At 43.9% G+C, this 115,120-nt stretch overlaps 1 protein-coding gene across 4 annotated transcripts; it reads left to right on the top strand.

The window, feature by feature from the left end:
- The first annotated feature begins 42,405 nt into the window (after nt 1-42,405).
- Fhl2 (four and a half LIM domains 2) lies at nt 42,406-114,859 on the top strand. Of its 4 annotated transcripts, none has more exons than XM_029479883.2 (6): nt 42,406-42,490; nt 84,951-85,129; nt 96,289-96,463; nt 106,047-106,216; nt 109,519-109,705; nt 114,265-114,859. In XM_029479883.2, exons 2-6 carry the CDS (start codon nt 84,974-84,976, stop codon nt 114,414-114,416), a joined length of 840 nt encoding a protein of 279 aa, XP_029335743.1. In that variant the 5' UTR covers nt 42,406-42,490; nt 84,951-84,973; the 3' UTR covers nt 114,417-114,859. The 4 variants fall into 4 exon arrangements, with proteins under 4 accessions (XP_029335743.1, XP_021017149.1, XP_029335737.1 ...); XM_021161490.3 differs by lacking the exon at nt 42,406-42,490 and adding an exon at nt 42,527-42,823; XM_029479877.2 differs by lacking the exon at nt 42,406-42,490 and adding an exon at nt 74,224-74,515.
- Nucleotides 114,860-115,120: the final 261 nt, after the last annotated feature.

Below are 115,120 nucleotides of genomic sequence, written 5' to 3'. Positions count from 1 at the left end.
TCCTGACCAAGTAGGTTTCATCCCAGGGATGCAGGGATGGTTCAATATACGGAAATCCATCAACGTAATCCAGTATATAAACAAACTCAAAGACTAAAACCACATGATCATCTCGTTAGATGCTGAGAAAGCATTTGACAAAATCCAACACCCATTCATGATAAAAGTCTTGGAAAGATCAGGAATTCAAGGCCCATACCTAAACATGATAAAAGCAATCTACAGCAAACCAGTAGCCAGCATCAAAGTAAATGGTGAGAAGCTTGAAGCAATCCCACTAAAATCAGGGACTAGACAAGACTGTCCACTCTCTCCCTACCTATTCAACATTGTACTTGAAGTCCTAAGCAGAGCAATTCGACAACAAAAGAAGATCAAGGGGATACAAATTGGAAAGGAAGAAGTAAAAATATCACTTTTTGCAGATGATATGATAGTATATATACGTGACCCTAAAAATTCCATCAGAGAACTCCTAAGCCTGATAAACAGCTTCAGTGAAGTAGCTGGATATAAAATTAACTCAAACAAGTCAATGGCCTTTCTCTACACAAAGGACAAACAGGCTGAGAAAGAAATTAGGGAAACAACACCCTTCTCAATAGTCACAAATAATATAAAATACCTAGGCGTGACTCTAACTAAGGAAGTGAAAGATCTGTATGACAAGAACTTCATGTCTCTGAAGAAAGAAATTAAAGAAGATCTCAGAAGATGGAAAGATCTCCCATGCTCATGGATTGGCAGGATCAATATAGTAAAAATGGCTATCTTGCCAAAAGCAATCTACAGATTCAATGCAATCCCCATCAAAATTCCAACTCAATTCTTCAACAAATTAGAAAGGGCAATTGGCAGATTCATCTGGAATAACAAAAAACCTAGGATAGCAAAAACTCTTCTCAAGGATAAAAGAACCTCTGGTGGAATCACCCTGCCCGACTTAAAGCTGTACTACAGAGCAATTGTGATAAAAACTGCATGGTACTGGTATAGTGACAGACAAGTAGACCAATCGAACAGAATTGAAGACCCAGAGATCAACCCACACACCTATGGTCACTTGATCTTTGACAAGGGAGCTAAAACCATCCAGTGGAAAAAAGACAGCATTTTCAACAAATGGTGCTGGCACAACTGGCTGTTATCATGTAGAAGATTGCGAATTGATCCATTTCTATCTCCTTGTACTAAGGTCAAATCTAAGTGGATTAAGGAACTCCACATAAAACCAGAGACACTGAAACTCCTAGAGGAGAAAGTAGGGAAAAGCCTCGAAGATATGGGTACAGGGGAAAAATTCCTGAATAGAACAGCAAAGGCTTGTGCTGTAAGATCGAGAATTGACAAATGGGACCTCATAAAGTTGCAAAGCTTCTGCAAGGCAAAAGACACCGTCAATAAGACAAAAAGACCACCAACAGATTGGGAAAGGATCTTTACCTATCCCAAATCAGATAGGGGACTAATATCCAATATATATAAAGAACTCAAGAAGGTGGACTCCATAAAATCAAATAACCCCATTAAAAATGGGGCTTAGAACTGAACAAAGAATTCTCACCCGAGGAATACCGAATGGCAGAGAAGCACCTGAAAAAATGTTCAACATCCTTAATCATCAGGGAAATGCAACTCAAAACAACCCTGAGATTCCACCTCACACCAGTCAGAATGGCTAAGATCAAAAATTCAGGTGACAGCAGATGCTGGCGAGGATGTGGAGAAAGAGGAACACTCCTCCATTGTTGGTGGGATTGCAAGCTTGTACAACCACTCTGGAAATCAGTCTGGTGGTTCCTCAGAAAATTGGACATAGTACTACCGGAGGATCCAGCAATACCTCTCCTGGGCATATATCCAGAAGATGTCCCAACCGGTAAGAAGAACACATGCTCCACTATGTTCATAGCAGCCTTATTTATAATAGCCAGAAGCTGGAAAGAACCGAGATGCCCCTCAACATAGGAATGGATACAGAAAATGTGGTACATTTACACAATGGAGTAGTACTCAGCTATTAAAAAGAATGAATTTATGAAATTCCTAGGCAAATGGATGGACCTGGAGGGCATCATCCTGAGTGAGGTAACCCAATCACAAAGGAACTCTCACAATATGTACTCACTGATAAGTGGATATTAGCCCAGAAACTTAGGATACCCAAGATATAAGATACAATTTGCTAAACGCATTAAACTCAAGAAGAACAAAGACCAAAGTGTGGACACTGTGCCCCTTCTTAGAATTGGGAACAAAACACCCATGGAAGGAGTTACAGAGACAAAATTTGGAGCTGTGACGAAAGGATGGACCATCTAGTGATTGCCATATCCAGAGATCCATCCCATAATCAGCTTCCAAACGCTCACACCATTGCATACACTAGCAAGATTTTGCTGAATGGACCCAGATATAGCTGCCTCTTGTGAGACTATGCCGGGGCCTAGCAAACACAGAAGTGGATGCTCACAGTCAGCTACTGAATGGATCACAGGGCCCCCAATGGAGGAGCTAGAGAAAGCACCCAAGGAACTAAAGGGAACTGCAACCCTATAGGTGGAACAACAATATGAACTATCCAGTACCCCAGAGCTCTTGTCTCTCGCTGCATATGTATCAAAAGATGGCCTAATAGGCCATCACTTGAAAGAGAGGCCCATTGGACTTGCGAACTTTATATGCCCCAGTACAGGGGAATGCCAGGGCCAAAAATGGGGAGTGGGTGGGTAGGGGAGTGGGGGGGTGGGTATGGGGGACTTGTGGTATAGCATTGGAAATGTAAATGAGCTAAATACCTAATAAAAAATGGAAAAAAAATGAATACAATACAATAAAATTTTAATAATGCTTCGAGGGCTGGTGAGATGGCTCAGTGGGTAAGAGCACCCGACTGCTCTTCCAAAGGTCTGGAGTTCAAATCCCAGCTACCACATGGTGGCTCACAACCATCCGTAACGAGATCTGACTGCCTTTTCTGGAGTGTCTGAAGACAGCTACAGTGTACTTACATATAATAAATAAATAAATAAATCTTAAAAAAAAAAAAAAAAAAGAGACTGCGACACAGGGAATCGGGCAGATGCTAGTCAGGGAATGGTGAGATACTTAGTCCAGTGTCCACCTAGCCAGAGCCCACATCTAAGACCTCAGAGGCTTCCTCGTCTCCAAATCCTCTGGTGTCTGAGTTGGCAGTTTTAGCCCCGAATGTTATCTCCATCATGAGGGGAATGACACCCACTGTCTGAGGCAAAACCGAGCTGAGGAAAGAGTGGGCTGCACATGGATGGGTAAGCAAGTAGGTACTTGTATGTACTTCCTACTAAAATGATTTTCTTTTTACTCCCCCAATTATTTTTAGTACTTCAAACATTATATTTTTAATGTTTAATTTTACTGTAGGTTCATTATACCTATATCATGCCATACTGCATAAGGGCATTTTAATACCAGCATATACCATACATATACTGGACATAACCCCAAAACCAACTGGTCCTTTTTGTTATGAGTGTTGCTATTTGAAGATGCTAAGGTGGGGTTCTTTCTCTTAGCACTCTAAGCATGTATCACATTGACTTTTGGTGAGATGTTTTCCATGAATATTAACAGTATAAGTCAATGTAGTGAGACATTTCCACTCATGTGTACTTTAATTATGTCCACCACTCTAACCCTCTTGTCTCCCCTCCACCACCTCTATTCTTTTCCCCCAAAGCTTTCCCTGTGACTTTTGTGTCTTCTTTTCAAGATTTCATATGAAAGAACAGGAAACATTTGACTTTCTAAGACTAATTAATTTTGCTTAGCAAATGGTCTCTAACCGTTTTCTTGTAGATGACTTAATTTTTCCCTCTTCATTACTAAATAATACATTGTATATCTATGCCAGGTTTTTTTTTTTTTTTTTTGAGAATGACTTCAAACTCCTGATCCTTTTGCCCCAGCTTCCCAAATGTTGGGATTACTCTCAGCCACAGGCTACTGTAAAGCCCAATGAACTCTGTTTTGGGGAAGAAGCTCCAAGGGCTAAACTCCAATTCTGGGAGGAAAACCACAAAGTCCACTTGAGCTAACATCCTATGGCATCTCTACCCTCTTAGCAACAACCAGTCAGGCTACAACAGCAGGGTCAGGGTACATACATATGGATAACCTAAGACATCCTGCAGAAAACAGATAACCTAGCCAGCCTGTGTGTCAGGTGGTTTTGGCCCCATGTTTGGTTCCTGTAGATTATACCAGAAATGTCATTTTTAAAATATTAACTTTCTGACCCATAGCTGGAAATTCTCCAAGCTTGCTGTAACAACAATATATACCCTGCATCCCTAAACTTCAGGCTCTCACTTTTCTTCTTCTTCTTCTTCTTCTTCTTCTTCTTCTTCTTCTTCTTCTTCTTCTTCTTCTTCTTCTTCTTCTTCTTCTTCTTCTTCTTCTTCTTCTTCTTCTCCTTCTCCTTCTCCTTCTCCTTCTCCTTCTCCTTCTCCTTCTCCTTCTCCTTCTCCTTCTCCTTCTCCTTCTCCTTCTCCTTCTCCTTCTCCTTCTCCTTCTCCTTCTCCTTCTCCTTCTCCTTCTCCTTCTCCTCCTCCTCCTCCTCCTCCTCCTCCTCCTCCTTCCCTCTTCCCCTCCCCCTTCCCCCCTCCCCCTCCCCCTCCCCCTCTCCCATATCTGCACCATATGGAAGCTGATCATAAGGAATCTCATGCTACTATCCATTAGGCTGTACCAAATTCCATTCCCAGCAACTGTGTGTAAGGGTTTCTTTGTTCCCACCTCTATGTTGGTGTCTTAGTCAGGGTTTTACTGCTGTGAACAGACACCATGACCAAGGCAAGTCTTATAAAAAACAACAACATTTAATTGGGACTGGCTTAAGGTTCAGAGGTTTAGTCCATTATCATCAAGGTGGGAGGATGGCAGCACCCAGACAGGCATGGTGCAGGCAGAGCTGAGAGTTCTACGTCTCATCCAAAGGCTGCTAGTGGAAGACTGACTTGCAGGCACCTAGGGTGAGAGTATTAAGCCCACACCCACAGTGACACACCAACTCCAACCAGGTCACACCTATTCCAACAAGGCCACACCTCCAAATGGTGCCACTCCCTGGTCCAAGAATATACAAACCATCAAAGTTGGGTTTAATTTTTGGTTTTCTTTTGTTGCTGTTTTTAATATGTAGACTGATCTTCCTATTGTTGCTTTGAAGACAATGAATCTCTCTATATATTCTTTTTTCTATTGAAATTTTTCCTTTATGGTTCACTTTAAACTATTTGACAATGATGTGACAGAAGTCAACAGTGCACAAAAACATCCCCCAACACTCTGGTCCAAGGGTGAATGTTGACAATGTTGACAAGTATGTATGGCCATGAAAATTGGCCAGTGTATACAAAACCCAGTAACTGCAGCTTCATCTTCGTGGATATTTATAGACTGCTCACCCATAGATACCCACTCCCCTCTGTGATGCACATGATACAAGGCTGAGGCTTCAGGTTGTTGCTGTGCAGTGAGTGTCACTTCTGCAAAGCAGGTCCAGCTGTGGCTCTGGCTTTCTCCACCTGTGTCTGTGTGCGTATCTGCGATTTTTCATTCCCTTGGCATTTGTACTCAAGGTTCCAAGACCAAGCTGTTCATATATTTGCATTTTTCTTCCTAATTGGTTTAACATTTCGTTCTCTTTTCATCCAGTTATTCAGTTTTTCTTTCCATTTTTATTGTTCTAGAGCTATGTTCACAAAGTTCTGTGATATGAGAGTCAGGTGATCTGGTGGCACACACCTTTGATATCAGCACCCTGAAGGCAGAGGCAAGTAGATCTCTATGAGTTTGAGACCAGCCTGGTCTACGTGGTTCATTTCAGATGCCAAGGCTACATAGTGAGATCCTGTCACTAAGCAAATGATTATTTAACTACATAAACACATCTCTGTGATTCAAACTAGAAAATTCTTTCAAAATCACTTGAAGGCACATTCCAAGTTGTACCCTTTTTAAAGGCTTCAGTGGAGAGCTGCAGTTTCACACTCATGCCTGGGGCTGCTATGGTTTGAATATAGTTTATAAGTTTGAATATAGTTTATAAGAACCTTGAACTCAAGTGTACTGAGCTTAAGAGGTTGTAGGATTATAAAAGGGCAGAGTCTGAAGAGGAATTGGTTAGGTCACAGGGAATCCCTTTGGTAGGGATTGATATTGGTATCATGCGACTTTGGTTAAGTGTCAAGAGGGTGGTTACAGTGATATTGGCTCCTCCCGTTCCCTTGGCTTGTGTGTGTGTGTGTGTGTGTGTGTGTGTGTGTGTGAGAGAGAGAGAGAGAGAGAGAGAGAGAGAGAGAGAGAGAGAGAGAGAGAGAGAGATTTGGGATGAAACCCAAAGCCTCACACACGATTAGGCAAACTTTGAACCCTGAGCTTATTTCTAACATTCCTCTTACTTTCTAGTTTGTGATCGAGTCTCACTGAGTTAGTTGCTCAGGATGCCCTTGAACTAACTCCATGGCCCAAGAAAAATTTGAATTTTCAATTATCCTGGATCAACCTCCCAAGCAGCTGGGGCCACAGGCCTGTACTCCGGCTCCTGGTTAGCTTCTCGGTGGTCTATAATGCTCTCCCTGTCTCTTTCATGCTCTCCAGCCATTGTGAGTCACCTACCACCAGATCATCACCAGAGCTTAACTGATGTTAATGTCATTCCTTTCAACTTCCAGAAATGCAAGCTTTCTTAGTAAGTCCTTTCTTCTTAAGGCTGCCTTGGGTATTTCATTGTAGCAACAAAAAGTGAGCTGACAGAACGGCTATATTAAAAACAGGAAGCTAGAAGTGCTGGCACAGACACCGAGAAATGGGAGCCCTGTGCTTTGCTGGAGTGGAGGTAAAACAGAGCTGACACTGAGGGAAACAATATGCTGCTCCTTGAAATCTAAATATAGAATTATATGTTACTCAAGAATTCTACCTTGGTCAATGTGTCAAAAAACTGAAAGCGGGACTCTGGCTTCTTTCTCCTTTGTTCCTAGCAGTATTGCTCAGAAAAGTCAACAGCAGAAACACTCAACTGGCTGTTCACGAGCACAGGCATAGTCCAGGAGGATGAAAGGGTCCTGAAGGTGGAGGAATGAGGGTGTGTGGCATTATGAAGTTCTAATGCCAAAGAACTACATTCTTAAAAACAGAAGGGTAAATTTCATGTTGTGTATTTTTTTTTCCTGTAAAAATGTCCTCAGTAAAGAAAAGTTAGAAAAGCAGAGCTTTCTGCATGTTTGTCGTTCTGGTAAAAAAAATCACAAAGCAAGCTCAGGTTTGATCTTCTCTTTCCATCTCCAAAAATTCCTTCCTACTCTGTGGGAAACTGAAGGGTATTTTTTGCATGCATTTCTATGGTTCCTGAGCCCGAGGAATGTGGTTAATGGTTAATGGCAGTCATCAGAGTCAACGTTGCCAACAAGTTCCTAGAAGTGTTTTTAAACACCCACAACCCAACATCCTCTTCCGCAGGTAACCTGTCCCCAAGTGAGACTAACCAGAACTGGCAGGTTCTTCCCCTGCCCCAGGCAACAGTATCTGAGCTTGACAGATAATGACAGAGAATAGTAAGACCTCCCCAATGACAGAGAATAGTAAGACCGAATCTACCAGAAAGTGTTTTAGAAAAATTAAAATCTCAGGATCACAAGTTCAAAAATGAACTTGAAGTCTAATTTTATAGCCTATGGCATTGGAAAAACTTTTTCTACAACCAAATATTTTGCATATTTTTGGTAGCCTACCTGGAGTTGTTCTCAGCTCGTTTCACTGACCCAAATGTGAACACTAGACAGCCAGACCAGCAAGCAGGGAACAGTGCTATAAGGGGCTTCTTATGCTAGCAGGAGTTGGGGGGGAGCTCCTAAATACTGATAATGGCCCCCAGTTACTTGGCTCAGGGTACTCTTGATAGATCATTTCTTTTTTTCAGTTCTGTTCTAAAATTGGAACTTGAAAGAACTTCTAGTTTGACCTAAAGGCCAAGCCTGAAGAAGAATAATGGGCTCCTTCAAAGAACAGTGAAGGTTCTCTGAAAGAATGCCTAACATAGATAGGTTCCTAGAGAAGGCATAGACAACCTGAAAGTGCCAGTGTGAACTCCTGGATAAAACTTAAAGAATGGAAGTCCCAGAAAGTCAAATAACCCCATTAAAAAATGGGGCTCAGAACTGAACAAAGAATTCTCACCCGAGGAATACCGAATGGCAGAGAAGCACCTGAAAAAATGTTCAACATCCTTAATCATCAGGGAAATGCAACTCAAAACAACCCTGAGATTCCACCTCACACCAGTCAGAATGGCTAAGATCAAAAATTCAGGTGACAGCAGATGCTGGCGAGGATGTGGAGAAAGAGGAACACTCCTCCATTGTTGGTGGGATTGCAAGCTTGTACAACCACTCTGGAAATCAGTCTGGTGGTTCCTCAGAAAATTGGACATAGTACTACCGGAGGATCCAGCAATACCTCTCCTGGGCATATATCCAGAAGATGTCCCAACCGGTAAGAAGGACACATGCTCCACTATGTTCATAGCAGCCCTATTTATAATAGCCAGAAGCTGGAAAGAACCCAGATGTCCCTCAACAGAGGAATGGATACAGAAATTATGGTACATTTACACAATGGAGTACTACTCAGCTATTAAAAAGAATGAATTTATGAAATTCCTAGCCAAATGGATGGACCTGGAGGGCATCATCTTGAGTGAAGTAACACAATCACAAAAGAACTCACACAATATGTATTCACTGATAAGTGGATATTAGCCCAAAACTTAGGATACCCAAGATATGAGATACAATTTGCTAAACGCATGAAACTCAAGAAGAATGAAGACCAAAGTGTGGTCACTGTGCCCCTTCTTAGAATTGGGAACAAAACACCCAGGGAAGGAGTTACAGAGACAAAGTTCGTAGCTGTGATGAAAGGATGGACCATTTAGAGACTGCCGTATCCAGGGATCCATTCCATAATCAGCTTCTAAACGCTGACACCATTGCATACACTAGCAAGATTTTGCTGAAAGGACCCAAATATAGCTGTCTCTTGTGAGACGATGCCGGGGCCTAGCAAACACAGGAGTGGATGTTCACAGTCAGCTATTGGATGTATCACAGGGCTCCCTATGGAGAAGCTAGAGAAAGTACCCAAGGAGCTAAAGGGATCTGCAACCCTATTGTTGGAACAACATGATGTACTAACCAGAACCCCGGAGCTCTTGTCTCTAGCTGCATATGTATCGAAAGATGGTCTAGTCGGCTATCAATGGAAAGAGAGGCCCATTGGACTTGCAAACTTTATATGCCCCAATATAGGGGAATGCCAGGGCCAAAAGAATGGGAATGGGTGGGTAGGGAAGTGGGGGGCGCTATGGGGGACTTTTGGGATAACATTGGAAATGTAATTGAGGAAAATATGTAATAAAAATATTAAAAATAAAAATTAAAAAAAAAAAAAAGAATGGAAGTCCCTGTCCCACCCACAGGAACCCATGTGTAAACTCAGATTCTCTTGATCTCATTAAAGTGACTTATGAAAGTGAAACCAGCTGCTTTCCCACGGGATAGACAATTTACCAATGTTCTCACTGTGCTGTTACTTGTGAGAAGAGGTGGTCACCAAAGAGAGAGTCTCAGGTTGAGTTTCTGTTTCTGCAATGTGTTTTGTGGTGATAGCAGTGTCCTCTCATGCAAGGAGAATACACTCCAAGATCACACAGTGGGTTCCTGAAACCGAATACAGTAGTAACTGATAGCTTTGACTGTTGGCTTTATTGGATTAGGAAACAAAACACCATGGTACTGGCACAAAAGCACAAAAGTTGGAGAATATACTAGAGGAGACAGAAATAAGCCCACACAATTACAGCCACCTAATTTTTGACAAAGCCATAAAACACCCATAAGACAGAAGAACAGATCCCCTCTTTTTTTCAAATTTTGTGAGAAAACTAGATCCATATCTCTCACCTTGCACTACACCCAATTCAAAATGGATCAAAAACCTTAATGGAGGATTTAAAATTTTGGAACTACTCAAAGAAAACATGTGTAAAGTACATCAAGATACAAAATAGGCAAGGATTTTCTAAGTAGGATTTCAATAGTGCAGGAAATAATCCTAAGAACTAACAATGGAATCAGATAAGGCTGAAAAGCTTCTTCATAGCAAATGAAATAGTCAGCAGAAAGAGACAGCCTATAGAATAGGAGAAAATAATTGCTGATCACTAAAGTGGAAATTTCTGGTTTCTTTGGAGACTCAGATGAAAGAATGTTTTGCTGAAGCAGACACAGGTGAAAGGATGCTGTACGATAGCAAATACATGAAAGGATGCATGATGTTTAGAGAGTATATATATATATATATATATATATATATATATATATATATATTTTGAAGTCATATATATATGACCCCCCACAGACAGTGGAAGTTCGAGCATTAGCTCACTGTGTTCAGCCTCAATAGTCTTCACTGATGATACATCTTACATTGTGTTGTTGAGCTTTGCTTGTGGTGACTTCATAGAGAAAAACTCATCAAAGAACTCATTAGATTCCTGTGGCTTCTTGCCACTTCACTGGACTCAGGCTGATTGGCATTCAAGTCCCATGGCTTCTTCTGGATTGAGCTGCCCTTGCTGATTCGTGTGTGGTGTCTGCCAAGTGGACTGGACAGCAGCTGCTTATTCATGTTTGGTGTTTGCTAGTGAACTGGACTGACCACAGTGAAAATTGGATTTGCCCCAAATCACTATTTCTAAACTGGTCCAGTTCCCCCAGATCCTAATAACATTTCTTTTTCACTACTTCTGGTGGGTGCTGGGCTAGAGGGGAGGCAGAACCCTTATTAAAGTAGGTTGTGAAAAATATATACCTACAGATCTCACTTCATATAAGTGACTGATATCCAGGATACATAAAGATTATAAAAACTAAATACACATAGAACTAATCATTCAATCAATAAATGGACTAATGAGCTAAATCGAGTTTTCAAAAGAAGAAATACAAATGGGCAACAGACATTTGGAAAGAGTGTTCAACATCTTTAGCCATTTTTAAGATACTATCTCATTCCAGGCAGGATGGTAGCATAACAGTGAGGTAACAAATGGCAGAAAATGCTTGCAAGAATGTGGGGAAAGATAAGCCCTATTCACTGGTTTCCTGTGCAATTGGAGTAATTACACTACAGTGAGTGTGGAAAAGATTCTTCTGAGTTCTTGGGCTTGATGCTTCAGTGCTTTGATTGTGACAGAAGAGTAGAGTCTCAGTCATTTATAACCCATTTGGCCAACAGTTCTGGAGGTTAGGAAGCCCATGCCTCTGGTCCAGTACCTGTTCCACATCTGCATAACCTAACCTTCTTGCCACTTCATCCCATGGCTGAAGCATAGAGGACAAAAAAAGAGAAGTGATGCAGCCCTTTGATGAGGTGGATCCTCATGACATACTTCCCATTGGGTCCTATTTCTCAATAGCGTTGCTTTAGGAAGGTTTCTAAGAAGCACATGTTTCTGAGAGGACACACTCAAACTCCAGCATAGATAAAGACAGCAGAATAATGGAAGCATGTCTAATGCCTACTCCACATACCAACATGTTTCTTGCTTGTGAACTGTGATAAATAGCTTTCTCTCATCTCCTGGAGCCTCTACTGTCAGTGGTCTTCCAACACTCAGCAGGAATAGAGAATGGAAGGCAAGTGACTATGTAGCCCCTTTCAGTCAGTGTGGGTCCAGTTGTCCACATGGACACATGAACAGATGTGAGCATGCTGACTGGACATTTGGCCTGAGAGGTTTTGAACATACCACCCTTTCCACACACCCTCATGACTTAGGACACCACTGTTGCTTATGAAAGTGAACCCTGGCACAGGTCAGTTTCTGCATGTGATTGCCTTGAGTGTATCCCAGATACCAGGTACAGGCCTCTAATTAAGTGATCAGCTGTTTCCTTTTCCCTCTGCATTGCATACTCCCTACCCAAAGAGTATGCATACTCTCTGCTTCTGCTGGGTGAAGAGCACCTTCCTCCACAGTGTTTGGGTGGAATTGTTTGTAGAAGAGGAGGGGACCAGAGGTCCCCAAACCAAAAATAGAACTGAGTTGTCACAAATAATTTTTTTCCCTGTTGAATGTTGTCTGACATTGGGCTATCTGGAAGCCATCTGCTCCCCTAAGACTTGGGAAAATGTTAGGAACTATTTTTAAAATAGTTTGACTAAAGTCTTGTATGCATCCCATTCGGAAGAAAGCCTTCCCCAGAGTCTCCCTGGGAGAGTACCAGGGTATAAGAGCACTGGAGAGAATACTAGATCACCTGGGATGTGTGGAAACCTGGCAGGCAGAAGCTAGCCTTCCTATTTTCCAGAGAGTTGAGGGAGAAGAGTTAGCAGCACTGAGCCTGTGTGTCCAGAGGAGATAGCACAGAGCACATGGAGGCTGCTTCTCTACTGGCACCCTTCCCCACCCCTGTCCCCATCTAGTCTCTGTCAGTAGTCATGAGACCTACAAAGCATCCTGGGGTGGTTAATCTAAACAGCTGTGGGAAGTGGTGCTGGACAAAAAGCTGATACCGTTTCATACTGCCTGTGAGGGAGTCTATAGGATGGGCCATGGGGACTCCCAGCTCCAGCCAAGTAGTCTAGATATCAACTTGGAAGCTCCTGGGAGTGATGTGAAGGTTGCAAGCAGACACAGTGGAAGTTGTCAGATCCCAAAAAGTTTCTTGTATAAAACTCCAAGCTTAAGTTGCTGCGAAAGGGCATGGAGAGAGACCACCATGAATGATTTGTCCCTACGCAGGAACTACCATGTAATGTTTTCCAAATGATGGGTTAGTTGGAATGGTACAGAACAGCTGGCTGCATAAGGACATCTAACTACAGACTAGGCTCTTCCAAACCTAGACCACCAACAAGCCTGCTTCAATTGTAGGCTGATGTAGGTTGCCAGCCCCTCAGCAATACCAGCAATACCGTTTATTCTAAACAGCTTCATCATTCCCAAGAAATCCCCAACCTTTCTCTTTGTTTTTCAGATGTACCAGCAGCCACCAAAGAAGGAAGGAAGGGAGGAAGGAAGGAAGGAAGGAAGGAAGGAAGGAAGGAAGGAAGGAAGGAAGGAAGGAAGGAAGGAAGGAAGAAGGAAGAGAGAGGAGGATGGAAGGAGACAGGAAAGCAAGGAAAGAAGAGTGGATGAAGGAAAAGGGGAGGGGGAAGGAAGGGAAGAACTGCCATGTGGAAATGCAGCATCTATTACAGAATATTAATTACTGTATCTTACTCTGTGTCAGAGAAAAAAAGATGAAAACTTAGCAAAGGTTTCATCAAAATTAGACTAAAAATCTATTAGCAATAGGTAGCTCTGTCATCGGCAACTCTTAAGTCAGCAATGCAATATGTGAAGGTTTAGATGGACATTCCATGAGCTGGCAGAGGAGGCTGGCTTTATAGGCAGAGAAAGGTGAAGGAAAGCAGAGACAAAACCAAAGCATTTTGTTGGTGTCCTTTCATGTTCCCGTTGAGAGAAGCAACTTTAAAAAACAAAGGGTGTACTTTAACATAGTTTAAGACACAGTCCATCATGGTAGGAAAGTCAAGGTGGCAGGGGGCTGAGGGAACAGTTGCTCTGCATCCACAGCCAGGGGGAGAATGGTGAATACGTGTTCAGCCCACTTCTAAATAAGATACAGCCCAAGGTCCAGCTCAAGGGGTACCTGCCCACAATTAAGATGGGTCTCCTGCATAAGTTAATGTAGGTAAGATACACACACACATAGACTCACACATACACACACAGCACATACAAACACACCACATATACACATATGCACACATCCATCCACACACACCACACACACACACATATGCACATCCATACATCTATACATACACGCACTAGACATACCACACACACATACCAAATACGCATATACATACACATGCACACATACATACACATACACCACACACATATGCACACATACACACACATGTGCACACACACACACACACACACAGAGGCATGCCCAGAGGTCCATCCTCCAGGTTATCTAGAGTTTGCCAGTTCTAACCATCATGGTGGTGTTGCAAAGTCACTATCAATATATGATTAAAACTGAGGAGACCTCCTTACCATGGTGGGCTTAAGGACACCAGGCCCTTGTTGATTGATAGCTGTGAATGTGCTTTTGTGGGAAACTGGCCTCTCCTTTTAGTTTAACTTCATGGCACCTAGCACAAACAACTCCACTCTGACTTGTAGTCTGGTTTGACGGAGAAGCAATGGCTCCTGGGAATTTTATTTAACAGGAAGAAATAAACCTTACTATTAGCAGTGGCTAATTCTGAATGGTGAGAACACTGGTGATTTTTACTTCTGACATTACTTTAATGTAATGAGAGAAAAAAAAATAAGCTCAAGAATTAGTACCAGGATTTCTCTTGGGGAAATCAGTAATTCGTAGTACAGACAACTTTAGAAGACACCTCCTTAACCTATAAGGGTACATAATGGCACAAGAATGAGTGTTCCCCACCCCCACAACACTCAGATAGTACAGGGGAACCTTTCTTCTGCCTTTTTCTACTTAGAGCCTGATGCTCGGTCATAATTACTGCCCTGCCATTAACTGTTCTCTACCAAAGTCTTGGGCGGCACAACCTCCACTCTGGTTTTCAGTTTCATAAAAGAAACAGAATTATGAGTGTCACCAAAGGCTGGGTTCCTTGGAGAGAAATGTGTGCACATTCCAGTAGAGGTGTACTGCACAGCTCTGTGGATGTAGTGGTTGGGGCAGAGGGAATAGGTTCTGTTCTGAATTATAGGAGAGTCTAGCCTAGAATAACTGTGCAATCTGCTCCTGTCCAAGGACCTTCTAAGAAATATGACAAGTGTTTGTGCCTCAAGGCAGAGCAGTCTAGGAGTTCCTGATGGCCTGCATGGTATAGTCAGCCTGGAATGTTATAGGCTACAACATCAGGGCTATAAACCAGCAACTGCCAGTCTGGATGCCTGCAGTGGTCCATCTTAGGGTCCCATACTTTCCTGTCTCCATTTTTTTAAAATATCTTTATTACATATTTTCCTCAATTACATTTCCAATACTATCCCAAAAGTCCCCCATAGCGCCCCCCACTTCCCTACCCACCCATTCCCATTCTTTTGGCCCTGGCATTCCCCTATATTGGGGCATATAAAGTTTGCAAGTCCAATGGGGCTCTCTTTCCATTGATGGCCGACTAGGCCATCTTTCGATACATATGCAGCTAGAGACAAGAGCTCCAGGGTTCTGGTTAGTACAACATGTTGTTCCAACAATAGGGTTGCAGATCCCTTTAGCTCCTTGGGTACTTTCTCTAGCTTCTCCATTGGGAGCCCTGTGATACATCCAATAGCTGACTGTGAACATCCACTCCTGTGTTTGCTAGGCCCCGGCATCGTCTCACAAGAGACAGCTATATTTGGGTCCTTTCAGCAAAATCTTGCTAGTGTATGCAATGGTGTCAGCGTTTAGAAGCTGATTATGGGACGGATCCCTGGATACAGCAGTCTCTAAATGGTCCATCCTTTCATCACAGCTACGAACTTTGTCTCTCTGTAACTCCTTCCCTGGGTGTTTTGTTCCCAATTCTAAGAAGGGGCACAGTGTCCACACTTTGGTCTTCATTCTTCTTGAGTTTCATGCGTTTATCAAATTGTATCTTATATCTTGGGTATCCTAAGTTTTGGGCTAATATCCACTTATCAATGAATACATATTGTGTGAGTTCTTTTGTGATTGTGTTACTTCACTCAAGATGATGCCCTCCAGGTCCATCCATTTGGCTAGGAATTTCATAAATTCATTCTTTTTAATAGCTGAGTAGTACTCCATTGTGTAAATGTACCATAATTTCTGTATCCATTCCTCTGTTGAGGGACATCTGGGTTCTTTCCAGCTTCTGGCTATTATAAATAGGGCTGCTATGAACATAGTGGAGCATGTGTCCTTTTTTACCGGTTGGGACATCTTCTGGATATATGCCCAGGAGAGGTATTGCTGGATCCTCCGGTAGTACGATGTCCAATTTTCTGAGGAACCACCAGACTGATTTCCAGAGTGGTTGTACAAGCTTGCAATCCCACCAACAATGGAGGAGTGTTCCTCTTTCTCCACATCCTCGCCAGCATCTGCTGTCACCTGAATTTTTGATCTTAGCCATTCTGACTGGTGTGAGGTGGAATCTCAGGGTTGTTTTGATTTGCATTTCCCTGATGATTAAGGATGTTGAACATTTTTTCAGGTGCTTCTCTGCCATTCGGTATTCCTCAGGTGAGAATTCTTTGTTCAGTTCTGAGCCCCATTTTTTAATGGGGTTATTTGACTTTCTGGAGTCCACCTTCTTGAGTTCTTTATATATATTGGATATTAGTCCCTTATCTGATTTAGGATAGGTGAAGATCCTTTCCCAATCTGTTGGTGGTTTTTTTGTCTTATTGATGGTGTCTTTAGCCTTGCAGAAGCTTTGTAGTTTCATGAGGTCCCACTTGTCAATTCTCGATCTTACAGCACAAGCCATTACTGTTCTATTCAGGAATTTTTCCCCTGTGCCCATATCTTCAAGGCTTTTCCCCACTTTCTCCTCTATAAGTTTCAGTGTCTCTGGTTTTATGTGAAGTTCCTTGATCCATTTAGACTTGACCTTAGTACAAGGAGATAGGAATGGATTGATTCGCATTCTTCTACATGTTAACAACCAGTTGTGCCAGCACCATTTGTTGAAAATGCTGTCTTTCTTCCACTGGATGTTTTTAGCTCCCTTGTCGAAGATCAAGTGACCATAGGTGTGTGGGTTCATTTCTGGGTCTTCAATTCTATTCCATTGGTCTATTTGTCTGTCACTATACCAGTAACATGCAGTTTTTATCACAATTGCTCTGTAATAGAGCTTTAGGTCCGGCATGGTGTTTCCACCAGAGGTTCTTTTATCCTTGAGAAGAGTTTTTGCTATCCTAGGTTTTTTGTTATTCCAGATGAATTTGCAGATTGCACTTTCTAATTCGTTGAAGAATTGATTTGGAATTTTGATGGGGATTGCATTGAATCTGTAGATTGCTTTTGGCAAGATAGCCATTTTTACAATGTTGATCCTGCCAATCCATGAGCATGGGAGATCTTTCCATCTTCTGAGATCTTCTATAATTTCTTTCTTCAAAGACTTGAAGTTTTTATTATACAGATCTTTCACTTCCTTAGTTAGAGTCACGCCAAGATATTTTATATTATTTGTGACTATTGAGAAGGGTGTTGTTTCCCTAATTTCTTTCTCAGCCTGTTTATTCTTTGTGTAGAGAAAGGCCATTGATTTGTTTGAGTTAATTTTATATCCAGCTACTTCACCGAAGCTGTTTATCAGGCTTAGGAGTTCTCTGGTGGAATTTTTAGGGTCACTTATATATACTATCATATCATCTGCAAAAAGTGATATTTTGACTTCATCTTTTCCAATTTGTATCCCTTTGATCTCCTTTTGTTGTCGAATTGCTCTGGCTAGGACTTCAAGTACAATGTTGAATAGGTATGGAGAAAGTGGACAGCCTTGTCTAGTCCCTGATTTTAGAGGGATTGCTTCAAGCTTCTCACCATTTACTTTGATGTTGGCTACTGGTTTGCTGTAGATTGCTTTTATCATGTTTAGGTATGGGCCTTGAATTCCTGATCTTTCCAAAACTTTTATCATGAATGGGTGTTGGATCTTGTCAAATGCTTTTTCCGCATCTAACGAGATGACCATGTGGTTTTTGTCTTTGAGTTTGTTTATATACTGGATTACGTTGATGGATTTCCGTATATTGAACCATCCCTGCATCCCTGGGATGAAACCTACTTGGTCAGGATGGATGATTGTTTTGATATGTTCTTGGATTCGGTTAGCAAGAACTTTATTGAGGATCTTTGCATCAATATTCATAAGGGATATTGGTCTGAAGTTTTCTATCTTTGTTGGGTCTTTTTGTGGTTTAGGTATCAGAGTAATTGTGGCTTCATAGAATGAGTTGGGTAGAGTACCTTCTGTTTCTATTTTGTGGAATAGTTTGTGAAGAACTGGGATTAGATCTTCTTTGAAGGTCTGATAGAACTCTGCACTAAACCCATCTGGACCTGGGCTTTTTTTAGTTGGGAGACTATTAATGACTGCTTCTATTTCTTTGGGGGATATAGGGCTGTTTAGATCATTAACCTGATCTTGATTCAACTTTGGTACCTGGTATCTGTCTAGGAACTTCTCCATTTCATCCAGGTTCTCCAGTTTTGTTGAGTATAGCCTTTGGTAGAAGGATCTGATGGTGTTTTGGATGTCTTCAGGATCTGTTGTTATGTCTCCTTTTTCATTTCTGATTTTGTTAATTAGGATGCTTTCCCTGTGCCCTCTAGTGAGTCTGGCTAAGGGTTTATCTATCTTGTTGATTTTCTCAAAGAACCAGCTCCTTGATTGGTTGATTCTTTGAATAGTTTTTCTTGTTTCCACTTGGTTGATTTCACCCCTGAGTTTGATTATTTCCTGCCCTCTACTCCTCTTGGGTGAATTTGCTTCCTTTTGTTCTAGTGCTTTTAGGTGTGTTGTCAAGCTGCTAATGTGTGCTCTCTCTAGTTTCCTTTTGGAGGCACTCAGAGCTATGAGTTTTCCTCTTAGAAATGCTTTCATTGCGTCCCATAAGTTTGGGTATGTTGTGGCTTCATTTTCATTGAACTCTAAAAAGTCCTTAATTTCTTTCTTTATTCCTTCCTTGACCAAGGTATCATTGAGAAGAGTGTTGTTCAGTTTCCACGTGAAGGTTGGCTTTCTATTATTTATTTTGTTATTGAAGATCAGCCTTAGTCCATGGTGATCTGATAGGATGCATGGGACAATTTCAATATTTTTATATCTGTTGAGGCCTGCTTTGTGACCAATTATGTGGTCAATTTTGGAGAAGGTACCATGAGGTGCTGAGAAGAAGGTATATCCTTTTGTTTTAGGATAGAATGTTCTGTAGATATCTGCCAGATCCATTTGATTCATAATTTCTCTTAGTTTCACTGTGTCCCTGTTTAGTTTCTGTTTCCATGATCTGTCCATTGGTGAAAGTGGTGTGTTGAAGTCTCCCACTATTATTGTATGAGGTGCAATGTGTGCTTTGAGCTTTACTAAAGTTTCTTTAATGAATGTGGCTGCCTTTGTATTTGGAGCATAGATATTCAGGATTGATAGTTCCTCTTGGAGGATTTTACCTTTGATGAGTATGAAGTGTCCCTCCCTGTCTTTTTTAATGACTTTGGGTTGGAAGTCAATCTTATCAGATATTAGAATGGCTACTCCAGCTTGTTTCTTCATGCCATTTGCTTGGAAAATTGTTTTCCAGCCTTTCATTCTGAGGTAGTGTCTATCCTTTTCTCTGAGATGAGTTTCCTGTAAGCAGCAAAATGTTGGGTCTTGTTTGTGTAGCCAGTTTGTTAGTCTATGTCTTTTTATCGGGGAGTTGAGTCCATTGATATTAAGAGATATTAAGGAAAAGTAATTGTTGTTTCCTGTTATTTTTGTTGTTAAAGTTGGCATTTTGTTCTTGTGGCTGTCTTCTTTTAGGTTTGTTGAGGGATTACCTTCTTGTTGTTTCTAGGGCGTGGTTCCTGTCCTTGTATTGGTTTTTTTCTGTTATTATCCTTTGAAGGGCTGGATTCGTGGAGAGATAATGTGTGAATTTGTTTTTGTCGTGGAATACTTTGGTTTCTCCATCTATGTTAATTGAGAGTTTGGCTGGGTATAGTAGCCTGGGCTGGAATTTGTGTTCTTTTAGTGTCTGTATAACATCCGTCCAGGATCTTCTGGCTTTCATAGTCTCTGGTGAAAAATCTGGTGTAATTCTGATAGGCTTGCCTTTATATGTTACTTGGCCTTTTTCTCTTACTGCTTTTAGTATTCTATCTTTATTTAGAGCATTTGTTGCTCTGATTATTATGTGTCGGGAGGTATTTCTTTTCTGGTCCAGTCTATTTGGAGTTCTGTAGGCTTCTTGTATGTTCATGGGCATCTCTTTCTTTAGATTTGGGAAGTTTTCTTCTATAATTTTGTTGAAGATGTTTGCTGGTCCTTTGAGTTGAAAATCTTCATTCTCATCCACTCCTATTATCCGTAGGTTTGGTCTTCTCATTGTGTCCTGTATTTCTTGGATGTTTTGAGTTAGGATCTTTTTGCATTTTACATTTTCCTTGATTGTTGTGCCGATGTTCTCTATGGAATCTTCTGCACCTGAGATTCTCTCTTCCATCTCTTGTATTCTGTTGCTGATGCTCGTATCTATGGTTCCAGATTTCTTTCCTAGGGTTTCTATCTCCAGTGTTGCCTCATTTTGGGTTTTCTTTATTGTGTCTACTTCCCTTTTTAGGTCTAGTATGGTTTTGTTCATTTCCATCATCTGTTTGGATGTGTTTTCCTGTTTTTCTGTAAGGACTTCTACCTGTTTGATTATGTTATCGTGTTTTTCTTTAAGGATTTGTAACTCTTTAGCAGTGTTCTCCTGCAATTCTTTAAGGGATTTTTGTGCTTCCTCTTTATTGTCTTCTGCCTGTTTAGCAGTGTTCTCCTGCATTTCTTTAAGTGTGTTATTAAAGTCCTTCTTGAAGTCCTCTATCATCATCAGGAGATATGCTTTTAAATCCGTGTCTAGCTTTTCCGGTGTGTTGGGGTGCCCTGGACTGGGCGAAGTGGGGGTGCTGGGTTCTGATGATGGTGAGTGGTCTTGGTTTCTGTTAGTAAGATTATTACGTTTACCTTTCGCCATCTGGTAATCTCTGGGGTTAGTTGTTATCGTTGTCACTGTTTAAAGATTGGAGCAGAAGCTGTGTTCCACTCACCAGCAGTCTCTAAATCCTGCGGCGGGGGTCGTGGGTAGCTGATGGTACCCCGGTGCTGGTCCAGCCGGAAGAGGCCTGTGGTCCTACTCAGGCCGTTTTTCTGCTTCCCTAACTAATGCAGTCTCTGGTCCCGCGTGCAATTGGATTGGAGCAGAAGCTGTGCTCCACTCACCAGAAGTCTTAAGATCCTGTGGCGGGTGTTGTGGGTAGCTGGCGAGTGTCAGCAGACCCTGCGCCCCAGCTGCCCTGGTGCTTTTCTGACCGGAAGAGGGTTGTGGCCCTATGTAGGCCTGATTTCTCTCTCCCCAACCAGAGCAGTCTCAGGTCCCGCGTGATTGGACTGGAGCAGAAGCTGTGTTCCACTCACCAGCAGTCCCAAAATCCTGCGGCGGTGGTCGTGGGTAGCTGGCGGGTGTCAGGCAACCCTGCGCTCCTGCTACCCCGGCGCTGATCCGGCCAGATGAGGCCTGTGGCCCTACTCAGGCCGGTTTCTGCTTCCCTAACTAATGCAGTCTCAGGTCCCGCGCAATTGGATTGGAGCAGAAGCTGTGCTCCACTCACCAGAAGTCTTAAGATCCTGTGGCGGGTGTTGTGGGTAGCTGGCGAGTGTCAGCAGACCCTGCGCCCCAGCTGCCCCGGTGCTTTTCTCCCTGTCTCCATTTTTGTGTCCTCTTGAAACCTGATTAAAATGAACTCATTCCTCAATCTCAAGCTTTTAAGAAGGGTCAAGATCTTTCAGACTTGTGCAATTGTCGGAGCCAAGTGCGTGTTTACATTTGGCACAGACCTAGAGGCACCCTGAGCAAGTGGGACCGAGTCATCTGGAGCAGCAGCATTCAGCATGACCATGGTAGCTGAGCAGCCCTGAAGGAGAGTTGGCCCTGGAGAATCAGGCTAACAGCCCAGGCCTGGGCTCTAGCAGGTGCTGGAGACGGCTTCCAGAGAAAGCCTTGAAGTTCAACTGTGGTTTTTCTAAGTTTGGTTCTTTCCTCTCACTTCTGCCTTCTTTCTTTCCCCCTCCTACATTTTTTTTCTTTTCAATTTAAGCAAAACAGACCTTGAGTTTCTTGCTTCTGGAATGTTACTGAAAACAGCCTACTCAGAAAATCTGGCTTTCCATAAATATCCAGATTTATGAAGGAGAGGACATGACAAGCAGGAAGCCACAGACATTCCTAACTTGGACTTATTTGTTTGTTTGGCTTTTCTAGGGACGCGGTCATCCAATGCACACATTCTTTTCAGATATGTCCATTTAGTTCTGGAATCAAGACTGAAATTCCTGAAGCTAAAGGAGTTTACAGTCACTGACCCTCACGGCTCGTGAACAGAGCCAAGCTGAAAGTTATTACCCATTAAATAACAGTTAATGACATTTGGGGCTCTCATTCCTTCTCTTGTTGTGCCTAACCATGTCAAAACAAGACATTAAAGCAAGAAAAGTTACCTCTTTTAATACCTTTATTCTCCCATCCACAATGTGCTACCACGGCAGCAGACTGGCGAGCCTTCAGGTACCTAGAAAAAAAGAGCTGGTGGGGCTCTGCACATCCATTTGAGGAGCATACATTGTGGCCAGACACCATCTTGTAGTCAGTTATCTGTCCCATACTTGATTCTAACCCCTCTTGGGAATAACCCTTGACCTCATCTACTTAAATCCAATGACATGCTGGCTTGCCTTTTAGGGAGAGTGATTTTTTAAAAAGGAAGGAAGTAAGGAAGAAGGGAGGAACAAAAGAAAAGAAAGGAAAAAGGAAGAAATAAGGAGATATAATGGTTTTGTTTTTCTCAAAACCTCCTATTTGTACTTCCTACCACCTTAGAAATGTTTGTGTGTGTGTGTGTGTGTGTGTGTGTGTGTGTGTGTGTGTGTGTGTGTGTGTGTGTGTGAATGCAGGTGTATGTTTGCATGGCATACACAAGGAAGTTAGAGACAACTTTGGTTTTGGTTCTCACATTCTACTCTGTTGAAGATCAGGGTCTGTCTTGTTCATAGCCATACACATCTCTCTAGCTGGCCCACGAATTGCTGGGGATTCTCCTGGGATTCCCCTGAGCCTCATAAAACAACACTGGCCCAGCTTTACATGGGTGCTGGGGATTGGAACTCAACCCAGGTCTTCACACTCACACAGCCATCGCTCAGTCCCAGCTTAGAGGTTTTAAACAGTGCATCTCACAATAGAAGATTAATTTTTGCCTCCATAATTGAAGCTCTCTGCTTTATTTTTGTCTCAACAAGAATACACGTTTAGGGTGTCTTTTTTCCTTGTCATCTTTTACTGACAGAAATAAGTGATTTGGAAAAAGGGGAAAGTAAATCTTGTGAATTTATAAAATATATATATCAAAATAATTTTGAAAAAATCACAGTAAATAAGAGTTGAGGAGGCAAATATATTTAATGTTAAGCAATTTATAGATGTGTTGAATATTATTACATGATATCCCCTTAACCTGTACAAGTCTGTGTTTTGTATTAAATCAAAATAAATTTCCTAAGTGATTCATATTTTTGTTATTATAAAAATACATATGTAAAATACTATTAAGATTATTATATTATAAATAAATAGATAGATAAATAAATAAATAATACATATGTACCACTGTGGACATTTCTATGAGATAGTGCAGAACATGTGTTTGGGTCTGAATGCATACACCTCCCTACATTTCCATGTTGAAATCCTGACCACCAAAGTGACAATATTGAAACTGGAGCCTTTAAGATGTGCTTATATAATTGGGGTGAAGCCTCATCTGTAGGATAAGTGCCCTGAACTAAGGGAATTCTTGGCTTGCTTTTTTTTTTTTTTTTTTTACTTCAGAGGCCATGTATGGGAGAAACAAAAAGCCATCTACAAATCAGATGCCCAGTCTGCTTGGGACTAGGTTTTATACTTTCTAGTTTCAAGAAAGGTAAGAAATGTCCTTCCATTGCGTGTACATCAGACTTTGAGAGGTTGTTATAGCAACTGGAAGGGACTAGAATTACCTTTATATACAAAACCAAGCAAGGGTGGAGGGAAGGAACCATGAGAGCCACGCTCCAGCACTTCACAGGAAGGCTGTCATCTATTTCATCTGGCTGACTTGTTCTTGGAGGAGCTGATCCACTCCTTACCACGATGGGGATTTAGATGAGATCTTCTCCCGTGGTCCTTTGCATTCAGGATGTCTTCTTGGTCAGGAAAAGAGCACCGGTTCCACTTGTCCTTTTATCATTCCTCCTAACCCCTCTCAACATTTTCCTCCCCACCCCTGCATTCCTACAGCCCTCTGCTCCCATTCATTTCTTTGGCTTCACCTGTACCTCTATAAACCTAAACTCTAAGCTTGTAGCTTGACAGTGAAAGTCCAGCTGGAATATAAGTGACTGCCAACCTGTCTTCACCAGCTTCGGCAAGCATCAGCTATCCAAGGCTCTGTTAAAATGCCTCTGAGGGGCTCCTGATTGCCAGGGTCACTTTGCACACACCAGAGTTTTCCTAGTCACTTTGTGCTGCCTGGAAACCTCCAACAATCAGAGCGGTTGAGTACTTGGGGTAAACCAGAGAACAAGGCCTCCTGTGTTGAGCATGAAGGGTTTATTTCTAGAGGAGAATAACAAATAAGGTGACATCTTGACTATGTCAAATGTCACCATTTAACTTTCAACGATTTTGGCTTAGCCAAACCAAATCCCTCTCCCTTCCTGGACTTTTTCTAGCTTTCCTGTGACTGCTGAACTTCATGTGTACTTTAAGTGAAATATAATCCCTGTGTTTCTCCCAAGTTCATACTTGATACAGTCAACTGTTGCCTTCTTTGTGTCCAAGAACACTTTTAAAAGATTTTTGTAAGCTTCTTTGTAAGGACTCTCTTCCTCCTGGGCCTCCAGACAGGATATTGTATTTTACTAAGGGTAAATAATTTTTATAGTGTCCAAAGTTTGAGTGTAGCTTCATGCCAGACACCCAACATTATTAAGGAGTCTCCTGAATTTGCCAAAATGCTTTCTATTTCTTCTTATTCAAAAGTATTAATTTGTGAAAATCCCAAGCAAGTTTATATTCACTATGTAAATAAATGTATGTGCTTCAATATATTACATTATCAATATGTTATGGATTATTGATCAGCCTTCAATTTAGTGCCTTGAATTTTGATGTTAAGGGCTGCGTGGTCATCCAAGCCACACATCTGCATGGTGAGCTTGGCATTTAGTTCAGAATTGACCAACCTTGGAGTAATAGGAGCCTCCTGAGTTCTGCTTCTAAGTACCATTTCCTTCCAGCTTCCGGTCTGCCTTCTGTCACCATCTGCCCTTCTTAGTTAACTAGTTATTCTGTTATGTGAATTGAACAGTGTATTGATTAGAGTTCTCCAAAAGAATAGAACTAATAAAAAGATTAACAGAATCTTTGGGGGTTCCTTGTCTCATAATGTTAAGTTGGACCTTTTTTATTTTTTAACCTCACAGGTCCTTTGCATATATTATGGCTTCTGGTTAGGAATTCTTGTGTGTGTGGATAGGTATCTGTGTCTCTATGCATTTCTCATAACTTTTTCTTGGTTCTTTTTTGTTTATATGATTGATTGTTTTCTCATTCTTCCTAAAGGTTTAAAGATTCAGCAAGTTAATCTTGTTTTTCTTTCCTAACTCTCCCTTGCTTCTCTTCTGGTGAAGCTTATACAATATTGTCCTGTTATATTTATTTTTTAGCCCCTTCTAAGTGATGGGCTGGTTCATGTATCTTCTGGTTTGTGGTTATGGATTTCTCTAGTTTATGCTGAGCTGGGAAAATCTTCTCTCACCTCTGATTCGGAAGGATACCTTTGCTTTGGTGACAAAGGTTAGCAGTTATTTCCTTTCCTCATTTGAAATACATTACGCCATGTCCTCATGTCCCTGTTATGCTGAGGGATCTACAGTTATTTTGAGGGATTTGCCTTAACAAGTGGCTGGGTGCTCAGTCCCTTGAACAGTTCGCTCTTCTTCTGCACCCTTGTTACCTTAAATAACAAGTTATGGAGAAGCTCTTTTCTGGGTGTGTCTACACAGCGCTCTAAATGCTTCTGTACCTGGATATCCGTGCCTTTCTGGAGTTGAGAACTTTGTGCTTTTATTTCACTGGCTAGGTTTTTTCCCTTGAATGTGTACCTAATCCCTTGTCTATCCTGATCATTTGTAGATCGGGTCTTTCAGCTGTGTGGTAGGATCTTGATCTTGTATGTGCTGCTTACTAGTTTTTCCTCTGTTTTCTTAACGACCTGACATTCTTTCTTCGACTTTATCTCTGCCTATGCTGGTTAATGTTGATTTTCAACTTGAGAAAATCTAGAATCCCCGGCGGAAAAGGCCATCTGGGTAGGCATGTGGGGGTTATTTCAATTATGTTAGTTGATGTGCCAAGAAGATATGTCTTAATTGTAGGCAGGAACATCCCATGGGAAGGACATCTTCTAAAGTACAGAAAGATAGTCTGTCACTAGCATATATGTCCCTTCTCTCCTCTGCCTATAAACACACGTGACCAGGAGCTTCCTGAGGGACTTCACCATCATGACAGACTGTAACTCGGAGCTATGGGCCAATGTTAATTCTTTCTTCCTTGAGTGTTTCTGTCAGAGGACTTCATCACAGTGACAGGAAAAGGAAACTGAGGCAGCAAAGCCCTCCACCGAGCTTTTTACGTGACTTGGTGAACAGTTCTTTTCCAAGCTCTGTTTTGATATTTTTCAGAATCTTCATCTTTTTTTGCTGAATTATCTTTCTTAACTCATTCATCTGTTTGTTTGAATCCATTGATCACTTGAAAAACAAACTTTAAATTCTTTGTTCAGAATTCCATCAGCAGTGATATTTTTGGATTCATTTACTGAAGAGTTATGAGCTTTTGAGGGAATCGTGTTACCTTTTTTTTTCCCCATGTTCCTGGTGTGTCCTGTCAAAATTTGCACATCACCAGGGTAGAAACTGCTTCCATTTTTATGTAAGAGTCTCCTTTCTGTGGGAGCTGGATCCCAGTGCTGCTCAGAGAAAACAGAACAAATCGCAAGATAGCAATGACACATAAACAAAACACATCTGTTTTGACACACATCTTATAGAAAGCCAATGTTGAAGGCGTGAACTACCATCAGTAACAACAGAAAAGAAACAGACAATATGGCACATAATGAAGTTAATCACTTCATTATTAATATTAATTATGGGGCATATTAATAATGGGGAAATGAAATAGAACAAAGGGTAACGGGGAGAGTGAAAAATTAAAAAGCAAGGTTTTTATATGAAGAAAAGGAAAAAGGCAAGACATTACAAGATTCAATTAAAGAGTAATAAAACATGTAAGCAAAACTGGGGGGGGGAGAGAACAAATTTTGAAAATTCTCATAGTTGAGGTTCTCAGATGGTAAAGGCTTCTTCCTAAGTTCTCAAATAGTAGAATCTACCAGATCTACAGGTGCTGGGCCACAGCTGAAGCCATTGTAATTCCTTCAAGCTGCCACCAAACAGGTTGATGCTGAAATGTAGGGAGAGCCCTACCTCTCATTACCCACCAATATGATTAAATGTATATTTTCTGTGGCAGGGCTATATTCACTTCAGAGCATCCCTAGAATTCCAGTGGGAGTAGAGGTTGGGAGGGGGCCTCTGTAGCTGCCGCTAGCCCTAGCTTCAATGGCATATGATCTAGACCAGTGCCTACTTGCTGCTAGTCCTGAAGAGCTTCATGGGCACATAAACTGGATCCATGCTTACCTGTTTCAGAAACTCAGTCTATGCTCTCAGGGGTTTTGCAAGTGTCTATGTTCTGAGGTGTCTCCAAATGCCTCAGAGTATATGGATCCATTGAGTCCTACATTGGAGGGAGTGGGGCCAGGTGTGAGCACTGAGCCTTGTTCATGGCAATCTCAGAGTTGCCTCTGTAATACAGTAAGTATATCAGCTGGTCTTGGTCTTACCACAGACCAGGAGGTCACCATCCTACAAGTCCTTTCAGTCCCTGCCCCTACTGTTTCCATTTCTAGTCAAATCTTTGAGATCCTGCCACTCCATAACTCCCCCTAGTGACCCCAGTCTATGGCAGGATCACCCCCAAGAGACCCTGAATTGGGATTATTTCATGTCTTCTGATCCCCAGAATATTTCTCTGTCCTTTAATAAGACTCTACTCGGGATTCTTCTGGCTATAGCACTCTATGCTATGGTGAATTATGCAATGTTTATTCTCTAAAACTAACCCGCTATGCAGGAGGGGTTTCTTTCCGACCACATCCTAGCCCTGGGTTTAAAGCTTCTAAAAGGCTTGCTTGTTCCTTCTGAGCCTGGGGCTGCCAGGCTGTTGTCTCCAGGGCTGGCTGCTCTCCAGGGTCACCTGAGCATTAACGTGGAGTTACCCTCCACACCACCTGGGAACTGGCTTTGAGATGAAGGATGCTTCCCAGTCTGTTCTGAGTTGTCCTTTTGCTTTCCTGTGCTTTCTGGTTATCCCATCACCTCTTAGATTTCAGAGTTTTCCTCTCTTCCTCTTCCCAGAGTGGAGTTTCTCCCCTTTGCCTTCATAGTCCTCACCCTTGGAGCTATTAAAGGGGCGTTTGTATGGCACTGTCATATCCTGGCACACTTGTTATTTAATTTCCATGTGTCCCAGCACAGCGTTTCCCAACGTGGTTTTAATTTCTCACATCTTCACAAATCTCGAAGTTTTAAGAGGGCTCTGTTAATCTCAGCATCTGACAAGTGGGGTGGTCTCTAGCTTCCAAATCTAGGAAATATACTACATGATTTGCTTGTTAGTTTACCAGAGACAGTTTCTGCCCCCTCCTGCCCCTAAATTCTCCTCATAGTGCTAAAAGGATGGAAACCAACCCTTCCATCCTGCTGTAATTATAGAAGCTCTCCATCAGCACTTGGCCAGGCACTTGCTAGGGGCTGGGTTACCAGTTATGTGCCAGGAGTAACTCTGACACGATCACAGAAAGTAAACATTAGTTATCACAGCAACAGCTGCTTAGCTATGCCTCCAAGACACCATTCTCACTTGGGCCACATGCTTTCTACAGAGCACATACGCTGCAATCTGAAGAATTAACCCCTATGAGACATCAACATGGCTACTGGCTGACTGTTTCTTAGAAACTGTGCCTAAAGGAGCCAAGGGTTTCCAGACTGTACTGTACTTATACAAGAGTGGCTAAAAATAAAACAGAAGGATTAAAAATCAAATAAGGAACCAGGAATGGGTCAGGACACATAATTTCACCTGGAAACGTCTTACTATAGTAGAAGTAATGGATTGTTGTTTGTTTTTGCAGCGCCAAGGATGAAACCCAGGGCCTTTCACATGCTAGGCAAGTGTTCTGCTGCTGAACCCCAGCCCAGAAGCAATGATCTTTATGCTGACAATGAGAGCAATGCGTATCTAGGATATATGCAATACAACAGCACATTTCATTTCACTCTGCAAGAGTCAATGCAAGTTCCTTTGTTGACAAATGAATGAACTGATGAGTGGTACTCTCAAAGTTCATTGCTGTTAGATACAGTAAAGATTAACTGATACATTCCCAGATGGTGGTAGTGAAGGATCAAGTTCAAAGGATCTCTGGTGAAGAAAAGATTGTTACAAATGTCTTTGTTACAAATGGCTTGGCAGTTAAGAGCACTTGGGGCTTTTGTAGATGATTAGATTTCCAGCACCCACATGGTGTCTCACAACCATCTGTAATTCTGGTTCCAAAGGATCTGATGCCTTATGCTGACCTCAGCAGACACCAGGGACATATGTGTGCACATACATACACGCAGGCAAAACATTCGTACATATAAAATGCTTTAAAACTGGCCCTGTGGGTCCTTCATGGATAGAAAGTTTGGAATAGAAGTCAGAAATGCACTGGCACCACCTGAATGATCCTTCTCATCTGAAGCTGTTTGTTTTCTGCATATGCGATGGTGCCATCACACCACACTCCCCAGCTGGTATCATGGCTCACCTCTGTTCTTCTCCACCAGCTGCTTTCCTTTCTTCCCAAGTAGAAGTCGTAGCTTCCACTTTCTTATTACTCTACCTTCTCTATTTCCAAGCTCCATTAAGAGCTTGTCTTTCCTCTCATGAGTATTCCTCTTTCTAGTTTTAGAAAACATAAAGGTCATACAGAAATATATATATATACAAACACACAAAATTTTAAATCTATGTTCTACCTAAGAGATAAGACTCGCCGGGCGTGGTGGCGCACGCCTTTAATCCCAGCACTCGGGAGGCAGAGGCAGGCAGATTTCTGAGTTCGAGGCCAGCCTGGTCTACAAAGTGAGCTCGAGGACAGCCAGAGCTATAAAGAGATAACCCTGTCTCGAAAAACCAAAAAAAAAAAAAGACTCAAAACAGTTTGTCTTTCCAAGTCTGGCTTATTTTGCTTCACAGTGATTGCTATTTGCACTCACTTTTTTTCTGAAAATTCCACAATTTCATTTTTCATTACAGCTGCATAAATTCCATTGTATATATGTATCACACTTTCTTTATCCTTTCATCTGTTGATGTGTACCTAAGATAGTTCTATTTCCTGGCTATTGCCAATAATGCAACAATAAACATGGATGTGCAGTTGTTTCTGTGGTATTTTTGACTTAGGTTCCTTCCAGTGTAGATACAAGATTGAGATAGCTGTTATGTGTTCTTTCTGTTTTCAGTTTTTTTGAGGCATTCTTCATACTGATTTCCATAATGGCTGAACAAGCTCAAAATCCCATTAGCAGTAAAAAAGAGTTCCCCCTCCCCCCCACACCCTTGGCAGCATTTATTGTCATTTGTGTTCTTGACAATATAGATTGTATTGTTTATGAAATGGTGACAAAGTTTGTATATATCTAGTTAAAGATACAAGTTTCCTTCTCGAGTGTTTTAGACTGGGGCTGGTTGATTTACTGACATGGAAGCCACAGGTGTGAAAACCTGTAACAATGTTTGCTTGTACCTGAAAAGATAAGTCAGTTGGGCTTGGAAGAAGGAACACATTTTTAGTTAATGTTCATGGACAGGTATAAATAGGAAACCTTAACATTAAATCTGGGAAGATGAGATCTAAATAGAAAACAGATTCAACCCAAGTAATTTCAGCAGGAGGGGTTATGCTGGGCAGTGGATACATAGACAGTGGGCATGTGGAGAAACTACCAGGGAGGGTGAGGAGGGAGTCCTTGCTGAGTGACCTCTCAGAAGGTTGAGATATCTATATGTATATGCGTATATGTATATGATGTATGTGTATATGTATATATATATATATATACAGAGAGAGAGAGAGAGCTCAACCACAGTAGAAGTCCTGCCTGCCACAGAAGGATGAGAAGACACCAACTTCTTGTTCCTTACTTACCAGTGTCAACCAGTGGCTGACCCCAGAACTAGGAAATGCAGCCGGGTGATGTGGCTGTGGCATGGCAGAGTGAACATGGGGTGAGGTCAGAGAACAAAGCCTTTTCTCCATCCATGGACAGCGTACAGGTGACTCAGTGCGCATTGCTGAGGATGTTTCGAGGGCTCCCTGAGCTTCCAAGCTAGACTCATCCGGTTCCTAACACCTGCCTGAGAACAGCAGCAGCCAATGACCCCTCCACATGCACAGGTTGGAGCAAATCAGCTTCTTGACAGCTCTGATGGTTGCTCGCTCCAACCTAGCCTCAGACGCCATTCCTTGATGGTGTGTCTTTAAATAGACAGGTTAATGGTCTCAAAAGTGGTTGGAGACTTACAAAAACAAAGTGATCTTTCTCAAATACCCACATTTCTATACTGGAACATATGTCTATGGGTATTTCTGCTACAGGAAACACCCATATTCTGACATCTCTCCTAAATGAACCATGTGACTGGGTCTTCTTATACCTAAAATTATGGGTATATTATTTTGTTTTTGTTTTTTTTCCTTAAGACAATCCAACTCTCTGGTGACAGGTTGTTGAATTTTATTTTTTAAGGCACGGTTTTACTACCTACCTCAATGCTGTACGTTCCCGGATGAAAGACAGTCTTTATATTTTGACATGCTTTAGTCAGCACAATAGCTGGGCTACTGCCTAACCTCCACTATAGAATCTACCTCCTGTCAATAATCCCAAGTTACAATTTACTAATTTCTGTGTTCTATCTTTGCTACTCTGGACCCAGAGTCTGGCCCAAATGGGCTGTTCCTTCACATGGCGGCCATGCCTCTCTGTCCTGCACTATTCTCAGGCATGGCATCTCTCCTCCACGTCTCCCAGCATGATGGCTCTCCCTCCTCCTCCTCCTCCTCCTCTTCCTCCTACAGCATGGAGGAGAAAAAGCCAAACACAGCAGGGATTGAGGGGGAGGGGGGAATACTGAATGGAAAAAGTCAAATTCACCAACAGAACACAGAAAGGTAGCTGCCAGGAGCTGATGGGGCAGGGGGTGGGGGGGAGAATTTCATGTTTAATGAGGTCAGAGTCACTGTTTGGAATGGTGAAATGTTTGGGAAATGGATGGTATAGGTTCTTTTTTTTTTTTTTTAAAGATTTATTTATTTATTTTTATGTAAGTACACTGTAGCTGTCTTCAGATGCACCAGAAGAGGGCATCAGATCTCATGGGTGGTTGTGAGCCACCATGTGGTTGCTGGGATTTGAACTTTGGACCTTCAGAAGAGCAGTTGGGTGCTCTTCCCCACTGAGCCATCTCTCCAGCCCCTGGTGTAGGTTCTTACATGATAATCTAAACCTACTTGTTGTACATTGAATTCTACCTTTGAAAGGGTTAAAGCACTCACAGTTTTTTTTTTTTTTTTACCACATTATAAAATTTTACCTTGTGGTTTCCTCCTGAAGTTGGGGCATTTACAACATTTGAAGGCAGCTTTGGCAGGTACCTTCTGAGTCATCAGACTTGCTTTAATGATCCCTAATACAATCTTGTCTTGCAATCACTTTGATCTTTTGGTATAAGATAGTGCTGCCCTTAGGAAGACTGTGGGTCAGTGAGCACAGACTGAGTGAGGGGAACATGTCTCTATCAGGGAAGTTGGAGCAGGGTCCTTCAGCTGCTGACACGGGATATCATAGAATGAGAAATCTACAAGCAACTAAGGTTGACTTGGCTTGCTGTTTTGGAAGCTGAGAAAACCAAGGTCATGGGTTCACAAGTGCTCAATCATAACATGGAGTAAGAAGGCAATGCATCATGCTAAGGGACATCTGAGAGAGATCAAAAGGGCTAAACAGGGCTTTATGAAAAACCCACTCATTATCAGGCCACTAATCCATTCATGACTTAATCACCTCTTAAAAATCCATTTCTCAATGGCGTTATACTGAATATTAAGATCAACCTAGGTAATTGTAGCATCCTTTAAACCTAGGAACAAAGGTAAGGTCCTCCCTTAGAGAAATGAATAAGGAACAGCACAGGAACCTGTTGTGGGCACTGTTGAAACCATCGCCCTTCAGGACTTAGGGACAAAGCGTTAGTACCTGAAGTGGGACACATTCAACTTGAAGTTCTACTGATGCAGGTTCTAGGCTCCTGAGGACCTGCCTTTACTCTCCTGCTTTTTAATTGATACTGGTTCCTTCCATTGACTAAATATAACACAATGAAAGGCAGCAAAGCAGCTCTCTAATATCTCTTCAGTGGGTTAAATTTTTCTCAATGATGGTTTTTAAATGATTCTAAAATTATAGTCTGTTGACCTGATTATGATCATTATTTACAGTGACAGCCAAGATCCAAGAGTACTGACTTTCTTCCTCCTTTTCCTTCTCCTCCTCCTTTTCTTCTTCCTCTTCCTTCTCCTTCCTTTCTTCTTCTTCTTCCTCCTCTTCCTTCTCCTCTTTGGATCTTCCTCTTTCCCTCTCTTTCTCCCTCACTCCCTCATCCCTGAATCCCTCCCTCCTCTCCCACCCCACCCCCTCTTTCTTGCAGATGGAACCTAGTGCCCTGGGCAGGCACTCATATCTAGACCATGCTCACCCTAGTTCCTAAGAATGGTTCTTGTACAAACTCTGGTTAGTTTATACAGGAAAACATTCAACCCACTCTCAGCTCCCTCTTTGTTCCTCACTGGGCTATATAACTTGCCACCATTTGATCTTTCACTATTTGACCAAAGGGGGGGGGGGAAAGCATAGATTCACATGAGCCAAGAACTTACAGCCGGGGAAGTCATAAACTAGGGGAGAACCTATTAGCATTATTCTGCTAAATGGACATAGAAATAACTGCCCCCTTGTACTTATCTTAGTACTCATAAATCAATGAATCTCTCACGTTTCATCAGAAGGGCTTCTTTTTGAAGAAGATGACACTAACATAGAAATCTCCAACCTTTCAATGGGCAGAGAACAAGAGACTGTGGGGTGCTGAGCCTTGAATGGGATATAAATCACATCCTCTTCCCTCACAGGGATCAGGGACTTTTATGGACTGGGAAGTGGAACAATTTTAAGAGGTAGAGGTTGTGGAGAACTATAACAAAGGAATGTTTTCCAGACATGACAGGGCCGTTGTATACATGAACTCACAGTGGCTTTGACTGTATACACAAGGCCTGCACTAGATCAAGCCAGCCAAAAATCACAGGGCATGTGGGGGAAGGGACTCGTGAAGTACCATCCCTAGCTGAGGAAGAGACACTAGAAGGCTGCTCGAGTCAGTTTTCTGACTGAAAGTTACCCATGCTCTAGTAGACAGTCATACATGCATATGCACACGTCATACATGCATATGCACACGTCATACATCCATATGCACACGTCATACATCCATATGCACCCAGGCAGTTGCACTAAGTGGACTCAGTGGGTTTTTAAAAGAGCACATGAGGTTTACAAGAGAAAGCGCTGGGTGTGATAGAGGGAACCTTGGAAAGGAGGAAATGGGGTGAGTTTTATCAAAGCACATTATATGTATGAATGAAATTCTCCAACGATAAGACTATTAAAATTAATTAAAAGAAAAGAAAATTTGATTACCTTTAGAACATCAGGAACTTTGGGCAATTTATTCCTGAGCTGTTACCAGGCACATAAATTGGTGTGGATGACATCTTTAAAAGCAGATTGGATGGGAATGGAAAATGAGGGTACACAGCATTTGTTTGTTTGTTTTTGTATACAGCATTTGTAATATTGGAGTGATACTGTGAGCATCCACTGTGCTGCTGCTGCTGCTGCTGTGTGTGTGTGTGTGTATGTGCAAAATAACATACTGAAGGAGCCTAGAACAACTGAGCACCCCATAAGCATTTGTTTGCATGCTGGAAATATACTGTAAGGGTGGAAATAGAGAGACCCCTCTCCTGCCTACCATGTGAGTCTCACTCCATAACAAAAGACAACTCAAGTACGAGGTTTGGTTGTTTAGTTTCATTTTTTTATCTTGTGTTTTGTTTTAGACAGTATATCACTATATAGCTAAGGCTGACCACAAGCACTTGGCCCAACTTCCCCAGTGGGAAGACTACAGATCAATGCCACAATATCTAGAACTGTATTGAGTATTAGATGCCCAAGCTGATGACTCTGGTGGGAAACAATGGCACCTCTATTTAGGAGATGAAACCTGTGGAAGAAGTTAGACCATTGAAGTTCTTATCTTGAGTGGTATAGTAATTAGACCCTGTACCAATCTCTCTTTTGGTCTCCCAGGAAGTAAGCATCTTGACTGTGCCCCATGCTCTCCCTGTGGTGTTCTGTCTTATCACAAACATCCGAAATGATGGGGCCTAGTGACCATGGACTGAAACCTCTGGAACAATAAGCAAAACTGAACTTTTCTTCTCTTCAGTGGTTTCTCTCATGCATTTGTCAACAAGACAGAAATCCAACAAAAGTAACAAATGTATTTGATCACAGTCCCATACGGCATGGAAGCCTCCAGATGAAAGAAGGGGCAAACAATCCCTTTTGGTGCTTAAGTTGGCAAAGTCAAAAGTGCCATGTAAAATGTGATTGTGCAGACGATTCTGAGCTGGTGGAATAGACCTGGAGAAAGGGGCTGCCAGATCCTGGCTGTCCAGAGTTTTGGTGTCTCTGTGCAGCATTTCTTTCTCTTAGACATGGGGCAGAACTCTTTCTATAATTGGGTGGGGGTGTCTTGAGATCGATTATTATGCTATAGGTCAGAGAATTTTTTTTTTTTAATAGGCAGCTCTTATGTGGACAAGCAGCTAGCTGTGGAAGAAGGAGATTCTGGATTCTATGACCCATGTTGGGGAAGAGTCTCTCTATAGCTTGCCTTAGTCACTGTTCTATTGCTATGAAGAGACACAACGACGTAGGCACTTCTTATCAAAGAAAGCATTTAATCACGGGCTTGCTTACAGTTTCAGAGGCTAGTCCATTATTATCATGGCAGCGCACAGGCAGGCATGGTGCTGGAGCAAAGCAACACCCTGATCCTTTGGCTTCAGCTTTTTTTTTGTTTTTTTGTTTTTGTTTTTTTGAGACAGGGTTTCTCTGTGTAGCCCTGGCTGTCCTGGAACTCACTCTGTAGACCAGGCTGGCCTCGAACTCAGAAATCCGCCTGCCTCTGCCTCCCAAGTGCTGGGATTAAAGGCGTGCGCCAGCTTTTGAAACCTCAAAGCCCACCCTAGTGACACACTTCCTCCAACAAGGCCACACCTCTTAATTCTTTCAAATACTGCAGGTCCCTGGTGAATAAGTATTCAAATACATGAGTGTATGGGTGTCATTCTTACTCCAACCACTACAGAAAGAATGAAAGGTGGCAGACAGGAGGGCAGGAGAGGATGAGGAAGCCTTCACAGAGGGCTATCACCCTCTAAGGCCCCCCAAGAGTGTGATGATTTAGGATACCAGAGACCCCCAGTCTGAGTTCCTTGCTTGAGAAGATACTTGGGCTCTTCTCCACGTCCAAGGGAGTTCTGGCCAAACCACACTTAAAGGAAAGAGGTGCCTGGATTCTGTCACAGCAGGAAAAGCTAGGGCTGTTTTTCAGGCTGAGACTTTCCAGAGAAGCAGGGGTGTGTTTACACTGCAGGCATTTCGGCAGCCACCTTCCCAGTCATTGTTCTGGGAAGTGCAGAAGGACTGTTTACACAGAGCTTTCAGTAAGAGCAGACAGAACGGCTAGGTAGCAGTCTCAGCAGCCAGTTGGAGCATGACTTTTTCTCCCGGTTTCTGCAGATAGACATCTGGTGGGTGAAACATTTCCTAAGCCACTCACTCGGCTCGGCACCCAGACTCACCTTGGTCCCACATCGGCAAACTTCCTCCTTGAAAACCATAAAGCTTTCCTTTACCTTTGCTCTTCTCTGCTTACAAAGCATGATACATTCCTTCCTAGCAACCTTGCCTCCAGGCTTCTTGGCCCAGCACCCTGCTCTTCTTCCCCTTTAGCTCATCCTCAGGCTCCCTGGCTTGTCTCTCTTCTTGAGTCACTAAGTATGGATCCAACCCCTGCCCTCAAGACACGCGCGGGCGCGCGCGCACACACACACACACACACACACACACACACACACACACACACACACACACATCTGGATAGATAGAAGAGCAAGAATGATAAGGAGATCTTTCCTCCATTCATCACCGGAGTCATATCTGGCTCTCCTGTAAGAAAGGACAGGTTAGCCAGAGAGAAGTATGGTAGACTCATGACTACATGATATCGGCCCTTCAGAAGCCAAGACCCAAAGGCTAGGGAAAAGAATCCATTTATGCTTAAGTTTGAGAAGCAAAGACCACTGTGTTGAGATGTGATCAGATGGGAGTTTGAGCTAAGGGAAAGAGATGGAGTGGAAACCCAGCCAGGCATGTCTGCTCAGACCAGGACTCCTCCAGATAGCTCTGTGCAGCCTTCCTTCCTTTAGCCTGCAGATGTGGGGCAGGACTCCTCTGTAATGAGGGCATTTGAGGGAAGAAAGACCGAAGATAATGGCCTACCTATGCTTCATAACTTCGTGTGGGGAAGAGGAGGTCTGATTCTTATGATCTGCAGTAGAGAAGGGAAATTTTGGTTTCTGTGACTTACTTTGGGGAGGATTATGAGGTAGAAAACAGAAAGCCAGAAGGCCAGAGAAACCTGGATTCTAAGGAATTCAGGTCTTCTCTCATTCAAAACAGTCAGCAAAAAACAAAGCCAAAACTGCTGTGGTATTCTGAGCCCTAGTAAAAGACACCCAACTCATTAGGCTGGGAGCCAGGAGCATTGTTAACACCACACCCAGCCCTTGGGGATGATGAAGAGGAAGGGCAGTCACAGGAACAGACAATCGAAGAGAGGAAAGGAAGGGGAGAGATGTGAATCTACTGACCCTGAGAACTGACAAGATGAACAGACTCCTGATGGGCAATGGACAGGGGACCCAGTTACTAGCTGGGCAGACTCGGGGAGCTATGGTATCAGGGTCACAGAAGGAACTCAACCACTATTTACCCACCCCAGAGCAAAGAGCAACAGTGACAGACTCTCAAAGTTGGCCATGACAGTCAATGGTCAGTGTGACCTATGGTGAGAGGAGAAACAGGGGGGAGGGGAGGGTTGCTGAAGGCCATGGTAAGAGCCTGGAGTGATGACCACCGTAATGGTGCTGACAGCTCCAGATGGGTTTAATGCTGAAGCTGCATGGTCCAGCATGGATCAGCTCAGCCTGTCTGAGAAGCACTATAGATAGTCAGCTGATGGACTGAGAAGAGAATTTCATGATCTCATGGCAAACTATCCAAGTGTACAGACATGGGGGCTGGAATTCTCCAGAAGACTCTGCCATAGAAGTCCATCCCTACACAGACTGGTAGGGATATACTTTCCTTCCTCAGTCTACTCTCTCTCTATGCTTTTTCCTACACAAATGAGGCTGAAAATCAAGATATAGTCATTCACATATCATGATATAGTATCATACTAAAACTAAGCTGTTCATCTGACCAAAGAAGATACCATGCTTGAGAGACAAAGCCAAACTCTCCAAACAGCCAGCTTTAACCGGCATAGTAATGACTCCCTCTGCCTTCATCCTTATACTAAAGGGCAACCTGAAATGATCTGATTTAAACAAACCAGCTATTTTTCTACTGTTTTGTCTTTGTGTCTACACAAGGACAGAAACTTCCAGAACAACTTCGTCTGATCATCCCACCAAGACATGTATTTGTTCTACTACTCTGTAGAATAAAGTATAGTGCAATGCAACACATAAACAAAGCCAGTTGAAACCTACAGTGGCCCAGGCTTGTAAAGCTTGGGAGCTTGGGAATCAACTGAGGTACATAGATAGATCCTTCCTTCCTTCCTTCCTTCCTTCCTTGCTTCCTTCCTTCCTTCCTTCCTCCCTCCCTCCCTCCCTCCCTCCCTCCCTCCCTTCCTTCCTTGCTTCCTTCCTTTCTTCTTTCCTCCCTCCCTCTCTCTCTCCCTTCCTTCTTTCCTTTCTCTTTCTTTCTTTCTTTCTTTCTTTCTTTCTTTCTTTCTTTCTTTCTTTCTTTCTTTCTTTCTTTCTCTCTCTCTCTCTCTCTCTCTCTCCCTTCCTTCCTTCCTTCCTTCCTTCCTTCCTTCCTTCCTTCTTTCCTTCGAGATGATGGTGATGATGATATTTCTTTGAATAACAGTGTAACAGTCTTGTCCATCCTTACTATGCATTTTGCACGTTGAATCACTGCTTACTCTAGACCTATCTGCCTTCAACATTGGTCTCTGAGTTTGGGAAACCTCAATCTAGAAATGTCTTTTATGTTGTTGTAGAAGATGAGCAAGTGCCACATTCATGTCCAGTTCTCGCTGGCATGTCTGGGTCTGATCACAACCCAGAACACTAGGCCCCAGCTGCCGCAGATGCGGTTCACTCCCACAGTGGCTGTTCTAGTGGGTGGGGTGTGAATGTCAGAGAGACTGCCTACTCATCACCTTCCACCCACCCCCACAGCTGTGTGCTGAGCCTGCTTGAAGGATGTCAAACAAGGATGCTGTTCACAGAGACGAAACTATGCTGCATCAAACCTCAGGAAAAGAGATCCTTTTGTTAGAGGAATTTACACCTATCAGGAAACCTCCATCAATAATCTTATCTTTCACTGCTTTTCTGTCTTGAAGATGCCAAGACAAATTCTCTCATTCATCGTGTCTGATGGAAGACAGCAAGATTCTCATTTCAGAGAGATCCTACTCCATATCTGGGGGTCTGGGATCTGAGCAGACAAATCCAGTCCAGTTTCTTCTTCAGACCTTTTTCTAATTGCAGTATCTCATGGTGGGTGCTATTCGGCTCTGCTTGTTAGTCTCTTACAAATCTGTCCCTGACTACAGGAGAACTCAGCTAAGAATTCCAAAAGGATGAGGAGATACCCAGTTTTCCTCCACTAGACTTGAGCCCTCAGAATTCACAGATCCTTTCAGAAGGTCCCTTCTTATGATGGCACTTGAATCCCTTCTCCTTTGTCCCGTTCCATCCAAGAGAAGCCAGAAACCTGTTTTTGTTTTTGTCCTCCCCCCCCCCCCGCTTGGTTTTTCCATCCTACAATCTCTCTGCCTTCTTTTAGAAACCTCCCCCACCATCCCCTAGAAGCTAATCTCACACTGGAAGTCCCTGCATTGTATGAGAGCTAATCTTCCTCTTGTCTACCATAGCCAACACAGCAGACATACTAACAAGAGCAAAGCACATAAATGTATTTGATCCCAGTTCCACATGACACAGGAGATTGTAGACTGGAGACTAGGAGGCTACGAATGTTTGTATATAGATCTATGAAGGATAGGTAGAAATGTGATATAATTTCTATAACACACTTTGGGAAAGATGAATTATAATCTTGGTAGTCTGCTTCAGAGTACAGTGAGCAGTAAGAGCCAGGGGGTTGGCAGGAGCTGAGAGACTGACTCCGAGGCCCAGGGATCAGTCAATGACACCAGAGGCAGGAAAGGCTGGACAACCCAAGAGCTTTGTCAACCCCATTCAGAAAGACAGTCTAGAGGGTTGAGGCTCCAGGCTCTGTTCCTGGGTTCTGTACCAGAGCCACCACTGTTTAGAATTATCCCAGGCCATTCTTCATGACAGCTATCTGACAGAAACACTTTGAGAACTCATTCTATACCTTAGATCATAGGGATAAAAAAATGGATTCCAGAGATGCAACTTGGAGGGTAGTAGTATTTTTCATCTGGATCCAAGGTTTCCACAACCCACAGTTGAATCCACAGATGCAGAAGGTAAAGTTACTTAGAGCTGGTCCAAGACAACTCCTGCCCTTCTTGAAAGCTTTTCCCAACAGGGATAGATGGAAAACCCTGCCTTCTAACCTTCCCCAGCCTCTATATTCCTCTAGTCCTCTTCCAGGCCAGGAGCAGAGTCACCACTTGGCAGGGAGCAGCTGGACACTTAAAAGGGAACTTTACCCCTGCCCCCATTTGAGGGTATAAAACACTAACCAGCTCTGCTGGGATGATCTGTGCAAAGGGAAGAGGTGTCTTTGTCACTGTTCCATGGCTACAAAGAGACCCCAAGACCAAGGTAACTCATATAAAAGAAAGAATTTAACTGGGGGCTTGCTTATAGTTTCTGAGGTTTATCCCATTATCATTATGGTGGAGAGCATGACAGCAGCAAGCAGGATTAGTCTGTTAGCATCATGGCAGGAAGCAAGCAGGCATGGTGCTAGAGCAGTAGCTGAGAGCTTTAAATCCTAATCCTGATCCAAAAAGGGGGGAGGGCGGGAGAGAGAGGGAAAGGGGGGGGAAGAGGGAGAGAAGGGCAGAGAGGAGGGGAGAGAGGGAGAAAGAGAGGGAGAGAGGAGGGGGGGAGAAATGGAGAGAGGATGAGAGAGAGAGAGGGAGAGAGGATGAGAGAGAGGGAGGGGGAGAGTCTGGGTCTGGTGTGGGCTGTTGAAACCACAAAGCTCACTCCCAATGACACGCCTCCAACAAGTCCACATCTGCTCCAACAAGGCCACATTTCCTAATGAAAAAGGATCTACAGACTGTCCTTGCCCACTATCTGTCCATACCCCTGGTTGCAGTGGGATGAATTCCCAAGCCAGTCTACTGTGAGAATTCAGTAGCTAGTGCCAAACACATAGCCTAGGGATAGGATGGAGGCAGGGTGGAGGCAAGGGCATGAGATGCCATGACCATCTGCTCAGACATTGGAAACTTAAGGAGGCTCTGCAGTAGTCTCCTGTTTCTTCTGGCACATGGCTCTGTCAAAGACTCCAAAAAACCCTCCATTTCAGTCCCACACAGAATCACTAGTCACTCATGAGCAGGGATGAGAGAGAAGGCATGACTTTCTGGAAATGAATTCCAGTCCACAGCCAAACATGTGCCTGGCGCTATAGCCCACAGATCCTTTTGGGCTTTCTAGAATACTCACGTAGGCAGATGCCCTTGTCCGTGTAAGCTGGGGAAGGAAGGTCAGTAAACTGTTTCCAACAGGGAGCGTCAAACACCAGGCTTTCCCTTCTGAGCCCTTGGATGTGCTCATGTATCCCCAGAGAAGTGCCTCCCACTCTTGTGCCAGCTGTCTGCAGCCTCCAATGAGGCGTACAGCCCTGGGCTATACACTGAGAAGTTCTGGACCAAGCAGCCTCCCTCTTGCAGGTACTCTTATATTAACTGGAAGACATGTGAGGCCCTGGGTGGGTGTCCTTGAAACAGGCAGGCCAAATGGGGACATGCATAGCAGCCCCTTCCCAACTGGAGCCTGAGTCTTTCTGCATTTAGAGACCAAAAAAGGCTTGCAGGAGCCAGGGTTGGACTCTTATCTACTGGGCTGGGCCAGTGGACATGCCTTATTTATAACTCTGCTGACAAAAGTCCCACAACATTAAAGCAACCCAATGAAGCCCAGGGCCTGCCTGCACAGTGCTGGCCCTCATCCCCACTGGTCTGGTTGCTGGGCAGAAGGAAGGGCTCTGACCTCTAACATCACAGGTAAGGATCTCATTTACTTTGTTTGTTTGTTTGTTTGTTTGGTCTTTGTTTCTTTGTTTCTTCATGCCAGTCAATTCCAATGTACATTAAGGCCATACATAAATGCCAACTGGGTTCAGATGGCTTTGTGCTCAGCACAAAGGGAGTGTCTTAGACCCAGGCAGGCACTGGGACCTCAGGACCCCAGCTCCCCAAACGGCTGCTTGGATGCTGAGAAGAGCCAGGGTGCCTCCTCACCTTGACCTCTCTTGGTGGGAAACAGAACTGAAAGCCAGAAGAGCTTTTAAAGAGAAAGCAAAGGAAGAAGAAAAATTCTAACATAAACACAAGATAGGGTCAAAAAGCAAGGTACTTGAGCCCCCCTTCCCTCCCCATCCCAGTATTTCCGGAAGGCCTGGGTGGAAAGGCCAATTACTGATGTGTCTGATTACTCTGGGAAAGCATGTTTATACAAGATGACTTACATGCTAGGGCTGATAGTTTGAAAGTCCAGAGCTATTGTGTACTTTAAAGGGACTATGTGCAGATTTTACTATTTCTTGCAGCTAAGCTGTACTGGACTGAATGGTGCTCTGGCAGATTGCATAACATTCTCAATATTGATAAAATGACACAGATGGCAATGATATAGTTTATAGAAGGATCTCTTGCCAGACTCTATGTGATGAATTTTACCATAATTTAAAAAAAAAAAAAACGCAACCCAGGTTTGTTTGTTTGTTTATAATTCTGAAGCTCAAACTTAAAACCCAAGTTTTAGGCTCATATAATTTTACCTCACAGATACGGTTTACAGATTTGTTGTTGTGTTCTTGTTTCTCTGGGAATGTAAATTGGATTCTGTGTTATTACTAGGCTGATATTCAACTGGCTCATGATTAAGCCAGGTACACAGTAGGATTCAGCCTATTTTACCAAAGCCTTTGGTTTTCATCGAGCGGACGACTAATCAGTTCAGATCATTACATTTTAGGAACGTTTTCTAATGTTAAAAAAGACTAGGGGACTGGAGAGCTGGCCTAGTGGTTAAGAGTGCTGGCTGATCTTAACTGGATCCCGGAAGTCACCTCACAACTATCTATAATCCACCTTTAGGGACCTGCCACCCTCTTCTGGCCTCCGTAGATCAACATGTACACGGAGATACATAATGACACATACACGCACACACACACAAACACACACAAAATCAATAATGAAATAAATGTTTTCCAAGCATGGAAAAGCTAGGGATGGAATCCAGGGTCTTGCTGGGCAAACCTTTTATTATCAAGTTAGACATGTGCCCTTGCTAGCCTTAAGAAAATATAAGATAGAATGTCTACTAAGAGCTATGCAATCTCCCCTGATAGGGTCCTCTGATTGTGCAGATCCAACCTGTTGTTAAGCAAGTTTTGAACTTGTAGATTTTGTCATTCTACTTAGTACTTCTAGAACCTTCCCTCCAAAATTCTAGAACACTCTGTACTTTCCCTCAATTTCCAAGCCCAGAGTGTAGACACCTTTCTTTTCATCTCAAAATACTTAGTACTTTGCATAAAGTGACCCTGGTACTGATTTTAAGTCTCTTTTTGGCACCAAAATAAGAGATAAAATTCTTAGGGTTTCTAGTTCCCTTTGGTTTTTTCTTTTTCTTTTTTTCTTTTATTGGATTTTTTTATTTACATTTAAATGTTGTCACCTCTCCAGGTCTCCCCTCCGGGACCCCCCAAGCCCCACCCTCTATGAGGGTGCGCCCCCACCCATCCACCCACTCCCACCTTTCTGCCCTGGCATTCCCTTACGCTGGGGCATCGAACCCCCAGAGGACCAAGGGCCACTCCTCCTACTGATGTCCATCAAGGCCATCCTCTGTCACATGGAGCCATGGGACCCTCCATGTGTACTCTTTGGTTAGTGGTCCAGTTCCTGGGAGGTCCGGGGTGGGGGGTCTGACCGGTTGACACTGTTGCTCCCTCCACGGGGCTGCAAACCCCCTCAGCTCCTTCAGTCCCTTCTCCAACTCCTCCATCTGGGACCCCGTGCTCAGTCCAATGGTTGACTGCAAGCATCCACCTCTGTATTTGTCAGGCTATGGCAGAGCCTCTCAGGAGACAGCTATATCAGGCTCCTGTCAGCAAGCAATTCTCAGCATCCACAATAGCGTCTGGGCTTGGTGACTGTATATGGGATGAATCCCCCAGTAGGGCAGTTTCTGGATAGCCTTTCCTTCAGTCTGTGCTCCACACTATGTCTCCATATTTCCTCTTGTGAGTAATTTGTTCACCCTTCTAAGAATCACTGAAGCATCCACACTTTGGTCTTCCTCCTTCTTGAGCTTCATATGGTCTGTGAATTTTGGCTATTCTGAGCTTTCAGGCTAATACCCACTTATCAGTGAGTGCATACCATGTGTGTTCTTTTGTGACTGGGTTACCTCACTCAGGATGATATTTTCAAGTTCCATCCATTTGCCTGCAAATTTCATGAAGTCATTGTTTTTAATAGCTGAGTAGTATTCCATTGTATAAATGTACCACATTTCTGTATCCATTCCTCCATTGAGGGAACATCTGGGTTGTTTCCAGCTTCTGGGTATTATAAGTATGGCTGATATGAACATAGTGGAGCATGTGTCCTTATTACATGTTGGAGAATCTTCTGCGTATATGCCCAGGAATGGTATAGCTGGGTCCTCAGGTAGTAAGTACTATGTCCAATTTTCTGAGGAACTGCCAGACTGATTTCCAGTCTTTGGTTTTTCTTAACTGTACAAATAATGTTTATTTGTCACAGAAAATACAGAGAAGCAGAAAGGCAAAATATAGGAAATTATGTGTGGTTCTAATGAGGATAACTGTTTTTTCATTTTAATGGTTTATCTTGTCTCCTGTTTTAATTTACCTTTGGCTTGTGTGTGCGTGCAATGTGATTGCATGTGCATGTATGTGCATTCCTATGTGTGCAGCCTCATAAGTGCATGTGGGAGAGGTCCAAGTGTGCACATGTTTGTGGAGGCCAGAGGCTAACATAGGGTTTCTTCAATGATCACTGTGCACTTGAATGAAGAGTTCACCAATCTACCTAATTTAGCCATCTTGCTCCAAGGACCTTCCGGTATCACCTCGTCAGCACTGGGACTATAGGCTGTCGGCTACATCTACCTGGCATTGACTCTGATCCTGGGCATCTGAATTCTGATTCAGAATCATCTCATGATTCTACAACAAGTACTGTACCCACTGACCTACCTCCCCAGTCCCATTATTGCCTCTTGGTTCTAGATATTCTTGCAATTATTAATATAGACATAATTTTAAAAGAGAAAAAGAGAACTTCAGCCCCTGGAATTATAACTTCCTTCCACAATTAAGTGGTTTGATTCATCTTAAAATATTAGTCATAATTTTAAAGGATTTGGTTTTATTTTAAAATCATAGAAATATAACTATAAATATAATCAGATTATATGGTAACCTATTTTTGTCTAATTTATGGTCCACATATTTTTACTATCTCCTCAAAATCCAGTGTTTTGAAAACTGACTATTTCTATATGACAGTATGATTGTTCTTAGTTCTTTTATTAAAACATTGTAATAGTTGCACAAATGGAGGAGTTGAATGTATATCTGGAGATTTGAACAGACATTTTATTAGACAGTACCAACTGGCTTCTCCGTCTGATGGGTCTGGTGATTTCTGTGCTCTTGATACAGCCTCTTGCGTCACGAACAACTCTATCATTCTGTGCCTTTATTAGCATATCCTCCCCTCAATCAAACAAACAAACAAAAACTGTATTTTAAAAGTGATCACCATCGTATGTACGTATGTGCCCACGGGCCATAGCATTGCCTGTGGAAAGACTCTGTCCTCTCTTTCCGCTTTTACATGGACTCCGAGATTGCATTCACATTGTCAGGCCACACAAGCAAACGCATTTCCTTGCTAAGCCATCGAGCCAGCCTCACAAATTTATTTTGCTGATGTTTTTATTACCACTTGTTAATCAGCAGCTCCTTATTTCCTCCCCATCGTGTTAACCTGAGAGTGAAAACTAGAAAGGAGCCAATAGAACCATGGGCAGCCTAATAAGTAACAGCCTAATATGTAATTCATAAATGGAGAATTTTAAAAGTGAAAATTAGTAAAGATACATAGTTTAAAGGTCTTGGTGCTGGAAATCAAAAACAGGCTGCTCCTCTGAGGCCAAGCAAGGGCTCTACCATTTAATTTTTTTTCATCGAATTTTTAACTTCAGAGAGGGTTTTGCAATTTAGTGCTTCATTTGCAGTTAAAAGACACATTTTAAATAGAAGAGGAATGAAAACTTTTTCAACACGGGGTTTTTGTTACAATTTAAAAATAGTACTCAAAGACAACCCAAAAGGAAAATATACAGCCCCATAATATGAATATATCTGTCTAAGTTTGGCTTCTGTTGCTGAGGTAAACACCATGACCACCTTGAGGAGGTCAGGGTTTATTTCTTCTTGCAGCTTACGGTCATCTTACGGTCATCAGAAAGGAAAGTCCAGACAGAAGATGAAACAGAGACAGCAGGGGACACTGCCTATGGCTTGCTTCTCATGTCTTTCTCAGCCTGTAGGAAGCAGAGATGGATTACTGGCATCTGTGAATGTGGCAATGGAGAAGAGTGTGGACGATATGCAGAGATGGGAACAAAAGCGATTTCTCTAGGGCCCAGGAAATCCTCAAAATGTGTGTTGGAACCCTAAGGCCTTAGGGAGAAGAGCTGGCTTGCTTCCTTTTGTTTTTATTGAGACCTTTCCTACACTCCTTTTTTAAAAAAACGGAAATAAAGAAGTGTCTTTGTTCCCCGAAATAAGAAATAGAAAGAGGAGGGAAAAAGTTTAGAAAAGTACCTGAATTGGGATTGATTTAAATCCCACATTTTACTTGAAGCCCTGAGTTAGCTGTGTCGTTGCTGACTGACGTGCAGGCAGTTCTGGGCAGCCCCACAATCTCGGTGGCTGATGCTTCTGGTCAATAAATGCATTTCTCTGCCTGCAGCATCCACACAGAATCTCACATGTTCTCATGTGCACACGTATTATTTGTGTCTTGTTATTCAGTTTGAATGTGAGGGAGAAGAGCAGCGGGCGCCGACGTGACAGAAGCAGAGAGTGGGGGAGCAGGACTGGGTCTACCCACAGGGAGAGTTAAGAGTCTAAACAGAAAGTGGGCATGACAACCTCCCCTCCCATAGAATCTTCACGGGACCCAGCACCCCCTGGAGCCTGGGAAGCGTGCATTTACCATTCTCAGTCAGATTCCGAGCTGGTACACTGTCTCTGAGTCACACTCGCCCAACAGCCTAGGAAATGTTTGCGGAACGAAACTGTGCGGTCAAAACATGCTTAAGAGTTGTAGGAGTGTTGGAAACCAAAGGCAGAGCTAGACGCTTTCTCTTGGCTGACAGTCCCCTCTCTGGCGATGGTGGCTGGCAAATAGGCTTCGTGTCCATTCCAGGGCCCTTTTGTGCCCAGTACAAAGAACATGGCGCTTACAGTAAAGTTTTAAAAGGCATTTTACTGGGCACTGAATACAAATATTTGATGATTACATGCCCTTAAGTAGATGGTCTGACTTAGAATTCTCCACAATGTGGGGCCAGGGTGTTGCTAAATAAATTCCAAAGTCTATGAGCTTCCTTTCTGGACAACCACCTAACTCTTAGCCAGGGTCTTGTAATTAGTTTTAGGAGACCTGTTTCTCTCTTCAAATGCAACTTAAGAAACAAAATAAGTAGGTAAGACAGTGTAGTTCTTATTTCAAAGCCAGTTTTAATCACTTGAGCTGAGGGCTGACAATCAAGTGTTACTCCCTTCCAATCCTAGAGTCAAAAGACACAGGGCGATGGGCTAAAGAGTAATACAGCTATGACAATGGACAAAGCTAAGAGATTTGATACTTACACAGACAACTTCAATTTTAGGTGGCTTTTCCTTTGCAGGTGCAAATTTGTTGGTGCTCAATTAACCACCATTGGCAAGGATCCTTGAGGGGAAGACACAGTCCCAATCTTCATGCCATTTTAACACACACTTCCAGATGGAAAACATCTGTAAGATGTAGGGAAGGGTTAAGAAGGGACATGGTGATAAAAACAGGGCTTGGGAATTCACAGCGCCAAGGTCATTCTCGTTTATATGATGAGGTCTGGGTGGAAGGGTCCACAGGCCGCAGGCCTACTGTCTATCTTTTTGTTTTGGGGTTTTTCTTAAGATTTATTTATTTCATGTATGTGAGTACACTGTAGCTGTCTTCAGACACCCCAGAAGAGGGCATCAAATCTCATTACGGATGGTTGTGAGCCACCATGTGGTTGCTGGGATTTGAACTCAGGACCTTCCAAAGAGCAGGTCTTAACCACTGAGCCACCTCTTCCACCCTCCTACTGTCTATCTAACAAGAGCAGCAGATTCTCTTCTCTGGCTGCTGATCCAGTGGGCTGGGCCTGGTTCCTGCCCTAGGCAGGAGCAGCCAGATAGCCATGCAGGCCAGCATCTACTCAGCCCGCCCTCTAGCTTCCTTTACAAACCTGTTACTGTATTTGTAACTTGAACTGGAACATGGTTTCCCCTCCTCCCACCTAAGAAAGCCTTCCCAAACCAATGCACCCAGAATCTAACCACAGCCTACAGACTCCTACATGATCCAAGGGTCAAAACAAACTGTTTCCATCTGCATGCTATCCCTCCACTTAGCCATCTCCAGTCACGCTGACCTTCCCCAACTGGGCCAAGGACACTTGCTGAAGCCTCTGGCAATTAGGTACTTACCTAAGAATAACACATCTTCCTCTCTTCTCATCAAACTACATCTGAGATCCACCTCTTACCCCAACTTTCTAGTGCCTTATCTGATGTACTTCTCTCTCTCAAATGTGTGTGTGTGTGTGTATATATATATATATATATATATATATATATATATATATATATATTCAAAGCATTATCGTATACGCCTGGGAATATTATATTTATATATACATGCATGAACGTGGCATGTATTCAGCTCTTCCTCAGTACCCATAGAGAATTTGATTCAGAAAACCTTAGATTCTAAAATCTACAGATGTCCAAGTCCCTCAAGTAAGGTGGTGCAGCATTTATATGGAAACTAGGCATGTTCATGTTCTCCCATAACCATCTGTAGGTGACTTTCAATAACTATTGAATATGCAAATGTGTAAATAAATGTAAATGCCATGCAAACAATGGTCTCGCTTTCACAACAGGTACTGTTGTAATTCAGGTGAGGAAATGCAGCGAAATCCAGTCAACTGGCACACAGCAGTGACTACATTAGTTCCATGACAGGAGCATCCTGTATCTTAAATCTAAGTTGTCTTATAGCTGTGAAGGTGAGACGCCTGTTGTGCGTCTCCCTGGGCTAAAATTAAAATCTAGCTGTTAGAACAGAGTACACACCACTGAGAATTCATCTCTTTGACTTTCTCAGCTTCTGACGGCTGCCTGTGTTTAGGGCTTGTTGCTTTTGCCTTTCCATCAAATTTCTCCATGACATTATCTTCTTGTGTCCGTCTTTCACATGATAAGGACTCTCAGGAGTGCAATAGAATGTGTACATCTTAGGGAAATGGCTCTGGGTCAGAACAGTGGCTTAAACTCTATCACACTGTGTGGTGCTCAGTAGTTATAAGAAAAGTAGGAACCACTGGAGCCTGGCCCAGGCTGCCAGTGAGATCCTGCACAGGGCAGTTCATTCTTCTTCCCTGCCTATTTGCAATACAGCATGCCCCAGATTCACAGTGAACTTTGAAAATGGATGTATCTCACCGAGGTGTTTTAAAATCATCAGTTTCACTGCATCCCAAAACATATGATTGAGACCACAGATATGTGATAAATGTCAGTCTTGGGGAGAAATGAGAGCCCTGTTGGAGACAGGCTCAGCAGCACCTCCCATGCATCAGGAGCCAGGTGCCTTCACAGAACGCAGAGAGCAGCAGGCAGACCCTGATTGGAACCCAGGGCCAAGAGGATCGGGTGAGGTGAGCCTCTTAACACCTGAGAGGGGCCAACAGAAAGGCTGACCTAGATCAGTGTTCTCCAGGGCATGCCAGGCCCAAGTAGTCAAGAAGAGAAGGTTGGCCAGAGTAGAGAGGCAGAAGTTCCAAGACCAAACCAACAGGCAGGGCAGAAAAAGATGATGTATATGGACAAAGGGATGGGTGGATACAGCCATGTGGCTGCAGCAGTTGAGTATGGCCCTATCTAGAGCAGGTGGTGACTGGTTCAAAATCAAGCTGCAGGGAACTACAGAACTCTCAACCCCCCAAGACTGGAAAGAGCCCATAAGCTTCCAAGTCTAGCAAAGGAGATGCTCTCCTGGAGGGAGGGAGAGAGAGAGAGAGAGAGAGAGAGAGAGAGAGAGAGAGAGAGAGAGAGAGAGAGAGAGAGAGAGAGAGAGATGGGAGCCTATTTATTTAGGTCCAAAAAATGGTAAGTGTAAGAGGAGACCAGGGATCAGAGGCATTAGTTGGCAGAACAGTGATATTCACAATGTGGCATTTGACTTTTCCTCTGAAAGCCAAATACTGGATAAACTAACAATTGTCAGATTAACAGGAGGGATACATAAGGCATTTATCTGAGCATAGTTTTACACAGCTTAAGTAAATGAAAATGAGCATATGAGCCCTCCAAGGTATAGTTGAGGAGATGGTTTTTATTGTTGATATGAAGGAGAATATGACCAGAGAGAGAGAGAGTGTGTGTGTCCTGTAGACTGAACTAAGCCATAAGATAAGGGAGGTGGGGCAAGATAGAGAGGAAGAGAAGAGAGAGGAGCAAAAGAGATTGCGAGCCAAGAATGGAGGACCAAGAAAGTGCTGAGCTGAAATGGCAGTTTTGTATAGGAAAGAGAATCTGGGGGAAGGGGAGGGAAGGGGATGGAAGAAAAGAGGAGGGGAGGGGAGGGAAGGAAAGCCCAGTCTCTGGGCTGGAAAGGCTTAGGGTAGGGGGACAGGGGTGAGAAAAGTAGACAGGAACCTGTGAGTGAGCCTGGTGCTGCCAACGTGCACTTTGGTATGCTAATAGGCACCTCAGTTAGCTATTTGTCTGGGCTTTGCTTAGGGGGGTGGTGTCTGACAATAAGGATAAAGAGCACAGGTCGAGGAAGAACAATCCATTTTCACGCTTGGGGTCAATAAGGCAAGAGCCGGTGTATAGGAATGCGACTGGGAAAAAGTGATGACCCAGTGGAAACAGACAAGTGGGAAACTCACGGGGCTTAGTCCCATTGTCTGTGGCCTGCTGTGCAGCATTCCTTCCTCCCAGGTGTGAGGCAGGACCCTTCAGAGCTAGAAGTCTGTAATCTACTCCCAGACAAGATAGATTAGAGAATTTCTTTGTGGCTGACTCGTAAATGAACAGGCAGGGGAGGTCCTGGGGAGAAGCTCAGCGGGTAAAGCCTTTGCCTCACACACATAAGAACCTAGTTTTGAATCTTCCGAAACCACAAAGAGCTAACTAGGCACGGCATGCATTTGTACTGACTCTATGGTGAGATGGGAGGTGGAAATGTGAGACTCCCTGGAAGTTTTCAGATCAGCAACCTTGGTATCCGCAGTGGCAAACAACAAAGAAAAACCCTGTCTCAAACAAGATGAAGGCCAGGACCCAACCCAGAGGTTGTCCTTTGAGCTCCACACATGTGCCATGGTACCCAAATGACTGTATACATACATACACACACACACACACACACACACACACAAGCACAGTAACTCAACTCTAATTTCCTATAGACAGAAAAGCTAGAAGACAAATTTTATATTTCATGACTGACTTGAGGGAAATAGGAACCCATTATTCAGATTTCCATGATCTGCTTACGGAAAGAATAATCTGGGTTCCTGTGGCTTGCTTGTGGGGAGAAAAAGTGTCAGGAGGTCAGGAGATCAGGAGGTCAGACCAGGGAGGAACTTTGCTTCTGAGGTATTCATTTTGAACCATCATTTTCCTGAGCGTCAACATCCACCAACCCCCTTGGCTCGGATAATTCCTTTCTAGACCTCACAGATGAAACACAGGACTCTCCCCACACAAAAACATACAAAGTCTCCAGAGCTGCAAGCGGCTCCTCTGGGCAGAAGGGACCAGGGGAGCCTCAGCAAACTCCTGGATGACATGGCATAATCATGAATGTCGGGAATCGGGGTACACACTTGCACCCAGTTGATTGTCCTACGTCTACTCCTTGCTTGATGCTTACATTGCAGTGTTAGAAAAGAGACGGCTAGGTACACATGGGCTGTGTGTTTATGACAAGGAGACATATATCTAGAGAGAGACATATATGTATGTATATAGACAAATATTTCTCATCTTTCCCTACAAAGATGGCCACAGAATTCACAAAATGTCCTTCTCAAGCTGAGGCTCCCTTGAGAGTTCTTTAAATGTGACTCGGAATGTCATTTAAATCAGAGCAGTGTAGTGACACTACCATAGGATCATGGTGGAAGTAAAACAAACAAAGAAACAAACAAAATGGCTCACACTAAATACTTGTACTGTACCTGTTCAGTATTTGTACGTACTTGAAGCCTGCCATGATATTGTACTTGCCTGCCCTACTCAGTAGAATAATTTACTGTGCAGAGCTACACTAAGAAGCAATAGGTTGACCCTTCTAGCCTAAGCATGTGGGAGGCCACATCATCTAAGGTTGAAGAAGTACATGCTTTGACGTTCACTTGGTGACAAAACTGCTGGATAATGAAATTGCCAAACTTTATAGTTCTGGGAATGTGACTTCATCACTTAAGGGATGCATGTTTGTATGTCAGGCCCAAAAGTTTGCTTGGGAAAGTCTTTGTTACCCTCGTTTAAGACAGAGCCAAAATACATTGGCTAGAATTCTCAGAACAGCAGCCTTAAGGGCCCCAGCAATGCTGCCTACACTGTAAACACATGGCCTCTGTGAGCTTGCCTGCAGCCTCAAATATTTGAATTCCTTGCCGGTAGAAGATCAGAAGTGCTGAAGTTCAGTTGCTTGCATGCTGGCTCTCACTGCACTATCTCCAAAGTGCAATGGCTATTAATATTGGAGATCTGGCCCTATCCACTGGCTATTTTATGACATTGCCTTGAGTTAGAGTGCGTTTATCTCTGCTGTCCTCTCCAAAGATTCATAAGCACTCCTTCTTTACTTGAGTTTTCATAAAACGTTTGAATTTCTACAGTTTCCTAGCATATCAGGAATCATAGTATTAGCATAACAATTCTGTGAATGCAGCCCAATGTATTCCAAATAGCAAACTGAAATACATTAGAAAAAATAGAAAATCAGAAAGAAACCTCACCTTGGGAAGGAAGATTAAGAATTCTTTCACAGTAGTGTATTATAGCATTATTCCAGTGGGAGTCTGTGGAAGGCATGGGGTAGCTATGGATTGTCCTTTGGATGTGGTTGTGCCGAGGTCCTGATCTCTGGCCTTAGACGGTATTGCTTGCTTGCTTTCTGAATTGTCTGGATGGTTAGAACGCCTTATCTAATAGTATGCATTCTCTCAAAAGTCCTCCCTCTGTGGATGGCAAGGTTTGAGAGAACTGATCAAAGTGTCTTCCCAATTGTTCAGTTGTAGTGGTTTATTTAAATAGTGCTTGGCCTAGGAAGTGGCACTATTAGGAGGTATGGCCTTGTTGGTTGGAGTAGGTGTGGCCTTGTTGGAGCAAGTGGGTCACTGTAGGGGTAGTCTTTGTTACCCCTTTAGCTACCTGGAAACAGTCTGCTCCTGGCTTCCTTTGGATGAAATGTAGAACTCTCACCTTCTCCAGCAGAATGCCTGCCTGGATGCTGCCAGGCTTCCCACTGCTGTGATAACAATGGACTGAACCCCAGAACCTATAACGCCACCCCAGTTTAATGTTGTCCTTTATAAGAGTTGCCTTAAATAAATAAATAAGAGTTGCCTTGGTCATGGTGTCTCTTCACAGCAATGGAAACCCCAACTAAGACATCAGTTCTATCAATATATGCCTTTTTGAAAAAGAAAAAAAAAAAAAAAAGAAAAAGAAATCAATACTGAAAATCTGTACTCATTTCTGGATGGTGGTAGAACCATGGCTGTGGAACTCTCTGAGATGCTTAAATAGCTCTTGTGATGACTAACTGCAGTTCTGTGGTATCTGTGCAGCTCCTGTGGTCTCTGTGGGCAGCAAAGACATAGGCTCTAGGAGGGGATGTGCTGAGCACTTGCTTGTGTGCATTCTGTCTTAACCTGCTATGTGCCACATTATGAGTAGAAAATACCCCAACTCAGGGCCAGGCCTTAACTCTTGATTTGTTTGAGGATCTGTGAAATTGCTCCTGCATCCGGCCTTTTCCTGTCATGGAGCAGAAGGTTGATGTAGGAAGCAGGCTTTCCCATCACTGGCCCTTTCCTTTCCTGACTGCTAATGAGTGAGGGAGAGAAGGCACTGGGGTGATGGCGTGGAACAGCCTCAGTAGCCCTCTGAAGCTTGTCTAGACAAAGCAAAGTTGAGAGGTACTTGAGTAGACATGCCGTTTCAGTTTCTGCCATTTCCTTTTCATTCCCATTCTGGTTACTCTTGGAGTAACTCCCATCATGGAGATTGCTTAAGGTAACATGGTTGCAATTGGTTTTTGACATCAACAATGAATAGCGATTTGTCTTGGGTAGGCTAACAAGGAAGGTAAGTGGCTAAGACAGAAAGCACACTGCCTTTCTAGAGATCTGGAAAATTCCGTTCTTCCTTCTTCTTTGTGGGAACAGAATCTGCCTGTAAAAGAGCCCGGGGAGCTTTGACTAATGCAAATGATAGATAGAACTCAGCATCCAGTGGAGGTAGAGCTGGAAACCACAAAGTGTGCAGCCACTAGCCTGCTGCAGAGGAAGCAGCATCTTTGAGCCAGAAAGCAAGATGTAAAGATAAGCATTCTTCCTCTAGTAAAAATAGGGTGACTTGCTCAATCACTATACCAACAGCCATAATAATAACAGCAACAATAACAAAGAATTGCTCACATATTAGTTAAAAACACTGAAATATTGTTAGGAGTAAAAAGTCTGTGTGTGGTAGGCAGGACAGCTTAGTAGGTACACACACACACACACACAGAGAGAGAACTGAATCTTACAAGTGTCTTCTGACCTCCACATATGCACTGTGGCAGGCACAGGCCTACGTGCATACACAGGAGACGGGGGTGTACTTTACTCTGGTGCCAATTTCAGAGTCAAAGTTTCAAGCAAGTCATCCTCTCTGTCCTTCTATCTACATTTATCTACTGCACAGATAATTGTACTTGTAAGGTATCAATGGTAGGGCTTATGAAATAAGTTTTGAAATCAAGTGGTTTCCCAGTAACTGAAGGTGACCCATCTTTGTGCCGGTGCCATCTTGCCTTTGGTGATCTCTCTGCTTTTGGCTGTTCCTCAAATCTTAACATGTGTTCAGATGTGAGGTGGCCTCAGTCCTGCTGTGAAATCTAGAATATCCTCATTATCCTGAGGCCAATGTCAGGGATGGGAAGAGAAAAACTATCTCAAAGACTTGGTCCTTGATCACACTGCCCGGATCAGGTTCAAAGCAAACACCCTGCTTATTCCCAGAGTCGCTCAGCTACTTGGAGATGCTGCTGGATTTCTAGGTGCTTTGAGTTGTGGGGAATTAAGAGATGAGTGACTTAATGTCTTGACACAATTGCTCTGACTTCCTAATCTTCTGATAGATGTGGTCTAATGGTTAAAAGGCTAGCAAAGAACCAGTAATTCTGTGACGATTTTGGTATGAAGCCCAGTGAATTCATTCACAGTATACTGATATAGACAATGAATTTCTTAATCAATTAAATAAAGAGAATGAGATCAACCTAAGTCGTGTTGGGTGGTGGCACTTCAGATTTCAGGCAGCATTTAACTTTGATGTCTTGGATCTGGAACGTAAGCTAGTCATATCTTCTTGAGCAAACAAAATAATCAGAAACCTGGCTTTAATATTCCTTGTGATTCTAAGTAGCTTTGCAGTTTGTTCTGTAGATCAAGTCTTATTTAGAGCTATAATCCTGAAGTCAAGAGAAAATCAAAACAAAGGAAATTATAAATCAGAAAGACGTTTGCCTTTTTTGTGACCCCTCTTTTCCGTAACTACTTCATCTCTCCCTAGTTTCGTCTTATCTGAGAAAGATCAAGTCTTTCCCCATGGACCTCTACTGTTCCCACCTTAAGACATCGACCTCCAAGCCCAGTCTGCCACACCCTTAGAAAAGTCAGGGGGTAGTGAGAGCTCATAGGGGAAGCAATCCTCAGTACAGTAGATGGGAGCCAGAGCACACTCAGAGCCAAAACGGCAAAGACGCTACAGCTCCAAGCTGACTTTAAGCCAAGCAGCATTCTCCTTTTGCTTTCTGATGCCCATGCACTACTGAGCAAGTAGGATTCTGAGAAACTTGCAGCAGGAATCCGGGAGAGTGGCCTCCCTTGTCATTTCTCTCTGGCAACCTCTCTGTTGCCTCTCGTCATACAACCACAGGACCCAAAGAGAAACAAAAGGCTAATGAAAGTTAAAAAAAAAAAAAGAATACTACCAATATTAATTCCAATGTAAGCATAGTAAGGGAATCAAGACATATTTTCTGTTAAATCAAAGAAAGAAGCCAGGAAAGTGAAACTTTAGGACAAAGAGTCCCTGAGAACAAGGATTCTACTTTCTGAGCCCAGAACACACTGTGCTTTCTACATCACGGATACACCTGAACTTGGCAGTTCTGACATCAGTGTAATAGTGTTCTTTTCAGATACATTTGTCTCCTGGATGAGAGTGGAGTTTATTTTCTTCTCTCAGATTTTTGGCTTTCTGTAGAGCATATATCCACAGGAGGTTGGTTCCAGACTTCCAGAATATATGGACTCTCAAGTGCATTGGAAGACACCATGTTTGCATATAACCTAGGCACATCTTCATAGATACCTCAGACATACCTGGCACAATGCCTACATATCACTTCATACGTGTAATATGTGTAATGTAATCTCCATGCAGCAAGTTCAAGATTCGCCTTTTGGAGCTGTCTAGGTTGTTTGGAGTATTTCTTAGGCATGGTTAGTTGAATCCTTAGATGAAGAAGCCACAATTAGAGAAACCCAACTGTAATTGTGATTAATCTATCCTAACACCTACCATTCAATAATTAGGGACAGGACTGCTGGTCTTTAAAGCCTAGTCCATAGCCTCCAACAAAGCAGGATACAACTGTAGAGCCATTTTCACTAACACCAAATCAAGTCCGTGAAGACTCTCCTCTGTAAAGAACTGCCCTGCCTATGAAGAACTGGTTATTCCCCAGACTAATGTCAAACTGGTAATGATAGATAGAAGTGATAGTCACTTTATTCCTACCAGATAGCTTTGTTCCCAAGAGGCCTGGATTATATGAAGTCTAACTCTAATCTGCACCTTTCCCTTAGTTTGGCCAAGGGGTTGAATATTCCCCCAACCCCCAAATTCACGCTGAACCTGGAACATTTAATAACTCAGGGTGGAACCTCATTTGTTAATAGAGCGGTTACAAAAACAACCAGTTAATGTGAAGTGGTTAGCAGGCATTCTACTTCAGAATGAGGTGCATCCTGATAAAGGGGGATATTTTGGACAGGGGGAACAGTATGTGAACAGGAAAACAGAGATCAAGGTGATGAGTCTACAAGACAAGGAAAGCCAACTTACCAAGAGCTGGCTGAGAGATGGGATGGATTTTTGTCTATGGTCTTCAAAAGAGAAAAGTCTACTGGCACCTTGATCTTGAACCTCTGGCCTCTATAGCTATAAGTAAAAGAATCTGTATGTTTAGGTCACCCAGTCTTGGTGGGGCAGACTAGCATAAAGGCCATCAGATGGCTTGTCTCAAAGAATGGTAATGAATCCAAGCTCTCAATCCTGCTCTTGAAGTGTTGGCCAGTGCAGCCTGGACCTTCCACTGATTACTGTGTGTACCTCATAATGCTGCACTATTGGTATGAGGGGGGGAAAAAAAACCAAAGCACCAGTCTCCTAGCCCCCTGTTTTGCAAGTGAAGCCTGCAAGTCAGACTAAGAAAACAGATTGCAGGGAGAAAAAGACACCAAAATTGTCTTTGCTGAGATTTTATTCTATTCTGCAGAGATGTTCACAGCAGCATGAAAGCCAAAGGAGGGGCCAGACCTTAGGATTTATATCCTGCTTTAAAAAAAACAAAACAAAACAATGAATTTATGTTTTTTTCTTTTATAAACAAAGAAATGGTGAATTGTGGAAGGGGAAATTAGAGGAAGAGAAGTTTGTTGTACAGACCTCTGCGGTACCCTGAGGGCTGTTCTCATGATACAGGGAGGAGAGAGGCACAAACGGAAATGTATGTCTTGTTTTTACACAGATGGGGTGCAGGGGTGGTAGAATGTTCTTTCTGCTTTTACTCCTTCTTAAATGTCTTAGGCTCAAAATAACTGTCACACCAGAGTGGAGATGGCTCTGGGGAGGATGGGACATCCTGGTCCTTTCTGGTGGCCTTTTACAGATCTACATGTTTGCCTTGCCAGTGTATAGAGACAGAAAAGCGTGCTGTGTAGTGTGATCAATAAAATTAACAAGACACCTCTCCTTGAAGATTATCCCAAAGACTGTGGTTGGAGTGGGAGAGATAGGCAATATGTGGCTTAATGCAACTGACTATGTTTCCACGCATTCTTTACATTCCTCATTCCAGTCTGTTATATACAATACTGAGTTGTAAATGTGTTCCTTGACTTGACTGATCCAGCCAAGTGCAAAGCATAGGCTGTGCTGTCACCATAAAGTGTGTCCTGTCAGAGCAGTTCTGCTGCGGAGGCGCTCAGGTAGATAGAGGGCTGTGGTTTTAAGAACTTTGCTTAGTTGACTTTTTGTTTTGTCCTAGTGTTCTGTTTTTAGGGGCATCTTTTCAGCTGACTCACTTCGCTAAGACATTCTGGTGTGAGTTTTCACAGAGGCAATTTCTGTTCTTCTGATTCTGTCAGGGTGGGCATGGTGCATGCACTGCCTGGTGTGAATCCCTTTCACTCCATACAAAAGCGTTTCTGCAATGCACTACGAACAGGCATTGACTTCACTTTTTATTAGTACATGTTGAATATATATGATGGATTTCATTATGGTGTTTTTATACACAGATTTCACCCATATTCACCCCCACTATCTCCTTTTCTTTCTACCTTCCTTCCTTCCTTCCTTCCTTCCTTCCTTCCTTCCTTCCTTCCTTCCTTCCTTCCTTCCTTCCTTCCTTCCTTCCTCCTCCTCCTCCTCCTCCTCCTCCTCCTCCTCCTCCTCCTCCTCCTCCTTCTTCTTCTTCTTCTTCTTCTTCTTCTTCTCTCTCCCCCTTCTTTCCTATCTATCTATCTATCTATCTATCTATCTATCTATCTATCTATCTATCTATCTTCTATCGACATTCCAATATATTTCACTAGGGTTGATTACAGTGTTGTAGTTGAGAAATAGTTTACAGAAGCACGGGTTCCTTGCTAATGTATACACCACTGAAGAAAATTTCTCTCCCTCCCCCAGGAACCATTAAGTGTCTTGGGGAAGAGGGGACCCCACCGAGCCCCTTCTCCCTAGCTACTATCATCTGCCTATAGGTTCTGGGGATTGGTGGGTTCAAGAACCCAGGAAAACAGGCCTAGTCTTATATTGATTTTGTCAATATCTCAACCGTTATGAGTTCAAGAGTGTAAGAGTCATGTCATAATCTAAAGGTAGAATTCTACTTTATTTTTCCCCTTCCCTGGACTCTTACATTCTTCCCAGTTTCCCATGATATTCCTGGGGCCTTGAAGGGGTGATATAGATGTCCCATTTGTGGCTTAATATCCAACAATTCCTTAATCTCAGTACTTTGACCATGAGCAAGCTTTGAGTGATTGCTGCCTTCTACATAAAGGAGTTTCTCTTAAGGATGGTGGTAGCACTAATTTATTTGTATAAGCATAGTTATTTAGGTAGCCATCTGATGGGCACATCATGTTCATTTAGCAACATGAAGATGGTAGCTTTTCCACTAGAGCCATGATTGCCTCAGCCACAGGTTTTAGATTAGGTTGACAGAACACACATGGATTCCCTCCTGTAGAGTGGGCCTAGAATGCAAAAGGAGGATTGGTTTTCTCCATGGTTTGTCACCATTTCAGCAGCAGGCACTTCTTACCTGGTACACCAGCAGCCATAATATGCAGACTCCATAGCCAAGCAAGACTTCTGGTGACAATTCTCTCCCAGGAGCCCCAGCACCATCTGACACTATGTAAACTAACCAGAAGGGTGGAAGCTTCCATTCTGGTTCCAGCTTGTTTTCTCTATACCCTCCAACCAATGTACAAGATATCTTCAGTAATGGGGTCTTACTATGTAGTTCTTGTGGGTAACAAATAGCTATTACAAATGTCATTGTGCAGTGTGTACTCAAAAGTGGACAGACACTCTGCGATCACGTATACAAATAGTGATGTTCTCAATAACACTATTGTAGTGTCTGTGGAAACCTACACATGGCTTCTATCCATCACCGATGCTGTGCTCCACTCTTATGATGCCTGTTTTTCTGATGAGTTTTTCTTGTGTTTTATTTTATTGTTGTTGTTCTAGGAATGGAAGAACAGATGATCTCCTTCCCCCTCTTCCTCTCCCTCTCTCCCTGTCTCTTTTCTGAACATATGCAGACTTTAGGTCCCTTGCCATTATCCCCTAAACAATCTAGAGTATCACTATTGTAAAGCATTTGTGTTGTATTAGGTAATATAAACCATCTGGGGATGATTTAAAGTATATGCAAGGATACCCCTTGGTTTTATTGCAAATACTATAGAGTGTCAACTATCTGCAGATTTTGGTATCCTGAAGGGACTCCTGGAGCCGATGTCCCTGTGATACTGAGGGGTGACTCTATGCATGTGCACACACAATGGCTTACACTATTGTGGCAGCTGACAAGTCCGGGGTCAGCAAGTGAGTCACTAAGCTGAAAGTCAAAGGGAGCCTTGAGCCTGAGAAGTGGGAAAGGGAGAGCTGACTTGGTGAGAATGGGCAGGCTTGGGACACAGGAGCTGCTGAGTTTCTATTTCAGCTACTGAGAAGGAAGCCCAGTGAACCAGCCTAGAAATGTCAGGCAGAAAGAATTCTCTCCTCCTCTGGGTAGGTCCGGCTTTGTTCTACCCAGGCCTTAACAGGTTGAAGGGCACTCATAAAATAAAAGCTAACCTGCTTCATTTGTCATGAAAATTCAAATGCTATTATGTTTGAATATTAAATGTTTCCCCCACAGGCTCTAGTGTGGGACTCCCAGCTGAAAGCACTTTTGGAAAATGGTGGACATTTTAGGAGTTTGACCTAATGGGAGAAAGTTAGGCTGCTGGCAAGTGCCCATGAGTGGTTCATGGAAGACATGCTCTCTTTTTTCCAAAATTTGGCTCCTTTTTTTCCTCATTGTTTCCTGGCCATAAGGAGGTGAGCACCCTTCTTTTTCATATGCATCTGCCATAGGCCTTTGTCTCACCACAGATCCCAAGCAACAGGGCCAAGTGGCCATAGACTGAATCTTCCGAAACCAGGAGTCAAAATAAACCTCTTCCCCTTTGACGTTGATCCTCTTGGTTACTCTGTCTCTGTATCAGAAAGCTGATGAGCCAAGGGTGGGTCTCACCCACAACTCCAGAGTAAGGTTTGGCCAAATAGCTTGCTACACAGTAACCCAATCAAGTGAACACATAAAAGTGAGCACTGTAGATTCTTGGGTCTGGTTAAGGGCTCTGCCCATGTTTCCATTACTTTACACACATGCACTTGCCACATATTTTCCCTCACCTTCTTAATTACTGTTAAATGTCTACTTGAGTCACACTGTGGACTTGAACCTAATATATCAACTGGGTGACTTTTTAGTCTTCTAAAAATGGAATTCTGAATCTACTTCCATCATTACCATCCCCACGACCACCTGTTCTTCCAATCTGTGTGAATCTGGCTGCTTTGTGGATTTGTGTTTTTGTGAATGGCTTATTGCATTTACCATACTGTCCTCCAGTTTTACCTGTGCTGTAGCATGTGTCAGAAGTTCCTGCCATTCTAGGACTATGTAATACTTTATTATGTCTATCATTCCATTGTATATGCAATAGTTTGTTCATCCATCCATCTATCTATGGACACTTCAGGTATATACACCTCTTGTGGTCATGGGTACTTCTGTGAGTGGGTACAGATCCTGATTTGGGGGCTTTGAGGTATATATCTAGAAGTGAGATATGCCTTCCATATCTTAGTCCTGACCAGAACTTACTAGAGTTTTAGCTTTATTCAGCTAGTTTCTTTCCTTCTAATCACACTTGAAGTGGATGGAGGGAGATTTCCTCATCTTGGTGGGACTGTAACCATGAGTCACTTAGTAAATAACAGATTCCTGGAAGGATGTTATAGGAGCCCTGCCTTTTCATTGTTATCGTTCTAGAGATGGAACTCAAAGCCTAGGCAATGGCTTTACTTCTGAACCCTATCCTTGGCCTTATGCACTGTGAATGTCAAAATAGCTCCAAGTTGACATTATTCTCGTGTTTTTCATCCCAAAGATGAGGACTCTGGATGTGTCAGAAATAAAAGACTCCAATTAAAATCAGGAATAAGAGAGAAAATTCACTATGCTATGCTTGGAAAGGGTTAATGAAACAGAAACCTTGATCACCACAGTTTATCATCTTAAAAACTGTCTCTGAATGAGACAGCATTGACATTGATACTTTTTCCAGAGTTATAATTTGGGCTTTTTAATTACACATTAAAAATAATACAAGAAATATATGCTAATATCCTCTCGTTTTGTGTACATTTTGGATTGGTTTTTAAGCTGAAATCAGTTGTAGGTGTCTCAAGCAGAGGGAGCTCTGTGTGGCTTACTTGCATTCTTTGAGCATTTTCTCATGTTATTGTTCCTCTTTAAGTTTCATGGCAATTCAGTACACAGCCGTAGGTTTAGGAGCAAAATGTTGGAGACTCGGCAATCGATGAAATGGACTTGAAGCACTCCAGCACCTTCTGTGTCTAGGTCCCATGGCTTCTTATGTGAGGTAGGCTTATTGTGCGGAATGTAAATCCTAAAAACACCCAGCATGGGTCCATCCCATAGCTCTCCCTATGCCAGCGGCCATGGCTTTGGCTTTCCCCAGACAGGCTATTTAGCACTGTGAGAGCAAATCTAAAAGGGTCAAGAATCTCACAGCTCCCGGTCTTGCATTCTGCAACATTTTTTCCCACCTATGTGGACCCTCTGGCTGCCAGCACAACAGAGCACAAGCTGATACAAGAAGACATGCATTCCACACACTTCCCTCTGGAGCCTGAGCCAAGAATCCTTCTTGCCTGAGAAACACAGGCCAGTGTTGGTTTTGGATACCACCACCAACTAGCAGTACAATGTGTGACCTGTTTTCTCAGAGATTAGCAATCAAAATAGACTTCAAATGGTTTCACCCTAATAAACCTGTTGGCAGGTAGCTTGCCAAAGATCAGAGCAAGTCCTTACTGAGGTGCTGGTATATTAGAGGTGGTTGATGAAGAGTAGCCACCACCAACCCATGGGGTGCAAAGAAAATGCTTGACTTTGCTTGTATGAGGGCTGTGTGTAGGGCATGGTCTCTTCAGAGACCATAAAGGGAGGAAGGCAAATGAAGCTACTAGAAGGTGGAGGAGTTGCCAGTGAAGTCACCCTGGCTTTAGCCTTCCCAGCTTCCCTTCCAGCTGGCCAGCTGCCTGGCTCTGATTTCATCAGAGCGATAAAACTACCCTCCCACCTTTAATCTGATCCTGGTTCCTACCCAGGTTACCAAGTTCCCTGTGTCCCGGCCTCACACTCAGAACCCTGCCTTCTTCAAAACCTCCCGCTCCACTTGCATGCAGATGGTCACAGGGCTGGGTCCCGAGGATTTCTGATCCCTGTGACATCTCTTCATTTCAGTCATGTGACATAGATACTGTCTAGGATCTAGGCATGTGCAGACTTGTTCTGGCAGAGACACTGGGGTAGGTCCTGTTCCTGGCCATGTCTTCAGTATCTGCTGCCATGGAAAAGTACGCCCCATGCTTCTTCATCTAGTTCACACAGATACCTCAGGGACCCAAGAAGAATAAAAAACTAGCCTTGAGGAAGCCCCATGATAGGTTATACCCATTTCTCTGCCTCTTTATCAGACAGAGAACCTAGATAGGCCCTGGGACAGGAGAATCACATCATTCAATCATCATTCTGTTGTTTTGGCCCTGTGGCGGTACATCAAAGCAGAGACAGTATACTGGAGCAAGCTACTGCTCACTTCCTGGCTGAGAAAAAAAGATAGAAGCAGAAAGAGCTAGATTCCCCCAATTACCTTTTAAAAACAAACAAAGCCACCCTCAGTGGTCTGGAGTCTTCCCAACATCCCCTTCCCGAAGGTTCTACCATCTTCCAGTAGCACAAGTAAGATGCCTTTACTGAGCTGGAAAGCAACCCCGGTGCTGAAATCAAAGTTGGATTATTGGACTTGGAAATCCTCACAGCTATCTGTGGGCACAGAGAGCCAGTCAAGGGATGTAGAAACCTTTCGGTCCTGCCTGCATTTGCCAGTGTTTTCCATTCATAACTTGAGTCTCTCAATCCAAGTGAATTTGCTCTAAGACTGATAGGGGGAAGAGGTGGTGTCAGAGCTTCTATCTTTCCCAGCCCTGCTCACAGACTCTCAGAAACACGTCTAAGGGTTGAGGAAGTCTCATAAGGCTGTGGCTGAGTTGTTACCCTAGGATGGTGTACCTGCCTGTGCAGTGAGCCATATCTCATGCTTGTGCTGTTAGACAGAGGAGGACCTCAGAGAAACTGAAGGGCTTCTCAGTTCAGGTTTGGCTCTCATTAGCACCGACAGAATGTTTTTAAAAGTGAACAATAGACAATTGGTGTGACTCTTGCAGAAAGTAAAGAGGTGAATTTGGATTTGGGTCTCAGAAATGAAGAGAGGGTTCATCTGTAGACTGGGGATACCCTGGAAGCCCCTCTGAGAAAAATTCTCTGGGATGTAGTAGAGCTGTGGCAGGCAGTGCTGGGCATGGGCAGGAGGCAGCTGTGCTCTAGAAGAATAGGTGGATTCAGACTTTCCCACGCGCAACTATCTGGCAGCCTTACTCTCAGCTCCCTGGAGTACCTACAAATGATACGACCTGGAGGCTACTTCCCTTAATGCAGGAAGAATGACTCCCAAGCCCAAGTATGTTGCCACCTCCTGCAAGGCCCAGCTTTCCTAATCAGCTTGCAGTCAATCTGTTTGCAAAGAAGATCTCAGGGCAAAGCCTAAATCACTACACGGCTTGAATGGGTGTCAGCCCTGATGACCTTGACCTCCAGACAGCTTTTGCATGGCCTTATACTGACTGGTTCAGGTATATTCAGGAAACCTGAGTTCAATTCAGTAAATAGTGACCAAGCTGGGAAACCATGTGAACACAGAAATGTTTCAATGCTTCCTGAGAGGGGCTCATAGCCTTTCCTTCTGCAGATATGAGCAAGAGAAAGATGGTGTGGAATGATGTGACACAATGCACACACAGGTATTCCACACAGCTTCTGTGTGTGTGGAGTTACTGTGTGTGGTATTTTGGTGATATCGGGAAGGGTGGTCCTGGGTAGCAGATGGGAGGTGAGGGGGTGTGGGGGGGTGGGGGGGTGGGGAGACAGAGTAAAGAGAGACATTCCAAGAGGCTTAGCCTGATAAAGGGTTCTAGCTCAGAGAGACAGAATTAGTTTAAGAAAGAGTTCAAGAGAAAGATATGAAAAGAGTTTGAGAGAGAAAGAGGGGGGAGAGGAAGAGAGAGAGAGAGAGAGAGAGAGAGAGAGAGAGAGAGAGAGAGAGAGAGAGAGAGAGATTAGCAGATTAGCATACTCAAGGTTTCAAGGTCCCGGTCAACAATACAATAACTGATATGAAAAAACTGAAAGAACTCTTTCCTCGCTGGTTGAAGTTGATTGAGATCACATGGAGCGTAGAGTAAACAGGAAGTGGTCCCAAAGCCCCTCTTCTTGCTTAGGATCGCATTACAGTCTCTGATTCCCCCAGCCTGGGAACTTGCCAAGCATCTTCGTTGTAAAACCTCCCAAGAATGTTCTTCTGCTTTAAGCCTGACCTACTACAGAAACAGCAACACCAGGAAGCAGACAGTGATTTAATAGGGCAGGAGAGTTCATCCCAAGGCAACAAGGGTGGAAAATCAGAAGGTCTCGAGGATATATGCAAAATGTAGAATTTCAAATTGCGGAAAGGATGGCAAAGGTGGGAAGGGAGGAACAGAGTCCCTTTTGAGTTGGACAGCTTGCTAGCTGTTTCAGATGTCTGACAGTTATTTGCAACGGAGCCCCTTGGAGCTGTTCCAGAAGGAAGTTCACCAACCCACTACTGTTGTAAGTAACTGCCTGGCATCTTCCCCATGTAGAAGATTCCAGAAATATCTGTACAGTTAATATAGCCATATATATATATTTCAGTTTTCTGGCAAGTATTACTACCAGGAGATATTGACGGTCACACATTTTAGAAAATATATTCCTGGTATCCTAACAGTCAACTACTCAGGAGGTAAAAAGAAACTTGATTGTTCTGGAAAGCTCTGCCACGAGACTCCTAGGCCCAGTTTTAAAGCATCTTCCAAACTAGGGAGAAGATTGTCCTCAATTTCCTTACTGGGAGAACTTAAGACATGTATAGCTAACTTCTTCCGGTGCAGAATTACCCACCGGGGAGAATTCTAGTAATACTCTCATTAAATCTAACTGTAAAATGGATCGAAGAAAAGATAAATCTCTTACAAAAAAGATCTCTTTTCATAAGGTGAAAAGAGAGGCACTGTTCCCTTCCTTTCACAGATGAGATAAAGAAGAGAAAGTAGAAGGGCTTATCTGAGCCACAAATACCTCTTCACTACACTTGGATCTTCTATGTCCCCCAAAGTCCATGTGCTAGAATCTTGGTCCCCAAGACTTGGTAATAGTTGAGTAGAAACTGTTTGCCTAGCATACACAAAACTTGGGTTGGATCCCTGGAACCTAAAATGAAAACAAACAAACAAACACCACTAACAACTAAGCCTTGGTTCCCAGAGGAGGGCTAAGGGTGTCCTTGAAGGTCATCAGGACATCCCAGACCCTGACTCTCTGGATTCTTGGCTCTGAGACAAACAGTTCTATCACGCCATGCTGAGATAAAGCCCCAGCCCAGGCCCACGCAATGACAATGACACTGACCAAGAACACTCACAGCTGTGAGCCAGACTGATTTTTCTCTGTAGGGACAGAAAGTTACCATGGCCCCATAGTTTCCGGTCGTTCCTGAGTTCAGCCACTCCCTCCTCTAGCCAGGGTGTCCCAGAGCCCTTCTTGGACAGACTATTAGGATTGTCTACCAGAGAGAAGGAGAGAGAGAGTGAGATCTCAAAGTTGCAAGGCTGACTCATAAAATTACTCCATACAGAGAAATGGGTTTAGTGTTGGCTTAAGTAAACATCTCAGGAGAAGGAATTGTCCCCTTTCAGGGATATAGGGATAAATGGTCACAGGCCATGTGTGTAAGCGTTTTGAGGTGTCTTGACCAGGGCAAGAGAGAGTAAAACAGCCAAAGAAGGCAAGCTGAAGGGCGAATAAGTCTCTCCAGAAAAGGCCTGAGAGCAGAGAACAGAGAGGTCTCAAACATGCAGTGAGCACACATTTTCAGAATCTGCACCAGGAAAGCTCTCATGAGTCCAACATTCGCTGACAGGACGGAACTTCGATGCCAGAGGTTTTGGGTTTTGGGGTTTTTTTTTTTTTTTTTCCCTTTTGGTGGTTCAGCCAACCAGAGTCTTTCTCAGCGTCCTGACAAAGCCACAGTGGAAACTTGCATCCAGTGTTCCAAGCAAGCTTTAACCACCCATGGAAAACTCAGAATCATAGAGTCGTTTGTGGGTTTGGCTGGGAGTCAGGCGTGTTTTGAGGCTTCAAACACTGACTATTTGCATCCACTAACCACGTTTGTGAAAAAGAGAGAGAAAATAAATGGGATATGGAAACTGCTTCTCAGAGAGCCCAGCATCTCCCTCCCTAGCAGAGCCTGAAAGGCTGCAGAAGGGGAGGTGGTGGCCCTTGGTGGAGTGCTAAGATTATCTTGGGAATCTCAGGCAAATGAACAGAGTATGGGTTCTAGGAGTAGAAGGTGGGAACTCCTCCCTTTTGTTGGAGGAAGCCTTGGGCAGCCCTTGTTTGCGTAAGCTCTGAGAAGACTGCTGCGGTGGCCCTGTCTACTGTCTGGTTTTCGGTGCTTTTTAGAAAGCGTGTTGAACCTGCTGAGCCCCCACACCAGTACATGGGTCTGTGTCTTCCAGATGCATGTGGACACCTGCCTCCTCCCGATCCTCAGGTGGAGAGGGCATGGGTTTTGATCACTCCTGTTGCTTCTCCTGGCTTTCTGATCCAAGACACTTACTCACCTCCCAACCATGTGAGGCAATTGGGAGGTGAGCTCTGAATCAGGGCTGAGTCATGCAGGCAGCTTCCTGCCCAGGGTTGAATGGGGGATGTCTACGTGGGAGGAATCTCTCTCCTCCAAGGGACAAAGGTGCTCTCAAAGCTTTCCAGTGCTGACGGTCAGTCAGTGACACCCTTATAGGGATGTCTGTCTCCTGGACTTCGTTCATGTGTTTGCTTTCTTCCTGATGGTGGTGATGTCCTCCCGGTCCCCATGAAGTGACTGCCATCAGAAGGCAACCCCAGTCTATTCCTCACAGGTGAGGTTGCAGCCAGCCTCTCTCACTAGCAGGCTTGCCACCAGATAATAGTACTCACCTGCCTCAGATACTCCGTCTTCATGCTGGTGCAGGCCAATCCAAAGTCACCGTTTGGATCACTCTGATCCACAGACTGAACCTTTTGATTTCGTGATGTTTCCTCCCATGACCAGAGGCTGTGATACATGGGGCTGGGTTTTAGAGTTCCTAACAGTTCTGTGTCTGCTCTTCCTCCCCTCTTCCTGAAATGGAAAAGGACGTGGGCTTCCAATACCCTACCCCAGGCCTTTGAGATTCCAAGGAGTTGTTTCATTCGTAGCCCTTCTGGGATCACCTGGAGAGCTGCTTCCCCAAGGACTTGCCCTCTCACATGGTTCCTGAGCACCTGAGACGTGCAGCTAGGAGCTCATTCCCTCCAGCTTCCGCAGCTGGGTGGCCCTGGGGCCCAGGGAGTGGATGGCTGGTAACAGAATTACAGGCCCACTGTAATAAACAAGAGAACTCGGTAACCTTTCACTCGCCTTTGTTGTGGCTTGGGGAATTAGACTCTGTCCTGATTTCTTTTCCTTTGATAAACTACCCTGTTGTTATCTACAGCTGCATTTTTTCAACCAGAAGAGAAACTTCCATTTTTAGAACAGGAGCTAAGTCTTAATCTCCTCCCGATGAGACTGCAGCATGCAGGCTTCTTATTCTTGGATTTACCACCCCTTTACTCTTAAAAAAGAGCTACTGTTTACTAATGACCTGCTCTGTGCTAATCATCGCACTGTTTGGTCCTAGCTGGTTTATAAGCAAGACAGCGAAGGACTACAGACCTCCACAGTAATTCCTTAAACTAGATCTTAGTTAGATCATGTTGCAAACAAGTAAATTGAAGACTAGGAAGCCTCAGGACTTACCTGAGGTCAGAGATCTCATCATAGGTAGGGCGCTCAGGTACAGGACTGAATTCAAGGCTCTATACTTCCATAGTAGAATTTATATTTTCCCGAATGTTTCATCCAGTGTGATACAAAACCGTCAATTCAGAATGATTGAAGAATTAATTGTAAAAAGGTGGGTGGTTGCAAGTTATCTTTCAGTAACCGGTCTGTTTATGCATCCAGATTGTCTCCAAATTTTATTTTTCAATAGTTTATTCTTTGAGTTGTTAATATGTGTAGATGATATTAAACCTAGCAATTGTCTAAACTTCGTTTCCCCGACAATCCTCCCCTGACTCTATAATTCTAAGTGATTAGTTTCTTATTTTTTTCAATGAACATATGTTACTTTCAGTTTTAAAACATTTAAAAATTGTTAATAAGTAACACATTTGGATTCCTTGAATGTCAGAGAAAACAAAAGTATACGCAAAAAAAAAAAAAAAAAAAAAAAAATAGTCTCCTTCCCCTGCAGCCTCCCAACCCCACAGCTAACTAGGCCCAGTCACAAACAAGACTGTATTGCAGCTCCTCTTCTTGATCACAAAAGCAAATGAATGGTTAAAACCTAGGAAAATGGTCTCCACTTTTATTTTTCTTGGTTGCTGTGTTTTGGAAATCATGCTAAATCAGTAAATATACTTACCACATTTTCAACAGCTACACTCATAAACACTTGGAAAGTGTACCAAGCTGTGTTTAACAAGTCCCCTGTTGGCGGACACTTGATCTTGTCCAGTATTTTGCTGTTACAAACAGCTCTGCAATGCCTCTTCTTGAGTGCATTATCATTTTACATAAGAACAAGTGCATACAAGACAGGTTCCTGTAAGGGGGAACCTAGGAATGGCCAATGGTATGTGTATTTTAAATTTAAAGACATTTTTCATCATGAGACTTTTCAAACATTGCCAAGGGAGAGGAGAGATTGGATGAAATTTCAACATTCACTATCAAGCTTCAATTACTATCAAATCCATAGTGAGACTGTTTTATGTATACATTTTGGCTTCATCTACTACTTCTGACTCGATTTATCTGGAATCAACTACTTCTGACTTGATATATCTGGAATCAACTCTGACATCTTACTCTGCTGGTCAGTACTTTGGGAAAGTTTCTTAAAAGTAACGGCATTTTGAAAAGGAAAAAAAATGTGTATATGTCATTTCATACAAAATAAACTAACTTATTAATTATGTCAAATATCCTGTTAATGCTAAAATTTCCCAGATTGGATCATAAATGTTTCTTCTTTTAATTGTTTGTTCTGTGATCAAAATCCAAACACAAATTGTGACTCGTTTGTTGTTTGTTTTTTGGTTCTTTGACGTCTCCCTCTCTCTCCCTTCCTCAGCATATTTGTAGAAATGGGTAAGTCTGTTTTGAAAGACTGGATTTTCCTGACCACATGATCATTGAGGTTATTTCATATCTCTCTAATGTCAAAAAGAAAATACAAAAATAAATCACAGAACTTTTAATTAAGAAAGCAACATGGGGGGGGGGGGGGTTGGAGAGATGGCTCAGAGGTTAAGAGCACTGACTGCTCTTCTGGGAGGTCCTGATCCCAGCAACCACATGGTGGCTCACAACCATCTGTAATGGGATCCATTGCCCTCTTCTGGTGTGTCTGAAAACAGCTACAGTGTACTCATATAAAATAAATAAATCAACCTTTAAAAAAAAAAGAAAGAAAGCAACATAACAATCAATGTAGCACAGATATTGTAGTTAATAGAAGAAAATTTATACAACTAATTTCCTCAATAAGAATGAGAGCTAATGCGTAACTCACAGAATTTAAACAACAAAACAAAACAGGAAAGGGTAAATACAGAATCGGGGTTTTGTTACTCTTTGAACCTGAGTTTTAGAAACGAGACTGAAGACTCACCATCCGAGACCATGTTGCAGTTTGTAGCTCTTACATATAGAAAGAAAACTTGAGTAGCCTCAGAGCCATTAGCCTGTCTACGTACCCTTTACTTTGAATCCAAGATAGAGTGTACCTTGACCATCAGTGGGAATTTAGTTAGGTTATCCCTCAATTTCAAGATGGGGACAGGAGTGGGATGGATTTCCTGTGTCCCACCTCAGCTTGCTCACTCTCCTCTGAGGAAAGTGTCAACTCCAGGGAGTCACCCAAGTGAATGACGGGAGTTGAGAATTTCTCATCCTTTAAGATATTCTCATGGCCTTGCTAGCTCATGGACATCAGTGCAAATCTCAGCTGGTATGGAAACTCTTCACCTCATCTGGAGTCCTCACCATTTAATTGAGATAACTAACTTTACCAAAAGGGCCTGAAGATCCCTGGAGTGGCCAGATGTAGCTAATATTGACTGCATGGCAGTTATTCTAACACCCTTGCTTCTCAAGTTCTGAGGTTCCACCATGGAGACCCTCCGGTGACACCAATCAGGAAGTATCAACCAGAAGAAAGCCACCACATAGTTCTTCCTGCCTTTACTGGAAAATGTGTTGCCTTCAGCTCCCCTCAAATGATGGAAACAGCTTCGACCAGTGTGATGGTTCTTCACTGTCCATTTGACTGGGTTTTGAATCACCTAGGAGACACACCTCTAGAAGAAATTTTGTGGTGGTTCCAGAGAGGTTTAACCGAGGAGGAAAGACTGGCCCTCAAGGTGGACAGCACTTCTCAAGAGCTGGGTAGAGGGTGCTGAGCACCAGTCTCATTTCTCTCTGCGTCCTGGCTGAGAAGGAAATGTGGCCAACCACTTCCCATCCTTCCCGTGGCCATACCATCTCAGTGATGACCAACTAGATCCCTTCACAGACCCTGCATCCAAGTGAATCCCTTCATTAAGTGGCTTCTGTCACCTCACAACACTGACAAGTCACTACCCCAGGCCTTCGTTGCTTCTCCACTTCTACCGAGTCTGCATATGGACCCATTTGCTCAAGAGAGGAAGCTGGCTTTCCTGGGCATGAGGATACCGTATGCCTCCCAACACTGTGTTGAACAGTGTCCCGTGCCCCTTCTAAAGGTCAACTCTGCAGAGGATCTTGTCCTTCAGAGTGTGAAGGACACATTAAGACCAGTGTTTTCTTTTTTCCCAGAGGGAGCCACTGAATGTCCAACAGTTCTCTGGCCTTGAGTGTTGGGCAAAGGACCTTCTCTCAGTGAGCTCCTTAGTGGAACTAATTAATGATTCTTAGGTCATTGGTTTGGTTCATTCCATGATGGAGAAGTGTCTGCAAGGTAAGGCCCAGAAGGCTACCATGTCATTGTGTGCACCACACACACATAGTTCCTTCCCCCAAATCTGCAAATGACCCATCCATGCTTGCACCAGGCTGCACTCAGGCAGGACCCCCCGCAACCCGGAGGTGTCCTGGTGACAGTAGCCCCTTGTCATTTAGCCCTTGGGTGGCAGTTGCTACAGCTCTCTGCACTGCATAGCAACTAGCCCTGGAGCCAAGGCCAGGACGCAGTGGAGGATTGAGCGTGTGCGCCAAACACCAGGAAGCAAGGAAGGAGGTTAAGTCAAACAAAAGGTCTGTGGTAGCGTCATCAGGGGAACAGACAACGACCGGCTGGCTGCCGAGGGGCGCTCGCCACCGCGCCCGGCTCTCCTGGCCAGCGCGCCCAGCCCGCCGCCCCGGCGCGTGTGTCCTTATATGGTCAAATGACTCGGCGGGGGTTCTCGAGGGCGGGCGCAGCGCCTGCTGCACTCCGCCCGCTGAGCCGCTGCCGCCGCCACCGGTCCACAGTCCGCTGGGTTCCCTTAGACCCCGGCCCCACCGCGTGTGAGTACTACTGCCGCCGCCCAGGCCACAACCCTGCTTGGGACACAAGGATCACCACCAGACCGCTGCCCTAGGACGCGCCGAGAGCCAGTGGCCAGCGCACTCGGACCGTGGGGCGGAGACCCAGGAGACCCGAGCAGAGCTGTGCAGACGGCATCAGGGTAGGGACCTAAACGGAGAGAACAGGTTCTGGCGATAGGAGAGCCCTGTTTGCAGGGGACACCCGGGATGGGAACCCAAAACGGAGAGGACAGATCCGGGAGAGAGGAGAGCGTAGCTGGGCAGGGGATACCTAGAATGAGGACTCGAAATGAAGGGGAGGGAGATGAAGGGGAGACAGTGAATCGGAAATGGGGGGGGGGGGCGCTGGGGGGAAGGCTTGAGGGGAGACTTCGGGACCGGCTTGTTGATCTATAGGAAGACACCCCCAGGAAGAGCAGATGCGGAGCAGAGAGGACCAGAATCATGAGTGTTGGAGAACCTGAGCATAGGAGAGCCCAATTTGGAAATGGTAGGGAGGGACCTTTGATGTCCAGAGGGAGGGTTGCAGCCCTGTAGGGGTGGATCACTGCCAGGTGGTGGGAGACAATGAACTGCCCACAGGCCACCCCCCGGGGGGGGGTCGAGGATGAAGTGGAACTGGTTGGTCCCTGAAGTCTATGGAAAGGAGGTGACAGGCTGGTCAGCATGTGGATAGCCAAGCATTTCCTTTGAGAAGAAGTGGGAGTTTGCCTGTAATCACACATCTTGACTAACCACCCAAACTAAAACCTGAGCCATGGGGGGTCCGGGTGGGGGGAGAGCAAAACAACACTTTTAAATGAAAAGAATTCTGATAGATTTCAGTCTTGAGGAAAGAAAGTCTTGAAATGCTTTTGCTGATCTTAAGTGAAGAACTAGCCATATTTGCTTGATAGTCTTCAGTTGTGTCTCTGGAACTCAACAAAGCTGGCATTTTATGAAGTCTACAGCTGTCTTTGGTGAAGCCAACTTGTGGCATGCACTTTCTTACACATATTTTGGGAAGTAGTTAACTACAATTTGGACTTATCACGAGATTGTCTTCAAAATACTGCTCTAAATGTGTCTCATGTTGTGGTGTTACTTGGATTATGTGTAGTCAATTTTGCAGTAATGTAGAGAGATCTAAAGAAAAGGTGTTTCTTGGTGTGGCTGTATGTGTGGTGATTGTTTCAGTTGTTGTTGTTTGGGATAAAGCTTCATTCTGTAGCCAGGAAAGCCTGGGATTTACAGTACCCTCATCCCAGGTAGCCTCAAACTGGTGATCAGCCTCCAAAGTGTTGCAATCCCAGGAGTAACCTACCACATGCTACAGCTATGGTGATCTCGAACCTCCCTCCCCATCAACGCCCTGCCACCGAAAAAAAAAAAAAAACAATTTGCACTAAGTTTCAGAATTCCCAACCCAACTAAAGTTTATTAAAAACAAGATTTAAATCATTTTCTACCTCATTCTTTCTTTCAGATTCCCTTCTCTCCTAGTTTTTAATGGAACACTATGTAGTATTACCCCCACCCCCCTTGTGGCTTCTTTTTGTTCTGTCTCCTTGCAGCCCAGCCTCACAGGCACGGCATGGACAGCATGGACGGGTGCAGAATGTTTAGCTGACAGATGTACCTGGAGCAGGTGCCTCAGTTTCCTCCCAGAGAACCAGATAACTCCTGCATAGTATAAGCAGCATGGGTAGATTTTAAAGCCTCTTGTTAACTGAAAAAAAAAAATCGAAGTAAATTTATTGATTAAAGTTTCCCAGCTCGTAGATTGTGGCCCTGAGAACTGCCTCCAGATAGCTTGATATCTAAGTTCTGACCTCTGTTCTTTATGGAACACATTGAATGCATATTCCGTTGAGGCTCTATACCCAGTATTTCAAGATTGATAAACCCTTTCAATACTGAGTGATATCTCAACTGTAGACAGAAATACCCAGCAGTATACACACACACACACACACACACACACACACACACACACCAAAAACAAAAAGCAAAAACCAACAAACTAAACAAACAAACACAACTCAGAAGCCCAAGAAGCCTGGACTCTACCCTTGTCCTGCGCTAAGGACTGACTACCTAGCCTGACACACTATGTCTAAGTCAGCGTCTTGACCAAGCCAACTCTTATCAAAGAAAGCATTTACCTGAGGGCTTGCTTACAGTTTTGAAGACTTAGTTCCTTGTCATCATGGCAGGGAACATGGTGGCACACAGGCAGACATGGTGCTGGGAAAGTCGTTGACAGTTCTATATCAGGATTCACAGGTAGCAAGGAGAATCTGGCCTGACATAGGCTTTAAAACCTCAAAACCCCAACACTAGAGACACACTTCCTCCAACAAGACCATACCTCCTAATTCTTCTAATCTTTTCAAAGAGTTCTACTCCCTGGGGAATGAACATATGGTCAAACATATGTGCCAATGACATCATTCTGATTCAAACCCATAATACCTTCCCCATTTGTACCCAGCTGTGATTTGGATATGATTTTTTTCTCCGAGACTCATGTGTTGTAAGTTTAGTTATCCTTGTGTACATGTTGGGAGATAGGGCCTTTAAAAAGTGGAGTCTAGGGGGCAACAGAGATGGTTCAGCAGCTAAGAGTAATTACAGAGGGTCTGAGTTTGGCTCACAACTCATAATTCCCTGTAACTTTTGCTTCTAGAGATCTCACATCTCCTTCTGGATCCAGTGCACAAACTCATACAGATACATACCACACATAAGAAATAAATCTTAAGAGAGAAACTCTAGACAGCAGAAGGGTCATACTTGGGAGGAAATTGGGTTCCTTCATGTATCTCAGCCTCTACTTCCTTTGGCAATGTGACCTCTCTTCCTCTACCTCCTCTGTGAGGTCCTTGAATCTCCAGAACTGTGAGTTAAGTAAACCCACCTGAACACAAAGCTGCAGAGTTTAGGATGCTAGGAAGTGTTCCTGGAGCCAGCAAATATAGTTTGCCATTATACTCAGACTGTGGGCCAAAGAGGATACAGACCTGTGCTTGATGTGATCTCTGGAGCCAGTTGACTTATGCAATCAGCGGGTGAGTGGAAGGAGGTATGCTAGCCTCTACTGGTGGGATACTGATGTAGAACACTGAGGCAGAACCACAAGAGAGAGGGCTGCCATGAAAAGGAAGAGGGCAGTTGTTCGTGGAGTGGGAGAGGCTAAAGGAAAAGATCAGTGGATGCCTATGTAAGATGGTGGGGCTGGGATTCGGAAGCCAGGCAAATAAAGACCAACCTGCCAGTGAGAGACCACTCACCTGTTCATACCCTAGAAAGCAGTGTTTGAGCCATCTGGTGCAATCTCCCTCCATCAAAAGTAAGACTTACAGACCTGAAACAGCCTGCCCTTTGGGGCTTCATTCACCAGGTTATCTTGAGGAGACAGAACGAGAATGTTTTGAGATTTGAGAATAACTGTTGTGACGGGATCTTAAAGAAGGCTTGGAGAAAGACTCAGACTGGAGCATCTTTAGAGAGCGCCCTTGACCTCAATTTTCCCAGTGACTAACAAGGTATGGGCATATTACATTTGGTTACTCGGGACATTCTCTTGGCTGGATTAAGAAGTCTGAAGCACATAAAAACAAAATGCATAGCTATCCTTGTATCTGTAGACTTTAGATCAGAAACTTGGCATTTATTTGCTTTCTGTATTGAATAATCCAAGGATAGATCAGAAGGCAGCGTTTTGCCTTTTCTTCTTCCCTCAAAATTTATCTTAAAATCCATGAACACAGCCAGGGTTTGTTTTCATTTTTTAGTTTTTAATGTTAGTAGTGTATATACAACACAATATAGAACCTTGACTTTTGCCCTTAGATGCACTATCCCATGAGGGCTTGTTAAATGAACCATTAAGCACACATCTTATAATCTAAAGCACTTGCAATCCAAACATACAGTGAGTTCTAGATAGGTTGCTCTATTTTTAGACACAGTGCTATCATTTGCACTGGTATTCATCGCTTTCACTGGATTCTCTATTTAAACTAAGTCAGCTTGATTAGGCTCCTGTCTGTGTTGAGATGGTAAGACAAACCAAACCAGTACAGATATTCTCTGACCAGGTGCCTCTGGGGTTGGGTGGAGTATCATTGATTACAAACACAACACCCACCCGGGAATTTTGCTGATCTCTGCAGTCCATGTCTGGATCTGTACATTTTTCTCAGGGCCTGGGAGTGTCTCTTGGCTGGCTTTTTGCTTCTTGACCTAGTCAGGCTGTATCCTGAACTGTGCAGCTGTGTATTCGCTGGATTCAGAGTCCAAACACAATAAGAAAGTTCTCCCTCCCGTGGAAGCAACACGTTGTCTGGAAGAAGGGATGAAAATAGCATTGAAGAGAAATAAAATACCTAGAACTGTTATTGCAGAGACTGTAACAGCATCAGATGCCAAAACACAGTTACTTCTGGGTAGATTGTGCATAGAGACATTCCACCCTTTCACTCTTGACCTTTGCCCATGTTTCTACAAGATATATTTAGATTTATTTATTGTATGTCCATGAGCATTTTACCCACATGTATGTTTGTACACTGCATGCATGCCTGGTGTGCACTGGGTTGTGAGATCCATATGGGTGCTGGGAGACACATAAATCCTTTATAGAAAATGCTCAGCATTCTACTAAGGTTTGTTTTTGTTTTTTGTTTTTTAATTCACTTGCCCATCTATTCATTTCTTTATTTATTCTACCCTTATTTATAAAGTGCCTGTATGCATTCCCTGCTGGAGACGTCTCCATGACGTACACTACTCCCTGCCCCATGCTATGGTTGATGGACACAGGCAGTAATACTATGTATGGCTCATGAAAGCATCGTGCTTTCACACAATATTCTTACAAAGAACCCATATCCAAGCTACCGATTTCTTATATTTAATTAGTACATTTTGCTGAGTTACTTCTTAACATTGAAATTTTCTTCTTAAATTTGTGTTAACAATGTAAAGATCAGCATGATAATGGCCAGGTTGTGTGGCTGGTGCCTGAAATTCTAGCTTTCTAGAGTCATGGACAGGAGGACTGTATGCGTAATGCCAGTCTGAGCTACATGGCAAGACCCTGTCACTAATGAATAAATGAATGAATGAATGAATGAATGAATGAATATCAACTTTGTCCCAAACTGGCTAACTGTAGCGGCTTCTACGTGTGTTGTGGGAGGGTATCTGGAAGGGTCATGTGTTTCTCCTTGGGTAGGGCTGCACGGGAGTAGTCCTAAGCAGTAAGGTTTATAAATATGAAACATGGTTGACATCCCTTGGGGTTTGGTTAAGGGATCTAGGTCCTTGGAGGTTTGGTTAATCAACACAAGAAACCATTGAGAAGGGTGTGGACTCTTTCCCAATAATAACCTTGTGTGGTGGTCTGCCTTGTTTCACAAAGTTGAATCCAAAAATCAAAGGTCTGGGCCAGTAGGTCAAAAAAAGTTTTCTACCATGTCAGCTGCTGCCTTGAATTCTTAAGAAATCTTCCTCATTTAGGCAGAAAAGCAAGAGAAGGCTGCTCTTGTACCTCTCAACCTTCCTCCTTTCCCTCCAACACTCTCTCCCTCTGCTGTTCCTTACTCTCATTTATTTTTCTTTCTCTCTGTTTCTCGTGTTTCTCTCATCTTTCTATAGCCCTAACACTGTCCTGTCTGGAAATCCATAAACAGAACTGTATTTATTAGCCTGTTGACTTGTGCAAGCTTTTGTCATTTTTAATAGTAGCTGAGCCCTAGGCATCCTTGCTCCTTTGACCTCTGAACCTTTATTTCGCAAGTGCCGGGAAGCTGGCTGACTGGCAGACACAGTGATCAAATCCATGTCTCTGGTGCAAACTCTTTAAGCTTTTCCCAGTGCAGGTAGCTGAGTCTGGCCTCCAGTCTGAGCCCTAAAATCCAGCTTCTGGAATATCCTGGTTGCTTACAGCTAGAGGAGGATGACATCAGAGGATGACTTCACCCTGGGAAGGTTGAGAACTCTGGTACCCTATAATTTAAATTTAATTCAACAAGTCAGCAGTCACACCTCACATTCAGGTGCCTCCCCTACCTGCTTTTTCTTAATCCTCTCAGCATTCCTATGCAACAGGTAATAGGCAGGAATTACATATAACCTGGTAGGAGAGAGAAGAGTTCAGAAATGCAAATGGATTGTACACAGTTGAGTGAGAAACTCCCAGTCTTGATCTCTGTTCTATTGCTGTGAAAAGTCACTATGACCAAGACAACTCTTACTTAAGAAAGCATTGAAGACTTGATTGCAGTTTTAGAGGCTTCGTCATTTATCGTCTGTGGCAATGAGTGCAGTGGCATGTATGCAGACCTGATGCTAGAGAAATAGCTGAGAATTCTACATCCTGATCCCAGGCAGAGAGACAGAGAATGGTTGGGTCTGGCATGGCCTTTTGAAATCTCAAAGCCTACCTCCAGTGACACACTTCCTCAATCAAGGCCACACCTCCTAATCCTTCTAATCCTTTAAAAGAATTCTACCTGCTAGTAACTAAGCATTCAAATATCTGAGCCTAAAGGGAAGATTCTTATTCAAACCACCACACTCCCCTACTTGTGTCTTTGGAGAGACTAGTCAGAACGGGAATGTAGAAGGCAGACTTTAGCTGACATGTGCAAGTCCCTGGGTTTTGAGTCTTACCACTGGGTGAAGATAGAGGAGGGGAAGGCAAAACAACCAAAACTAGATTCTGATAGCATGATGCTATTCTTAGGAGGCGCCCATCCCGGTTCATCTCCCCCAGATTTATGTGCAGTAAACATTCTCTACTTAGTGCTGTGTAGATTTGGGGATATGTGTAAAATCCCACCGCCTATGGGAATACCAAGTCAGTGAATTGGCACACAATTCCTCCTCCTTGAGTCTTGACTATGTTTTGGACTGAACTCCCCCCCCCCCACGTCTGCTTATCTCCCGTTTTCCTGACATGTGTTTTGTCCAGCCGTGTTTCTTATTCTGTGGTAGTGGTATGGCCTTCTGTGCCCTTGCCTACAGCATGACCTAACCACTCTTCTCAATGAAAGTTTCTCCCCTTTAGCAAGGCAGCTCTGTGCTCCTGCTAAAATTTGTGGGTCTCCACTGAGCTCCTAGCCTGGCACTTTGGAAGTTGATATAAATGCTCTCCTCTCTAACCTCCTCCTCTTTGTAGCTCCAATCCTTTCTCTGACCTCCTTTACATAATTCCAGCTTATTCAATTATTTTTGAATGAATGAGAGAACAACCAGTTAGGTATTTTTACCAGTTAGGGGTTTAAAAATGCAGAATTATAGGGAATTCCTAATATAATACTATGGATATATTTCCTCATTAAGCATAACATAGGTACCTTCTAGCAAAGCAGATAGTGGTCAGTCTCATAAAAGGTGGCTTTAGGTAAGTATGTGACTTTAAACATGAGATGGAACCTTGCAGGAAGAAGTGGGTCGCTGAAGGCAAAGCTTAAAGTATTATAAGCTGGTCCAAGACTCTCTCTCTCTCTCTCTCTCTCTCTCTCTCTCTCACACACACACTCTCTCTCTCTGTGTATGTGTGTGTCTGTCTGTCTGTATGTTGTTGGTCCATCTCCTCCGTGCCCCCCCCCCCCTGCTTCTTAACAGCAAGTGCACTATGAGTGGTCAGCCTCTCACTCCAGTTCCAGCTAGCATGCTTCCCCTCTAAGATGGACTGGGTCCCCTGGAACCATAAGTCAAACAAATCCCCTTGCTTTTTGTTCCAGCAAAGAAAAAAAAAAATTAAACTCCTGACTAATGGACTTCCGCTTTCTAGATTCTGATTTCTGCATTGTGGCAGGGAGGAGGGACACATAAAAACATGTCTGAAGTAGTGACCATCTCAAACTCCAAATTCCGGGATTTTCTTCCTTTTCCCTTCTGTTCTTTACTTTTTTCCAACTAAGGGAAAGCCAACTTGTTGGTAGTTATCAGAGATGAATACAAAGATGCCTTATGGAAGGTAGATGTCTGTCATAAGCACTGAAAACCTCTGGAAAATATTTCCATCACCAAACTAGGACCTCATGTAGTAGTACACTTAAGTAATAAGATGGTCATGTAAAAATGTATATTCTATTTTGAAAAATGATCCAAATAGAAAAGCAGGCTTTTAGTTACTTACTGCTATGGTTTCCTGTTATTAATGTGTATTTTTCTTTTTGTTTAGTATTAGTATATTCACAAGACTAATTGCTAAATCACTGAAATAAATATGACACATGTATGTAAGTAATTTGAAAAAAAAAACAAAAGAGAAATGTATTACTTTGTATGTTTTTTAAATAATTTAATGTATCTGACTAATAATAAGAGTTCCTAATTTGCTCATTATAAACTCAACTAGAGCATAAGCCTTGCTCTAGTTGATTGTGGCACAAAACAGGAGTGACCTCTTAGAAAATATAAGGGACAAGGCAGGATAACTTCAACCATTATGAGAAAGAATTCCATGGAGTTGGACCAAATTCTCCCAAGCAAAACGCAGCTCACCATTCTGGCTGGGGACTTGGGGTCAATGATGGCACTGGATGACCTTATACTTCAAACAGATGTGCAAGTTCTGTTGATTCTTAGAGGCTACACCCTTAGTTTTTTTTTTCCTCTCCATACTTGTCCTATAGAATCAGAGCAGATGGAAAATGCAAGCACCATGGCCGGAAAAAGAAGCAGGTGCCCTCCCTCCTGTCAGATACAGAGCGAGCGTGTGTGCAGATAGCTGCAGAGCTTGCAAGATAACCTGCTTTCCACAGAAAGGCTGGTGCTTTTCCAAACCAGGAACCACCTTTCCAGTTAAGATGGGAGTTACTCGGCTAGGTGGCTCTTGGGAGAGCCCACAAGACTCCCTTTTTCCCTTAGACATCTTTGAATTATGGTTTCCATTCATAAAATGAGGTAGTTGTTCTAGATGATCTGGGGATTTTTTTCCCAGTTTTCAAGATCCCCGATTTCACAGTTAGTTCACTCTCCATTGTCCCTCTGCTTGTGTGACAGAATAGGAAGTGACCTCACTCCACTGCTAAATGGCAACCATAAATGGAAAAATATATGTTTGGAGACTGACACCCCCACCCCCCTGGGATGAAATAAGTGAGCAGCCACGTTCAAGGCCAATGAGTGAAGACTTACAGGAAAGCATGCAATCGTCTGCCAGCATAGCTGCTACACCAGATAGCCTAAGCCAAACAGCTATTCATGCATCACGTTTCAGAAAAATAGTTCAAGTACTCAAGAGCCTCATCTTAGGATAATGTCACAGGAATGTCCAGACAGTGTTTTCCTTAACTCCAGAAAGAGTGATTTAGAAGGAAGAGTCTTGCCACATGTGTCCAGCTGCATGTTTTGTGCTCTTGGAAGCAAATTACTCTATAAACACAGACATGAACCAATAACAAAAGCTTATAGTCATTGCAGCCTTGTGTATACAAGGCATCAAATTAATAACCACTATCAAATTTAATGTAATCATAAACCAGACAGTAACATTTTATTTGCACCAGAGCGCCAAATTCTGGGAGTCCACCCTTGAATGAATTGAAATGATTGGAAATTGAGTTGTTTGCTTAGAGTTTAAAATATTGTTTAGTCACACAGCTAGCCGGTGTGCCTTTTAAGGATCAATAAAATTTTGTACTTTTAACACATCAGTTATTGCCAATTAAGAAAGATCTCCTCAAAAAAAAAATCAAGTCTAAAATTTTAATGTGCCTTTTGTCATATCAGGATGCAAGAGTGGGCTTCTTGTATCCAAAATAGTCCTAAAGTGGTTTTGAGGGATGATGGCTTAAGGTGGAAAGGTGCAAACCACTCATTTCCTCCCTTCTACCCTACAGAACTCCACACTGCATACTTATCCTGAAAAAAAAAAAACGTAATATATCTGGTGTGGAGACACATTCTTGTCCCCTCCCCACCACCCTGCTTTACAAAGCTGGAGGTGTCTTCTGGAAAGTCCTTGAATAGTCACTGCGTTCCCAACCGTGTGCTAATCCCTGTTCTTGGACTCAAGCCTTTCTCTTTATCCTGCTCTTTGGATATCTGGACAGCTCAAGTATGGAGGAGACCTTTCCATGCACGAAGCTGGCTGTCTCTCGTGGATATTGCACTTCCCAATGCAGATTCAGGCCAAGGTCAATACTCTCCTGGCCTCTGAAGACAGATTTTCCTGTCAGATATCTTTCCCCTCTGCTTTCTTCCTACTCAAACTCATGAATCATAAAGCAGAGTCCGTGGGAAATCTTTTGACAGAGATAGACATATTGTTTCTGTGCCTGCCTTTCTATCCTGAGGGCAGAGAGATGAGGCAGGGGCATGCATTGGATGCCTCCACACAACTAAGGTAGAGTGCAGGCTCTGCTGCCTTCTCTAGAACCTGACATTCTGATCCGGTCAGTAATGACTGATTTAGTGCATGGAGTACATTTGAACACAACACCTCCCCAGCTAAAAAGGGTTTCACTGAAACTTTTGGGCATTGAAAGTCTGTCAAAGCCACTGCCTTCATACGCATGCCATCTGAAGTGTCTCTGAGTCCATGTGTGGGTTTTCTCTTCTTTTTTTTCACAGATTGCTGAAAGACAGGTGTCAGCATGACTGAACGATTTGACTGCCACCACTGCAATGAATCTCTGTATGGCAAGAAGTACATTCTAAAGGAGGACAACCCACACTGTGTGGCCTGCTTCGAGGAACTCTATGCCAATACCTGTGAGGAGTGTGGAACACCCATCGGCTGTGACTGCAAGGTAGTGCCTGATGATCCTTAACAACTTCCTTTAGCCTTCCAAAAAAAAAAAACCCAGCCACTTCTCAGCTTCCTGGTCCTTATCTACCAGTATGCTCTGTCTTGAAAGCCCCCTTTGGCAGCCTTAAACGCTTACAAAGCAGGGCAGAGCTGCTCTCTCTATGATCTAGTGTCTACCCATTAGACAAGCGCCTTGCCAAGCTGTGTGCATGGTGTCCTAAGTCCACTCTCCCTGTTCTGGTTACCAGGGCCCTTATCTAACCCCACCCTTCCAGGCAATGGGAAAACCTTCTCAGGGCGGTACTCTCTTGCCCCTTCTGTTTGCCTCTTGGTGACTAATAGAGAACAGGTGCTGCTTAGTCAATATTTGATGAGTGAATGTATATATGCATTATCTAGTCAGCCCCCTAGATAAATGGAGCCAGAAAAGCAGCAAAGTCCTTGGGATACAATGGGCTCTTTTCCCTTTGGGTAGAAGAATGGGGTTCGTGTTTCTATTATACATTGAAGGAATCAGCAGCTTCGCACACATGGCACAGCATGGTTGACAGAAACCTCTCCACTCCTGCTAATTGACCAGTGATGAAAGATCACACAGCCTAACCTGTCACACAAGGGAGGGTCTGTCTTAGTTAGCTTTCCTTCAATGTGACCACAGACAAACAACTTCTAAGGAAAAGTTTACTTTGACCCAAAATGTGAGACTTTCCAATTCTTGAGTGGTTGGCATTGTCACCTTTGGGTAACACACCATGGCCAGAGCATGTGATGGAGAAAGCCTCTCCTCTTATGATAATAAAGAAAGCAACTGAGATAGGATAGGGCTAAGGCCCCAGTGTTCCCCCCAAGGACACATTTCAGTAGATGCCCCCACCCAGGTTCCACCTCCAGAAGGTTCCACCTTAGCAGCTCTAAGCTTGATATCTAGGCTTTAACCTTTGGGGACTCATCTCAGACCCAACTATACTGGGTCTCGTGCAAGATTCTTGATATCTTTACCTGCAAATGCATTCCTAGATCAGTCCACAGCCATGGAACTAATTAAAAAGTGGAGCCACTTTGGAGTCCCTAGAGAATTCCCAGCTTATAGCCTTAAAGGAAGCTCATGACATTGTCCTTGTACTGTGTAATTTCTGTTATCAGCACTTTATATTCCTCTGGGAATTTTTTTTTTTAGCAATTTCTTCCACGACTATAAAAATCGATACACAAGTTCTGTCTAATTGTCTCAGGCTCTGCGTGCTGTAGGAACACTCTACCTTGTCCAATGCATTCTCTTTACTCGTTCTTTTGTTGTCTGTCTCCTAGAAGAGAGTAGTCAAGTGGGTGTGGCAATCATTTCTGTTGCTAGGTACTGAGGAGGAACTTCTGTCTGCACAGAGAAGCTTGCCTGGGCAGAAATGAACAGTGTGGATCTGGGTCACTCAAAACCAGTCAGCAGCCAGGTACTGCCAGGTAGAACAGGAATGCTACATGGAGTGTTAGAGGAAACTTAGCCGTTGTATCAGACAAATTTAAAGTGCTCAGAGGTTTGGCAAACATAAAGCAAACAGCTGACCCGACCCATCTCAAATTTCCTCCTGTCTCTACTTTTTGCTGGCGTATGTCATGTTCTAGGGGGTAAGTGTACTTAGTTTCTGTGTTAGCTTCTCATCACAGTAGCGTAGATCACTAGCTTATAAAGAAAAAAGAGTAACTTAAGCTCTTGGCTTTCAAGGGTTCCCTCCATGACTGGATGGACACCATCACTTGTATTGAAGCCTGTAGCAAGTCAGTCACCGTGGTTGGTACACAGGGAAAACTGCCTACATGGTGATCCGAGAAACAAAGTGTGAGAGAGGCAGGAGCTAGAGTACCACAACCCTCTCTAAAGCACACTCTCAGTCATGAAAGGGCCTCTCTACCTCGAAAGGCTCCACTGCCTCTCAGTGGCTCCGGGCTGGGATCTAAACTACACAGGGCTGTGGAGGGAACCGAAGATCCAGACAATAGCAATCTCTGCACTTATATAATGGGCCAAGCATAAGCACGCAGCTGCCACACAGACTCATTGCTTTCGGCTTAGGTGTCTCATGAGCAAGGCGAGCTCCAACAGTTACTTGACCCCTCTGTTCTCCTGTCCACGTCTGTGAAATGGAAAATTGGGTCTCTGCTGAGTGCGGTTATTATGATAAGTGTTCTCACACAAAGTCCTCACACTGAATGGCAGCTGCGATGCTGTGAGCCCCGTGCTTCTGTTTTCCCTCCAATTCCTTTTCCGTTCTTTATGTGATGCTTTCTGTGACACATGCTTCTCAGAAGCCTCACCTCTCTATCCATTTTCATCGTGAAATTCTAAGTAAGAACATCCACGTGGAAGACAAACTCTTAGACAGAGACAAGAAGTGGTTTTTTAAGATTTTTATCTAGCTAAGAAATAGTTAAGTTGGATAGAGGTCCACATAGCATTCGGAGGAAGAACTCCAGTTTAAAGGAAAAAAAAAAAGTGCATTTCTGGGACTAGTCATCCCTGACCAATGACTGAAGTAAAAACAAGACCCAAGTCACTTATCATTTCTCCAGAGTGATTTAATGGAAAGACCCCAAAAGCCAGTCTTCCTTCCAGAGGCATTTGATGCACAAATAAACAAGAATCTCTACAGGGGCCAAAGTCAACAAGACTGCTGAAGGGGTCAGAAGCTAGCGCACTGAACTTCTCAACCCGCATCAGCAACTTGAGATCAGAGGGTGTGGGTCCTGCTCTGTGATTTTCCTCATTTAGGAACAAAGAGATATTGGGTTAAAGTAAGAACTTCGTAGTAGAACGTTTACACGTTTTTTTTGCTGTGGTCTTCTTGACTGGCAAATGCAGTCATGTAGTTGACTTTGAGGAGGAAGAAGTGACAAAAAGTTTCTGTTTCTTCAGAAAGTAAAGCCAAAATTGCTACAGGAGGGTGAGGTGCTTAGCTGAACTGATGGCCACTCAATCTTGTTAAAGCAGTCCAGCCACCATGGACTGTGCTCGGCTCTCTGGAAGACACACTTATCTGTAAAATATTAAGATATACTCATGCCTGTGGGAATTGGATTACTTTTGAAGTACTGACTAAATTTTAAATGATACAGATGAGTCTTGACAACTGTCCCTGTAACTAGTATGCATCCATTTTTTTGATTGTTCCTGGGAAGTCACCTAGATATCTCCTTTTCTCCATGTTCCTTGGACATCCGATACTCAAGAAGATCGTTGATTCTGACCACCAGTGAAATAGTTGAGAAGTCACAAAACAAACATAACTTAATCATCTTCCAATACGACATCCTTCTTAATTTGTCTTGGATACCAGTAGATGCTAGAAAAGAAAAACTTTATACTGACTATAGAATTTATTTTTTATCAGCCTAAGTTATGAACCTCAGAAAAATCAAGAAAATTAGACTGCCTAGAGAGAACTATGCATTTGAAAATTAATAACTGTAACAAAGGGTCTCAGACAGAACACACTGATGAGTCCATGTCTCTGCAAGGGAAGTCCTGATGCTAGGCAGGCTGTCATCCACCAGTGGACCCTGAGAGGGGCTGTGGAGAGAGCAGTCATAGTAAAGAAAAGATGGGTGTAGAGGAAAGCTAGCGCCAAGACTAAATTTAAAACTTAGCGCCTGCTGTCAAGTTACTTGAAAACTACTCTGTTGTATATGCTTAAAAGAGTTGAAGATCTTACTGAGAACTGGAACTAGAAAGTAGTAGAGACAGACTCAGAAGGTTCCTTACCAACAACCTATGCTCCCTGACCACCTGCAAGAAGCCTTGGACATGATCTTCAGGTCAGATAAGGCATCTCAACGGTCAATCCTGTGAATAAGAAATGTTTGCCCTACTTCTGCCAACTGTCCGTTGATGGAAAAGCCCTTGTCCTTCTCCTGGATCCTATCCGATGGCAATGACATGTGCAGAAATGGTGCTGGGTTTGCTGTATGGTTCCTGTCCAGCTTCCTGGTGTTACTGAGGCAGACGCATTGTGTCCACTGTCCCCATCTAGTACAGTATGCCGGTCACTGAACGAGTAAGCTTCTCAGTAGAGTTTATTCCACAAGCCTGTGGAAGCTCGAGAGGGAAGTCTCAGGGCCTCTCCCCACGGCAGGGTTGGAATGTTTAAACAGGGAGTAGATGGTTGTATCAAACTTCCTAACTTGTAGTATCAAGTCCCTTATTCAGGTGTTACCTCTACTCAACTAGAAGTAGTGACAACAGGTGTGGTCTGGATGGTTGATTCGGGAGCAGAAACACATACATGGGCTACTCACTGGCTTTCCTAGTCACTCAAGCAGGATATATTGATGTGGTGATGGAATTGGTACAAATCCTTCCCACCACAATACATCTTCTCACTTAACGTTGGAAGGTTTTTAACAGAAAATCTAGGAGGTTCTTGTGTGGGGAGTAATGTGTGAACTCTAATCTAGACTCTGCTTCTTAGGTATCCAGAGAAGACCAAGATACCCCTATCCTGTTTTTAGAAAGTTCTTGAGCACCGTTAGTGTAGGGAGCAGTTAGAGAAACAGGCCATTCTCCCTGCTGACATGGTGCAGGCCATTTCTGCAGCCCTTCTGGAACCTTCTCTGGTAAGAGTGCTGCTCCATTCTTCCTCTCATGGCCTTATGCCAACTTGATGATTAGTCCTTGGGATGACTTTCAAGTTTATTTTTTCTTTTTAAAAAAAAATGCTATCTTGTGTTGGGTGTGGTGGAGCATGCCTTTAATACCCATACTCCAGAGGCAAAGGCAGGTGGATTTTTGTGAGATCAAAGCCATTTCAGTTTACATAGCAAGTCCTAGGCCCCAAGCTTACCTAGTGAGACCCTGTCTACAAAATAATAACAACAATAAAATTTTAAAAATGTATCAAGCTAGTGCTCTCCAAAGTATTATTATTATTAATTGTGTGTGTGAATATAGACATATGTGAGTTATTGTGTATGTGAGTTATTGTGTATTTGTAGAGATGTTAGAGACTAACCCTCCTGGGAGATTGCCTGGGAGTCCCTGGGAGTTCTGACTTACAGGACCCAAGGATAAGGTCTGTACATAAACTCCTCTATCAGAGGGGCTGTCTCTTGGCCTGATTTCTCTGTTCTTCATGAGCAAACTACCTTTATAGATTCTCCATGTAGACTCTGTCCACAGACTTTGAAATGAACACAGATATCATGGGTACAAAAGTTCTACTTGTCCTGGGTCGCATTCCAAGGTTCCTGGTAGACACCCGAAGTTGTGATTTATGTGAGCAGCAGGACACCCTGTAATCAGCACAGTAACAAGTCGGCTGCTGACTGCTGCATAGACAATGTGAATGCTACAGACGAGAGAATGATTCATGCCCCCTCTGGGACAAAGTGGGATTCCCTGAGACTTTGTCATGCTCCTCAGAACATGTTTCAACTTAAAACTTAAAAATTGTTTATTTCTGGAATTTTCCATTAATAATCTCACATTGTGGTTGGCTATAGGTATATGAAAGTATGGAAATTAAAAATGTAGTAAAGGGTGAATATTGGATTTATTTGGAATTTTTTTTAAAAAAAACACTATATTTAAAGGAAACAATAATTCAGGGCCTTCAAAGTGAGGAGTAAAGCTGGCTGACTGGGTACTACAAAGAAAAAAGCCAACTCTCTGCTCAAAACGCCCCAGACAGCAACCTGCAACGGTATGCTCAAGGCAGGACCCTGAAGCAGATTTGCCTAGTCTTACACCTTGTTCCATCTTCAACAAGCTGTGTGACAGGCACTGGCTCTGTCACCTATGAGTCTCCATTTCCATGTCTATCAAATGAGGTTGCTTATCTCCCAGAACTGTCAGGGAAATAGACAGTGTGAGGAGATTGTTCTTCTCTGGGACAGTGTTTGACAGCCATTCTTTCTCCTGCTATCCATTCCTCCGGACTCCATTTGCAAGGATCTGAAAGAACAGAATGGAAAAAGGATCACCCTGTAGTCCCAAAGCAGAGAACACCTTCTCGGCAAGCTGGGCAGGACTGATGAGCAAATCCCCTCACACTCTGGTATCAGTCTGTTTGAGAAGCAGTTAGTTTGGGGGAACTGACAGCCAAGCATCTCCTAGCATGGGTGGAAGGCCATGCAGAGGAGTCATAGAAAGGCGGTCGGCTGCAGTAGGGACCCTAGTGCTACAGCCTTTTGGGTCACAGGCTCTCCCAGGGCTCAGCTGAAGTCCTAACAAGGGTACATTTGGAGGGAAGCAACAAGTGTGTCCTAGATGAGGGGTGTTCTTAAAGTGAAAACCATTGTATGAAGAGAAGTGTTTGTGCTGTTCTCCCATGTGGATCACATTTTACAACAGTCTGTGACCCTCTGGTGAGCTCAAGATTAGCCTTAGTGGTTTTGTTTTTGTTTTTCTGGGAAATAGAAATGGTCTTTTCCCTTCTTTTTCCAATCTCTCTAGAAAACTTCTCTCTGAGTCTCTGTCTCCTGCCCCTCCCTCTCCCTCTCCCCCTCCCCCTCCCCTCCCCTCCCCTTCTCTCCTTCTCCCTCCCCCCTCCCTCTCTCCCTCTCCGTCTCTCCCTCTCCCTCTTCTTTTCCCTCTGTTTCTATCTATCTCTGTCTTCTTTTTCCAGTGCTGGGATATGCATAGGGCTTTATGCATGCTAACCCAGTTCAAGCTACCCTGCCCCTTAGCCATCTAAATATTATCAATGTTCATCATGTATTATGGTCCTCCTCAGTATCTGGAAGAGACTGTGGGTGCAGGATCTCTTTGAAAGGGATTGAGTCTCTTATACAGAACAGTCCAGCATTTGCAGGCAACCTCACACAGCCTCCAGTATTCTGTAAACTGTCTCTAGTTTACTTGTGATACTCACTGCAGTACAAATACTATATGAAGAATTGGGTTGTATTATTTAGGGGATACTATCCCCCCAAAGTATGAATGTTCAATATAGATGAAATTTTAGTTTTGAATCTTTTTTTGTCTGTGGTTGTTTGGATCCAAGGATTCAGAACCTATGCTTGTCAGGGCTGTGTGTACAAAACAATGTAGGAAAAAAAATGAACTAGTCAACACTACTTGGCACGGTGCTAACCATGAAAGCTGAAGTTCTGTTTGTGGCTGTGACTCTGAAGAATGGAAAGATCACTTGGCACTGGATCTTCATGATAAATATTTGGCAGGTAGAGTCAAACATTGGCCAGCTTTGACCTATTATCTTAATTTTTGAGTGGTATTTTTTGGATTGTCTCTGAGCCCTGGGAAATCCTGGGACTAAGTAAGACTGAAGACACTGAAACCAAATGGGCCTGGAAGCCTCTCTGTGCTCTTCAGTCTCAGTCACCATCTTCTCACACAAGCCCTTTGCCCACTTCCTGATTAATACAACAAGCTCAGGGACTAGGTGGAAGCTGAGATGGTATCAAGTGATCTCAGAGTCAAAGAGCACAGCCTGAGAGCTCCAGGAATTGCCCAATGGCCTCATTGGTGAGGTGTGGCTTTCAAAGAAATGCAGAGGTTCTGTGTTGGCCAGGGCACTGGGCGGGTTCTCACAGGACAGGTGAGATGTGTGCTCTGTGTGCAGCTGAGCAGATGGATGGGTAAAAGTGCTGGGGCAAGCCCAGGCTGGGCGAGCATGCAGGGACTGACTTGGAAAAGGCTGACACTGATGTACTACCACCTTTATAAAATAAAATAAAACGGATCACAGTTTGGTTTGTTGAATCAGTAAAGGTGGAAATTTGGGGGGTGGGGGTGGGGAATGCCTGGGGAAACATAAATTTTTGCATCCTAGAGTCAAATCTACTCATGAATAAACAAAAAGTAATTGTATGGCTCAAAATAGGCAAGTTGAATTTAGAAACATATTTTTAGATTATAAGAACTAAAGGAAGTTTGAAAGCACTATACAAAATTATCGAGCACTGGAATTCTTACTGTGGAGATTTTAAGATGTTAAAATTTTTTAATAGGGTGTGGTAGCTCATGCTTGGAACCCTAGCTCACAGGAGGCCAAGAAAGAGGATGCTGAGTTTGAGGCTTGGTCTTTCTGGTAAGCTAAAAAACAAACAAAACAACGAACATAAAACAAAAAACCCAAGGAGACACAAGAAAGAAAAAAAAATTCTGATTTTTCATTACCATCTCCGTGTGGAAATTTAGTGCCAGTGAGTGACACTTTGAGGTCACTGCTTTCGTGGTTGACTGTGAGCTGGCACTCACTAGACAGTTTCTATGTAGCACAAGCTGCCGCAAGCACCTTGTGTGTGTTTACTGTTTCTGTCCCAGCTGATAGCGGGCACCTGCCCTCTGTATTCTCAGTGAGAAGCCTGAGGTTGAGGGGCTTGCTTCTTGCCCTTAGCCATGCAGCTGGTAGGTAGAGGATCAAGGGTATAATTGGTCTGGCTCTTGGGCCCCTGAGCTTAATTGTTGAGTCTCCTGCTTCTGTGACCTCAGGGGTACCCAGCCCCCAATAGCATTAGTCATGTAAGGCATGTGACACACAGGAGACCTTCCTACTGCCTGCACATCACACATACTCCGATGTTGAGCCAGAAAGTCCATCACCAACTCTAGCTGGAACAGGGAAATCCCCTGGAACAGGGATTCCCCCCACCCCACCCTTTACACCCCATCTCCAGGACCTGCCAGCAATGGTGGCACAATGCTGTTTAGTGGTATTTTTCTTTTTGGTCTACCACTGACTTCAGGCATATAATCAGAGGTTGACATTTACCTTCAGATAAAACATTTTGTGAGGGTCCATGATTGGCTAAAGTATGATACCCCACTCAAATAGTATGTAAATGCAAAGAATGTTTTATTCTGCAGAAGTCCAGCATGCTGGGGCCTCTCATTACCAAGATAGGGAAACAAGTGTGCTCGAAGGCCTGATTAGGGCATTCTGGGGTAGGTGACCCTTATCTTACTCCATCTCTAGGGACATTCCATTACCAGGGTATGGGGGCTGGAAACTGTTGCTGAGGACATTGCTGAGGAAGTCTGGAAACTGTTGTTGACCCATCGTCCTTGCCTTAGACTAGGTGTTGGGGCAGCTTCTGAGGCCCGGACTTGCCTGGACTTGCCCAGTTCTTGGAAACAAATATGTAAGACTAGTCTCCTTTACTGCTAATTTGAAGCCTGTCATAGAATCAGCCTAGCGTTCTCAATTTCTGTCAGAAAGGTTTAAGAATGATCAATATGTACTATGCTATCTATGGTGAGTATGTGCATGCACAAGAGAGACAGGTGAGTTTGGAAGGCCTCAGGAAACGTGCACTGAGAACCACGTTCACGAGAGGGCAGCAGGGATGGCTCTGTCTGACTCTTCATAGGCTTCCTGTGATCTCTGCATGCCTGACTTGGCTCTCTGAGTGGGATGGGCCATGTTCATCTAGAGGACATGACAGTGTTCATATTTAAGGTCAAACTTTCAAGTGTCAAATGACTGTCAGCTAGGCAGTCTTTAACCACAGCTGTGTTTTTGTTGTAGAAATGTTCCGAGTTTCCGTAAAACCTTAGACCAATTAGAGCATTCAGCTGGCTTCTCTGCAAATGTCTCATAACACCAATGCAAAGGACTCTGTCCTTCTCGATAGCCTGTGTGGGACTGGTGACATCTGGTGGCACACTCTCTGCCTCCAGCCTGCAGTTCTCAGATGTGAGAGCTGAGCTCTTCTCATCACCATGAATTTGCTCCACCATCATGGCTTCTAATCCCCCAAAACTTTAAGCCCAATTAAATACTTTATGTTATCTTGATTGTGGCGTTCTGTAACACAAATTGTGCAGCTTTTCTCCTTGCTAGCTAAAAGTGACCCCTTGGTGTGTGCAGTGCCCACTCCCTGAGCAGAGTTGCTGCCAGGTGACAGTAGGCCACCTTACAAGAAAGGCTTCTGACTTCTTTCACTTCTGTCCAATGGTGGGCGGCCGTGGAAAGCAGTCTGTAGCCTTTCCACCAAGAACCCTCATTAGTGGGATGACGTATTACAGCGGAAGGCCAGCTAACTTCTGAAAAAGCTGGCCCTTTTCAATGCTCATCTGGTATGGCTCAGTGGAAACCATACCACAGCCTGACTTAGGGACATGCCAGCTGTGTGACTGTGAGAAGCTTAGGAATGTCTCTGAGCTTCGGTACTAACTATATTTCAGGGCTATGCAGTATCGAGAGCTTACAACACGGTCCTAATCACCATCATTCACAGAGCAAATATCTGCCGTTTACTTTCTATGTTTGTTTTATTTTGTCTGCTACTTGGGCCCCATAAGGGGTTTAAGTTTAAAAATGGGGAATATGTATGGAAAGAGTCCAGGTTATACCTAATCCCAAATGATACCAATATATGTATATGACATATCATATAATGATAATGTATACACTGCATGAGCTTAGCAGTTTGTAGTGACTTAACACACCGACAGGTGGTCTCAAATTAAAGCAGATTATATTGCATTTCACTTGTCAAAATATACAACAAAGTACATATGATCTCCCCACCAAAATTTTTTTTTCTTCTAAAATGACTTTCAGTATTTAACCTTCAAAAGACAGGTTTAGGTTTCTGCTCTCTCACTGCCTACTCTCATCATACTTAGACTTACGGGAGTCCAGCATGGGTGTCAGCCATGTCTCTGATCCATCTTTTCAAAGGACCAACCCATTGACATGGAGAGAGCTGGGTTCAGAGGAACGAGAACCTCACAGAAACAAGGCCCCCTAGTTCAGTGTCTAAGTTAGGGTTTCTTGTGCTGTGAGAAAACAGCAAGACCAAAAGAGACATCCAGGGGAGAGGCTTCTTTCAGCTTACAACTCTCAGCCCACACTCCATCACTAAAGGAGGTCAGAGCAGGAACAGGGAGGCAGGAACAGATATAGAGGCAGAGGAGAAGAGCTGATTCCTGGCTTGTCCCTTCCCCGTGGCTTGTTCATCCTGCTTTTTAAATAGCACACAGGACCACCACCCCATACATAGTAAGTTGGTCTCTCCCATATCAATCATCAATCAAGAAAATACAGCACAGGCTTGTCCACAGGCAAATCTGCCCTCCTTCCTCCCCCTCCCCCCTTACCCACCCACTCCAGCAATGGAGTGCACCAAGGCCCCTATGCTCTGAGTCAGACAGTAGTGTCACCTCTCCTGTCCCGCCTCTGACGCTTTCTGTGTCTGCCTCTCTAGGACTTGTCCTACAAGGATCGGCACTGGCATGAAGGCTGCTTCCACTGCTCCCGGTGTGGAAGCTCGCTGGTGGACAAGCCCTTTGCTGCCAAGGAGGAACAGCTGCTGTGCACCGACTGCTATTCCAATGAATACTCGTCCAAGTGCCAGGAATGCAAGAAAACCATCATGCCAGGTCAGCACGCATGCGCCTTTATCATTCGCCTGTGGCACTGAGCCAGTTCAGTGATGGACTGTGGGGTGGGACTCTCAGTTGTCCAGAGACAGACACTGGTGTTGATACTTCAGTGCTTGGCCCTGAACACAGGATATGTTAATCGATCTCCGATGCAAGGGATGCAAGGGTGTGACTGGGAGATGATGTCGAACGCCTTTAATCCCAGCACTTGGTAGGCACAAGCAGGCAGAATTTGGTCTACAGAGCAAGTTCCAGGACATCCAAGGCCTGTCTCAACCCCCTACCACTCAAAATGTGGGGGGTGGGAGAGGAGTGAGGTGTATCGTTAGAAGTGGAATTCCTGTTCAGTCAGCCTTTGGTATCTCGGATTAGGACCAGCTACCAACACCCACAGATTCTCAAGCACCCTCTGCAGAATGCCTACTTCTTACATAAAACATTTCCACGTATATTTAAAATAATCTGCAAGTGGTGTATGAACACTGTTATACTATGTGGTGTCATGACAGACGTCTGTATACGTTCTCTAGTGGAGATGATTATTTTCTTTGGGGACTCTTGATCTGCGGTTGGTTGGCCGAGGATATACAGCAGCCTGTGGCTAGAGAGAACTAGCCAGAAAAGGAATGCCAGCAGTTCCCTGGAAATGCGTCTCTTCCCCTGCCTCGCTCGCTTCTCCCAGTACACGTGCTTTCTTGTTCTGCTCTGCTTGCTGAATTTACACTCGGTTATTTCAACAACTATGATTTGTGCTCTGGTGTGCCAGGACGGGCCAGGAGTTACATGTTGCTTAGCTTCACCCTCTGCCTGACCTCATGATGTTATGTCCTAGATAGACAGACATCAAAAAAGGACAGAACCACAACTGGGTTAAGAACTATACGCAATGATACTATGTCTCTTTTTTTACCTGAAGAAGATGAGTTCTCCCCCACCCCGACTCTCTCTGTCTCTCTCTGTCTGTCTATGTCTCTCTCTGTTTCTCTGTCTCTCCTCTCGTCTTGACTTTATATAGGACAAAGGAATCTCTTATTTGTAAAAAGTCAGTGATAGTGGGGCATGGTGGTGCATGCCTTTAATCCCAGCACTCGAGAGGCAGAGTTCGAGGAGGCCAGCCTGGTCTACAGAGTGAGTTCCAGGACAGCCAGGGCTACACAGAGAAACCCTGTCTTGAAAAACCAAAAAAAAAAAAAAAAAGTGAGTGATAGACCAGGTATGGCGGTGTACACCTTTAGTCTCAGTATGTCAGACGTAGAGGCAGGCAGATCTCTGTGAGTTAGAGGCCAGTCAAGTGAGTTAATAAAAGTATAAGGAGGACTGCTGTAGCTCCATGCCCACTGTGTGGGTTTGATTACCATCACTGAAAAAACGCACACAAATACACATATGCAAATATGGGATTTGAGAAGCAAATCTTATCATACACACGATGTAAAAATGGATGTTAGAACAGCTCAGAGAACCTGACCTAGGATTCTGATGTCTAGCAGTTTAGAGGGTGGTATGATTTAGAACGCGGTACTAGCACAGGTGGTAGGTTCAGAGCCAAGTAGCTTTCAGTGTGTCATACTCACACATGTACCTACTGCTTGACATGCTGGCTTTGTGTAGCTCCGGGATAAGTACACAAAGCCCGCAGAGAGTATCCATCCATGGGCATGCTAATAGGAAGCACAGGCTCTCCCTGAAGACCAGGCAGGTTGGAAGCAGCAGTAAGCAGATCACTTAGATGCAGGGGTCCAGCAAACTGATTGAGGACAGGAGAAAGTGTGAGTAGATGGAGTTTGGGGAAATGTAACTTTGGGCAATGTGGGCTCTGAACCACTCATGTGGAGGAGGCTGATGGAGCCTGTGCAGACAGTGGTCCAAGCAAGGTCATCAGGCGCCCTCGAGTGGACAAACTGGGTATAGGCAGTGAACTCAAATAGCTTACAAGGCAATTTGTATGCTAATGCAGTCCTGAACCCCGGAAGTTGGGAAGCCGAGGCAGGAAGACAGTGCATTCCAGGCCAGCCTGGATGGCACAACCAGATTTCTATGCAAGATAACTAAGTAGTTTAAAGTGTCAAGACAGCCTCTTTGAAATTCTTTAATTAGAGGGAGGGTTAGAATCAAGGGGAAGCAGACATCTTAAGAAACTTTAGAATCACCAGGTGTATCCACTCTGTGGCCCACAGGATTTGTATGTCCCAGGACAGCCATAAATGGCATGTAACATGTTTGTAGATCACAATAACATATTGCTGTATCAGTAGTTTGCATACCTTGGGACCACAGAAATATTAAGTAACTACTAAAGTGTGTATGAGATTTTAAAAACATGAGTTAACCTTGAGATTCTGAGTTTTAAAGTATATGTTGAGAAAATGATCCATGCTTGTGGTTTTAGTTGAAATTTCTTAATGTATTAGCTATTTTAGCACTAATAATATTTAATTATTCACAATACCTATAATTTTAACTCAGTTTTGGAACTACTTAAGAATTTGAAGTTTGTTAATCAAAGAACTTTTAAGTAAAGTTATCAAATATGTTAAACTTAAAAGAGAATTCTAGACGAAATTCAGTTCACTCCACTGATAAATGCGAGCAACATAAAACCATTTAAAAGGATTATTTTTCTTTAAGAATCCTATTCGGTCTCAGGTGCGATGGGACACACCTTTAATCTCAGCACTCTATAGCTGGAGACACAGCAGATCTCTGAGTTCTAGGCCAGCCAGTTACACGATGGGGGAGGTGCAGTAAGAAAGCTCAATTGATCCCACCACTTCAGTCTTCCAAGTAGTAGGAACTAGAGGTATCACTCATCATCATCACCATCACCATCATTTCTTTACATGTAAAAGCAATAGAAGTTAGGGCTTGAAGATGGCTCAGTCAGAAAACGCCCGATTCTCAGCACCTCACAGGGGTGTGTAAACCGTAAAATTCCCCATGTCAGAACAGATGTAGAGGTTAGAAAGGGCTTTAAAGAAGTAAGTCTGCAGAGTTCACACTCATCTGACAAAGTGTATGTTGACCGATGCCCCTCCTCTCCCTCCGTGCTGACTCATTCATGCTTTAGCCACATGTGGTCCCGTGGCTAGCAGTCTTCCTCACACAGGGAGTCCCACATTCTTCTGTGACCACCCTCAAAGGCACAGCTCACAGGAACGAGGAGCATTGATTGGCCATTGGGATCAAGTGTGTATCAGGCTCCAGTCACAGCCACAGTAATTCCTTTCCACAGATGTGTAGTGCGCCCCCATGCGGCAGGGCAACGTGAGTGCTTCGTGGCGATTTTGTTGGAAAGATGCTGTCACCCTTTGTTTCTGTTCTTTCTGCCCCAACTCAGATACATTTTTACCAAGGGGAAGAAAAAATACAAGTCCTAGAAGCAGTTAAGTCCTGAAAGAAGGATGGGCTGGAGGTGGAGAGGCTACCCATTCTCCCTGGGTGTTTCTAAGTGTTTGCCTTCACTGCTGTGTGAGGAACATGGGCTCATCAGTGGTGACTATAACATCTGCCAGTGAATGTGTCTTTGTGTACAGATGAAGATGTGTGATACAGAACCTGGAAGATCACAGCCAACCTTGACAGATGATTGAGCCTAACGTCCTAGTGAGAGAAAAAAGATGATGCAATTCCTGAGGGATGATACCTGAAGTTGGTCTCTGGGCTCTACACATATGTGTGGTCTACACACACACTCTCACACAAACACATGAGCACACGTGTGCACATGTGCATGCATATGTACACACACACACACACACACGAGAGAGAGAGAGAGAGAGAGAGAGAGAGAGAGAGAGAGAGAGTTAGTTTAAGTCAAGGGTTTTTGAGTTTGTAGTTTCAATGGATCGAATACTAACTCTAAGATTCAGGGCCACCAAAAGATAATCCTGTATCGTCCTATGTAGCAGGGCCCCATCGATGTGTGAAGAACACGATGCTTAGGAGACAGTTTTAAGTCAGATTCTGACTTGTGATGCTGTGGATGTTCATGGCCTCCTACACGCCAGTGAACACCCTGCTGCTGAGCTCCATCCACACACGCAAGCTCCCATCCTTCTGTGGGAGAGTGACTAACTTTCTGTTTTATTTCTGGCTTGCATTGCTTTTGGCAAAGAGGAGGTACTGCAGAGTTCTGGGTGACAGACTGACATATGGGAAGTATTTGGGGAAGATATATGGGGCGAGAAGTAATACTTTTCCAAAGGAGATAATTAGACCTTCAGTAAGATAGATTCTTATTGCTACAACATTTTTCTGGTTAATACGACTTTTAAATGACTGTGACACACTGTGACAGGAACAGAAGCACCCAGCCTGAAGCACAGCTGGGGAGGGGTGGGGAAGACATAGCTGCATGGCGATTGGTGATGCTGGAACTTTAAGCCACGTTAATTAGAAACTTAGGACCCAAGTGGGGTATGGCAGGAGGCATTGGAGCATTGCCCACCAAAGACTGGCCCCTCCCATGTTGATCATCAACCAAAAGGCTTGCCTACAGGTCAGTCTGATGGGGGCATTTTCGAAATGGAGTCTCTGTCTCCCCAAGTGATTCTACCTCATATCAAGTTGACTAAAGCAGACAAACGAACAGACAAAACCAGCACAAGACTCGTCTCCAAAAGGAAAGCAAATTAATTCTTTGGTAGTCTTCTAAACAACAGCCCTGGGAAGTCAATTTGCAGTTCTTCTAGTGAGTAGAATCTCTCTACGACCCTCACCATGCCTGCAGCCCAGCCACACAGCTGCAGCCTAGCTACACAGCTGCAGCCAGCTACACAGCTGCAGCCAACCACACAGCTGTAGCCCAGCCACACAGCTGCAGCCAGCCTCAGAGCAGCCCAGCCACACAGCTACATAGTACATAGTTGGCTACAGAGTTGTAGCCAACCATTCATACTGTTGTAGCCCAGCCCCAGGGTCTACCTACTGCTGCTTCTGTTCTCCCTTTTTTGGCTTTGTTCATTCACCTCTGAAGTGCTCCACCCTCTTCTGTGTGATTCCTATGCCCCCAGTTCCTCCAGATTTCCCTATCCTTTATGCCTAGTCAACCAGCACTAGGACCTTTCCTGCCTGTGAGCAGACAGGCCCTAGGAGATAAAGGTACAGAGGGAGGACTTGGGTCTGCAGAGAGCTGCTGGGTCAGCTCCACATATGAGGAGTTTTTGTGTCTTAGTATATTACACCTGCACGGGTGCAGAACACATGGACAAGGAAGCTCACTCTGCAGGGTACTCATTTCCTTCACTTGGGTTCTGGGACATAGCTGGGAAATGGAGGACAGAGGAGTTGCAGAGGTCTTGTTGCTGTTGCAAGCACACATAGCCTCTCTAACAGGATACAAGAGCAGTTCCGGGAGCTACCTCAACGGGGCATCCCCATATAGTCCATGGTGCTGGACCAAGAACCTAAGTGATCTTTGCTTTATGCCATAGGTGTGGCCAGGAGCTATGTGGGCCTTGGTCTGCTCACCTCACAGAGAGGTCATGGTCTGCAGGATTGTCCTTTGTCAGTGTATAGTTAAATGAACCCTGACAATCGGAGTTACTTTGAATATAGAAGTGATATTGCTGATGGGAGCTTAACATACTCATGTCCCTTTGTACACTGGAGGCCATGTGCATTGACCCATCCAGAGTTCACGGGACTACAAGCTTTCTCTGAGTTGGTCTTGAGAATTCCTACCCTTGAGGAAACTTTGTTCTTGGCTCACAAGATTGTCACAGATTGGATGAGACCTCTCTGTTGCAAGGGGTATAATCGGCTTCGTTTTAAGTCTGCTGGCTGCAAACAGTAATTTAATCTAAAAAATCATATTCACAGCAGCATCCAGACCAGGGGATTTGTTGTTGTTTATTGTTCATCTTTTAGGAGACAGGATCTCTCTGCATTGCCAGGCTTGCCTCAGACTCTGGTCTCAAATGATCCTCTTGCTAAAGCCTTCTGAATGGCTGACACTGCAGACATGCCTGTACATAGAAATGGCCCTGCTTTGACCTCCCTGTTTATAATCTTTGCGTAGAGTATTGCACCCTATTTGGTACATGTAAATATCATATACCAATTAAAACATAAAAACAAAAGGGCAGGGTGAAGAGTGGGCAGAGCTTCTGTGGAGCTTTGGTAGTGGATTCGGGTTTACAGGACTTAGTCCAGATCCTTCTCCCTACCCGGCCCCACACACCACACTGACAAGACAGAAAACCAGAATTTCATCGTAATCCTGTCCTTAGACTTGCCAGTTCACATGAACTAAATGCTAGGCCCCTGTCATCTGTTGTCTTGCTGGTATCAGAGGAAGAAGGGCTCAAGGAGACTGGCCAGCTCTAATCTTGCACCCACATCTTCCTGATTCCTCACTGTCTGTTTGGGTAGGAACAGGACCATACTAGCCACATTGCATGGTAACTCTGCAGCCTGTGGCCATGGCAATGGGTGGCCTTCCTAGCACGTTCCCTGAGGGTACAATTCCCCAACCCTGTGTTGCCATAAGATTTACTTCAGAAACCAGCATGGTGGCATATACTCCTAATGCCAGCACTCATGAGGTAGAGGCAAAAGGATAGATTTAAGTTCTAGACTAGCGTGCTCTAAATAATAAATCCTCAAGTAGCCAGAGCTACAAAGCCAGGCCCTGTTTCAAGAAACAATACATATTTACCTGAGCCCACACTGAGAGCGAGCCTTGGAGAGTTGTAGCTAACTGTCTTCGGTGAGAAATCACTGGGTTGGTGGGCCACTTAACAGCAGCAGCTCAGAGAGACAAGAGCAGAGGACCAAGATGAACACAGTGGTAAAGGAGCCAGCCTCTGGGTGCCAAGGAAACGCTTTGGAAAACTACCCACTCTCACCCCCACACTGGTTGTTCAATGTCATTTCCACTCCAAGATCCGTTGTCCCCCTGGACAGTCTATGTACCTCCACGTTAGAAGGCACAGTGTGTTACCCACACATGAGCCCTGCACATTTTACAGAGTCTATGTAAGATAAAACCTCTTGGAAGAATTAGAAGCTGAGAAAGTGACCCACGGATGCTGTCTAAGAACCATCTAAGAATTCTCAATGCATCCCTAGCCACCCATAGCACAGATGTCTCCTGACTAGCCTTCCAGCCAGCTCAAGAGAAGCCTAGACCTTGCTGTTTTGACTGAGAGCTAAGGACTAGTTCATAGTTGCTTGCATTATCCAGTGTACTTCTGCTGTGTCTGGAGCAGTGGGCCCCATTCCAGCTACCTACCCCCAATTCCGGAAGCCTGGGTTGAAGTCGCCCACATTCTGCATCCTTTATATGATCCACACAGCTGAAAATATTTCCCATCCAAGGCATAAAAGCCAGATGTGGTACTGCATGGAGAATCCGCACACTAGAAGCTGAGTCAGGAGATCTGTGAGGTCAAGGCTAGCCAGGGCTAGATAGCAACACCTTACAATTTTTTTTTAAAGCCATAAACATGTTTGTGGTTGTTGTTTTTTTTTTTTCTAATTGCAAATGATACAGTGACTGTCACAAAGTCAACTATTCTGCAGCTCCTCTGCTGTTAGAAAAAGAACAGAGGCTATGATAGTGAATGGTTTGAGGGCTGTGGGTATAATGGTAGAATCCTTCCTAGCATGCAAGAGGCCCTCTTAGCTCTACCATAAAGAAGATAAAATAAACCCCAATTAAGAAACAGACAGCAGTGTGGGTCTGGCCCACAGACTGTTGTGGGATATCCCTGAGGTATCACATACACAAGACCCCACTCTTATCTTCTTACACATAACCTCTTTTCTTAGTCTACTGCATCATACAAAGGGTATCTATCACATACAGCTTCAATTCTGAATTTGCTCATTTTATAAATATACACACATGTTAGGGGTGTGAAGAAAAGAATCAGTCAATAAATGCAAGTGTTTGCTGTTGGTCAAGGTTGTTGATGGTGGAGTGAACAAATTTCTAGGACATATTGACTGAAGAGTGATAGAAATGTGCAATGACAGTAGTGACTAGAGTAGCTCTCGTTCTAGTTCACGGCACAGTGTGGAAAGCCAGAGAGATCCATCACAATGTGGTTCACACAGCAGGTGTTGCTGTAGTGCCTCACTGCACTGGGCTGGAGACTCCAGGTCATCAACGCCACAGACATTGATTTGTTATCATTGGTGATTAGTGTCTGTGTGCATGTATGTGCATGTGCGCGTGCGCGTGCGCGTGCGCGTGTGCACGTGCCCGTGTGTACATGCCACAGTGCACTTGTGGAGGTCAAAGGATACCTCTTGGCTTGCTTCTTCTGTGGTGGGTTCTGGGGACTGGACTCGGGTTGTCAGGCTCTCTCATGGCAAGAAATGTTACCCACTGAGCCATCTCTGAGGTCTCTAGTTACTTCTGCTTCACTGTGAACCAGATGGATGTTGATTAATGAACAACAGGGGATGTACAGTATTCCCTCCATCCTTAGCGAGTATATTCGGAGACCCTCCATTGACACTACTAAGCCTACATTTACTCTGCTTTATGACAAACTTTAGTGTGTTGGACATAGTAAAAGTAAATAAAATAAGGCTATATGAACCCAAGGACTGTAGTATCATGATAGTTGGTCTTGCAATGAGGTGGATTGGTAGCAAATACAGTGTGGATGCCCTGGGAAACAGGAAAATACCCATCCTTTTTTTTTTTAAAGATTTATTTGTTTATTTTTATGTATGTGTGTACACTGTAGCTGTACAGATGGTTATAAGCCTTCATGTGGTTGATGGGAATTGAATTTTTAGGACCTCTGCTTGTTCCAGTCAATTCTGCTTGCTCAGGCCCAAAAATCTATTTATTATTATATATAAATACACTGTAGCTGTCTTCTGACACACCAGAAGAGGGCGTCAGATCTCATTACAGGTGGTTGTGAATCACCATGTGGTTGCTGGGATTTGAACTCAGGACCTTCAAAAGAGCAGCCAATGTTCTTACTCACTGAGCCATCTTGCCAGCCCCGACAATCACCATCCTTGTAGACTGGGTAGGAGAGTACAATATCTCATCACACGACCCAGAAAGGTGTGCAACTTTCTTTCATGAATGAATTGTATATCTCTGGAATTTTTCGTTAAATATTTTCAGTTTGACCTGAGTCTGACCACAGATAACCAAAAGAAAGTTAAACCATGAGTATAGAGAGTAACTGTTGCTAAGAGGTGACCTTCACCAACTCTACCACATAAACATTACCTAACCATGCTGAGTTTCACCTATATTTTACCATGTGAAAATGCACTTTAACATTTTTATTTTGTTAATTTTAATTTATTAATAAAATTTACTGATATTTATTTTATTAATTTTTATTTCCACTTAAAATTCCCAACCACCATATTTAATGTAAACTTCAAGTACTTACTACATACCATATTGTTCAAGGATTGCATGTATAGTGTTGAAACAAAAGGCAAAATAGAAATTATCTCCAGTTAGAGATGAGCCTTTGAGAGCAGAAGTGACTTGCCATGTCATGTAACACTAAAAGGTAACAGGTTCTGGAGGCATGTTACTGGGACTCCAGCCAATCTAATGGCACCCGCTGATTTCTCTCGCCTCTGACCACAGGTACCCGCAAGATGGAATACAAAGGCAGTAGCTGGCATGAGACCTGCTTCACCTGTCAGCGCTGCCAGCAGCCCATTGGAACCAAGAGCTTCATACCTAAGGAGAATCAGAACTTCTGCGTGCCCTGCTATGAGAAGCAGTATGCCCTGCAGTGCGTGCAGTGCAAAAAGGTACTCGGGATCTCTTGGGGCTTCTTGTCCTTCTCAGCTTCCATCCTTGGCCCAGCTGTCATGAAGGGATGCCTGTCACATCTCTATGCTACGAGAGCGTGCCCATTCCTGCCTTGAAGATCTGTTCTCTTGGGTGTCTGTGTGTTGATCTATTGGGTCTGTGATCTGGTCTTTATCACGCCTTCAAGAACATTTCCATATGTTATTATCTGATGTTGGAGGGAAGGGAAACTCCTTATCCTTAACCTATCTCTGTTAAGCTGATCTGGAATAAACAAGGACCACAGACGAGCTCTACCACACCCTTCACATACTGCTCCATGGATGGTGACACTTCCAGGACTTCAGTACCATTAGGACTTATACCAGCCTGTTAAGCCCTTCCCTTCCCTCACATCTCTGCCCTTCTATGCCCTCCGCTCTCCTCACTCCCCTGCTGCCCTGCCCTCCACCACATGTGTGGCATTTTTTTGCTTACCCCCTGCACTTGTCTCTTCTGGGATCTCTTTCTGCTGTGCAGCCACCACTTCTGGCTTGGAAACAGTTTGGTCCCTTCCAGCAAGGCTCATCTTGATGTGGGAGGGGAAGCTCTTGTTGGGTTCACCCATAATGAACTCTGTAAGCAAGGCAGGTAGCACATCCTGAATGCTGTGTTCACTCATGTATGTTTGATGGCCATAGAGTCTATTTATTTGTGCATATGCACAACAGAAACCTGAGCACCGTTTAGTGGTTGTTGACCTGGAGGTCAGCTCCACTGCCAGGGCTACAAACCTGTAGGCACCCCTTCAGACTCCACATGGCAACACCATGATAGCAGTCCCTGTGACTCCTTTAAGTCACTCCTCCTGTCATCTGCTCATCCATGTGGTCCTTTTAGTTGCAAAAGTGCAGCAGGCACAGTCTTTGTATATGTGCTCCCTAAATACACTCAGAGCTTTCAAGCTGAGCATGTCCATCCTTAGGCAAAGAAAGACACCCTATGGCACAAGAGGTCTGAGGGCGGGCAGGACATTCAAAGGCTGGATTTTAATCCGCGTGGAAATGATTCTGCAGCCAGCAGGGTGTCCTGATACCTGTGCTGTGAGACAGGACAGATTGGTCACAGAGTAGACAACAAGAAGAACCAGCTAAGGTGGGGTGGAGGGTGGAGGTTGGGGATGTTGAGGAAAGAAATCTCCAAGAAAGCCATGCTTAAGACAAAGTGAAGCTGAGCCGGCTGCTGTGGTGTGAAGAGAGGTGGAGGAGGGTGTGAGGAGATGTGGAGGGAGTGGGAGGAAGTGGAAAGTATGAAGAGAGGAGGAGTCATGGGGGAGTGAATAAAAGATGCGAGGTAGAAGGTTAAGGGGAGGAAGGGGCAGGAAGGGAGAGGAAGGGGGAAAAGAAAGGTGGAGGAAGGGGAGAGGAGGAAGGGAAGTGGAGTAAGTGGGGGAGGGGAGGAAGTGAGGGGAAGGAAGGGGAAAAGGAATGGGGAGGGGGAGGGGAAAGAGGGAGAGGGGGTAGGGGAGAGAGGGGAGGGGAGGGAGGAAGTGGGGGAGCATAGGGTATAGGAGACAGAAGAGAGGAGAAGGTTGTGAAGGGTACTGGATCCAGAACACATAGGGAGGACCAGTGGAAACTCAGGACAGAGTAAGCATCACCATATATATACGCTTCCTGTATCTCCCAGAACATGGAGACCCAGAATATTTTTTCATAAATTCCATTTCTGGGGCAGGGGAGTGACAGGCAAATGATTTCTCGTGTGTGGTTTAATGACAAGAGCACAGGACAGAAGGGAGTCTTGGTTCTCCTTCTTGCCTCGTCATTAACTGGCTCTGACATAATTCTTGGGCAATGCCTGGGTCTCAGTTGCTTCATCTACAGCCTAAAAATAGCATCTTGCCACACAAGCTTCATGCAGGGACGTCAGAAATGGCCAAATGCTGCCATGCTGTTCATAGGTAAAGAACATTGGGGCATGGCCTGTCTTCTGTGGCCACTGCACGCCGAGCTGAGGCTCACTTAGCCTCCCCTGACTTCTGACTCTACTCCCCACCATGATTTAAACTCATAAGGAGAGCAAATTTGGAGGTTACTGGATGCAGTTGAGGTATGGCAAGCTGTTTATCACCTTGCAGCTTCTTCAGAAACCTCCTAGGACTGTAAGATAGGGCAAGGATAAAGGCCTTCAGGGTCCCACGCCAGCAGATGCGGATTCCAGAAAGCCTCTGCCTTTCTGCCTCTCTAGTTACTGTACAGGCTGAGCATGAGACTAGAGCTGGAGAGGCATCAGTTGCTGGGATTTGAAGGAAGGCTTCCACAGAGATTCATCCTTTTCTCTTCATCACTCCAACTTTGTAGACAGAACTGAGGTACTGAGGTCTCTAGCTACAGGATCTCAGGGCTGCTCAGAAGTAGCAGTCGTTGCCTTCAATGTTATCTCTGATCATGACTCCACCACTGTGCTACCTTCCTATTTGGGATGGAGACAATGCCCTATAGCACCCATTCCTTCTGTTCCCCTGCACTACTGTGAAACCTAAAGACCCCACATCACTAGGGAGAAAGCCAGGAACCGTAGCAATGGTATGGATGGTAACATGAGGTGTCTGGGGTGTGAAGTTTCTTTTCTCTTCTCTTTTTTTCTCTTTCTCTTCTCTTCTCTTCTCTTCTCTTCTCTTCTCTTCTCTTCTCTTCTCTTCTCTTCTCTTCTCTTCTCTTCTCTTCTCTTCTCTTCTCTCCTCTCCTCTCCTCTCCTCTCCTCTCCTCTCCTCTCCTCTCCTCTCCTCTCCTCTCCTCTCCTCTCCTCTCCTCTCCTCTCCTCTCCTCTCCTCTCCTCTCCTCTCCTCTCCTCTCCTCTCCTCTCCTCTCCTCTCCTCTCCTCTCCTCTCCTCTCCTCTCCTCTCCTCTCCTCTCCTCTCCTCTCCTCTCCTCTCCTCTCCTCTTCTTTTCATTAGATAGTTTCTTTATTTACATTTCAAATGTTATCCCTTTTCCTGGTTTCCACTCCAAAAACCCCCTATCCTCTCCCCCCTCCCCCGCTCACCAACTCTCCCACTCCCACTTCCTGGTCCTGGCATTCCCCTACACTGGAGCATAGAGCCCTCACAGGACCCAGGGCCTCTCCTCCCACTGATGACTGACAAGGCCATCCTCTGCTACATATGTGGCTGGAGCCACGGGTCCCTCCATGTCGACTTTAACAAACTACATATTTGTTGTGGGTGGGGCTCATGTCTTACATCATCCATGTGCAACAGCAGTGACAGATGTTTACCAGAAACAAGGGTAGCCCTGACTCATACACTTGTCTCCCCCAGCCTATCACCACAGGAGGTGTTACTTACCGGGAACAGCCCTGGCACAAGGAATGCTTTGTGTGCACAGCCTGCAAGAAGCAGCTATCTGGGCAACGCTTCACAGCACGGGATGAGTTTCCATACTGCCTGACCTGCTTCTGTGACTTGTACGCTAAGAAATGTGCTGGGTGCACCAACCCCATTAGTGGTAAGTGTCCTGGGAAGGCCATTGCCAGGGTATAGACTGTCTGCTTCCTGGAACAACATGGACGTCTAGAGTGTTAGCATAAGAGTGTTGTTAATATCTTGAGGCTCTGAGCCCAACAAGCATTTTTGCCTCTGCTGTGCATCCTCAGAACACAGCTGGTGGCTTCCCCTTAAGCCTGGTGATGCAGAACCATTGGCCTGTCATTGAGTGTTTCTGCTTGGGTCTGAGTCTATTATAGTCACATGAACAAAATGAATGGTGCATTTCAGCCCCAACAGCAGTCCTGGTATTTGAAGTATTCATGTCATCTTAATGAGGCTCTTCTAACCACAAACCACAGCTAGGTGGGGACTGAGTAGCACAGTCCCCAGAGACGCCCAAAATGTGCCTGGTTGACAGACTAGTGTTTGGGCTGAGCTATTGAGTATGCTGAAGCTATTGAAGGTAGAGACTACTGGCTTCAGACTAAAGACCTTTGATTTTTCACCATGTACCAATCAGTGGCAGGGGGTGAGGGTGCAAGTATTCTGTTATCTATAGGAGTGTTTCTTGAAGTGGTCTTTCCAACCCCATTCATTCAGTCTACCTGTTTTCGTTTGTTCTTTGTTGCTCTGATAAACACCATGATTAAAAGCAACATGTGAAGGAAAGGATTTCTTTTGTCTTACTGTTTGTACTCCATCATGAAGAGAAAAGGGGCAGGAACCTGGAGGCAGGAATCCAAGCAGAGCCATAGAGGAGTGCTGCTTACTGGCTTGCGCTTCATGTCTTGCTCAACATGCTTGTTTGTATAGCCCAGGACCACTGTCTGGGGTCACACTCTCCACATTGGGCTTGTCCCTCCCATGTCAATCATTAATCAAGAAAATGCCCGACAGACTACTTGGCTACTGGAAGAGGTCCCTCTTCCCAGACAATTCTAAGTTGTATAGAGTTGACATAAAGCTAGCCAGCCCACATTGCATCGTCCCTGATGCACAGTCAGTAGACATATGTGGCAGGAAGCAGAGAGGCACAGACTTTCCCCTATAGCTTTGTAGGTAGGTCTTTCTTTATACAGACACACTTGCATACCATTGTGTACCTTGCCTAGAACCAGGTTGTCTTGCTCCTATGGGACTTCCCAGCTGGCAGGCCTTGGGTTCATGCTTTATTTGCATGTAAAATTAAAATATACAAAATAGTTAAATTCTGCTGAGACATCTGATTCTAGCGACGTAGATACTCTATTTCCCTTGAAATTAGTTTGGGAGGACAATGGGACATTTTCAGTGGCGTGCCCATCTTTGAAGCTGTTTTCCTAACTTCTGATAAGGAAATGTCTCCAACACTTTATAATTTATAGAAAAGTAGTATGAATGTGAAGTGCTTTATATTAGACATGGATGTCTGCTGCAGTTATAGAATTTGGGGAAAAGGTTAGAAGAACCAGAATCCTTCCTTTAAAACAGCAGAATTAATGCTCTGAAAAGCAATGATTGATTTTCAAGAACATATAGAAGAACTTTGAAACTGCAAACTAGAATGTACTCTTAGCTGTATTTCCAAAGACTTATACATACTGAGCTTCGATGAGGTTTCTAATAGATCCTTAGTACTTTTTATCCTCAACACAATTTATACTACTTTTACAAATAATTGGAAAACACTACTTTAAAATCTTCTATGTGCAGTGGTGCTTCCTTCTCATCCATAATTGACCACAGTATCGATCCACATAGGTTTGCAACTTTAAATCAATACCCAGGTTGCTTGTAGTGACCCACAGATGTGCACAGAGCAGGTGTGAGTTCCCACGCATCTATGCTTCTGGCTGACACTGGATAGATGAAGCTCTGCCTATGTGTTCTAGCTCTCTTCTTCCTTTGTAGCCCTAGCTGTGCTGGGACTCACTCTGTAGTCCAGGCTGGTCTCGAACTCACAGAGATACACTTCCTTCTGCCTCCTCAGTGCTGGGATTAAAGGCATGCACCACCACTGCCTGGCCTCTAGCTCCCTGCTTAAATAATGCGTCTCACAATGATGTGGGGATTGTTTTTGTCTTTTACAATTTTTGTGATTGGGGGGCAGGGCATTTCCATGTAGTGCCCTTGAGAACAAGAAGGCAATGTGCCTTAACAGAGGAAACACGTTAGAGAAGGTGTGGACCAGTTTTAATGTCAGTGATTTTAAATTAAATTAAAATGTCTAATATTCAGAGAGAGGCATGCATAGAGTAACATCTTCGGTCATTTGAAACATGATAGAAGATTTTAGAAACCTGTTCTGTCTTTTTTAAAAGCAGTAGTTCAGTATTTGCTAATTCAGTCTTGTTAGGAACATTATAGGATATAAAACTTAAAAATAAAGATTGACTATATATACTATGTATATAGTAAATTATATATGAAGAATCCTAATTTTTATATATATATATATGTATATATATATATATATATATTTTTTTTTTTTTTTGGCTCCTTTTCCCACCTCTTGTTGCATATGCTGGCATTTCAGGGCAAAAGAAGAGTCTCGAAGGAGACAACCACCTCCCCCCATGACGTTCACATTTTTCTTCACACACACACACACACACACACACACACACACACACACGCCACCACCAAAGCTCCTCTTTGCCCCAGCTCTCTGCTGTAGAACTTAACCAAGGGTGAGAGGGCGTGTGGAATTACATAGATACCGGGGTGTCCTAAAAGCTTCTTAGAGGGAGGCTGGAGGAGGACTCAGTGGCTAAGAGTACTGGATGCCCTTCCAGAGGACCCAGTTTCAAGTCCCAGTACCCATATAATGCTAAACTGTCTGTAACTCCAGTACCAGGAACCCAACACTTTCTTCTGGCCATTTGCTTACACGTGGTGCACAGAGATATACTGAGGTAAACACACACATAAAAACTAAAACACAAATCTCAAAATAAAAACAAAAAGCATCTTGTATTTGCAGCTCATTTAGATGCAAATGCTAAGATGAGACATCACCATTTCCCAAGCCTTTCACAGTCCTGGGGACTTCTCAGAGCTTCCTAGGTGACTCAGAGGTGCAGAAAAGTTACAACAGCAACCCTGAAGCCCAGATTGGATTCTGCCCAGGGCTAGTGGCAAAGTTCTGGTTCTAGGAAGAGGGAAGGCAATTTATATGGAAACCAGATACTTGGATGTTGCTCCTCCCCTTTGTGGTTCTGTGAATCGAACCCAGGAATTCACACACACTAGGCAAGCACTCTCTCATTGAGTTACAGCCTCAGCTCCAGGAATTTGCCTCCCCCCCTTCCCCCCACAAGCTATTTAGGAAAGGAAGGCTGATAGGTGTTGCTGGTATGTCCTCCATCTGGCAACAGAAATGGCCTTTGGAAAGACACAGGTACTTCATAGAGTCACATGCAAGGACCCAGTATTGGTGTGGCTTGCCAAATATGAGATTTTCATGGTGTAGAAGGGCTTGTTACAATACAACCTACCTGGTGAGTTAGAGTCTTTGTAGGTCTGAGAACTTGAACGTGATAGTAGTGGGGTGGTAGAGGTGTAGCTACTTCCTTACAGTCTGATTAATCACACTGAACTTTAATTAACTGAAATATAGTACCTAAATCTTGCCAGAACAGATGGCAACTGTGACGTAAGTCCACGTATTCCATCCTTCACCGTCTCGGGCTGTCCCTCGGCCATACAGACCACCTGTCATTGATAGTGTAGTCAGCACCCTGTGGACCCTAAACATCTCATGGGGACCAGTCAAACATGAGTCAAGATTTTTGTTTGTTTGTTTGTTTACCAATGCTGGACCCCAGGGTGTAGCTCTGTGCTCAACTGCTTCCATAGGATGCAGAATCCTGGCCCTGCCTCCAGCACTGTGAAAAGATAAACTGGTTTTGTTCAGTCCTTAACGCTTTCCAGGGCAGCTCAGGCCAGTGATCCTGCGTGCCTTCACTACACTATACCCCAAGTCACTGAGCCCCTTCTCTCACCCGCAGCTCCTGCTTCTGGAGCTGACCTCAGGGTCGCCCCTCTGTAAGCTGTTATTTCCCTAGCCCTTCCCAGAACTTTTCTACCCTTTCTCTTTCCTACCCTTTTCTCTTCTGCCTCCCTACATCTACTCTCTTTATTATAGCACTCAGCCAAGGCACAAGGAACTTGCTCCTTTTTTCTTGTGGAGAGCAGGTTTCATTTCAGGAGAAAAACCTAACCATCGAGGAAACAGCAGACACCTTTCTTCTCAAGGTGCTAGCGATGGAAGCCAGTCCCTCAAACCCTATAGGCGAGGGCTCTATCGCTGAGCTACACGGTCAGGTCAAAGCGGCACTTTTTCATAGTGTTACCGTACCCTTGTTAGAACCAGGGTCTGTTCGGATGACCCTGAGCTCCTTGAGGCTGTGCAGAGTTGTTGATTATATGTGCAGTCTCTGCTCTCAGATGCTTGTCTGAAGCTCACTGCGCATGTGTCGTACAGCGGGCTCAAACTTTGAAGTGGATCGCTCACTGCGCATGTGTCGTTCAGTGGGCACAAAGGTTAAAGCGGATCAGACGGTGCGATTGGTCACCTGTGTTTTCTTTTGTGCACAGGTCTGGGTGGCACAAAGTACATCTCTTTCGAGGAACGCCAATGGCACAACGACTGCTTTAACTGTAAGAAGTGCTCCCTGTCTCTGGTGGGACGAGGCTTCCTCACAGAGAGAGACGACATCCTCTGTCCTGACTGTGGAAAGGATATCTGAAGGCGCCACAGAAGCCACAGCGCATGGCGCAGAGATTCGGTTGTTTTCTTTCATAACCAGGCAATGCTGTGTTCTGATTCCCACCAGCCACCACGAGGCTTCCTCTTGCTGCCCTGGCTTCACATTTGTTGAAACCCTTTAGTTCTTTTCTTCTCAGTGGGGACAAGATCCATCCTTAAGCCCCGGATGGGAAGATGGTTTGGAATTTTATAGAAATGCAAGGCAGATTAAATGAAAAAGTCTTGAGTGTCTTTATAATGCATCCTTCCTTCACATCCTATTTAATTTTTTAAGTGCAATTAACATGTGTTATGAACTTGAATGTATTTTCAAGGGAGAGCTGGGACTTGCAGCTTTGTGACTTCCTTTTTATGTAAAACCTAGAGTAAGATTTATGTGACTTACAATAAAATTATTCAGAATAAAACATTTTGCCAAGCACAGTGTGTGGACTAATGATTAAATGTTAGGGTCTCACTTCACATAACCCTTTTGAGGGTCAGTGACCACTGCCTGCAGTGGGTTCTGATGGTCAGTAGAGGCTGGACTGGGGTGCTGGTCATCAAAACTGCACCACACTTTGTTTCAAGAAAGCCTTGCCGTAGCACCGACTTTTCTCCCTCACGTGCTTCCCTTCTCCTGGAACACGAATATTCTACATTTGATGTGCAAACCTGTTACATAGTATGAATGGCAGCAAGGCT

The sequence above is a fragment of the Mus caroli genome, unplaced genomic scaffold (genome assembly GCF_978045245.1).
Source record: "Mus caroli unplaced genomic scaffold, Mus_caroli_1 scaffold_1, whole genome shotgun sequence".
NCBI lineage: Eukaryota > Metazoa > Chordata > Mammalia > Rodentia > Muridae > Mus > Mus caroli.
The sequence above is the reverse complement of the archived record's forward strand: the minus strand, read 5'-3'. Positions and strand labels throughout refer to the sequence as shown.

What these genes read in the sequence shown, in the direction of transcription:
- Fhl2 (XM_029479883.2), top strand. Translation starts at nt 84,974, where the DNA reads ATGACTGAACGATTTGACTGCCACCACTGCAATGAATCTCTGTATGGC. An exon ending in CCATCGGCTGTGACTGCAAG is followed by an intron (nt 85,130 to 96,288) that starts GTAGTGCCTGAT and finishes CTGCCTCTCTAG; the next exon opens with GACTTGTCCTACAAGGATCG. An exon ending in CAAGAAAACCATCATGCCAG is followed by an intron (nt 96,464 to 106,046) that starts GTCAGCACGCAT and finishes CTCTGACCACAG; the next exon opens with GTACCCGCAAGATGGAATAC.